Raw genomic sequence first — 135710 nt, forward strand, 5'->3', positions numbered from 1 at the left:
AGGGACAAGATAATATCTTGCATAAGCAATTTTATTTTAGAGGCTCACTCCAGTGAGGATCTTATGTTTCTCTTTATGATAAGATAATCTGGCCACGGTGCTGCAGCCTAGATAGGTGACTCCTCTATTCAACGTTTGTAGACGATGTGAGCCTATATGGTGATATGCAGGCTCTCTCATGCCTCCCTTCCTCCCTAAAGTGATAACAGGTGGGAAGCAGCTAGCTAACAAGTGTTTCAAACATGCACCCAGAGTGCTGAGAAATCCCAGAGCAGCAGACAGGCGGGCAGGTGCTATTCATGGAGTCTGGGAGATAATGAGGGGGAAACTAGGGAGAGAATAATGGGAGAATGAGTCTCTGTGGCGGTGTGTGTGTGTGTGTGTGTGTGTGTGTGTGTGTGTGTGTGTGTGTATGTGTCAGCTGAAGAGGGAAGGGACACAAAAAGAATTTCTGTGAGCATTTCTTATAAAATGAGAACGAAACCGGAGAATTAATCAATGAGATATTCTCAAATAAGGTGCTGTGTTCAGGGCCGTGATGAAAAATGAATTGGCATGTTTTGCTCTCTCTCTTAGGTGGCAATTAGAGATGTTAATGTCATATAAATTGCCCATAAAAGAGGTTACAGAGAAGTTGAAGATAATCATTAGTTGTATATTAGGAAATGCCTTTCAGAGCTTTCAAACAAATCTGGAGTGAGTGCGAATCAGAGCACTTATGGTTCAGTAAGCATATTTGGTGCTTAGATATGGAGAAATTGTGAGTGGAGTTTGGTTTGGCTGTGTGGAACAAAATATCTTTAGAAAAGAGTAAATACACACACAACAAATGTGTTGCTGGGAGGTAGAAGATGTACTGAGGCTGTGTCGTACCCAGCAGGAGATGTGGATGAAGTAAGCACATGCAGAGATGAAGACGCTTTGTTGTAGGGAGCTGAAGGCTTGGTGGATTGAGGATGTTATTCATTATTGGAGCAACCTACACTGTGCTGCCTTCACACCTTAGCTGAAAAAGCGATGCCAGAGGCTGTCCGTGTTCAGACACAGAAACACATATGCTGTCAATAAGCAAGGTGTTTCCTCGAGTTGATGCACTTCAAAATCCATTCTGTGATCAGCAACAGCAGTAACCAGGAGCAACCCTGTCTCCAAGAGACCATCGTTAAAGGCTTTAACAAATGGAAGACAACCCAGAGGATGTTTGTGTACCACACACATCAGGGTTCAGGCTATGTGGGAGCCAGTGCTGAGCTCTCACATTGCAATACATTACCAACAACAATTATTTTAATCACTAATAATGGATTTTTTAATGTTATTTATTTTATTTTTAATGAGTATTATTTAGGAGGATAGGAGGACAGGATTTTGATACTGAAGACTGAATTTACCTCCTGAGTACCACGCGTAGTTAGGTTTAGAAAACAAAAGCAATTTGGGGTAAAATAGATTTGGTTACATCAGGGACGTGGGAAGTCAGTCACAGTTGAAGGGTCAGTCTACATAATGACGTCACTTTAAATGGTGCACAACATTCATGTTTTTTGTTGTAATTTGAATGGCCAGGATAACTTATATCTAACAGTTATTAACAACAATTCATAAAAAATTTGAATGTTTTGCACTACAGCAGATGGCACAATTGAACACCAACATATTACAGGTCAAAGCAGCCACAGCAAATACAGTCAGCATCAGCAAGGAGATGAAGCGGGAGTAAATATTCCACACACTCCCTTATAAAATCACTAGATTTTGTGATTTGTTGAGTTAGGAGAAACTTTATCAACTTTGTAAAATACTGTCAATGACAAATTCTTAATTATTTGGACCTTCTTGTACTTTCAGCATACATTATGTTCCTTCTTCCCTTTTGTAAAAGAAACAGTTTGTCTTCTAAGTCCTCAAGGGTTTAGGGATATCCCACTGTCAGATCCTAAAGTGCATGACGGCTCTCTCGCAGACATTTTGAGTCCTTTGTGGCCACTTTCCGTAAGCGTGCATTTCTGCAGACTTTGCTCGAAGGTTTTTATAGTTCATAGCATTGTAATGTTAAATACTGGGTTATCATGAGTTACCCGGGGAAGCCCAAAACGTTTCAAAAAAGAGAATGATGATGTCGCTCTTGAAATCTGATTTTTTTCCCTTATACTTGCAACATTTTTATTCAAACAGAATTTTTATTATACTCTACCTAAGATCTCAACTCTTCTCCTTGAACAGATTTTCTACTTACATCACTCGGTTTATTAAATAACAGAAAAGTAATAAGCTCTTGAAACACTATGGAACTTTTATCCCGGAAACCTCTGACTGAATATGTTTCTATTTGTGTATATGTGTACTTTGTCTTTATTATTATACTTTATTATTATACATTTTAAAACATTAAATAAAAACTCCAAAACCCACAAGCTTGGGAAATGTCACAAAGTGCTGTCCTGACTTAAACACTTAACGTCTTAGGAGAGACATTGGGATTGGGCCCTCTACCACTCAGGGCTTCATCTCACTCATATTTCTCATCTTTATTGCATACATGGACATAAAAATACTATTTATTCACTCAGACTGAAGTCTCTCCTGATCGAAGTAAACATTTGTGTAGTGCTTCAAGTTACATTAGACATTTTCAATATTTAACCGAGACTGCAGTTTATTCCTTGACATTTATAGAGTGCTTCCAGTTCAGCATTTCACTTCTATGGTGGGATCCACCATGGATCAACATTGATGCAGCAGAACCAGAGACATCGTCCATTTTACTCCCCACATTCTTCTTCCTTCCTTACCTTTGCTTATAAAACTTGGAAAAATTGTCAGGATGGTTTATTTATTTATTGCTATTTGTAGTGTAAATGTCGCTACTCTGGTTCCTGGTCTGTTTATTTGTTGTTGTTTGTTTTCTTATAATGGTGTCTTGTTAGCCCTTTGGGTCTGGGCACATTATTTCTGGCACCTACATTAAATCACAATGCAGTTCCACTGGTAACAGATCGATCAGAGATTCGGGTATCGATACTAGTAGTAGCATCAGCTAACGTAGCCTCAACCACAGATGAGGAGCAGGCTACAGATGTCTGGTAAGCTAACTTGTTTCTTACCCAAACTTTAACTCCACAGCCCCAGATATTAGTCATTTTCAAACTTGCAGTCTTCAAACTCAATTCTGGCTGAAGTGACATCAATTGCAGAAATGTATCAGATCTCATGCTACTCCCCTTGGAGCCACAGAAAGCTCTTTGCAACTTTTAATATTCATTAGAACCCTCAAAGACCTATAAACAGACTTTGATGTGTAAAATTGGTTGATTTCCCCTTTAACCAAATTCCTAAACATAACCAAAAAAAATGTTTAATCCTTCTTTGGTTGCTCCAAACAGATTTTATATTGCACAAATTGAATTTTCAAGTGAACGTTTCGCAGCCACACTGACAAACAACAATTTGGGACTTGCCAGATACGTCCAACAACATCTCCTACATGTTGATTCCTGCAAATTAGCAGTACATAAACTAAGACAGAAACCTATGCATCACATTTTTATATGGAGCAAAAAAAGAAAGAAAAATTACTGACTGTGCAGAAATTACTGAGCAGGCACAAATGAGGGCATCTGCAGGGAAGCTAGGAGATGAGAGATGCAAGCAGACATGAAGCAACACCTCATAGTATCATGAGAGACAGCACAGGCCGTAGACCTGAAACATTATGTGGTCCGATGCTCAGCAGTCTGTTTACTTTACAGAACTCGCTGTGCCACAGGAGGATGCAGCCAACGAGGCATGAGGAAGGAGCGGGGAGGAGGAAGCTGCGCTGCTCCGAGCTGGCAGTCAAGGCTGAACGGAAAATCTGGGAAGCCAGAATGCACGCTGCAAAGGCTGGGTGCCACGGATTAGCAGCTACAGTCTTGCATCCACCACCAGTTAACAGTAAAGATTATCACATCTGACTATTGTTACAGCTGATATAGCTGCTGCTCCTGGCTGCAAGTTGAGATCCAATCAAAGAGTTCACTTGTGGTCACTTTGTAGCTCAGCTTCAGTGCAGATTTTCATTGTAGGTCTGCCTGGCTCAGATCACACCAACAGACGAGCCACCAGTGTGTAAAGCAAGTCAGGAATCAGTTGTATCAAAATGACTCTTTAAAGAGGGTCCTTTGAAGCAGAGCCTCTGTTAGACCCCTGACCAGTCTCTTGTGTGGCTTCACAACAAGGCGGCAGTGACAGCAGCAGCATGGAGCGAAAACAAGAGAGAAGAGCGACACATACACAGACAGAGAGACAGAGAAATAGAGAGAGATGTTGTTTCGATCCCATGCAGTTAAAATTGTTTGAAATCGCCCTTGATGAGGCATGTTCGCATATTTTAATCCAGAAGAAGAAGGAAACGATGGCAATGAGAGACAGACGGTGAAAGAAAAAACATGGAAAGTGGGAACAGAAATGTATAGTTATCAAAGTTAGAGATGGCAGATGAAAGGAGCGATGTACTGAGAGTGGCACTGGCAGAGACAGAGGACAAAAGGCCAACGTCGTACAGATAAAGTGATACAGGAAAAGGAAATGGAGAGAAAACGAGACAGAGAGTTTGGATTCTGAGAAAAAGAGGGAAAGACAGAGGGGATCAGCAACAAGATCATAAGAGACGAAGAGGAATGAGACCAGGCGTTCGAATTGAAAAGAAATGGGTAATGAGATGCTAATGTAACAACAAAGGAGCGAGTGCCCTCCGGGGGGAGCTATGCTACAGCACGCTGCTTCAGTATGAACACAGCAGAGGGGGGGGAATTTAATTTAGAAATGCCTTTTATTAAACTACTGCAATGTACACAGATTCATTCAGGTGCATATGCAGTCATTAAAGTCAGATCTGATTCACATCAGCCCACCTCTGGCCGTGTTTGAATAAGATAAAAAAAACAAGAGGTGCACCCCTGGAGAAGGGAGTGATTGAGGTGACAAAATGGCACAAAACACAAAAAGCAGAGACAGTATTAGATTCACATAACACCTTCTCCCCAGAGGTATTTCACCTTCCAGTCTGTGATGTGAGGTGAGCATGAGGACAAAGTCTACTCCCCCCTGAGGGGGAGGAAGGGTGAACAGAAAGAGTAGGGGAAATGAAAAGAACAGAGAAGAAACGATGAAGACCCCAGAGGAAATGTGAAGCTGGAGAGAAGCGTTGAGAAGAAACAAGGAGAATGGAGGTCTCTGCAATAGTGGACAGGCTGGTGAGTGGGGGGAGGGGATGAAGGTTTGCAAGTAAAGGGGAATAATGGAGAGATCCATGGTGATAAAGATGTAATTACTCAAGGGAATAAGTGCTGGAATGATGTGGAGGATCTGTATGAAAAGAGTGACTGGGCAGTACCCAAGAGACCGTCAAAGAGAATACCGGAGGATGGGAGGAACACCACTGACAGATATAAGCCTAGAGATATTATAGGCGCACTATGAAAAAATTAGAAAGCTGGAAAATCATTATAACAAGTCCTCAAGAGGACACCGGGATTGAGCCAATACCAGAGCACAATGAAAATAAAATAAAAGCAAGATTAAGATGGTGCGTAAACCTGCAGGGATTGTGGGCTACTTGTGCTATAAAGAGATGCAGCAGTAACAGTGGTGTGTTGGAGAGCATTGTAATGTGGAAAGAGATGGATGGATCCGTGTGTTGGATGAGGCACAAAGAGCAGATGAGAAAAGCTATAGTGTGATCTCAAGAGGATGTTGTGAATGAGTGAATGAGTACAAAGGAAAGCGGTTGACAAGAATCCTTCAGGAGACTCAGAGCGAAAAAAGAGGAGTTGCAGCTGCAGGTACGCATAAAAAAAGATGCAGTTTTGCCCAAAAAAAATGTACACAGGAAACTTAAAAACAAAAATGCAACAAGACCAACTCTTAACAAAATCTTTGTTTACTTACGTTTGGCTGTTAGGACAAAAAACATCCATATCTATCTGTACTCCTGTTTGCCTGGAGGCTTTATCTATTATTGCAAAACCTGAACTTATGACTTATTCAGTCAACTCTCCATGGCCCCATTTGACTCAACAATTTTCACCAATCTCAAAAGAAGAATGCAACATCATATTTTCAGGGTGAATCCAAAAGCAAAGATACAGTTTTAATGCTGAAAAAAAACCCAACAGCTAATTCAGCTCCTTCAGTGTTCGTTGCTCGGAGGACCTGCAGACTTGGAGCATGTTAGCGGTGGCATGGGCTAATTGGGTTTCCGCTCTTAATTAGGCCAATTAATTAGGAAATGCAACTGAGGCTATGAGCGTCTCCTCCAGGTCATTTAGGGATTACATGCAGAGAAGAAGAGTTGTGGGAAGAGGAGAGGAGCGGAGGAAAGGAATCGAGGAACTTATGAGCCAAAAGGTCACTGGAGAGGGCCTTTGTTGTGAGAAGATACCTCCCACTGAATGTTATCGCTGAATGATTCATGGGCTGAGGGTAATTACCCGTTTGTGACAATTTAATCAAATCAATCACTTCTTTTGGGAGTCAGTGGATTGAAAACAGAGCCTGCTAATTCACACAATTTCCCAAGTGATGCTTATTGTTGCTAATCTGCCGTGAGAAACGTGTGAAATGATGGAAGAAAGAAAAAGAGGAGAAGAGGAAGAAGACATTCACAGGCAGAAGACTGTAAAATGTGCTTTCATGACGTGTTCATCAGTGACTCCGAGCTCCCAGCGGATTCTAAAATCTCCAACGCCTGCAGAGTTTAAAGCTAACTCTTCATCTCTACCCGCTTTCATATACAACCATGCAAGTGGTACAACATCAGCACATGAAGATCGAGGTCATGTTAGGATAAATATGACAAGTGCAGTCTTTGGTTGTAGAGTTCAACATTCAGATCAGATCTGGGTCAAATTTTCAGATGTCAGTCACGTCTGATGAGCACAACAAGCCATCACTGCTGCTGTACATTGTTCCCTTTTGAGCAAAACACTCACCTCCACAAAGAGGAAGCATGGCACGATGTAGGTGCTGGTCTTCTGCAGGGCTTTGTCGTCAGGAAAGCTCTGCACCACCCTCCTCGGTGCTGACAGCTGACCGCCAATCATCTGCAGGGTCAAAGGTCATTACAAAGCTTTGGGTTACTTTGCTCAGTTTGTGTCAAAGGGATATGCTGGATGGACTGTGCAGTGGGAGGAAACACTACTTCATGCATTGCAAATGTTGAACTTGGCATTGTAAAAAGCTATTATCACATAAGCACAGATAAACATGCAAAGTTGAAAAAGTTGTGGAACCTTTTTGATCACTTTTAATCTGGGATTAATTTAACCTAAATAATATTGGCAGGTCATCAATATCGGAAGATAAAGGCTTTCAAATTATGTATTGCCATTGGCCCTAAATGTACGTTTTAGCTTTAAATGTAAATTGTTTACCAAATAGTTTTCTTTTTTGTCCAGTAAATGTGTACATTTTAAAAAGTATTGTATGTCTGCTATCACAATAAGAGTCGGCAAAATAATAAATTAATTCAACTACAGGAGAGACGACAACAATCCAATATCATGCATCCCTACTCAAAATGTTTTGTCAATGTTCATATCATTAAGTAATAGATGCAGGATTTGCTGACACTGTGAGAGCAGCCTGGGTGATTTTGAGTCTTCTTCAAGCTCATCCCTGTGGACAATAATTGGCTTGCCTTGTTGGTAAGGAAACAGACCTGACTGGCACCTTTAGAGAGTTCAACTTTGTAAGTCACTAAACAACTCGTCTGAGTTCCAGGCAGTATGAGAGTGTAAATAGTCATCTATTTATATTCAGTGCCTGGCTTAGAGTAAATCTGAGGGTGAGGGTTTCATATTCTGATGAGGCACAGCGAAGAGGCAAATAACTTATTGAACGATTTCTTTGTCAACTAAAAGTTGAGTATTTACGAGTTTTGAGCATTTTTGAGCATTTGTCCCAAAATTTACCACAAGCTATAAAAAACACCAAGAGGTTTTAAACTACATGTGGTGCTGCTCCCATCTCTCAGGTTATGCAGGGCAACACAAGTCTATGTAGGAATGCATTTATTCACAAGCAAGCAGTGGTGAAATGTATCATTTACTTTACTCAGGTACTGGACTTTAGTACAGTTTAGAGGTATTTAGAGTATTTCCATGTTATGCCACTTCATACTTCTACTCCATCACATTTCAGAGGAGCACATACTTTTTACTCCTTTATTCCTCCCTAAATCCTACACATCAGTACTTTGCCAGGACTTTTACTTGTTAAAGAGTATTTGTATACTGTGGTATTGAGGTAAAATAAATCCTTCTTCTTCCACTGCAATTAATCTGCAATGCAATCCTTACCTTAAAGGGTAAGTCCACCAATTTTACGCATTAAAGTGTGTTTAAGGGTCTTGAGGTGCACTACTGTATATGAAAGTAGTATATAGTCTTTTGTGGCACCAAAGGAAGCTGCATGTAATCTGAAAAATTGCCTCCAGTGATGTCACTCAGTGGCTAAGTTGCATTGTGGGTAATGTAGGCACCAGGTTTTGATAAGGAAGAAGAATGCATGGAATAAAAAAGGCGATATCTCTGATTTTACTGTATCCATTCTGGTCATATGTTTTTAAACTGTCCACAATGAGTCCAAAAGTGGCCAGTGGACTGCTCTACCTACATTACCCACAGTGCAACTTAACCACTGTGTGACATCACTGGAGGCATTTAACAGATTACATGCAGCTTCCTCTGAAGCCACAGAAGGCTTTAACACACTACAGTACTCCCCAAGACCTGTGGTGGAGTTACCCTTTAATCTCATCTAACATTCACAGATGTGGTATCAAACCTTCAATGTAAACAATAGAAGCACCATGTGTCCTGCATATTCAATCCTACACCTGGAGCTCATAATGTGCCATCCATCCAAAGATACACCTTCAACGCTGCTGATAGCCGTTAAGTGCTTCATGTTGTCAATTTTACAGATAATCCGTCCGAGCACATAAAGAAAACCTTTTACCATCTGTCATCAGAGTAAAAACACCTATTTTTATGTGCACACTACACTCATACACATACACATACACACACAACCTCACTCACCCATAAGCAGAGATGCCCAAAAAGACAGATTTTGCACGATACATCAAAAATGCACACACACAAACACACACACACACACACACACACACACGTACACACACAGGTACACACACACACACACACACACACACACACACAGGTACACACACACACACACACACACAGATACACACATACCCACAAACCAGTACGGATAGGCAATCAAAAGTGTCGGGGGGGGAGAAAATGAGGTTGAAAGGAGGAGAAGTAGACTGGAAACAGAGGAGCGATGATCAAAAACAAAAGCCTGACAGAAAGAGATAAGAGAGAGACAAAGTCATGATGCAGACATTCGGAGACTCTTCAGAAGTAAAGAGGATGGGGGGGAGCCAGCAGACTCAGCAATGGGAAATAATAGCGATAGGGGGGATAACAGGTAGAAGTTGAACAAAAACAGCTTCAGTCCCCAAAGTGAGAACAAGAGGGAACAGGGGAAGAGATGGCAAGGAAAGTTAGAGGAGGGAGGCCAGCTTATGAGAGGCTCAGGGCTGTCTGACATGCAAATGACTGCACTGGTGATAAATAATGTCAGCTTCTCCTCTTTTAAATTTAGTGATGCCTCAAAAGGCATTCAAAGGCATTTGAATCAAACGGCAAATGCATTTTTTCTCTAAGAACTGCAGACTTTGAAATCATGATTTTATCAATCATAAAGCAAATGCCCTCAGCAAGTCTTCAGCATAATTTCATTGAGTCAAACACCAATTGGTTCTCCTCTCAGATATCGAGCCTGCTCGCTCATCTCCTTGACAACAATTATCTCGCTGTCTTTATGGCTCAGGGCGAATCTCTGCTGCCGTGTCAGCCCTTTCCCCGATCAATGGTTGTTTTTGGTGAGAGGGGAGGGAGCCACTTCATGATGTTGGAATACGTCCATGTCTTCATAGAGCTCCTGAACACCTATTAGTGATATAAGAAAATTTGATAGGTCCAGTGTGCAGGATTTAAGAGGATCTGTTGGCTGAAATGGAATATAATATTCATAATCATGTTTTCATTAGTGTATAATCACCTGGAACTAGGAGTCATTGTGTTTTTGTTGCTTTAGAATGAGCCTTTTGTATCTACAGAGGGAGCAGGTCCTCTTTCATTGAGTCCACCATATTGATTCGCCATGTTTCTTCCAGAACGGACAAACCAAACACTGGCTCTAGAAAGGGCCTTTATACGTTATATGTTACACAGCTTGCAAGCTACCAATTTAAGCTGAATATGCCGTGGGACTTTTAACTTAGATAAAATATATAAACAGAGCTGTATTGCAGTCATCACTCAGTTTGCTAATTTGTTTATGCTGATGTTGTTTGTACACACACTGTACATGTGGTCTGTGCAAAATCTGCCACAAAAGTTTGAATTTTCAAAATATTTGAGGCAATTCCCAGACTGATGATGAGTTGAGGGTTCACTCTTAGAGGAAAAACTGAAGTTATCTGATAACACTGCCAAAGATCCTTGATTAATTTACTTGAGAAGATGGTTTACTCTCAACAGGTTTGTAACAAACAGTATTTTTTGTTGAATCTTTATTTCTGGTGAATATTATTTAAACTTGTCTGACTCTAGCCTGCAAATAGCACAGGAAGTCAAGCTGTTGTTGTAGAATATCCCTATTATCTCGAAAAAGGAATTTGAAAATGTGAATGACAGTTGTAAGGGCATGAAAGTCTAAGTCTAACAATAGCAGAGATGTCAGCGCTGAAATGTTTTACATCGAAAATCACATCGAATCATGACCTTAAATCAAAAGTCAAATCTTATTGCGCATTTGGAGAATTGTGACACCCCTATTGAAAAACATTAATTACTAAAGCATAGAAGGTGTGATAATTAAACCTGAATTACTAGATGATCTCTGATCCATAACAGTTTGACCTAACAGGAAATTGTTGTCTTGAAACAGAATTCTGAGGCAACAACACGCTGAGCTTCAAAGAATTGTGCTCAATGTAGATATCCTTTCAAAGCATATGATTTGTAAAGCAACCTACACACCAGGAATGCACCGGAGCCTCTGAATAATGGTCCCTTCAATTTAAAAATGCAGGATTTGGGGGGATTAGGAATCACTATTTCTGCAAAATCACCTCAGGTGCTCCACAAACTCGAACTTCAATTATCTGGCAAAGAAGTCCCTCTTGGCATTGTCTGTTCCACGTCATAGATTCATCATTGGGTCCTCTATTTATAGCTTCAAGTGAGACTTGTTTATGGGCTTAAATGGTTGAAATGTCCCAAAATGTAAAAAATGTACACACATAGTCAGTGTGTCATAGTGTGTCTACTACACACATATTTTTGTCTTTGCATCGTGCAATATTAAGCTGAGTGACATGTGCACACACACAAACACACACACACAGCTGCACAGACTCTGCTCACTGTGGTTAAGAGTGTTAATTATTCATGCTGTGGTTCACATACTCGTTTTCACTCCTCTTCCTCCACTATCGCCTGTCTGCCTCATGGGATTCACTATCCTACTATTATCACACTATTTAAATATAAGTACAAGCCTCTACTGTAGTCCAGCTTCAGCTACACAAAGTGCTTTGATTGGTGAAACGGCGTTCATTGATGCTAAGTAAAGAGAGAGAACATGTTGTACAAGTTGTGTTAGAAGATAAGGGGATTGTAAACACACACACATGCACACACACACACACACACACAGGAGGAGGTTGTCTGCTGTAAATACAGTATTTGGGTCTTCTTTTATGTTCCCATTTTCCAAAGCGGTGAGAAGCAATCAGGCGTAAGGCTGGCATGACTGATTGTCTCTTATGTTGCTGTCCAATGTCGTTCACTATGATGTGCAGACTTAAGCTTCACACTGGTACCACGGCAACAAAAGACCCACTCACTTTCTCGCAGGCACACAAACACATTCACAAGTGACCGTCATCCAAATATTCATTCCATGTTAACTTGGATGTCAGTCCAACAAGTGGTGCTGCACAGCTGATGCCTCTGTGTGTGTGTGTGTGTGTGTGTGCGTGTGTGTGTGTGGCAGACAGACAGAGAGAGAGAGAGGGAGAGAGAGATCATCCTGCAAAAAATCCATCCTGTGCTGCACCTCAGGTTCACAATGTGGGTCACAGAGATGCACAATCACACTCAAACACTCTCTGTCACACATACAGACACACACACTCATGTTCAGGAAAAAAACCAAAGAAGAAGCAGAAGAAAACCAGAGAGGTAACTGATTTGAAAAACTCTTACCTTAAATCTCTGTATGTTGGAAGCTGCTGCACAGTGATCGCTGCCTCCTGCGACTCTCCGTCTCTAGGAGGATTTGCTCCTGCACCGGTCTCCCATTCTGTGGTCGAGTTGTGGTCTCGGCTTCGCTCCTTTTTTTTTTTTCCTTTTTCCCCCCTTTCTCGTCTCTTTCAAAGCAAAACCGCCCCTCACTTCCTCCGCTCTGCCACTGAGAAGCCCTCGGCACTGAGTGTGAATAGAGAGCGATAGAGAGCTCGCAACAGTGCCAGGCACCCAGCCTCCAGCCAGCCCAGTCTATATCTGTCTGCACTCTGCCGCTGGGTCGCTAAGCTAAATATGATGATCTTCAACAGCACTTCAAGGCTAATTAGTCAAGTGAAGGGATCCACAGGCTGGTGAGGGAGGCTCCTCAGCGCAGTTACTGGTGGATACGAGGAGAGGAAGACAGAGGGAAGGAGAGAGACATGAGAGTATGTGTGTGTGCATCTGTATGCAGAGAAAAAGAGAAGGAGAGGCAAAGAGGAGGAGGAGGAAAAAACAGAGTGGGAAGAGGGAATAAGAGAACGAGACAGCTGGAGTGGAGAGTGAGAGCAGGAAAGAGCCAGCGTGTGTGTGAGTGAGAGAGAGAGAGAGAGAGAGTGTGAGAGACAGAGGAGAGAGAGAGATGCAGAGAGAGATAGGGGGAGAGAGAGACTATGTGTGTCAGAGGCTGAGGCAACACAGTGGCTAAAACTGTAGACACTGTACACTTTAGTACCCCAGGAAACCACTTTGTTACTGGCAGACACGATGGGCTCAGCAAGAGTGAGTGCACAGGTGTGCGTTTCTCTTGCTTTGTCTGTGTGTGTGTGAGTGTGTGTGTGTGTGAGGTGATATATATATATATATATAGAGAGAGAGAGAGAGAGAGAGAGAGAGAGAGAGAGGAGGAGAGAGAGAGAGAGGGAGAGAGCAATTATGTCAGTCAAAGCCGGAGATAAAAAGCCAAGAGTAATCTGAGGGTATACTGTCAGTGTTTTTGTGTTTTTCCACTCACACGTCTCTGTACTAGACATGAATGACAATAATGACAATGTGAGCACAGGTGAGCGGTGACAACAATCCAGCTCAGCGGCTTTGGATGGTAGACAGCGGGTTAATGATGCATCGCCAAGTGGTAAAGTGGGACGCATCCTGCACATGGCCCTATGTGGGTCAGAGGCTCCCAGGTGCACGCTCACCAGCAGCTTTAGGCTGTTTGTGTGTGAGTGTGTGAGTAGGTGTGCATTGTTATACATGCAGAACGGCATAGGTTTGTGTTCAACACATTCCCTGCGTCCCTGAGGACTAGCACAAAGACAGTGTGCATTTCTGTACGTGTGTATACATACATGCATACGTACATGTGTGGGTACATGTTAAGACATACACTGACATACACTGACAACAGTGGACTGACCTGTACTTGGTGTGGACCTTGCCCCAATTATAAAGTAAAGCCCAACCGATTTTTGGGGTCAATACCAATAATAGGAAGTAAAAAATTCTAATATTGATATATCGGCAGATACAAATACGGTCTTGCCAGTGAGCCCTCATGTAGTTATCAAACTGTGTGATAAAGATTTGCTTCACCACCAGATGCAAATGTTTTTTGTGCCCCTCTGCTCACTTGGGCAGAATGGGAGGCGAATGATGATATTGCATGATCTAAGGCTCGAAAACCCCTGTCTGCCTTTCTTTTTCCTTTAGTAAGGGTGACGTTCATCCAGCGATGGGCTCAGGTGTCTGTTAACTGGGTTGGAAAAGCAGTCGTCATTTTGAGAAATGGGTGAGCCACAGCACTTAAATTAGAGGCAGCCAGATAAGTGGGTAAGATCTGATGCCATGTTGCAGCAGGGTGTGCATTCAGGGTGTACAGTCCAGTAGATGGCAGAGCTTGTGTGACACAGGTTACGACATGGTTACCCAAGTTCTATAAGCACAGACGGAGACCTCTACCTATGAACCCTGTCACTCCATCAAAGAGTCTGATAGAGGGATTCACCTGTGCTTACCACTTGTGTGGTTACCGTATCGTAGCGTTTCTTCCCAGTTCTCATCCCACTTGATCAAATATCAACACTGTCTCCTCTTGCCCCTCCACATCTCCTATGGACCCACAAGGTATTCTTTGAAATCTGTGTGCCACGCACAAAGTTTTCCTGCCAGAAAGACTGGTAGCACATGGTTAATGTGTAATATCCCTTTGGTTATGTTTGGCCACAAAAACTAAGAGACCCCTGACATTTGATGGGACATAAATTATGATCTCCTGGGTGCAGGTCCTGTGTGTGACCGTCCACTCCACCCTAACCTCCACCCCAGGTGCTCTGATCATCTCATACCGCAACAAATGGGCTTACAATGGAGTTAGTGTAATGTCTGTGCATTTTTATACAGAGCCTAAAGGGTACCTTCTGTGTCTGTATGAGACACCAAACAACGTGACAAAATGGCGGTATTTGACACCCTTGACTACATTGCACTGTGTGAAATGTATTCATATTTAAAGAAGTTTGAACTTCTGGCTTTCTTCTTTGCTTTTTTTGTTGTATCAGTAAAAAGAGGTTCTGGTGGTTGGATTTTGTTTAAGGTGACCACATTTCTGAAATGAAAACCTGGGACATTTCCAGTTCTGCACTCATGGTAATATCGATGAAATAAAAACGAGGGACAAAAGTAAGGTTGGCTACCTAGCTAACATCAATCAAAACCTAAATTCAGCATTTTGATTGACATTAGCTAGGTAGCTACATTTTTGCTACGTTAAAAAAAGCCATCGAACCGGAAGTCCAAAATTCTTCATTTAATGCCATTATGAATCTCAAAGAGAACCTGTTATGAAGAAGATAGAAGAGAGTCAGCAGCTTGTGAGAAGTGCCAGTGCATAAGAAAAAGGTACACCGAAGAGTAAAATGTTAAAGTGCCGCTACTGCATACCGGTGAGTACTGAAGCAAGCACTGAGCTAAGCTAACAAGCTGCTGGAGGTAGATCGTATTTACTGCACAGCTCAAGAGTTGACTCAATCTTCTTGATTAATTTTTGGCAAGAATAAATGTAATTCCCATAATTATTTCCCAAACTATTTTCCAAGATTAAATTCCAAGTAAATATTATCTCCTCTCATATTTTACCCAAATAATCCATTCAGAAAAAAACGGACTTTTGACATCCCCCTCCATTTGAAATCTAGTTTGACTGGGAAATTAAAGATAAATTGTGTAGTGAGAGTATGCTAAGATAATTGAAATCTCAGGAGAATAGGTGGACAAGGTAAAAGTACAGTAGAGCAGCCCTCTTGCCAATCCAAATTACATTTCTTACAAAAGACTTTTATGCCAAATGCATGAGGAAACAGCAGTATGAAAGCTGCCCACCCACTTGCTGCACTAAAAAAAAAAAATCCCTCACGGCTTGAGAGGGACTACGGACCACTCACAGTAAAGTGTCTTTTTTTTCTGAGAATGAAGGATAAAATCACGTGGTGCCAAGGATGTCATAGTTACCATGGCAACACTGCATTCATAGAGTGTAATGACAAGCGAGCAAATGTGCATATACAGAAGTACACACACACTTACACATTTAGTTTGCACGTACAATGTAGATGAAACAAGTGCCACTTAGAAATTGCCTTGCTCGCAAACCATTGAATTCCCGTGGCTCAATGAACCCCCTCTCACAAGTTCACACACCTAATGTACCTAGCCCGACTCAGTGCTGTCTGGGTCGACAAAAACATTCAGTGCACAGAAGGTTAAAGAAAAGACAAAAAAAGAAATGAGCTCAAACACAAAACTCAAACGGAATGACCCAGTTTGTAATTTTTAAATCGCTGACATTGTGATCAAAAGCTCCAAACTTAAATACGAAGGAAGTATGATATCAAGTGGGTTAAAGCGCTGTAATTTCTTCCTCTTCTTCTTCTTCTTTTTCTTCTCATTATCATCACTCTTCCTTTGAATAAAAGAGTCCACTAAGGCCAGCTCCCATTGTGCAGTTTCACTAATGTGAAGGCATTAGAGGCAAAGCATTGCTTTTCAAAGGTTTATATGTAATGACAGCACATGGTTGCTGCAAAGACATAGAAACAGTATGTCTCAGTAACTATGTATCCGTCTTTTACACACTCCCAAAAGGACATCTACAGTATATTATCCACCCCATCACTTTAACTCATACTCTGCAGGGGAGCAGTTTTCTTTGGTATCTCTATCATGATGGCTGATGCCTTTAGATATGCTTGTCTGGTCTCATAGAGCGATGAAATAACTCAGGTAGCAACATACATAAGAAGAATGTAAAGACTGAGAGGAGCTGACAAAGTCAAGGGCGACACAGGGAAGGTAAAACGCTGTAGACTCTGTAAATAGAGCAAGTACACATAGGTGTGCACGTGTAGCCTACAAACAGACACACACAAGCTTAGCCAGTACACCTGTCCTTTCTTGACTTTCCCTTTTGCACGCTCCTTTCAGCCCTGTATCCCTGGGAATAACAACTTTACTGGACACTTCTGCATCTCATGAGTTACATCCAATGCCAATGTATTGGATGTATGTGTATGTGCCCTTTAGCTAAGGGTGTGGAGGTTGGGTTGTGGGTTTGTGTATGCTGAATCAGATTTTCATGCAGGAGACCAGAGTTCGTCTCCTGTCACAGATCAGCATCGGAATGCTTTTTCGTTTTTATGAATCATTGACAAAAATGACAACCAAGCGTGACCATAATCTTAAAGAGGCTATAATCAATATTTCTATGTAAAGAAAGGATAACATGACTGCTTGCATGTGACTCGGTGACAAACACACAGAGAATTATGAGTATTTTGTATTACTGTTCTGGTTCACTCTCACTGCTCTCATGGTCTTAGATGGTCATAGACTTCAGCTCTCCTTCATATATTGGGTTTTCACATGAACGATAATTTTCACGCTCACTTATATAAGTGGTTTGACAAACCGTACTTCAACTGGTCAAGACAAGCTCATGGTTTTCTCTACAAACATCTGGGGCCGAATTACTCATGGATGCCCCTATGGTAGCTAAAACATGAACAAGTGCCTCTAGGGTGCCCTTGTAGTGGAGAAATGTAATAAAGTGTCCTATAGGGTGCCCTTCCACCTGTCCTTTCTGGGCACTGGTGGCCCAACGCATACAGCTGGTGACCTTTTAATTTCTTTCACCCCTGTCCCTGAAACATCCTAAGTCCCCTATAGGCTGGATGTATACAAATTATGTACACACAAAAACCGTGCGTACACCTTTCCCCACATATAAACTGGTATTTACAACGGAAGAATGTGCGTACCCCATGCTTACATCGGACCAAGTGTACACACGTTTCTCATGTTAATGTTTTTCTCCAGTTTAACCTACTGGTTGTTATGTTTGCTGTCTACACCGCGTTCAGTAAGATGTCACTCAAAGGCGCCTGTATAAACTTAACTTTAAATTATTCATGAGTGATGAATTTTATCATTTTTTTAATAACATTAATGATCTTTTCATTTAATCCTGTATTGTGAAGCCCTTTGTTAAGTCCATCTCTACACAAGCTCAATAGAATAACCTTTGACAATCCACTAAAAATGATTGAAATATTATCGCAATGACGGTTTACAGGTACATGTACATGCACTGCAAATGGCCACAGGCATGCATAACGGTCAAGCTAATCACAGCTGTTGCGATGCTCTCTGATGCAACACAATCAGTTCTACTTTTTCTTTTTTGCCATTCTTCTTCTTACTGACAGGTTTAATGAGTGGTGGAGATGTTTATGGGCGTTTATGGATAATTGTGAGGGTGGAAATGAAGATGAAGATACACGTGCACCCATTCCACAATGATTGAGATTGATAAAACAGTATCAGGCGTGCCCACAGTTTCATAAATCTCATGAAAATAACTCTTATTCTTATTTGTCTTTGTGCGTACACACAGTTTTAGTCATGAATCCACACAGAGTTTTATGGATCTGGCCCCCGGTCTTTCAGCAGTTTCCATGACATTCTTCTCGTTCTATCTTCTTGAAAAGTATATGCAACCTAATGAGCCTCGCCATTTACATGTGTATTGTATGCAGGTGAACACAAATGGGGCTCTTTCTATATGGTATGCTACACAAGCACATACAAGCACACATGCAAGCAAACAAAAGAGCAGTGTTTAGAAGGTGCTGGTACTCTTATGCATGAACACACAGGTACAATAGCACATGCAGGCTGTATTGTTAAGGAAAGGTTGCTATTCTAACAAATACCAGAGCCCCTGCTCCAAAAACACACACATAAAAGACAGTGAGACAGTTTTGCCATATTTGTAAGGGAAAGCCTTGTGATACGAGCCTGTGTGCTGACACTGTCTGGCTGCTCATGTGAAGACTCTCTCTTGTCTTGGGGAATCAGAAGTAGGCCGAGACAGTGGATGTGCTCATTTCATACACCATCACTGTGGATCACAGCCAAGGACATTCTCGCTTCAAACTGCCATGCTAGGGAATTTCAGCCATAAAGTATTAATCAGATTTTTAGCAAAATGGGATTATAAAGTAGATACAACACAGGTCAGCTTAACTGTAATCGATGTAGCTAAAATACTGACCATCTCTAAAGACACTGTTAGGCCTTGGCTTCAGGGCTTCAAACTCAAGATTTGGGCACATTAAAAAAGCAGTTAATCATGAGAAAATGAGCCTGAAGTATATTGTGTATAAATTAAATATGAGTAAGCTATAATGAAATATACATAAAAATAGCTTGTCCTAGTTTTAAATCATGGAGCGACAGTATAAAGTCGATGAATGGTGCCTTTGGTCTGTCTTTGGTGTCACTCAGGAGCTAAACTTTTCATCCTTCCCACTACAGTGTAAACATGGTGATGTGAGGTAATATAGGAAACCCTAATAAAATTATACTTTTTGGTTTTTGTTTGAACAGCATGAAGCCAAAGCTCAGCCAGTATGTTTACAGTCATATGCAAAATACACTCTAAATTAACTTCTCATCACTATTCTTTCTAAACAAACATTGCAAATGTTTTGCTTGTCTTAAATGCAAAATAAAAGTAAACAGAGTTGTTGCAAATGTAATCAGCATAAACACGTCAAGTCACGTAAGTTCACCGTAAATCAAAAAACTTCAAAGGACTTCCTGGAGAATATGCCTACCTAAGTCTAACTAAACTCACAAAATGAACGGTATGAGACACTGTGCAAATAAAAACCATGGAAGTAAAGCCTCAAACACAATGGAGAATACCGAAAAAAACACACGTCATTTAGAAATGAAATACTGCATCCTAGCATGCCCAGATGGATGTGTTGTGTATTTAAGTTCGCCTGATCTTTTTAAATAGAGGAACACTCCATAAAAACCTGCGTTAAGACTATGACACACATCTAACCATCAGCTCGAAAGGTGGCACTTAAAAGATTGCAGCTCGAATCCCTCACAGAGGATGACTGCAGCAGCCGACTCGGATTTACGATATACATCTTCACATCTGTTTATTGCTCACATTAGTGAAACTGCACAATGGGAGCTGGCCTTAAGTATTTTCCAATCACTCATGAAAACTTGGCATAACTCAGCTAAATACACTGCTCTTAGTTAGCTGTTTAAATCTGACATTCACACAGTAGTCAAAGACTTTAATGTCCACATTAAAGGGAAGGCAGAGTGTTATTTGCTTCTGCATATTCACGTGTTTCCTCTGAAAACGTGTCAAAGTAGCCGACTATGTCTGACCGGACCACGGGAGCTCTGATTGAACACAACTGATTAAGTGATGAGAGGGCCGGCCAAACACGGCCAGAGTGGGACCTACGGTAACACAGCATCCGGGACCCACGGCTGCCAATTTGACGACAGGGAATACAGAACCAAGTTGGTTTTCTTCCCGGGTTTAGCTCCTGGCAACCCGGGTTCTAGTCAGCTAATAAGTTGTCATAAGAGGCTGAAACATGGTGGATGAAAGTAAACATTGTGTTGATGGTAAGAAACTATTACCAAAGTAATTTACTGTATAGTCACTGTATCGTTTCCCCTGAAGATTGATTGATGGGTGGATGGCATGGTGTTACTGGTTGACATTGGTTGGTACAAGCTTATGTAACCAAGTATCCAATATATAGTTGTTTAGTCCTGTAAAGTCTTATTTTTTAGCTTTAAGACTGAATTCTTAGAAATTAATTGGATGGTGAACTAACAGTGCTTGTTACTGCTGTTCTGTTTTTAAAATGGCAGATGCAAACAAGGCAACCCCCCAGAAGTTTTATTAAAAATGTAAGATATCCGCTTACACCAATATTCCCTTTTCATGTTAAAAGGCAGGATGTGAGCTGAAAGGGATTTTATACTTTTCAGGCTGCGCTTTCATTCGGCGAAACGTTTCACATTACAGGTAATAGGTCTGCTCATAGTCTGGTTTGACTTTTATTCATGAGATACAGCCTTGTACAGTGGGTTCCTTGTAAATATTACCTTCTCTTTTTTTTTTAATCACAGATGCCTCATCTCATCAAAACCACTCCTGATAGCATGGCATGGCCTTGAGCTCCTGAAAGAAACAAACCACATGTGAGACTAATACTTTAAATGAATTTTAGGATTAGGCTCTCAACACCCCAGTGACATGTCTTTCAAAGTGCAAAGATAACTTGGACTGTTTTCCAGCACAAAAGCAAATACTTCAGTAACTTTTCCACAGCAGTGTGCACTCACCAGATGGCATGTCATACTGGTCGTTAAATGAAAGCAAGAAAGCATCTCAACCTGTTGCTTTAGAGAAAAGCTGCTCACTGAGAGCGACAACAACAGGAAACATGAGGCTGCTGCTGCTGCTGCTGCTGCTGTGTGGAGGGCTGGCCTCACGGTAATGACTGGAGTCAGGTAACCACCGGACACACCGACTCTGTTCCTCCTCGCTGACGGGCTGTGGCACGAAGGAAGGCGGCAGAGAGCCCTTCCCTGGACCGCTTCACTTCATTTTTTTTTTTTTTTTAATCAATGCTGCGACTTTTCCCCCCGAAACAAACTTTACAGAGCTGTACAAGTTTGCTAAATGTAACGACGTGTGTTCCTGTGGCGGGCGTCGTGTTTCTGGAGCTGGCTCATCGCAGAGGCTTCTCAGGTGTTCACGGGGAACTTTGTGTCGTCTTTTATTCTTCTCGCCACATCGTTCACTGAGCCTGAAGGACGACTTCTCACTCTTTTGGGGTTTTTTTTCTTAAAGTCGTGCGTCCTCCACGTTTTCTCCTCGCTTTCGTTTTCCTTCTTCGGCTTATTGGACTTAAAACATCAAGTGTGAACAGGTAGGTGTGTTTCGGCTTCACATTTTTCTCTCTGAATTTTAATAGCCTACAAGTTTTTGGTGTACGTGGTCGGTTGACACCTTTTGAAACTGGGCCAGGGGGTGGAAGTGAGCCCAGCCAGAGTTAGACAGCCCCAGCAGCTGTTGACTTGTCTGACCCCTGTTAAAGCATTGCAAACCAAAGAGTCATTTATTGATTAAAAACCCTTTGGAGTATCATTTGGCTGTGTAGATAGCACTATTGACGTTTTCTAACACTCCTTGTCTTTTTAAACACTTACCCCAAAAATACACTTTGTACTTGGATAAAGACACAGTGAGTTTGCAGTCACCACCTTATCATATTGTAGTTTTATCTTAAAACGTATAATGATGTTTGCACAGTCGTGTCATGTGTTCCTTCTGCAGGTTTTTCCCCTTTAGAGGTTTTATGGGTAATTAAGTTCAAAAGCCTCAAGTCTGCAGGGCATTTACAGTTTGTGATTCTGTGGTAAAGATAGTGGTGCTATCTTTCTGACACTTTGCTAGCTGCTGTTGCAGCTGCATAACTACAAACACACCCCACACAGGCAGACAACACACACCATGCATGCAAGACCTAAAGTTTGGAATATCAGATTAACCACACGTTTGCTGTATGTATGCCTCACCAACTAACTAGGGCAAACAGCTTTTTCATCAGTTTGAACTACACCTAAACTAGATCTGTGTTATGGCTTCATTAAAAAAGGGTTAGTTTCTGCTGCTTAGCATGCAGCTGAGCATACTTGATTTACAAGAAGAGACCCCAGCAGGAGCTCCTGACATGGCTCTTCTTCTGTCAGGCTGATGAACTGAGCGCCTCGAGGCCATATCTAGGGGGGTGTTACTCACCTCAGGCTTAACTCTCAGGAAAAGAGTAACTATCTTGAGGGTTTGTTAACAGGCATACTTGTGCTTGATGTTTCAAAGGATGGTTCACTGCTCAGGATGCATGTAAATATAAATGTCACAGCAGCCAAAGAAGCGAGCTGATCACAGATCAGCTGTTTTATGACATAATAAAAAGGCCAATCACTGTCCTGGCATGAGTATGAGATAACCTTTAGCTGTCTCTCTCAGACAAGCTGTCTTGCTCTAAAATATGCAATCAAAGGATGTATAAAACTTTAAAGAAAAAAATGAGATGCTATATATAACATTAGCGTTACCTTAAGTGATCTTTGCACAGGGATAAGATGAAAGACTAGAGTAGAAAGATCTGCTGTCTGACTAATCACAGAAGGCAGCAGCTTTATGGGTAATTAAGTGTCACCATACACGAACAAAAGATAAGAAGAGTCAACATTCAGTGGAGTCAAACCACTGAAAATGTGACAGCAGCGTGACAAAGTCAAACTTGGTCTAAAATATATCATTCCACTTCAGCAGACTGATGAAACCAGTGATGTGTGGGCATACAGCTGATGTATCTTAAGCTCTTTGACATTATTTGTAACTAGGATTGCAACTAACTTTTTTTTTTCATTATCGATTATTTTCTTGATTAATCGATTAGTTGTTTGGTCTTTAAAATGTCAGAAGATGTCGAAAAGTTAATCATTGCTTGAGTATTTGGAACGTAAACGAAATCTATTTTTAAATTCAGTCTTTTGTTGTGTTTTTAAACATTGGCCAGAATGAGCTATTTGCAGATATATTGTCTTCAGCGTGTATGTAGGCTGATAAATGATCAGTCGGCCTGTTTGTTGCTGTTCAGCTGAAAAGTTTCTTTTCTTTTTAGCACACAAAATATAGAATAGAGCCCAGATCGATGTGCTGCTGTCGTCATTTGCAAACCAGTTTGGTTTTGATATGAATCTGCAAAAATCTAACCAAATGCTCAAAGAGGAAGGGAGAGACGGGTAGAGTGGGCGAGGTAGCTGTTAAAGACAGATAAAGGGCAGGAGAAAGTGTGTGGTCGTCAGCACCACCAATCAGCGGGAGTTTTATCTTTTCAAATCGCGTTGAAGAGAGCAGGAGAGAGTCAGAGACTGACAAAGCGGAGGGAGATTAAAAACAGAAAGATAAAGGGGAGGAGACAAAAGAGTAGCTGGGAGTGATGAAACCCACCACTTCTTTGCTTGGAAAACTGGGTGACGGATGAGTTTTCAGCAGGAGGGAAATTCCTCACTGCCTCAGTGCCCCCAGCATGTCTGTCTGTCTGTCTGTCTGTCTGTCTCTCTGTCTGTCTGTCCTTAGTCGGAGTGATATACAATTTTAACTGCTCTGCTCTGCATTTGTTTCTCTCTCACATAGTCTTTTGTCATCAGAAGTGAACACCACCTTAACTGCACATTTCCATATTTCAACTAAGCTTTTAATGGGTTGTAAAGTATAGCCTGGTTTATGGTGTCCCGTGAGCATTATGTTTCAATGTCAGAGTTTCACAGCTCTACCTTATGCTCCCTGTCTTAATGTCATGTTGCCACCGCTCCAACTTTCTGTGTGCAGACTGCACAAACACACTGTGCTTCAGGCTGTTGTTATTATGGCTGTCCAGAAGATTAGACTCAGATGCCAGGTGAACAGAGATGGTTCACCTGGAAACAACAGATGGCCACACAGAATGTTTGTTTTTCTTTTAGTGGTAGAGGGACAAGAAACAAGTGCTAATTTTTTGTTCTCAACTTTATTATTCTCATCACAACTCTAAGCCAGGTTTCCATCCAAATGTCAACCAAATTTGAACCAAATTTCGAGAACATCTGCAAAAGAAAATGTGAATGAATGCTTGCTTTCATCCACCATTATTATGCCATCATTAGTAGTTGGTTTATCGAGATAGTAGCTGACACTTTTCCAGCCGTCATTGCAGAAGAAGAGGGCGCAATGAAATGACATAATTAAATGAGAACCAATCAAACCTTAAATACTGAAGAACATCATGATACACTTGTCTGTTTCTGCTGAATTTCGCTTTTATTGACTACCTTTCTCACCTCAGCCAAGTATAACATTTCTTTTGCAATATTTTTAGGATTTATTTGCATAAAAATACACTCAGGTGTTTTTAAGAGCAAACTGAAAATTTGCATTAGAAATATGTTGGATGGAAATGCACCCTATACCTTTTGTTCCGGTTAGGATTACGAGGGGATCCTTTTTTTTTCATCAGCTTCTATCTTAAAGGGTTATGCCAGCAATGACTTTGACTTTAAGTCCCTATTATGGGTCATCTCAATAATACTGCATGCAGCACCTCCCACAATGCAACTGGAGAGCCTCTGTCAATAAACCCTTCCAGATTTACTTTTTCTCCAAGTTAAGATAACCCTGATGACATCAAAATTACATCACCGGGGTCATTTGCCTCAGTCTATAGACCAAATTACAATTACATTCAACATAATTCTCTGTTATTTCAGTTTAGTCACTTTTCTGTTAACTGAAACAACACTAAAGAAAATGACAGCTTGTTACAGTTACAGCTGAAAATGACAATAGAAATAAACAAGTATGCTGGTTTCACATGTCTCCGTGATGCAAATCAGCTGCCAGTTGTCTACTTGGAAGTTGTTGACACAGTGATTTGGTCAATAGAAAGCTTCTCTCCAACCACAGATCTGTTTTTATCTGACTGCATAGTTGTCATAATAATGAGTGAACTGATAGTCATGTGTAAAACGGGTGTACTGCCCCTTTAGTATTGCAGTCTGTGTTAGTGTACCATGTGATGGATTCATTTTCAGTGTTGAGATATATTGAAATATTAAAATTGTGCTAGGTTGCTCCACAATGAGCTCACCTGGCCTACAGCATGTTTCTGCTTTATGTCACCATGTCAGTCTTAACGCACCCGAGGCACCGGCCACACCCCAATGTTCGAGTGAGAAGTCTAAAATTCAGCAGCTCGTCCTTTTGTTTGTCCTCTTTTCCTTGTGTCTTGTTGAAGCACAGAAGGCAGTTTTCAGACAGCGCTCTTTAAATCATTCTGCTTGTGTGTCAGTGTGTGGTATTCCTTTCATTTAAAATAATCTGTTGCTGACTGAAAAGACTCAGAAATCGGTTAAAGAGGGAGGAGGATAAGAAAACATTCACCATCTCCAGTTCACTTTGTGTCTATTATACACATGCCCTTCTTTTGACTCCAGCAACAATGTTTTAATCAAGCAGACAAGGATTAGACAGTTAAGTAATGTGTTGTGGTTGTGAAGGTAATGGTCTGAGGAGATAACTAAGAAAGACCTGAGCTGCTTTGACAATATAATATGTTAGCTTCCCAGCTTCACATCTTTCTCATGAATTACTCTTTAAGGTCTGGTCTTACATTACAGTCTCCATCAAGTTACCTGCTCTTCAGTGGCTTGTAAGAATGAATAAGCTTTAAAACCTGTATGAAACCTGATTTTCTGTTGAGAATCAAAATCATGACACCAATAATATGAACACCTGTCAGTATAATACAAGTTAGTGATGTTCCTAATGACATCAGAGATGATGTGTGAACAATTCAACCTCAAGACATACACAAATACACATGGCCGCGGTTGTGAGGTGACAATGTCTGGTTAGCCATCGAGAAGAAACCCCCGCACTGTACACGGTCGGAAACAATTATATGAATGGTGTGTGAGTATGTATTTTAATTGCTGGCAAACCACGAGTGCACATTGGAAATGGGATATGCTTAAGGGTACATGCACCAAATTGATTGAACACAACAAATCATTAATGGATGACAGAACTAGGCCCACGTTTCTTGGTGTGTGTGTATCTTGTGTGTATGAGAGAGGAAGACATGGAGGTGTTTGCACAATTTAGTGGTGCCAGCAAGCTGTCTAATGTTCCACCTCCTCCCAAAGCTGCAGTTAATGTGTGATGTTGTTGTCTAGTCAGTTAAATGGTAATCGCTGCCAATTCACAACTCGTTTGGAAGACAGTCACCTGTTACTGAATAGCTCGAATTGCCGATGACAGATTTACATCCCACACTGAAGTGACCTGATTTACCAAGCCTGTTTTGTTTGTGTGGTTTTGGTAGCTGTGGTTTTGTTCCTAGCCCTGGCAGAAATGCACGCCGCATATACAGTGTAAATATCCTTTAAATCAGCAGGGGACTTGGGATTTCTTTACCGTTTCTATTGCTGCTCACAGGCAAAAAGTCTGGTCCCCCTCCAGTTAAAAATGTGTTTTTGTTCTTTCTCCTACAGTTGAATGTTTGAGGTTTACTGTGTAGGATGATGAATATGCAGAGTTTGACTAGAAGGCTGTTTTCACATTCATTGCTGAAATTGTACATTTTCTCTGTGCTCACTGAAAATCTATTTTAAGAGGCGGGCCTATGGGCATGATTTGTGACATCATAAATAGTTTGGAAACCAATCCTGATCTAATATTCAACATACACAGGTGTGATGTGGAAACTTGAACACTGAGAATGGACTTGGACGGTGAAGTAGGAGACAGAATTTTAATGAGGGAGAAAAAGAAGGTGCCATTTTAATATTAATCATCATTAAAAATAATCAATTCTTTACTATCTAATGAATGCATTTGTAGATCACACATTAAAGGCCATATCCATGGAGTAGGGTAGGGATTTTGATGATAATCATGATACTTAAGAAGTAAATGTTGATATTGTGTTAATAATACCCATATGATAATATCGTGTAAATATCCAGAGCATCTTGAATAATTTTCATTTCTTTCCGGTCTCACTTTGTCATAGTAGGTGGAGGTGTTGCTGGAACGTTGAAATTTTCTCACCAATTTATTAGCCCATGACAACGCCGGTGTTACCCGGTACAATGGGCTTTTTACAAGAAAAGACACTGACTATCTGTAGACGGCTGTATTCATTTACTGCTAATGCAAACCAAACCTTTCCTACAGCTACTGCTTCAAATTAAAAGCACTTAACTGGCAAAATACAAGTTAAATTGTATTTTGAAGTAGGTTAAGCATCTACAGAGCAAATCAAGTCATTTTTGGCATTTGTTGACAGCAGATCAATTTGAAACACTACTCTGATTTCATGACAGCCCTACCAGTGAGAAGCAATAGACCATAATTGTAACACAATAAGATGAAGCCTTGTCAGACTGTATAAGATCACTTTTTTACACAACTTAAGGAACAAGCATGGAGTTTTCAGTTGCTATAACCTTTTTTTCTATATACATTGGTGTCCTTGACATTGTTTTTGTCTGCGCCTTTTTGGTATATGGGTTAAGAAACATGTGGTCACACTGTTATCTGAAGTGTGCTTTTAACAATGTTTGCAGTCACACTCTTATTGTGTTTGATTTGTATTAAGTAGTGGATGCAGCCTTCAGGGTTCATGCTCTAGCTGTACACCAGGCAGTAATACTTCTGACTGAGACTTTTAGCTACCCCTACTTTAGAAAATCAGCTGTACAGTCTGCTTCATTCTGTATCTGTGATCAGTAAAGTGTCATTATTGCTTTTTCAGTCATGTTTCAGTCAACCAGTGGTGACAACAAATAGCCTATTATTTGCCTGCCCAGGTCAAGACAGTGTACCTTGAGTTTCCTAGACGTGTTTATGACCTTGGTGTGTTGCCTAAACCCTGAAGAACACATCGTGTTTCCGCAGAGAGAGAATGCATTCTTCAGTAGCAGCCTGTTGAACCTGGTTCAGCCGTCGAGTGAAGTGTGTGAAGTGCTGTTGACCTGGTCCTTGAAACCTCACAGTGTACAAGTGTATTTGTAACCAGACGTGTATGAAAAATGTGTTTTAGTTTGATAATTGAATGTTCAGTTCATTTTAAGTCACTTCAACAACATTTAAGACTGGCATGGAAGATCAGACATCAAGTTGTCCATGTAGACAAGTTACTGTTTATCTAAGCACTCCCACTGTTACAAGAGGAGAGTGTATTATGAACAAATTTTGCTGTGTACTTTGTACATAATTGGCAAAAGGCTGGTATTTCTGTCAAACATTATTTTCTCCACCAAGGAGGTTATGTTTTCACCCGTGTCCATTGGTTGGTTGGTTGGTTTGTGAGCAGGATTACACAAAACCTGCTGGACGGATTTCCATGGAACTTGGGCGAGGATGGGTCTCGGCCCAGAATAGACCTGATTAACTTTTGGTGCAGATCCAGGCCAAGGGACGGATCCAGGAATTAACACACTTAAAACAGACAATACCAAATGATTTAACTACGTAGCCTCCTCAACCACACTAGAAGCACAAAAATCAGGGAGAAATGATGAAATAATCACAATCTGAACACGTTAACAACATCAGGCAGGCATGACGCTCTGTTTCTGGAACGCTCCCAGTAGGATATGAGGTCACATGGAGGACGAAACAAGGCTTTGCACACGCCAGGTGACAGACGTGCCCAGTGGATAAAGGCAGAGAGTGATAGAGGGCTATTGAGTTTGATATTGGATTAGGCCTGATTGAATTAAAGGGACTGCTGGGCCTTGGCAGGGGTATGCGCTACCATCCTAGTTTTAACAATGCAATAATGCCATTGGGTAATGTGGGATTGAAGAACTCTCTGTATAGTAGACAGACACACCACCATTTAGCTTGCGGGAATGATTAAAAATCATTCAGTTTGAAAAGAATATTTTGTTCCATTAAGATCAATTGAAAATCAATTGAAGATCATAAAGTTGCACACAGGCCTGTTACAAAATAACAAAGGCACAGACATTTAAAAGTAATATTAAAGAAAGTGTGGGTGGCAGAGAAGCGGATAAGGGCAGATGTAAGTGAGAGAGACATGAAAGACAGCTGAGAGCAGAGCAAGAGGGGAAACCTGATAATGATGGGGTAAATCTAATAGCATACCCTGTATCTTTATAAAAACTCAGTGAATATAAAGAGATCATCAGATCTGTTAAAAATGAATATAATTCCCTTTAAAATCGCTAAAGAGATTAAAGTTAACTGAGATTCGAATAGTTTAGCAAGATATTAATCGGAGGGAGCAGCATTCATGATCTTTTTACAGCTTTGGGCTTGTTAGGCAAGATACTTCATTTAAATAAGATATGAAATAGGAAGGAGGTTTTGCATTCTTATTTTATTGTAACAGAAGTCTGGTTGCTGCCCAACGGAGAGACATTGAAATTGAGCTAAATGCGGAGGTGAAGTCAAATCATTGCATTGATAGTGTTGATGCTGCTATGAATGGGATTTTGAGCATGTCTCTTATATCAGTATTCCTCAGTGCCATCAGTCCAGCATCAAACACGTCTTACATTTGTGTTTCAAAAGTTATTTTGACCTGAATTCATCCGTCATTGCCTCCAATCACTATAATCTCAGAGATCGTGAACAGCTGCTGGTTGAAAGACGAGTGTGTTGTCTCTAATTTGTGTAATGATGTGCTGGAGTTGAGTTTGTTTAGCCACAGTTATAATGAGGATGGAGGAAAGTTAAACATTACGGTGCCTGACTAGACATTTACAAAATGACTGGTCACCCATGTAGTTTAGATTTACACAGACTCATATGAAATGTTATGTTAAATCATGTCTGTTGAGAGTTTACTTTAGTGTACCTACAGATAGGGCTGGGCAGTATATCAATATTATATCGTTATCGTGATATGAGACTTTATATTGTCTCTGTGATGCAGCATAAGTGTTGTCTTTTCTTGGTTTGAAGGCTGCATTACGATAAAGTGACGTCATGTTTTGAACTTACTAGACTGTTCTACTTGTTCTAATACTTGCCTTTACTTACTTAGTCATTATATCCACATTAATTATGATTATTTGGTCAAACATGTCAAACCCCACCATATTGTGATATTTTTCTCGCCCAGTCCAAGCATTTATGAAGCACTTTTGAGGAGATTTCCAAATATCGAGATATATATTGTGTATAGCAATATAGCTGAAAAATATTTCAATATTATTTTAAAGCAATCTTATATAGAAATTGGCATTTAGTGCGATTTGGCGCCCCCCTCAATTTCTGAGTGCAATACCACTGTCATAAATTCAAATCCCAGCCGCAAATTCTCACATTCAAGAAGCTGGAACCAATAAATGCTTGACATTTTTTCTTAAAAAATAACTGAGACGATCAAATATCAAAATAATTGGCAGCTGATTTTCTTCCAATCGACTAATCAATCAATCAGTTAATTCTTAAAGCTCAACTACACGTACATGTGTAATGTTGTACTATGTTGTCCCCATGTGTGTGATTCTGACTGCAGTGTGTTATGTGAGATGATGTGTGTAATCATGACTGAGCTGCGAGGCCCCGCAGCACACAGGCCTACAGGCTTTTGACTCAGTGACAATAGCCAAAATGTACCGAGACTGGATTACGCCAGTCCTGCATTCCTTTCCAAACCTGTTGGACACAGGCACACACACACACACACACACACACACACACACTAATCCTGCGCACACAGACAAAGAAATCACTGAAGCAAGCCAATACATGTCTTACTCATGCTTGTTCAAAGTGCAAAGAGAGCACTTACCAACAAGAAGAGTGGAGGAATCAGAAAACTCACCCTGATCATTAAATCATCAAGTATCACAATGAGAGACAGTTTCTCTGTGCTGTTCGTGCACTGTTGTTTGCTTACTTTTGAATAAAAAAGTCTTTCGCCATTCTCGCCAAACAGAAGTTCCAAACAAGGCGTTTTTCTAATTAACTGGCGTCGACTGTAAACCGGATGCAGATTACACCCTTTGTTTAATGCAGTCCATTACGCTGTGAGAATAAACCACCTGTCAAAACCATCTTTCCATTAACACAGTTGAACTTCCTCTGAATGCACAGCCTGGTGAGTGATTAAACCACAAGCAGCTCGAGGGCAGAGCCACTTTGGCTTCATAAAAAGGTCACTTTGCTGTTGTTTCACTGGCATTTTGCAGGTGCACTATGCCTCTTAAGTGCTACAAAACGGCACCTGAGCCTCCGCTGTTGTTTTTCCATGCGTCTGTCCAAGTCTTTAGCTCCACAGTAACTCCTACCTCCATTGAGCCTAAAATCACATCTAACAATTTTTTTTATTGTCCATTAACACGTTGATTATTTTAATGCTTAATTGGTTACTTAGTACATTGTAACATCTAAAATGAAAACTATCCCCATCACATTTTCCTCTTCAAATTGCTTGTTTTGTCCAACAGTCCAAATAACAAACATATCTTTATTCAATTACCAGTAATTAGAAAACCAGAGAAAAAGCCAAATATCTCCACATTGGAGAAGCTGAAACAGAAAATGTTTGACATGGCGATATAAATCTTAATAATTTGAAATTTCCTCAATAGTACTCCATAAATGTGAGGACTGGGTGACAAAATCAAATATCACAATATTTTTGACCAAATATAACAATGTCGATATTGCGACAATATTGTAGGGATTACTGTTAGTACTTGCCGGGGTTTGAGAATTTACTTGTGGTGGTAATGACAGGTGGTACATTGTGTGATGGCGTGTTGTGTGACAATGTGAATGAATAACTTTTTTGGCCTATAAGGTGCTGGCCATGTAGAGTTTATGATGTATATCCTACTGCTGTAGGGTAAGGGGGAACAGTCAGCAGTCCTTGGCTCTGGAGTCTGGAGTCTGGAGGTCACGTCTTGATTGGCTCAATATCAACTTCCAAGTTGAATAAAATGTTCATGTCTTACATAATTTTAAAATTAAGCTAAACAGCTGTGGACTGTCACACGGTTCCATACGACAATGAGCCCACGTAGAGCCTATGTATGTGAGACATTGGGCATATATTTGGCAGCTACCAACAACAACTGGGCGGACTGTTCTGTTGCATGTTACGTTATGTAACATGGGTATAATGACTAAGTGGGTAAAGGCAAGAATTAGAACAGTCTGGTAATTTCTTGTTACTTTACTGTAATGCAGCCTTTAAAAAAAAAAAGTCTTACGCCATGTCACGATATAACAATACCCAAACTCTAAGACAATCTATAGTCTCACATCATGTTAACGACATATCGATATATTGCCCAGCCCTTATTTATGCTTCTTACTCTCTCTTGCAGTCCGTAAAGTCAACTGATTTTACAAATTTTTAAAGAGAGATTAATATAAAGCCAGGCATGTTCCTACAGCTAATTGTGTAGAACAGTATCTACTCTATCAGATAGAGACGGGTTGTATCAGATATGCAATAATGGATAACTTGATTGTGAAATTCTTTCTGAAGTTACTGTAGGTTCATTTTGCTGTTTAAGTTTCTGTCACACAGCCAGCCTTGTGAAACCTCTGTGCATGTGTCTGCATGCGAGACACCGACAAAATGGAGACTGGCACATACTTTCAGGTGTCGCAGTGTGAACTTGATGTGTGTCTTTGAGCTTGGTTTCGGTGGAAATGCTGGCAGAATGTTTATGTTGTGTCACAGCCTCAAGTGTCTCGTCAGGACTTGTCAGAACAGGTGTCTCAAACTCTGATCCCCCGCTTCACATGGCTTCTTCTTGTTCGTGCTCTCTCATTCGTATAAAACCTGCAGGATTTTCCATTTCTATGAAAACATTCTGTCTTATCTGCCTCTTCTTCATTTTATTCTCACCCTACATTTTCTCATTGCGAAGGCTTTCTCCCTGCTCTTCATGACTTGTCTGCGGTGGGGCAGGTGAGGCAGGTCAGGAGGTATCAATCTTGTATCTGTTCATGTTTTTGGAAATGGTTTTGTTTGAACAGGGACTCTATGAAGGAGTCCGCAGTGTTGACCTTTTACTTCCTTTGCTGTTTATCCTCTGCTCTCTCTCCAATTTTATCGTCATTTGATGCCATTACGCAGAGACTTGACTAATTACAAACTTTCTGAGATTCCCTAAAATTACAGGTACAGGTTGAGATGTTGTTTATACAGCATATGTCATGAATGACACTGGCACTGTTTACCAGACTTAAATATAATGTAAAAAAGCTATAATGACATTCGGTTAGAGGAGAGAGGCAACATTGCCCTCAGCCACACTGTCTCTGTTTCACATGAAGCCTCAGCTAGCCTGTAATCTTCACTCCTCTGCAAAGCCTAACACACACACACACACACACTCTCACACACACACACACACACTCTCAGACACATAGAGGCTGCATTCCACCTCAGGGTTAAAAGCTGTTGTTTCGCCTCTTATCATGAGCGCTAATACGTGCCTCAACTGTCTGTGCCCAGTGTTTGAGGAGATAAAGCTGTAGATAGAAGAGTTCATGAATGCCAAAACATTGAGAGCACAGTGATTAAGTCAGGCGGTCTTACAGTGTGAGGGCAACAGTTGATTACCTATTGTCTCCGGCTGTGAAGTCACACGAGGACAGCACTGAGGGAGTGCACATGTAGAGCTGCACAGTAAACCAACATGTTGCTATTACTGTGCAACTGTTATGTTGGTTTGTTCTGAAATCATTTTCAAGATATTATTATGGTACTTTTTTACTCCATTTCCCAACAACCCTTTTGTTTGTGTGTGTATGTGCGCACAAAGGCCATTTTAATTAATGTATGAATGGCTGACATCACCACAATGATGAAAACTGCAACATAGAAAGTAGGGCTGCACAGTACATTGTTTTAGCATTGCCAAGATATGCAAATTGAAGCTGCTGTAAACACTATCGTCATTTTAGCTCACTTCCTGCCCATTTTGCAGTTAGCAATCCCCTCCCTCCTCTCTACGTCACCACACTTGCACGACCCCTTTATTTTTTTCGAGGCAGCTCTTTTTGCCTTTCTTTTCTTCAAGCGTTTTCCTTCGCTCTGTCTGTTTGGAAGTATAAGGCATCACTGGGAGCACTGGAGTTGGTAGCTAACCCTGCTCCACCGTTGCTGGTAAACAGGAGAATACTGCTTTGCGCATTCAGACAGGACTGCCTCTTTATAGAGTTGTATGTCCTGATTGGATATAGTGGGCAGGGATACAAGAAAATGTCTTTTCTCTTTTGCTGCGCGAGCAGTAGGAGGAGAGACATGGGTTACTGACCAAACACTCTATAACAGTGATTACTGTTGGAGTATAGAGCTATTTAACACTTATGTTGATAAGAAAATAAATCTTACAACAGCTTTATTATTTCAGATGTGTTTTTTGTGTTTTTCTTTTTTCTTTATTCCTTCTTTTTTGGGGGCCCTTTGTGGTTTAAAAATCTATCTCTCTCATATTTCCCTTTGAAAGAGGAACTCTACACAAAATATTTTTTGCACAGTACTTATAACCGTATAGATTTGTGCTTATTAGCTTATGACGCACAATTTAACATGCAACACTTGTCTAAAAAAAATTTTTTCACTTCAAAGTGATCTTGAATGTTTCTTCTTAGTTCAGCCACTCATCCCTTTCAAACAGTCAAATAATAGGCAGGTTTATCGCGTTTATGTTTATTATCCTGTTTTAATTTAACTGACTGACCAAAACTGAGCCATTCTTGGAAATGCATACAGTTAAACCAATGCAACAATATGACCTCTTCACAGTTGGATTGAATAGATAATCCTGCATGTTAATTATACTCAGTGGGCCAAGATGACTCATGCACGCTGCATAGCACATTATTCTGCAGCTTCACCATGCATATGTATGTTCCAGATGACCGTGTTAATCTCTGTAGCCCCTCTGCTGATTTGATGAGTGGATGACAAGGTTTTACAAAGGCCTCATCGAGCTGTCACTTTTGATCTGCTGCTCAGCTTAATGGCTGCGGAACTGATTTTCTCACCCAAAATCCTTCCAGACTTTAATATTTTAAATGTATGAAGCAGATGGTGATTTTGTCATGGCCAGTGATCAGAAGCCTGCCCATATTGGAAACCACTCAGAGGGCAAATATCAAGCAGTATGAAGCTATATACAATGTTAAGCTTCATGTCACCCATCTGTGTGTTTATACTGATGAGATAACGACTTCACAAACTGCATTCTGACAGTAAAGACAATCTCAGTAAGCACAGTAAGATAAGCCTGGTGGATTAGGTAATCGTACTAAGATTTTCTCTTGGGATACTTTTTCACCTAACTTGTTCAGTTCTATTCAAATGTTCAAATGTATATATGTCTGCAAATAGTTTGGTAACCATAGTTATAGGTAGGCTCATAAGCACAAGATTGCAGGTATCTATATGAACAACAGTAATCTTGAATGCTTAATTACTTCCTTGTGACACCACAGAATATGAATAAGCACATACTGTAATGCATACTGTAATAAGGCCATGTTCAGACTGGCATTAGCCCTGCATGAAAATAAGCAGCCTCCTTATTTATTTGAATGAGGCCAGTGCGGCGGTACAGCAGGGGTGCCAACACAGAGGGCTTTGGCAAAATTAATGCATGGTCATTTGGCAAAGAAGTTCAGTCTGGCTCAACTCTTGCTGGACTGCAACACTACGCTTCAGTGGCCAATCAAATATGTACAAGTGCACATTGCCGGTACTGTAGATTACTTTGGAACACAAACAGGGACTTTCTGCTGTTTGACTGACGATCGTGATGGCAAAAGATGAAATAATTGCGGCTACAAGTTGAAATATCCTGTCTCAAAGTATTAAACTGCTGGGCAGTGTTTTGGCCTTTAAACTCAGTGTTTATTTACTCAAACAGGACTGCATGGATGATTTTTCATGTCTCACTGGTACCTGAAACAACACGTCTCCCACTGAAGCATGCAAGGCTGTTTTTAGTCTGAGCGACCTCTAAAAAGTCCAGTTTGTAGGAGAGTGTTATAAAAACCTAAAAGTCATACTTGAGAAATATGTTGAAATATTACTTTGGTAAAGGTAAAGGTCACCCATACAAATAGTACTTGAGTAAAAGTCTTAAAGTAACTGACATTAAATATACCTAAGTATCAAAAGTATTTTTCTGGCAACGAATGTTCTTCAGAATAAAAAGTACAGGTAAGAGTAAATTCTGGTCTACTGTAGAAACATGGCAGTGCAACATGGGGGAGTCCAGTGAAGTGCACCCCCCCTCTGTAGATCTAAAAGGCTCATTCAAAGTTGACAAAGATTCTTAGTTTCAACTGATTATTAGCTAATGAAAACATAATGAACTGCAGTTCCTAAAATCTGAAAATTAATTGCGTTTTTTGCACTTCCGGTTCCAAGTCAATGGGTTTTGAAAATGGGTTTTCAGTTTAATGTCTGATGCCTTTGGTTGCCACAGGCTTGAGATATTTTCACGATTTGATCTACGACATGAAAAGCGTCAGTAAAGACCCCGCTTTTTTATTAAAAAGCGTTAACGTGTCTTAAAAACAGTGGTCGCCAGCAAGTGGTTAAATGAAACTGCAGAAGTTGTCAGGCACTTTTAACGTCATCAGGCCAAACACGGCGACTCATCTACTCGCTAGTCTGACTTTAGTTACAAACCATTCTAACTCTAACTTTACAACTCATAGATCAATAAATTTACAGTCAAGTGTGTATACTATAGCGTAGTAAGATGCTTAGTGTTGATGATGTTATAGGCATGCAACCGCAGTGTAGTTCATTTAAAACCTCATGTTAGCCCTTTGTTTCTGGTGGGTTCATTTACGCTTTAAAAATCACAAAAGTGGTGTTCAGATTATCTTGCTGAACAAAACCTGTAAGTATGATAAACTTGTGTTTGCCACATAGATGATTTTCTACACCAATCCAAAATCCAATGGAAAGTCCCATAGGCATTTTGTCGAGGGAACCAAGGCGATGCTAACTTCCAGGTCAGCCTACAAAAATACATCCCTGCAGCTCTCTATTATGAATATTATATTGGATTACTGCCAATAGATGCCTTTAAATCCTGCACACTAAACCTTTAAGTGCAGCATGGCTCACTGCAAATAGATTTTGCGCACAAGGAGCTGTGAAGCCCAAACTGCACAATGAATGAGTTACCCATCAGCCCATATAACACCATTTTTAGACCACTTGCTTCGTTTGCCAAACTGCAGGTGTGAAAGCACCCTAGGACCCCTGCAACCTTTACGGTTAAACTTAGAAACATCACGTCTCATTACTCTCTGGAGCAGCCCAAATAGAGATCAGATGGAGTGCCGTGGGTGTGAATTGTATATGGAAGATGCTGTGGGCAAACTCAGGCGAAGGCTAAAACCAGCCTACCTCCTGTTGAACAGAGACTCTATTGTGTGTGTGTGTGTGTGTGTGTGTGTGTGTGTGTGTGTGTGTGTGTGTGTGTGTGTGTGTGTGTGTGTGTGTGTGCGTGGTACCTGACAGCACACCATTGATCCCCCTCAATCCTTTTTATGCCTGTGTAACGTAGAGACAAAATGAGAGCAAAGGAATTTGCTCCTTTGAGGTGCTGTTGTTTCATCATAGTCTTCTCTCGCAACACGATTTAGTCAAATTGTCAGTGCATTAAACTCGCTTTAGTCTAACCACTGAACACTGGGACCTGTAGGAAGATTTCTTTTGATAATCCCTCGCAGTGATTCCTTTGATGCTCCCCAGCGTGTGTGTTCCTTTGTGATCATTTGTGCTAACTGTACGTATCCACAAAGTTAATACTCTGATAAATATGGGATCGGTGGGTTGATGACATCTTGAAGTGCACGCGTTATTTGAGCCGCAGGGTGACTTCAGAGGTGAGGCTGGAGTTGGACTGTCATGCCTGTGAAGTGCAGCGGTTATAAATGACTTGGAGTAAATCTGCATTGTATGTTGTTGACTTTGATAATCCTCAACACGCTCCAAAGTCTACTACACTGTTAGCTCTGTGACGTAGGAGGCACACACATATCGCACATTAACCTTCCATCCCTTACTGATATACACACACACACACACACTCACAAAGCAGTGGAATGCAGTGTTTTCATTCCCCCGACCCCGACTGTCAATCAGAGGAACTTGGCTTGTGTGCTGTTGAAGCAGCACCATCCAAGCTACACAAATTCCAACCATACCACCCACCCACTCACATAAATACACACACACACACACATCCACCCACTGTGTCAGATTTATTTCTATGTAGATAAGAGGCATATCCATCTCCAATAATGCAATTTCTGCTGCAGAGTCTGTAAAGCAACTGAAAATCAATAGCTGATGAAAAAGCACTTTACAGCAGTTCTCTTGGTTCCATCCTTCAAGCTAGAGAGCGGCTGCCTCTTTGATTTGCCCGGCCCAGATTGAAGTTCTATCTAGGAATTTGTTTTACAGTTAGTTGGCCGTCTGTTTAGGTCAGGCTCTTCCTGAGCAATGGCCAGTGACGACAGCAGAGGATGCGCAAGTTCAGAGATCAGGGTCGTTGCGATTGCATGGTCTATCTGTAATCGTCTGGAGGACAGAGATTTTTGCACTCTTCCTGTTCCCAAATACATGGGTGGAAGGATATTCTCAACTTTGTGGCCTTGGAATACTCTGTCCTTGTCTCACAGGCACGGAAATCTGAAACTGTTTGAATCGAAACTTTAAAGTAGCATTAAATCTTATTTTAAAGGAGACCGATTATGCTTTTTCGTTTTTTCCTTTCCTTCGGTGTGTTTTATGATGTTATTGTGCATAAAAGATCTTGAAAGTTAAAAAGGTCCCTCAACAGAAGCTCCTCTCTCCCACCTAAATCACTGCTCCTGAAACGCCTCGTATTCTATGACTTTGTGACATCACACTATGTCACCATGTCACACATTTGCATAATTTATGCCTAGCAGCTAGTTTGGCACGTAAGAATTGATTAAGCACAGCAGCTCTGTTGTTGTTAGCAGTGCTGGGTCTGGCATGTGTGAGCTGACCAATCAGAGGAGACTGGGTATTCAGGAGGGGGGCAGGAGCTAAAACAGAGCGTTTCAGACAGATGGGGAATACAGTGCTGCAGCACTGGACAGTATGAGAACACTGGTGTGTTTTTTGAGCATTAAAGCATGTGACCCCAAATGTAATTATGAACCTGAAAAATGTGTTTTTAAGAAAAAAACTGCTCCTATCTCATCCAGTCCTGCTCTTTTTAATTATGCGGTTTACATGCTAGACCCGAGTGTGGCACGCTATTCCCAAAGAGTTGAAAACCCAGCCATGTTGAATAGAAGAAGGATAATAGGACACGTAGAAGCAGCTCCGTAACTGAGCCTCTAGCAGATGAACTGCACTTCAAAGCAAAGATGATTCCAGCGTAGCATCACTAATACAGGTATTAGAAATTAATATAACTCCTAATGTTAGTTCTCATATGTGCTGACAGCACTGTATATAATTGAGGGCACACAATCTGATGCTCCAATCCTACCTCTACTACCCCTCCTCCCAGTCTCTCCAAGAAATGGAGCAGAAACTTCAAAGTATGTGGCCAGCGGTCGAACAGCAGCGTAATTGCATCATCACACAAAAACAAAATGTCACTGGGTGGCCTTTTAATGACTCCCTCCGCCCCCAACCCCATACAGACCTGAAGCTATTTTAGCAACTCGGTGTATGTTGTGTGCTCAGTGGCCTGTATTTACACAATCACCCAATTCAGAAGACTGTTGCTCTCTGATCTTTCTACTGTACATGCCTTCCTGACGTTAAGTGCATCATGATTAGAGCTGCAAGGATTAGTTGATTAATCAATTTGTCAAATATCAGAATATTAAACTGAAACTATTTTGACAGGTTGTTTGGCCTGTTCCAGCTTACCAATGTGAGAATCTTCTACTTTCTTTTTGGTCCCTTATATGAGGGTTAACTGGATATCTTCGATTTTTGGACTTTTGATTGAATAAAACAAGCAATTTAAAGTTAACGGTCTTTCACTCTTTCAGCCATAATTGATTACTCAGGGGAAATAATCTGCAGATTCATTGATGATGAAAATGATTGTTGGCTGGATCCCTAATCTTGATTTTTAGCCAAAGTGAAGCTGAACATATCTCTGTGGATGTTACATGATTAAAATGTCTCTACCGTTCCTTCAGTGGGGTTTGATCTGATTATAAAATGGTTATTGATGCCTTTTAGATGCATCAACATTTTTGATTTCTATACATGATTTATTTATTTTTTACTGTGTGACTACTTGCTTGCTTTGTAATGATCTACAATTGAATTAAACAGATGAATGTACTTTAATTATCTTTGCTCATGCTCAGCCTTCCTCACCAAAACTCAAGAAGTTGCCTGTGTTAGAACCCCAACAAGACGCACATGGTTACGTCTGTTACGTTTCACCCTCCAACTGTGAGGAACATACAGCCCGGTCTCACTGAATAGTTACAGGGAATCATACTGTTGAGAACTGGGTTTTAAATTTCCAATTATTGACTTTTCTGCATCAAGACGTAATCTTTCAAGAGAGAATCACAATGCACCCAAAAATCAATATTTTTTTTCTCGACATATAATGTTTGCTCTGATTAAGCTGAATCGCCATCAGGGAGTTGAGCCATGCCTGGACTCAAGGGCGCCCTGTGACACAGACTCATAGTCTCGTGACCGACAGTTCACAGCTTTCATGCTCCACTGCAGCTGGTGTCCATCCCTGTGAAGTCAAAGTCAAAAACCCTGTTCTCTTTCCTTTCTAATAAAATGTGCACCCACATCTGTGTTGGAGTGGAGTATAGCATTTGAATGAGCTAGTTTCTTGTGTCTAATATTTTGATATGGGATTTAAATTCCTGAAACATGTGCTTTGCATAGACAGCCTATCTTTTTATTAGTTGCAGCAAGATGCCCACACTGACATTATATTCTACATGCTAGGTAACGCAAAGTAACTGAAGGCCTTGGTGGAATGTAAGGGCTACCCATCAGATCACACTGATTCTACCGATTGCCTCTACCACAGTCTATTCAGGGACTTTAAGCCCCCAGAAAATGAAATGCTAATGCGTTGGCTTTTCTGGTTTTGTACTCGGTTTGAAAAAGGCTTTTCACGCACTGGGATTTGGATATAGCTGGACTCCAAAATAGTTTGTGCACAAGGTCGTTGGTCTTCAGATCAAATGTAACACTGCAGCCTTTTGCCTTGTAGGAGTCGTACTGCACTCCACAGAGAGTCCAGTTTTCATTCTTATACACAGTCAGTTGTGTACTGCCTGTGAGAGTGTATGAGAGAAATCCACAAGCAGTGAACTGTGATACTAAATGATTCGTATAGTTTTTCATTCCAGACACCCCACTGTTCTTCCATCTGTTCCCACTGAGCTAATGTCACTACATCAGCACTCAGCATATAGACTTCATGGCACCCCGCTAGGCAAATATACATTGTTATATAAACATGCGCACATGCACTGAAAGCAAATATACTTTCTTTTGCACCAGGCTTGAAGAATGTTTGCTAAGGAACCAACTGAATGAATGAGAGGCAGCTGGAGTTCCTAGACCGTTGTGTGCATACACGCACATGCACACGCACGCACACGCAATATTTATTAAGCTCTTTTTTATTAACCAAATTAGAGCTGAAATAGTTAATTAATTGAACTGTTTTGATAGTTGATTATTTGTTTCATTACAGTTCATGCTAAAACGCCAGCCTCTTCACGTGCTCTTCATGAGATCTAATACATTTCCTCAAGTGATGTCACTTGAGTCAGCATTGGTTTGGTCTGAAGGAGGTCTGTTGAGTGAGTGAGCCCGCTCCTCATCTCTGCTGGAGGCTAATAGCTTGAGGCTACATTGGCTAAACATGCCCTAATCTCTGACCAAACTGCTGGTAGTCAGAGTTGCATTGTGGGTAATGTAGATCGAAGGTCCCCATGTTATAGGAGTAAGCTATAATTTTGAACTATTCATTTGGGTTTAGACAACCTGGATTAAAGTAAATTGTGATGGGCATTTTCTATTTTTTTTCTATTTTCTGACCATTTCTGGACCAAATCATAGACTATATTCACACGGCAGCCATTTTACTCTGACGATAATGTTGTATGCAGGGAATCTGACAACTTGTTATCATTTCACAGCCCCCTGATTAATCAGTGCCCAATAAAGTCTGGAGGGACATCGGGTCATATTTCAACATAAAACAACAGATTTGGTGAGCTATTAGCTACCGTTAGACAACAGTTAACATTAGCCAACATTGGCATACGTTCTTTGATGGTAAATTAATTGGTCCAAGATGTACGTTGATATTTATGGCTTTCCTATCGTAATATGCATCACTATTAAATGGTAATGTTAGCTAGCAAGAGGTTAAATGCTATGTTGCTGTATAACAGTAGTTAATGGGTTATCAAATATGTCGTTTTTCCTTGAAAAATGGCCCAATCCATTGTCTCCTTAGTTGCTGATCAGTCGAGAAGCTGTGAATTAATGACAATTTGTCACATTCTTTACATTTTACACAACGTTTGAGCTTCCCACCGAGTGTGACATCAGAGGAAAATGGCTGCCATGTGAATATGGTCTATTAATGAATTAATTGGCAGATTAGATGAGAAAAAGAATAACAGAATATTCATTAGTTGCAGCTTTAATACTGAAAAAGCCTGCCAAAAACCTTTCGAACCACAGGCAAAGCCCAATTACTTTAGTTAAATTAAACCGAATAACACTGAAAATTGTTACATTTAGAAGCTGAAACAGGCATTTTTTCCTATTAGAGGACTTAAACAATGACTTGAAAATTAATTTCAGAGTTGGTATTATTCATGTTGGCGCTCTGTCACACTATAAGTGGCTTACTGGGACAATAGAGTACAACAGAAACCTTGTTAGTGTTAATAGAAACACCTGTGCTTTTCCTACTATGAAAAGTCAAAACCTCTGCAGTAAAAAAGGCCTGTTGACTAATCAATAAATTAATCGCAGCACTAATACTAACTTTTCTCTCCCTTGAGACTACCATTCCTCCTGTGTCTACTTTTCTCTTTTTTTGTTGTTGGCCGTAGCACTTTCTGCCCATTGTGTGAGTGTATAGAGACGGAGAGGGACTGAAGGATGTAAACTGTGTGTGGGAGCTCATACCACTGAGGTCAAACAGCCTCCAACCTGCTCAGCTGGCTAGTGTTTGTGTAGGTGGGACTCAAATTGTTGCCCTGAAAAACAAAAAACTGTCGGTTCTAATGGAAGTAAGGCTTCAGTCATTTTAGCCATCTGGGCTGGCATGTAACAGGTGTTACAGGTGAACCGGTGTCTGTAATTAAATACTGTAGCAGCCAAGCTGTGTTCATGGCTGTCTGCCAAATTGGCGTTTTACTAACTCAATGCTGTTTGGTGCAGTTTTTGTTGAGTCCCACAGGACAGTTGTGGGTTGTTGTGCTTTCTGAGTACCACAAGCGGATTGTGGGAGTTGTGTGAAAATTCACAGTTAAGGTGCAAAGAATTATGGTTAAAGTAAAGATTAAGCATTAATAACACTTCTGTTTTACAATGGGGACACTTTCCAGTAAATCCTGAATTATTTTAAGTATCTATCATTTTAAATATTATGTATTATAATTTTCTGAATCATTTTTTAGTGTTGTAATTTCAGTCTACATAACATCTATTGCATGTCGGTCCACTCTGAAAAGGAGGATCCCTCCTCTGTTGCTCTTCTTGAGGTTGTTTCCTGAGGGGTGACAAGAGGATTCATGTAATAACAAACAAAAAAACGATTTCCGTGCCCCAAATCTTACCAAATCTCTTGAAATACTGGATAATTTCACTTGTTTGGGTGACTGAGAATCATTTAAATGAAACTATCCAAGATTTCAAAATCACTCTTTGGTTTAGTTGGCAGCAGATTGACCTGCGTTCACTTGATAATGATCAGGGTCATATGGAAAGCAGTAGGGCTACCAAAGATTCTACTGTTATCATGGTAACCGATGTCCAGAGCAGAATTTAAAGCAGGCGCTTTCTCGGCTGCACCAAAAAAACAAAAAGCAAAACTGATAAAGCACAACAAATGGCAATGATAGATGATAAATGGACTTGCATTTGTGTAGCACTTTTCCAGTCTACCAACCGCTCAAGGAGTTTTACAACACTGGCAGAGGCTGCCATGCAAGGTGTAATTTGGGGTTCATGTTTTTTGCTCAAGGATACTTCAACATGCAGCCACAGGAGCTGGGGAATCTAACTAGGGACCCTCCGATTACTGGACAACTAGCTCTGCCTCCTGAGCCACATGCTTAAAATGGAGCTCTGCTGTGGCGTTAAAGTAGTCTCAAAACCTGCGCACATTAAAATATTACACTTGGTTGTCAGGTTGACTTTTGACTTTGGAGGCGGGGACAGTGGCTGATGTCTCCCCTCCTGTCCCTGTCTCCCATCAGACTCATAACTGCAATAACAGCAAAGTATATGGGTGAAAAATTACCGTGAGATTGATAGCTTGAGTTTTTGCAGTAATTTGCACTCTACTGATGTTGCTGAACTAGTGTTCAGGACGATTTCATTTAATCTCTGTTCTTCCGATTCTTGAACAGTCTATGTTGGATTTGTTCTTACATTTGTGTCACAGGTCGTCCCATTTTTTGGACAACCACTTGCTGCATTTGCTTTCATCTCTCTCCCCTCTTTTCTGCTGCTCCTTTGCTGCTCTTCTCTCTAACCATCCTGACTTTCTCTGTCTCTTAACTTTTTGACTTTGTCAGCCTTCCCGTCTCTACCCTCCTGTATCATGTCTAATTATCGAAGTCAGTGTGTGTCTACGGGGAGCTCCTCAATACCTCCTCATCAAAGCCTCTGTTTGTGTTTGCTTGTTTATCTCTGGCTGCTATTCTAGGCGCTCTCCTGGAGCCCTGATGAGACACAAGCCTCCACTCCCAACGGAGGCTTATACTGTAAGCTGTCACTGCACCTCCAGTCATTCAAAACACTGCCAAAATGAGATCTACCTCGTCTTGTCTCCCAATCACTCTCTCTCTATATATATATATTGTGCGTATATATTACTACATGTCTTTCTTCCTCTCTGTCTAACCACCTCAGTTCTTGAGAGAACTCCATTGTAATGAAAAGTATGCCAGAGGTTGTTTCCGCGTCAAAAATGTTTCCCCTTATCTCTTCTTCTTTCATCCATCTGTTTTTCCCTCCATACACAGATCACCTACATTTTTCACATTGTTTACTGTGGGCACTTTTCCCCTGTGACCCCGCCACCCTCCCCACACCTTGAGGGCACCACAAGGAACCTTTAAGGAGAAGTTTCTCACTATGCGATTTAACACTAAAGCCCTGAAAGATATCGGTGGAGCAACAACAATAGCATCAGCTCTTCTGAGAAACCTCATTTGTAGAAAATGTGAGGCTTGGATGGAGGGGGGCATTTAGGGAGAAATGAGTAATGTAGGCGAGGGTTGATATGACAAAAGCTCATTATGGCAGCTCGCTCGTGAGGTTTTTTATTCAAACTTGAAGCGTCATTGTCCATTTTTTTTTTTTAAATAAAAGGTGAGGTCAAGTCTGATCTTCCCATTAATGTCCATAGCTTGTTTATGAGGTTTTGCAGGTTAGGAATTTTGAAAGTGTCTTTTTGTGTGTGTGTGTACGTATGAGTGTGTGTGTATGAGTGTGTGTACTGGTAAGGACAAGTTTACGGCTCCAAACTCTGTGATGGCGATTAGCGACAACGGCTGTGACAGTGTGTCATTTGTTGCAGAAATAGGGCACTGTCTTGCTCAGATCTTCCCCAATGTGAGATCTCAGTTGCTGTGATGGCTGAATGTGTTTTTTTGGTGTAAGACAGAGCTCTTTACAAACCACACAGGATTTTCAGTGACTGGAGGGATTATTGCTGTCATTGTTTAAAAAACAGTTTCAATAACCGTATTCACTATAATTACTTTGATCATATAAAGTCTTTTTTTTTTTTTTTTTATGAAACCCGCCTGTGCAGAAATGCATGTGGGACAAAAATAAGTCTTTTCTCTCTCCTGAGAAGTTTACTTTTTTTTTCTTTTTTTTTAAGGTTTTCTAAAAGCAGAGTTATGGTTTGTGATGGCAAAAACTCACTAATGACTGAGTTGCTGTGAACTGGCTGCTATGTATGACTCTAGTCTATGCTCTCTCATGTGACTGAGTTTTGGGGAGCTCAAATATCGTCCCATTTAGTGCCGGCTGCAGGGGAAAACAAATGCCCAAGCTAATTTTCTTTGAGATGCCTGAGGGTGTGACACAAAAGACTTAACAGGAGTGTTGGGCAGATGTGTTTGGCGAGGGTGGGAATGATGAGGAGGATTGTGTGTCATGGTGGCTCTCTCTCTTTTGATCACAGAACAACTTTTACATTTGTAAAAACCAAAAAAAAAAAAAAAAAAGGATATATGTGAAATAATGGCCTCTGTTTATTCTCCCAGACCAGTGAGCAAAGTAACTCTGGAGCAATAAATGGATTCAGTCGACTTGTCTCGTATTTGTTTAACCTCTGACCTCTAACCTCAAACCCTGTCATGTTGTGTCACAGGTGGCAGGATGGAAGAGGACAAGTACAAACAGCGACTGGAGGCCATTGCTGTGAGTATATGCACACACACATAAATACACTCAAGAAAAATCCAGCAGCATTATATGTTGTGGGAAACTACACATTTACACTTGGCTGTGAAAAAAAATGTTATGACATAGGGTGTTCTGGCAAAAATAAGGTTAATGTACAGTTTCTCTCCATCGTAACAGTTGGTTTTAATTCATCAAATCCCTCGATTTCTTCAGAAAAAGTGCATACTTTCATAAAAGTCAGAAGTACAAGCTGGAGGAGTAAGGGTTCACCGTTGGCCAGTTGTAGGCAGATGGCCCGGTCTGATTGAGGAGGATTTAAAGCAATGTTATGTGAATATTTTACCCTAAAATAACAGCTTCAAAATGTAATAGGGTGAACGGTGTCTCTGTCTCAGCCACTCCGCCCCCCTATCACTTGTGTCTTTGCTATGTAACATCAATGAGAAGGTAGGATCATAATGCCTATAAGCTTCAAGGTAGTACATCACAAACTATCACTGATTTTGGTAAAGCTGGATCATATTTTATGGGGAACAAAATGTCCCTCTTCTCTGCCTCAACTCTGTTATTTACAGGGTTTCCTGAAAGTAACATGTGGCCACTGTATCATGTAGCTACAGCATTGCCAGATGTATGATAACTATTGTATTTGTACAATAATTTTGGCAAAAAAGCCTGAGCGTGCATGTTTACTTCATGGCAAAAGTTTTCAAGACATAACATTGTTATCTATGTTATTCTAGCTGTTCTGTAGTCGTGTTAAAACCGGGCCAAATTTCTTTGAAACGTTACATTTTTATAGATTATAACCTTCATTTTAAAAACATTTGATCACTATTTTTTCCACTCACAACCAATGATCAAATAATGTTATACATTACAGTGTTGCAGGCAGGTGCCATCGCAGTTGTGGCAATCGTGTCTATTTCCGCCTTTATATCACATTCGTCTGTACAGAGAAAGAGAAGATAAAGCGACTAAGCTCTCTGAGCTGTCCGTAACTCCTAAATAATTTATTGAATGTGCAATGTGGTGAGCCAGGGTGTCCCTGGTCCCATGAAAACAACACTGGGTTGCCATGGGGACAGCTGCTCCGAGCATTATGGGATGTACAGTGTACCTGATGTCTGTGGTGACAGTGTCCTTGTGACAGATGGTTGACCAAGTGTTTTACTCTTTCTCACTGATGTTTTATTCACTGCCGTCTCTTCCCTTTCTTTGTCTCTGTTAGTCATTTACATCAGTTTCTTTATATGTCTGGCTCCTGATCTGAATTTCTCAGCCCACCCTTCTCTTTATTAGAATAATAATAATGTATTTGTACTCCTCTTGCTCTCACTCTCTCTCTACCAAATTATCAATATGTCTACATTCACTCTCTTTATTTGCTTTTTTCGCTGCTTCCGTCCTAATCTTCGTCTGTCAGGAGAAGCGTCGGCTGCAGGAGGAGCAGGACCGAGCCCGGAGAGAGATGGAGGATGAGAAGCTCAGACTACAGCAGCTCAAGGTCTGACACACATACACAGGATGATCTAATCGGTCTCATTCATTCACACACATATTTACACGCACATGCAGCTTTAATTTCACTCATCCAACATCCTCTGCAGACCCATTTCAGCTTGTTAGCATTCCCATTTATTTCCTTTTCTCACACATACACACACACACACACAGATGAACTGTACAACCTTTCACACTTCCTGGTTTCTTGCAAGGTTAGAGGCAAGCCTTCCTTTGCTGAAATAAGTTTTTTATGTGAGTGTTTACACACACTGCAAGTCACAGAGCTGCTCTATTGTTTTCACATCGTTTCCACACTGGCGTTCCCACTTCCTACTCCACTGTGTTACACTGCCCTGGGGCACATTCCTCAAATTGTGCGAAATTTGTGCAGCATGTGTTTGTGTCTACACAGGTATGCATGTGTTCATGCAGGAGACCGTTTTGCATATGCCTACCATGTTTGTGTGTGCATGTGAGTTAGTGTGCAATGCACTAAACATGAATTGCATCTGTGAGATCAAAATTCAAGTTGCAAGAGGCTTCAAAGATGAATTTTAAATGATTATTTCGACACTTGCTCTCTCACAGGAGTTGATATCATCATAGCTTTTAGTACATTCATTAGACTTGACATTGACTCTAACCCCAGGGTAGATGTAAGGATGTGATAAAAAAGGAGCAGCGGCTTATACACAGTTCCTGACCTGAGGGAAAGTCTAGAGAGGGCTGCATCCAGCAAGCCAAGGGCACGGAGAGGGGAACAGAGCAGGGCTTGTTCTGCAGTGCAGGAGAAAACACAGAGATGGTTTTGTGATGCTTATAGTAAAGTAGGTAGCTACTGGCTAACGGTTGCCAGATTTTGAAAACATGGGGGCCATAGGCTGGAGAGGAGTGTGGCTTTTCAGATGCTTTCAGCAGTAAGTGAGACGCTTGCAGACATCAGCTATGCAGTAAGAGAAAGTATAGCTGCTGTGAGTGAGTGAGTGTCTGCACTGGATTTCTGTGCATATTACTACTTGATTATGATAAAAATGAAAATCCTGCCTGTTTGGCTGGATTAGATTTACTAAAAGTTCCCTGCAGACAGCACTCTGTTTATTTCCGCTTGTCAGGGTCAGCTAAAGACCACCGCTCCTGGAACTGACAAGAGTTTACTGTCTGGCTCAAGGGCACTTTAGCTGCACAGTTGCTTTCTGAAAAAGCACTTGAACCGAGGGCAGCTGGTCGCAACATGGCTGTCATACTGACTAAGTCAGCCTGCAGCTAGTGTATTAGTCCTGAAAGTAAGGGGAAAACAACAGTTTTTTTATATGTTTGAGAGAAAAATGTTTCTCCCTCTTGAAAGTTTCTGGCTAACAATTAATTTCATTGAAGTTTTTAATAGCTACATCGTGCAATCATCTGAGTTTCTATTCGTTTTTGGCAGAGAATTTTTTTATAATGGAATTTATTTGACTAAAAGGAAAGATTAATTGGTGGAGTAAATAATGGCAGCCTTGGTTTGATAAGCCTGACAAATGGCACTGTAACCACTATCATCATAACATCATTTTCATGTCACTTTAATCACCAAGGTTCTGATTGTGCCGTCGTATGTCACCTTGTTTGTTTGTTTGTTTGTTTGTTTTGATGTCTGGATGTAGCATGAGTTATGAACACGTTTTCTTCGAGACGGCAGCACAGTAATAACTTTCTGACTTTTTCCTTGTTTGTACATGTAGCCTGCTTTACATTCCTGTAGTCCAGCTCATGAAAACGCAACAAAGTTTGCATAAAGTATACTTCAGTGTTTCCAACAGACTAGAAAGCAATTCATGGTGGCAGGGTCTTAGTGTGTCGAGGGCTTTTCACGAGATACCAACCTTTCGTGAACGCGTGAATTTCGCCAGCCGTCTTCTCTGCACCAAATATCAAGCTTCCACGCTTTTACCTCCAGGGATGATCTCGTTTTCATGGAGACAGAGGTGGTGTGCATGGAGGGGAGGGGCTGTGTGTGTGTGTGTGTGTGTGTGTGTGTGTGTGTGTGTGTGTGTGTGACAGAGAGACGGAGGGAGAGCAGGGAAAGGAAATGCAGCTGAACGAATATGCTGCGTTTTTAAATAGTGTTTAAAAAAAAGGAAAAAAGAAACACAATATGTGGCGGTCGGTGTTGATTCGGTGATTACTCAATGTGTGGGAAACACTGTACTTCATATTGTCATTGAAAAAGAAAAATATTCATTCATTCATTCATGTCATTATACTCAAATAAAAAGTATACACAAATTAAAAGTAAAAAACGTGACTTTTTTGAAAAGGTCATTTCCACCTTTGTCAGTTCAAAAGGCACCTATACACTGAGCACTAATCAGTTCGGTTGAAATTGACTTGAAACAAGATAATATCTGTCTTGGCTTGTGTAGTTTGAGTGTTTGACTGTTGTGTTTGCAGGAAAAGTCACGCAATGTGTACACTTGTGTTGGATGTGTCACTCGTTGTCACATATACAAACACACACATAGAGCTTTTTATGAGTTAGTGCTAGATGTCCAGAGGGGATTTGTAACAGAATGTAGAGAAGAACAAAGCAGTGCAAAGCAGTATTAGACTTAACAGACTGTCTGTCAGGCAGTTGTAATGGTCTGTTCAGAAGATGTTCAGAGAGTAGTCGGCTACAAACTGAGAATCGCGCTGTTGTTTGGATAAAAGTTAAAAAGTACTCAGTTTGGTATTCTGTTGGGAATAGTAGGTTGCATCGGGCAGCTTTCGTTCACTGGGTCATGTCTTTTTAGAGAAGTGGTGTAGGAATAAGATGAGAATAAAAAATGCACACACATACTTTAAATTCTAGCGTTCTCTCTGTTGGAAGGCAGAGATGAAGACATGGACTTACTGGTGTTTGTCTCTTTCCGCCTCTCGCCTTTCTCCACAACTTTCAACAAATAATCACATTTTCGCTTTTCCTCATCTCAGTTTCTCAATCTGACCACATCACTGCTCCATACATCTCCTCTCGCTTCACATCTCACTCTTTTAGACTCAGACTCACACTCACACACATTTTTGAATCATCCTCATGTTGCTGTATTGTTTGCATTTGTGCAACACATTGCATTTCGGGAATGTTTGTAAAAAGTAAACTTTGGCCCATACCATACTACAAACTACTTCTAACCAGGTTTTGAGTATGTCGTTATTTCCTGAGTCCAACCGATATGTAGTTTTTGGGGCCAATATATACAAATTTTTTGCAGTGATCCCTCAAATGTGGTAATCAAACACACAAAATATGTAATGGAGGCAGGATATTTTACAGGTTAACAAAAAATGTAATGGTCTAAAGGGACATTGGTAAACTGAAACGGTAAACTTCACAAGAAATTTAATAATAGTAAATCACCCCATACATAATTTTCTGCACTGTTTTTTAAGATCAAAAAGTTTGAAAAAGTATATTTTGATCAATACATGTTCTCCTTAACCTAACCAAGTAGGCTTATTGTACCTAAAAGTAAATAAACCTAAAAGTAATTTTGTTGCCTAAACCTACTCAAACAGAGACAGAAAACTAGAAAGAAACTGAAAATAAAACCCAGTCTACTGGCTGAGAATCAAGTATTTTGACAGTCTTATATTTCATTAGTTTTAGGACAAACCGAGACTTTATCGAGTTGGAAAATTATCTTTTAAATTGATAAACATCATATGTGTGATTCATGACCCAATTCAAACAAATGTTTTACACTTTGAACACTTAAATAAAATGGTGTTGGATGACTGTAGTGTCGCAGGTATCAGCAGTGATGAGACAGTCTTCCTCTGAGTACTCTGCCAGCAGCCATTAGTTTCAGTTGGACCGCCTGTTGCTGGTAGCAACCACTGCTGGCACAGTTCTGTAGCAGTTCATCTGAGATTGCTCGCTTCCTGTACCGTTCTTTGAGCAGGCAAACATTGACAGAAGTCTTCATCTGCTCTCAAAATACCCTCGTCTGGCCATTGTCTGTTAATCGTTATAGTTTTTTCAAGTGGAATATCAGATGTAAAGAGAGTTTCTTCTGATCAGCTCAGCGCTAATCAGGCTAGCCATTCCGTAAGTACAAAATAGCTTAGCTGTCCAACTAATTCGTTTTATAGATTAACTGTTAATTTACTTTTTGGCTACTGTTGAAGGTTTGTATTTTAATTCTCTTGTGGATGTTTACTAGATTAATAAGTAGCTAAGTTTTTCTGGCATGTTGTGTTACAGAGGTAGCCCTATGTAACTAAATGTTGACAGTTAGCTTAACTTTGTGAATCCAGTTAAGCTAGTTAGCGAGCAGTTACATCAGTGCTACAATTGTTGATCTTAAAGTCTTGTTTATTGTATTGCTGTTTAACTATAAATCTATATTTTACTATATGTGTGTGTATATATGTGTATATATATATATGTGTATATATATATGTGTGTGTATGTATATGTATGTATATGTATGTATATATATATATATATATATATACATATATATATATATATATATATATATATATATATATATATATATATAATTTAGTAAGATATAGATATATAGTAAGATATATATATATATATATACAACATTATTCGTCAACATTAACTTATGACAAATATATCTGTATCTGTACGTCTGTAACAATTAACGTAGCCTCCAGTTTTACAACTGCAAATTGTCCTGCTGAGCGCATTGTCACTAGATTTGCTTTGTTTATCAAATTGCTGTTTTGACAATATTACAACAACACTACTCCCAGTCAAAACTTAAAAGGCCACATACACTAGATATTTTGAAGACATTTTCATATATATATATATATATATATATATACGGCACATATCACAATATGATGATGAATATGAATCCTCTTTTCCTGTATGTAATTTTATATCTTGGTATAAGTATATTGTGATATGCAACAGTATTGCTTTTTCTGTAAAATCCAGTGATAAATAGTTAATGAATTAAATTAAACAGGTCAAACAGGTCTGTTTGTTTTTTGGCTTATCAAGCAAATTAAATACCTTTTTAAAAATCAAAATTGCAGTGATGCAAAGCAAACATAAAAATACAATATTGTCAACAGGCACCTCTGCTCGTTGTTTTGTAGTTTTGCTCACAATGGCCTAATACAACCAAATATATTAGATGGATTGCTATCAATGTATAAACTTAGAAATGTCAACACAATACCAATGCTCCTGAAATTGGACTCACTCTCCTGTCTTTCCTCCTTCCTCTTCCTCACCTCCTCCTTCTCACTCCAGAGGAAGTCTCTGAGAGACCAGTGGTTGATGGAAGGAGCTCCCTTGTCCCCAACCTCCCAAGAAAACCAGGACCCTCGCTCACCTCTGTGGGGATCCCAGGCCCAGGAGATGGAAAAGCGCATTGACAAGTACAGCCACTGTCTGTGTCTGTGTCTTTATGTTAGTGTGTGTGCGCGCAAGTTAGAACTAGGAGACAGTTTGAGACAGTTTGAGACAGTTAGCAGAGCTGACAGAGAATGAATGAAGCTACACTTTTTTGTTGTATTTGCATAGTTGGAAGTTCATGTATAATTGATAGTTGCTGCATTCCCTTTTCTATTTTTGTTTTCTTGTAATTTTTTATTGTTGTCGTACATGTATGCTTTGGCAAAGTTGAGTTTTAATCCTGCCAGTGCTGAACTCACAGGCAGAGAGTGAGAGTGAGAGGGTGATGCGGCCTGCATACTTGCCAGATAGGACCAGGCTTTTCTTTATTGCATTGGACAATGTTGTCAAGTCCCTGAAGACTACACTCCAACATCCCAATCTTATTATTGCAAAGGTCCACAGTGCTGTCTTGCTTTTCAAGAAGACTCCTCTCTCACTCTCTCACACACACACACACACACATACACACACACACACACACACAAAAGCCCATGGCCCCTGGGCGAATTTAAAAAAAATGTGCCTACAGTAGCATCAAAAAAATACATGAAAATATATATTTAAGCATCACATGAACAACTAAAAGCATTGTAATCTAAGAGTGCACTGTTAGGACAGATATGATGTGTTTGTTTTGTGTGTGTGTGTGTGTGTGTGTGTGTGTGTGTGTGTGTGTGTGTGTGTGTGTGTGTGTGTGTGTGTGTGTGTGTGTGTGTGTGTGTGTGTGTGTGTGCATGCGTGCGTGCGTGCGTGTGTGTGTCTGCACAACTGTGTGTCCATCTCAGGTTGCAGTCAGAGACTCAGCGGTTGGCAGAGGAGGAAGAGAAGCTGAAGGAAAAGATGGAGGATGGCCAAACAGTGAGGAACTTGCACGCACGCGCACACACACACACACACAGGCACACACACACTCACTCTGTGAACACAAAGCGGGTTGAAATAAGTGTTGAACAAGCTTGCTCAATCATCTTCCATTAGGAGGAAAATTTCCCACAACTTCTGTCTGTGGCTTTCTGCCATGAATAATGCATTTCCTCTCTTAATGTACCTTTGATGTAGCACCTCTTGTTCAAAAGCAGGAACTTTATGAATGGAAGCAGCTCTGTTACATAAACAATTCAGCACTTGATCCACTCTAGAATTATTGTTTTGCCTCAAGCCAAGCGCAAGAATGTTTACCCCACCTCACCCAAGGTCTTCATAGTAGAACAAAAGAGTTGTCCTTCCTCCTCTCCCGCCTGCTCTGGGGGTTTTTTAGTAAGGTTTTTTCATAGTTCATATATTCATCTTAACCTTGGCTTTTGGAGTTCAGCAAAAAATCAACTGGAAACATAAACAGAGGACTCCATTTTTGTTATACCTATTAGAGCAGCCTTGCTGGCTATGATGGAGGCGGCTCTGAATGTATGACCTTATCATCTGTGTGAAAATACAGCACTTAAAACAGGCTGTGCCAGCAGAGCTTTGATTTAGTGTGCAGACTGAGAGTGAGTGACAGCCAATACCTGGCAGCTCAAAAAGGCACATCAAGAAGATTTTTTTTATGATTTTCTTTGCCTAATGCTTTCTAATCAGACTAGGGAATATGTTCAGGTCCTTGAAGCAGGCTTTTGATTATAAGCTACGCACATAAACATGATCAATATAAGCAGATGTTATGTATTTAAATACATGCTTTACCAAACTGCTGAGAGGGGTAAACCTTTCAAAGGTAATGTAGGGCTTTTCAGCTCAATCACTCCCCCTTGTGATTAGACAGAACGTCATAGCCTTCATGGCTTTTGAACAGCTGAAATCATTACAGTAGTGGACACATTAAGTAGTTTAGTACAGATTGTACTCGTCTGTGCCATTTAGAAAGGAGGGTAGATACTTATTTAGACAACATGAGGGGAGATATTTCATAGAAATGTTCTGGATTGTGTCTGTTTCCATAAAACTTGTGTAAAGTTCTCGCATTTGCATTTCATCTGTTGTCTTTTTATATTCCCTTCAAAATACACCAGAGCTTCAGGCAACACAACACAAACAGATTCACCGGTTGAGTCATACTAATTTTAATTCCTCCACTGTCTCTCTTACCCACCAGGAGGCAGTGAAAGTGGGAGAGGCCGGAGCAGGTAAGTGGGTTCAGAAAAACCTTTTGGCACCGAGAAATGTTAAAATTACAGCAGTTACAGTCAGTTTTTAGTTAAATTGCATTTCCATTAGCTTTGTGCCAGAGGAAGTGATAAATTGATGCAAATTTCACACTGTAGAGAAGTTAACATGAGCATTTTCAAGCAATCTGACAAGCCCTAACATCCACAGTATGTAGCAGAGTGCAGAGCTGTCATCCATCTGCAAGCTTTTTCTTAAACTGTTTAAACACTGTATTCTGTCCAATGTGTGTCAACCCCACAGTAGTCTATCATTTTCAACCACTGTGTGCAGACACACTACTTTTCTGGCTCCCAGCACCTGGTAGCCAAAGTCTTGTCTCAAATGCTACTCCTACTCAGTCACATCTGTACATATTCATTAGGTTTCATTTGTTTAATGTTTGGGCTCCTTCTTACTTTTCTGTGTTTGTTTGCAATGAAAAAGATCTTGGTTACTGTCAGTAGAAAAGAAGCGTGTCAGTCAGGACGAAAAACCATTGAGGAGATATCCTCATTTACAGTCGTGTAGATATGTAGAACAAAACAGTTAAAGGGGCACTCTAGTTTTGGAGACAAAATTCAAACTCAGAATTGTGATATTTACAACACTAATGAGGTAAAAATACAAACTCAGAAATATTATACATATTATATATTATTTTTTCCATAACTGAATAAACAAGCTGTTCTCAGCGGAAAATAAGGTCCCCAGAACATTGTTTGAAGCTACAAAGGTGGCAGGGTCCACCACATTTAAACAAAGTAAAACGGTATGAAATTGTGTTGTCCTTTTAAGGTCAGTTTGTTTATTCAGTCATGAAAACAAAGAGAGTTTGTGTATTTTGTGTTTAGGCATACAATTTCAGTCAATGAAGATCTTTCTCTTCTTATTAAAATTTCTACCCCAAAACTACATAAAGCACCTTTTAACAACAAAAAAGATGTTTTGTAGCTAAAATCTAAAATACAGGATAGACTATGGACAGGATGCTATGGAGTAAATGAAAAGAGAAATAAATACAATGGCATATAAAATAGAATAAAATGAATAAATGCAAGAGTAAAATACAGTTATTAAAGTACAACAAAAAAGTACTACACTACTGTGTTGATTAAATCACACTGTGATCCAGTCCTCAGTGTTGCATCTTAGTCTGAACATCTTAATGTAAAGGAACATGTATATAGTCGCTGGATTCATTTTCTGAGAAATCAGTACTCAGTTTTGTAGTGATTCATGATTTCTACACTGCATGTCTGAAAAACACTGCTACCTGCTGACACACTTGCAATACATACAGTCTGTATTCTTTCTTCCACAGAAATAGTCCATGATGCTCTTGTGCAGAACGGAGAAAACAATGCAACAGGACTGGGTGGGTATAGAGTTGACTCGTGTCATAAAATGCACACAGATGTACATCAGAGTACTCGCATAATGCTCATGTGCGGAGTGGAAAACAAATCCTGCACACGTCCATAGCCTTTGTTAACATCAGTATCTTATCTCCTCTCTATTCTTCCTTGTGTCAATTCATATCATACACCAATTCCTTAAAGACCATACAATCCCCTATAGAAAAACTTTCCAGTATGTGTTGTTTATACTGATCTTAAGAACATTTGCATTATAAAGGAAGGAGTGACCCGGGCATACCTATACTTCACTAAAAGTTCATACATGCTGTGATGAATATTTACGCATGTTGAATAAGGTTTTGCATACATATTTATGCTAATATGCCCACAAGTGCAGAACTTGCATTTTTAGAGGGCAGCGGGGATGTGGACATGTCAGTGGGTATGCTGCTCACGCTGTTGAAGAGCACAAGAGAATCTTAAAAAATGAAACTGACCCATCCATTTGTATTTTAATCATCCAGGGTCTATAATCACAGACTGCAGGATCTTAATCTGCATTTAATGCATTCTCTGTGCATCTTATTCCAACCGTGTCATCAACCATTGTGTATTCCTCCCATGACAAAGCATTGAAATGATAATGATAATGATAATTTACATTTCTCACTGTTTTTATTTCGCTTGTGTTTTGTTACTTTTCTCGTGATGGTACAATAAATATTCTCTTCCACTGATTGTTACATTCTGCTCTAAAACAAATACAATAAAAGCCTCCAATTATTATTATTATACAGTTCATGGCCTGTAGCTAAAACGTGGTCTTTATCAGCCTCTGCATTTTATACTAGAGCAGAGGTGACTGACCTTTCTGTGTAAAGCATTAAGATCCTATGATGGCAGAAGCTTTTGTCAACTGCATTATAAAACATAAATTAGCTGTATTGACTGCAATGACATACGCAGACTGCAATCAAGTAACAGTGAAAGCTAATAATCAGTGATAATGAAAGTTTGTTGGCATATTGATTGCAAATTCATTCAACTTCATTCAAATGCATGAACAGCACTAACTATTCAAATTAATGCAAGTGCACAGAATTCTCCTCCTTTACTGACAGTGTTCTTTATTTTATGTTTTTCTTCAGAAACAACTGACGTTGAAGTGAAGACGAACCAAAGCTCAGCAGTGGATGAAACTGCAGCTGTCCTAACAAATGGTGGAGGGGAGTTAGAGGCAGACACCAGTCACGACGCTTCAGAGCAAAGTAATCAGTCCACCACCAACGGACCAGTTGTAGCCTCTGAGGGTGTTATTAGCATGAAGTTGGAACCAGGGTTGAGCCTGGTTTTTTCTGAGGCATTGCCTGGTCAGGTTCCAAATGTCGACATTAACGAGGAGGAGGAGGAAGGGACCCTGGTGATGAGAGCAGAACGTGTGATCATCACAGATGAAGGGGATGATGTACCTGAGGAAGATCGACAGAAGACCATGCAGTCAGAGGAAACCCCTCTGCCGAATCTAGAAGCAGGCCAAGAAGGAGGGGAAGCTGTGGAGGCGGTAGTAACAGAAACAGAAGCAGCTCTGGAAACCTTCACAAAACCAGAGTACAGTGAGGCAATTGAACCCACTGCAGAGGCACAACCAGCAAATGCAGATGGAGACATGCAGGGTGGGGTACAAACAAATGAACACGGAGATGGAGAGACAAAAGCTGAAGGACAGGACAACCAAACAGAGGACCTCACCTCTGTGCAGGTGCAGGCCCCATCCAATGCTCTGGAGGGCACTACAGTGGCTTCTGTGCCAGTCTACTCTCAGTCCACTCTCTCCCCGGAGGCAGAGGCTGAGAGTGCAGCTGCAACGTCACCAGAGGGAGCAGAGGCAGCGTCAAAAGCCCAAGACCCTGCTCCTCTGCCGGGCCAGTTCCAGGAGGTTCCCCTGGCTGATCCCCAGGAGAACCAGAGAACAGCGGCAAGGCCAGGAGAGCAGGAACCTCTTCTGTCACAGGCCAAAGCCCCAGACACCCATGCAGAGCCAGCAGCAGCAGCTAACAGCCCAGCCAGCACAGAGACACACAGCCCGACCAGGGCTAGCCAGGAAGAGGAGGCACCCAAACGCAAAACCTGCCAGTGCTGCTCTGTCATGTAAATGCCCTCTCTGTACATTTATTTCCTCTCCCCCTCTTCAGTCTGTCTCAATACACAACACACTCCTTCCCCCATCTCTTTGTTTTATGCACCCATCCTTTTTCAAATCAGTATGTCCACAAGCGGCTTCCCTTTCCTCCTCTGCCCACTGCCCTCATAACTTCTTCGTCCCACTCTCTAAATCTTCAAGAGGAAATGAGCTCTCTCCGATGTGAAGACGGGAGGTATAGACTGGACTTGTCAGTGTTTAAGTGCCTTGAGGAGCTCTCAACCCAGGACTACACTTTTAAATTCTCTTCTCACAATGCGGACCAAAGTATGAGGTGTTGGTTTTTTACACTGTTTGAGTTTGATTTTATTTTACCGGTTAGTGTAGTGAGCCAGACAATCTATATAGGATCATACAACCCAAATATTAAATGGAGTTAAACAAAACACAGTCTAAAAATATATTATTTTAAGCTGTTGTATCTACATGTATAATTCATTTTTCATGATCTTAATATAAGAGTTAACTGGAAAAGATGTGGAGGGGATCAGAGAGGATCTAAATTAATGACTTTAAAGGTGCATTATTTTATTGATTTTGGTCTTTTGATTTGAGATATTTAGAATCCAAGTATAGGACCTGAACATGTTTATTCACTCTGTAATACAGGTTTTGACAATACACAGACTAACTCTATGAAATGTTCTTATTTATAAACAACAGCGTGCACCACTGAATATTTCGTGGGCTGTTTTTAAAAGAGCAATTATTTTTGAAATACCTGAAAGTATGAATTTTGTATTTTTACCAGATGAGCTATTGAGGCGAGGCTCCGGAGCTCCTGGCATAGCTCTGTGCATGGATGTACATACTGTAGACAAAAACATGTGGAACTGAGAGTGTCTGAGATGTCAGCTTTAAAATGATTGATGAATGATTTAATGATTAAACTGACATTTGTGATACACTGCCTGATGTACTTGATGTTCATCCAGCGTTTCTGTTCTTCAAATAGTGAATATGTCCAAAAACCACAACACTCTTTGACGCAAAAGAAACACACTGGATAATATTTAACTATTTGTGTCATAATGCTGGATCTTTCTAAGTCTTAAAGCAGGGACAAGTGGTTTAGGACAGCCGCCTGTCATATCTCTCCAGCCACAGTTGGAGTGGGAGTACGCAGTCCGCCTGAGACAACTCGTCTATCTTTAATCATAGAGCTTAAGTTGAGGTAATTAGTCCCCTGAGGAGAAGAAAGGGACTAACAGGATCTATCTTTGAGAGATTCTGCAAAAAAAGCAGTTTTGCGGGGACTGAGCTCATGAAATGATGTACCTGGTGTTCCCTGAAAACACTTTTAAAAATCCTCCACATGGAGTACATGGACCTCCCAGCAGTGTCTCTAACAGCTCTTGTGATAGTTCAGTGACCAGCCGTCTCAAGGGCCAGACCAAACTCTGTCCCGGGGGAAGGGGATGCAGCAATGAGTCCCGTAGCTGTGAGAATAAGGCCTGCTGAGCTGAGAGCTCTCAGGGGGGCTTTCTGCAATAGGATAAATTTGATACATTAAAACACATTAATTCATTATTTTTATGCCTTCAGGCCTGGCCAGATGCAATATATTTTTCTGGTTGTCTGTACATCCTGCATCCCATTCTGTTGAAAGATATCTCAGGAACGCCTTGAGGGAATTTCTTCATATTTGGCACAAACGTCACTTGAATTTAAGAATTAACCCATTCAATTTTGGTGGTCAAAAGTCACGGTGACCTTCCAAACACGTTTTTGGCCATGACTCAAGTATTCATACACTAATTATGACAAACATTTCACACTAATGTCTAATACGATACAATGATGAAGTAATTATATTTCATATCCAAATGGTCAAAGGTCAACTTCACCATCACATCATAATGTTCTGCAAAAATCCCTTTCTGGACATTATTCAACACCATAACTCAGGAACAGAAGGGGAGACAGTGACCATAGATCATATTTGGTTGGATACTGAATTGACACATTTGTACAAACATTCTCTGTTGAACATTTCAGTTAGCATTAAATGCAGCTGAAGGTTATACACATTTAAAACCAGGGATTAGGGAAGAGCAAAAAGCTTTTAAAAACAAGTTCATACATACTCTGAAGGTAGGTAAACATTCTTAAAGAGTAGCTCCATCAGTTTTCCTGATTAAAGTGTGTTTACAGGTCTTGGTGAGTACAACTGCAGATGTGAAAAAAAGTACTGTAGCCTTTTGTTGCTTCACAGGAAGTTGCATGTATCTGATAAATTGCCTTCTTTGATGTCATTCAGTGGTTAAGTTGCATTGTGGGTAATGTAAGTGTCGGTTTTTGTTCTAGCATTGCACTCCTCCTGTTGGACTCATTATGGAGGGTTTAAAATAAAATTGATACAGCTGAACCAGAGATGTTTTTATTCCTTGCATTCTTCTTCATTTTCCAAACCTGGCACCTTCATCACCCACAATGCAACTGAGCCGCTGAGTGACATCACTGGAGGCATTTTATCAGATTACATGCAGCTTCCTCTGGAGCCACAAAAGGTTTTGTACTACATTTTTCACATGTGCAGTAGTACTCCAACACAACACAATTTAATCAGGAAAAATGGTGGAGTTACCCTTTAAACTCTTTGACCAAGCAAACAGATACATACTTCCAATATGGGTGCAAACTGTGAGGTAAACAATGTCTATAGTTCTCTGCAGTGTGTTTAATTATAAACATGAACACAATGATTGTAAAGGGTCAGATTGTGTGGACTGTTGCAAAGACAACGCTGCTATTTTGACTGTCAATTTGGCAAAGGCTGGAAATAAACATTGGTTTGGGTCCCAGATTCACTGAATTACTCCAAGCGTTCGTAGAAATCAATCCCTGTTGATTCAACAATGCAACAACAGTGTTTTCTGACCTCAGTGCAAGTGAGAATATCTTCAATAAATGAGTGCATTAGGTTTTACAGTGATTTCAACAAACTCAATACATATAATGAAATTGTAGCTCTAAGTATGAGCCAATGAGATTAAAGTAGATTTATTGCCTGCTGTTTACAATATGAGTATCAGTGAATGCACTGCAATATTTCATGTAAGACACTGCGAGTAAGAACAGTGTAAATAATCATGATTCACACTATTCAATTCTTGTGTTACTGTCACAGGTAAAGAACACAGGTGGACTCTGCTCTCTCAGTATTGTGAAACTGGATTTTTCTGTTGCAACTATAAAACCAGACAAGCCTCAATACTGGCAACACTCTCATACGGACACTGCAGAGCAACTGAGTCCAGATGACCAGTCGTATGACTTCAACATACAGAGACATGTTTGCTGTGTGTGCCATCACTCTCCTCTGCTTGGTGTCTGTGAGCCATTCAGCGCCTCTGACCTGTAAAGACGTGCTCCAGCCTTTGGATCAACTGGATCCTAATGATTTCAAGGGCGAATGGGCTATGATTGCAGATAGCCTGAAAATCATTGAATCTCATGAGCCTTTTGAACTAGCCAACAGCATCAGTCTTTATTTCTACAACTCAACCTTCACCAAAGCCAATCGTTATGGTGAGTCGTGCCATTACTTTTCCCATAACGTCTTGATTGAGGGCCCTCACTATAACTTCACGGTGGGACAGATGTCTAACTTCAGTGGCACCATCTACCGTACGTCCTGCGCAGACTGCGTAGTGCTGAGCTTCAAAGTGGAGTCAGCAGGTTTTAAGTCAGAGGAACTGTGCCTGTTCAGCAAAAGGAGGGAGGTGGATGAGAAGGAGCTGAAGGAGTTTGCCGCTCAGGTGGAGTGTCTGGGGATGCCTAAACTACTGATGATGGATCCTACCAAGCCACTTTGTCCAGTCCGCCCCACCAACGTCATACAGTAGCTCCAACTGAGGAGAAAACAGAGACTCCAAAGGCTTAGGAGTTGTTGGTGCATGATATCTGTTGACAGTGTAAATAAAATGATTGAAAATACATACAGTGTCTGTGACTGCTTTTGCAAATGTAAATTGTAAATTGTCTACAACTAGATGAATGTGAGATTTCATGAATAACCTTTGTACTGTGCCTGGTTATCAAGATAATAAAGATACCAAAAGGGCTTGAAAGTTGAAACCTGAGTGGAAAGCCTTTGAAGACTTAAGCATGTTTGTTATCTACCAAATAATTGTTTAATAGTTGTATTTCGGCTCCTCATTGTACCTTGTTTTCATGAAGACAGTGCAGGTGAAGGGGAGGGGGATGCTATAGGTTAAAGTAAAGACCAAATCAGATGTGCTAGAGTTTGTGGTCTGATGTTGTTGTTGTATTTGATCAAATGCCTTTGAATGATTTGTTCTCAGAGATGAAACTTAAGATTTGTTGCTGCAGCACAGGTTTGTCTGAAGGTAAAGTTAGAGCTGCCTCTGTGGACTTTGGGGTCCTTAGCCTAAATGTACAGGTTCACATTTCAGTAAAAATCAATAAATACATTTAATGAAAATTAACAGAGGCAGAGGGGCCAACAGTACATTTGGCTCTGTTTTTTAATATACATGACAGAATGGATAACAGTATCTCTTTGAGCAAATGTTGCTTTTTGTCTTTGTTAGCATTTTTGCCACAGCCACTTTATACAGTCATAATATGTTCAGTTTGAAATAGTTTTATATTGATTGATGGCTTAAATCTCCACACTTTAACAACAACCTACTGGCACTTTCTAAACAAAGTAGAGGTGACTTGTTATTAGTGTTCTTATTCCCTCCCACACACAGATGTGTATCCATCAATCATTTATCTGCACTTACCAGCAGACCAGTATAAACACTGAGTATTTCCAGAACTTCAGTTCAGGAGAAGTTCAAACAGTAAAACCTTTTCCCCCATTTTATTTGATTAACAATGTTTGACTGACCTTGAACCTGCCACATTACCACAGCTAAGATAGACTGGAAAACACCCAGTGAAAACAATAAGTAGCCCAGCACCTAAGATTGCAGGTGCTGTATCGTAGACAACTGGACTTGTTTCAGTTTCTTGAAGACGTGTCACCTCTCATCCAAGAGGCTTCTTCAGTTCTAACTAACTGGAGGGGAGCTGCAGGCTTTTAAACCCTGTATGGGAGTGTTCTTACAGATTCGTTAAGGTCACGTGTGAGCTCTGAGTAACAACCACTCACATCTGAGCTCACCAAGCCCTAACATCCCACATGAAGGCCCGTTGGGTCAACGAGTCACAAGTGGCCCTAACGACTCTGAAACTCAGAGCTCACACATGTCCTTAACGACTTGGTAAGGACACTCCCACACAAGCTTAGAGGAGGACAGATGATTCCCAGATTCGACTATACTCATATGTCGTTGTTTCATTTTGGCAACAGGTTCTAGCAAAAAATTCAGTTATGTATCAAAAACTATTGGGTGAACAGCGTGGCTCATCAACGTTGTCAGGAAATTAATCAGAAATATATGAAATATCATAAAAATGCCAAAATACACTGAAGTGTGTCTTAAATACATTTTAAGACAAGTGGCGGTTGTTTGTTTTTAAAGGTTAGTTTTGAATTCAGTCTACTCACCCTCACCCACACAAATGAAAACAATTAACTGGAAGCAGTTTCACATATTGTCTGTGTGCCAATGCTGGAAAGTAGCTCCAATAGGAGCAACTGCAGCTTTAAAGAACTGCAACAAAGAAAATACAGAAGGAAATCAACTTTGATAATAATGTTTATCAGTTTGACTGAACAGTTATTGATTCATCTCTGTATGTTAATAGCCGAAGGTGATGACAAACAGCAAACCAGCTGCCGGCGTGCTTGCCATGGTGTTGTTTTGAGCTGTGCTGTTGCTGCAGAGTAGTCATCATCTGTGGCTGCGCACTTGTCAAACGGGAGGGAGGGAATGACTGTCAGCTCCCCAGACTTAAAACAAAGATTGTCCACGAGTACCTGATCGCGAGTCCGAGTCCAGTCTCAAGTCTCTGTGTGTGGTGACTTAAGTGTGACTCGAGTCCCCGTCTCTACTGTCTATCCAGCCCAGTCACCAGGATATAATGTTGGCACTTAACATTTCTGCAAACCACAGATACATCCAGGGTTAACATTTGTACCAAACTTGGCATGTCACGTTCACATTATATGCTTGTAAGCCACCTTTCACATGATGACGTGGAGGGGATGGTGGTGGCCGTATTACAGCTCACTGCAGTTTGAGTCACACCATTGGATATTTTAAAGGACACCTTGGGACATCTCCAGCTCCAAAGAGTTGTCACAAGAGAGAAATATAAAATCAGTTTGAACAAAATTAGTTTTAACTTGGTTTTGCAGAAACGTACTTAGCTAACATTGGGTGCTACCACCTATCAAAGTCTTACCAAAAGCCAGTTGAGAGAAACTGAAAACACATTTTGTATTGAGAAAAGCCTTCATCGCTGTCTTTTGCTCTTCTTTTAATGAAAGTTCTGGTGTAACTAGCGCTATAGCAGCTATGCTAACCTTTTGCTTGACAAGAAGGATTTGCAAGATCAGCACCTCATGGTCGTGCCTACACTCATTGGGCCTGGTTGGGCTCAGTCTAATGATTTATTCTTTAATGAAGAGTATAAGCTTCGCTGTGCTATCCCTTTGTGTTGCTCAGTTATGTACACTATGTTTGATAAATGAATAAGTCAAATGAAAGTCAAAATTATCTGAAATGAACTGGAAACACTTGTGCCATCTGGAAAACATATTTATTTTTCAGTCACATATTTGCTGAAAGTAAAATACAGGTGTGGTGCATTACGTTTAAAGATTGATATGTGTGAACAAAAAACCTAATAAAACAAGTCTTTCAGCAGTTTATGATGGTGGCATATTGATGTTGACGATTTAACATCTTCAGAAAAATAAATCTAGTTATGCCAAATGTTATTGGCATAACATTATCAACACTATGGGATCTTTTTATGGTCTCTCAATTTTTTGTTCCTCTGTTTTCTCCTCAGTTTGAGGTGCTGGATCACCGGCTGTCTCTTCTGGGCAAAGCTCCTTGGTAGGATCCATCACAACCGGTGGAGGCATCTTCAGACACTCCACCTGAGCAGTGAACCCCTCGATCTCCTCCTGCTCCAGCTGCCTCCTCCTGCTGAACAGGTAAAAGTGCTGCCTCTTTCCTGACTCCACATTCATGTGCATCAGCATACAGTCATGACAGGATGTATGGACGAAGCTTGCGCTGGTGTTGCTTTTGTCTGTCCCATCATAGGTGAAGTTGCTGCCTTCCAGGGTGATGTTGTAGGAGCTATACATGCACTTGTTATCCAAACGTATGCTGCGAGTGTAGGAGACGTTAATCTCAGTGGAGTTACTGGAGAAGTTTACACTGGCACTGTCTCTTTGTTTGAACCGCTCCAGGTATGGTAGATGGCTCAGACTGCCTGCAACTAAAGCCCATTTTCCCTCCAAGTGATGAGGATTCAGTTGGTCCAAAGGCCGGACCAAGTCTTCACAGGCCAGGGGGGCTGAAAGGCTCACTGACACCAAGCAGAGGAGAGCGATGGCACATGCAGCAAGAGCCATTTTGTCTTGTTTGAAGGCAGTCAGTCACGCTGTAGTATTAAATGGAGAATGTGGCTGATGAATGGGTCTGGCTGGGTTTGTTTCAGAAACTTCCAGTGTCACAATATTGAAAATTCCAGAGGTCAGAGTCCCTTCTGCATCTGTGTATTCAGTGATTGTGACATGAAATTATAGGACTGTGTGTGACTATTGATTGTTGACAGTGGAGTTGTAATGTTTGTAATGTTGTGGGTACACTGTTTGCTGTTCTCTTTACTTCTCCTGGAATTAATTTCTGCGAAATTAGTATTGGTGATGGAATACCATTAGATGAATGAACTGCAGATTATAACATAAATGCTTTAAGAATGCAAGTTGCACACGCTCATTTTCTCATGGTGTTTTATTATACTTATCTCAGAGTCTCAGAAGGGCTGAGAAACAATTTTGACAGGCACATTGCACTAATGTGTTTGTGTTGTGTCATTATGGGACTGCTTCGCACTGAATAAAACTATAATTGTTTTTCACTTTGAACTTTCACTTCGCTTTTCTGATTTGAAATTCTTTTTGTTTTCCATTCACATTGAGCTGTCTGGGACACTGCTCTGCACATGACAGACCCCCCTGAGCAAGAACTTTGGCACACAACAGCGATATGATAGCATATGAACGGTTAAATTGTGCATGCGTGAAGGCAGTGGTAAGGATGTTTACTCTGTGTGTGCAAATGCGTGGTTGGATCGAAAAACTCCAGTTTTGCAACACTGTTGATTCCAGATGGCCCGATGAGCCCTTTATCCACGTGTTGATCCTTTTTATTGTGAATATAATGATTTTTTTTAAATAAAACTTACAAAAAGTGAGTTTTTTTTTATGTATTTAAAATATGCATGTAATCTCAAACATTCTGTTTTACTGAGAGTTACACACATAAGCACAAAAATATAACATTTTGTAGGGCATCTTTGTTCATTTGTCATCTGATCAAAATATCAATCTTAACGCAACTCTTAAAAATATCTATTGATAGGCAAAACAAGACATGAACACATCAAGATAGACACAGAAGTCTCAACTTTTATTGGAACTGTGGTTTTACAAATACACACAGACACACATATAAATAGGAACCTACACTCTTAGAAATAAAAGTCCTAATTGAACCATATAGGGTTCTTCTGCTTGTCCCCGTAGGAGACCCCTTTTTGGTTCCTGGTAGAACCTTATACAAACGTTTCACCTGGAACCCTTCCAGCGGATTCTTCCTAGAACCCAACATAACTGAGAAGAGAAATAGACCTGAAAATGACCTGCAGACAGTCGACATCTTAACTGCATCTTAACAGTTTTTATGTCACAGACATGAAGACAATACACACAACAGTTGATGGCCATTTTTTTCCCTTGTTGTACTGAACCCTCAGTCTTACAAAGAACCCTGGACGAACCCTTTAAAAACCACAAATGGCTCTGGGTAGAACCAGGAAGAACCTCTCTCTCTTGGAACCCTTTTTTCTAAGAGTGGATTTGCATACATACAGATATACATACGTATCCTTGCCTTTAATAAAGAGTACATTCACATATAATTACCAAACTAAACATTTTTTGCTGTTGCTGTATATATGTCAAATTAAAACAACTGGGTAAAATCCTTTAAAGTATTAATTCTGCAGAGCAATGTCCCTCATGACTTACATACTGTTATAAATGACAGAATCAGGTTGTTAATACTGATGTATTCATGTATAAGCTTGTCAAGGTTAGGCTAGTTTTGAGGAATGTAGCAAAGCAGAGAGGGTAAATCTCTCATTTGTGAAACTGCAAACAATTAATTGACATCTGAAACGAAGGGTAACAACATAACTACATGCTGCTTTTTTCTCAAAGCAAGTCAAACCAAGTCAAAAATGTCAGAAACTGATTAAAGCTTGACAAATGTGTTCTACTTTATCAGCTTATTACAACGAATATATATAAACACATGCTTTCATTAAATATGAATCTGAAATGTAACTAGTTGTTAAAACTGTCAGATAATTGCAGTGGAATAAAAGAAAAAACCCAAAACATCTCAAGTTTTTGAAAATGATTTATTTTTGTCTGATGGAATGACACTGAAAAGACGCTGGTATGCATCAACACTTATTAACACTGTGTGAACACATTTCAGATCATTGAGTCTCTTAAGCCTTTTGCCCCTCTGCTTCCTCTTCAATTTGAGCCTCTGGTTTGCTGGCGGGCTGTTCTGCACAGAGCTCCTTGGTAGGGTCCATCATGAAAGGTGGAGGCATCTTTAGACACTCCATCCGGGCCTTGAACTCCTCCATCACAGTCTGGTCTACCTCTCTCCTTCTGCTCAGCAGGTAGAAGTCTGTTGTATTATATTTTGGGGACTCTATATCAAGGCTCACTAGCACACAGTCTGGACAGGATGTTTGGTAGAAGGTGCCATTATAGCTAATGAATGGATCCGGAAAGTTAAAGCTGTGGCCTTCCAGTGACAAGTTGCGATGGTGGTACTGGCATGTATCACCAGCATTGTCGACCTGGGTGTATGAGGAATTGCGTAAATAAACAACTACACTGTCCCTTTTTTTTACATGGTCCGCTGCTGTCTTGTCTTTCATACTGGCTGCAACGAAAGCCCATCTTCCCTCCAAATGATGAGGATCCAATTGATCAACAGGTCGGACAGAGTCTTCACAGGCCGGAGGAGCTGAATGGCTCACAGACACCAAGCAGAGGAGAGCGATGGAAGTTGCAGCAAAAAACATTTTGTCTTGTTTGAAGGCAGTTGCTGGGATACCTCTGTCAGTCACACTGATGAGCCGAATGGAGAATGTGGCTGATGAAGAAGTCTGGCCGGTTTTATAGCTGTTTTAGAAACTTCCAGTGCCACAATGTTGAAAGAACCCAGAGGTCGGAGTCCCTTTTCTCAGAAATACAAGGTCAAATTTGCTTTGATGATTTGAAATTAATTTGTCTGTAATCAGCAATGACCTGTCTGAGACTCTGCTCTGACAATGAAGGACTTCACTGAATTAGCACACACAAGCTAACATATATCTGTATACTACAGTCATATAAACTCTTATATTGTACATGTATAAAGTTAGTGCTAAAGATGTTTACTCTCTGTCGTACTGTGTGCAAATGCGTGGTTGGATCAGACATCTGCAGTTTTGCAACACTGTTGATTCTAGAGGGCAGAGTCCTTTATCCACCTGATGATTAACTAAAATGAGTTTGGGCTGTTTCAACTTCAAAATGAAGGTTCAGGTGATGCTTTAAAAATTTAAGTTTTCTTTGTTTCTGTGAAACCAAATTTTAAGTTAACTGAACTTAAGAAATTATGCTCATTTTCAGGTTCATTGTTGGTTTTGGGTTATTACTTCAATAGGTTTACATGCTTTAATCTTTAAAGCCCCCCTCCCGAATACCCAGTCTGCTCTGATTGGTCAGCTCACACACGTCTGACCCAGCACCACTAAACAACAATAGACCAGCTGTGCTCAATTAATTCTTTTTTTTTTTTTTTTTTTATACTTTATTTTTAAGTGCAAAGTTTCACTGTTTTACAAAAGCATAATGAACATACAATCCAAACAAACCAGAACATTCAGGTCACCGAGGGGGATGTCTCAGGAAAATAAATAATTAAATACACACTCAACAATACTGTATCATGTAGTGTAGGGCCACGGAAGTCCGTAGATGAGAAGTTAGAAGGGGAAAAGGGGGCACTCAATTAATTCTTACATCCCAAACTAGCTGTAGAGAAATTATCCAAATGTATGTCATGGTGACGTAGTGTGATGTCACAAACTCACAAAATTAAAGGCGGGACTGCTGACGAGGCGTTTCAGGAGCAGTGTTTTCTGTAGGAGAGAGGAGCTTCTGTTGGTGCGGACTTTGTTCTTTATAAATTTAAGAGATCTTTTACATACACAAGAACCTTGAAAGAAGCATATTAGGTCTCCTTTAACACTTCACACATGTGTATATGCCCACCTGCTCTATATTGTATTGTATGTTCATGTTAAAAGGCAAAATACAGTTATGAACTCTAAAGGAAAGCTTCCATCGTGTGTTCTCTTATATTGAAATGCAGTAACCCCCACTTTTGTCACACTGCTGTGAGGTTTGTCTTGTCTTGGGTTTTTGTCTCGTTACTTCCTGTTTTATTTTGAAATCTAACTCTCCTCTCGTTTCAGGTCACTTGCCCTTCCTCATGTGTCACCGGTCTGATTGTCTCACCTGATCCCTGATCGTTTCCACCTGTTCCCCATTACCCTCATGTGTTTAAAGTCGGCGTCTTCCCTTTGTCTTGTGCCAAAGTGTTTCGTCCTAGTCCGTGCACCCAAGCCCTTAATCATAGTCATAGTCAGTTTTGCCAAGAGAATTTATTCGCCACGTAAGTTGTTTTCTGCTTCCTCTTTAAGAGTGATTTTTTTGTTTGATAATATTTTCTAGTTTAGGGTTTGTTTTGTATTTTTGTTGTAACTGCTTTCTGTCCTCCCGTTTTCGGAGTGATTTTGTGTTAGATAGTGTTAGATAGTTGTAGAGCCTCCTGTTTTGGTGAGCCGTTTTCTTTTGTCCCTTTTATATTAGATTTGGTTTTCCTCCTTCGGGAGCGTTTTGAGTTATTATCTAGCCTTTTGTTTTCCTCCTTGAGAGAGTTTTTGATTTCTAGTCTAGTCTTCTGTTTTCCTTGTTTCTAGTGTTCATTGTCCCTCCCGTTTATGAGTGTTTTCCCTCCTTTTGGAAGTTTTGTTCTTCCGCGATATTCTAGCCAGGCCTCAGAGATGGCAAGTGTTTCATAGCATATTCATTTGTCACTCTTCAAAGAAGGAGCCGAACTCAATAAAGAGTGCTTATAAGTGATATCCTCTGCATCTGAGTCCTCATTTTCATCCAGGCCTGACAACTTTAAAGTGATCATATACCAATAAACTGATCAATGCTGATACTGTTTACTAATAGATAAAGGAGTGATAACACAGTACATGCTTTGAATTCCTGAGATACAGTTATGCAGTGTTCTAAGCAGACCGGATGGCATACAGGAAATGAAAGAACGCTCATTACAGCCATAAGAGACTTGACTCTGACTTGCACCTCAGAGACTCTAGACTTGACTTGGACTTGCAAAAAAAGACTTGTGAACATCTCTGATAGACAGTGATAGGTCCCCAGTCCCCCTATTGCCAGTGTTGTAGGCTATCTATCTTGAAGTAGCAGATTCCTAAGGGTGTTTAACAAAAATCAGGTAACAGTGGTTATCATTTAAATAGGGTTAGGGTTAAATTGCAGTTTACCAAACCGCTATCATCCCAGTACAACTTCTGAATATTTAAAGAATATATTCCGTGAAGGAAAGGTAAAACCACCAAAGTAGTGGTTTTGTTGCCTTTGATTAACAGTGAATCCACAACCTTACCACAGGTAAGAGAGAGAGCCAACAAGCAAACATCCAGTGTAAACAATCAAAAGTCAGAGTACCTGTTGTCAATGTTGTTTCACAATCACACCACAAGGTGAAAGATGTACTCTGCTCTCCGCTATTTCCAGAATTGTGAAACCTAACTTTCCTGAAACAACTATAAAACCAGAAAATGACCCATATAACACATTTAAGAGCAGCCTGCACACATCACGGTAGAGTGCAAATTATGATTTCAACAAATGCAGATATGCTTCTTGTGTGTGCCATCGCTCTCCTCGGCTTGATGTCCGTGAGCCTTTCAGCCCCTCTGGCCTGTGAAGATTTGATCCGGCCTCTGGATCAACTGGATCCTCGTCATTTGGAGGGCAGATGGGCTATGGTTGCAGGCAGTCTGAGCCAACTCCCATTAATGGAGCGATTAAGAAGTAGAGAAAGTGCCACCGCTAGCTTCTCCAGCAACACCAGTGAAACCAACATCTCCTTCCGTCGCAGCATGCGTAGAGATGACAAGTGCCACTACGCATCCTACAACATCTCTCTGGAAGGCAGCAGCTTCACCTTTGACAACCGCAGCGTCAACACAACCTTCACGCATACATCTTGTCGTGACTGTATACTGCTGAGCTTTGATGTCGAATCGGGGAAGAGGCAGCACTTCTACCTGTTCAGCAGGAGGAGGCAGCTGGAGCAGGAGGAGATCGAGGAGTTCACGGATCAGGTGGCATGTCTGAAGATGCCTCCACCTGCTGTGATGGATCCTAGCAAAGAGCTTTGTCCAGAAGAAACAAACGGGAATCCATCAGCTCAAACGGAGGAGAAAACAGAGGGACAGAGGAGCTGAAAGACATTGAGAAGATGTTTGAAAAATTGTATGTCAAATTGATTTACCTTGTAGCTTTACCTTAACTACTCTTTAGTATATCGATATCGATATTTTGTATATCAAGGCCAAGACAAGCCCAAGTCACTGAGGGGTTGAGACCAAGTCAAGACCAAGATCAGCACAAGTCACGCAACATGCACACCCAAGGCATTCCTAAAAATGATCTGAGCCACATAAAAACATTCACAGTGTGGCAAATTTGTTTTGTTTTCTATGAGCAAACAGATATATACAGTTATTTTCAAGGCTTCAGTCACATGTCTATTTGAATGTTGCCACTAATTTTGCTTCATATTTTACACCATTTTTTTGTGCAAGTTGCGAAGATATACTTTCAGATGTAAAGCAGCGACTGGATTCACTTTATTTTTGTCTTTTATTCGCTGAGATGTTTTCATCACATAAACTACCTGAAACACCATGAGAAAATGTCCTCAGACAACTTTCATTCAGAGACTACCAAATCAAAGCATTTTTATTTTTATCAACCCTGGTTATCAGCTGACATGTATTTCTGTAAATTTGCAGTTTATAACATTACTCCAGTGCAAACACAACATTGTAAAAGAAAAACAAAAAAAATACAGAATTGTATTTGACCGCAGGTACATAAAGGGAGAGCCCACCAGTGTTAAAATGAAATAGTCCTTAAATCATCCCCTCATTTCACAATCACAGTATCCTCAGATGGAATAGAGGACTTTGCTGTTTGGCACTGGCAGTATTGCGAAACTCTAACACAAATATAAAACCGGCTGGGTTTTCAGTTTGATGCTACAGTGCAACTGAGAGTTGATGCTTGCAGACGATACAACATATAGTACTTCATAATCTGAAGCCATGTTTGCTGTGTGTGCCATCGCTCTCCTCTGCTTGGTGTCTCTGAGCCATTCAGCTCCTCTGGCCTGTGAAGACTTGGTCAGGCCTGTGGATCAACTGGATCCTGCTCATTTGGAGGGCACATGGACTTTAGTTGCAGGTGGTATGAGCAGTCCTGAATATAGGGAGAAATTCAAAACTAGAGACTCTGCCAGCATTAGCTTTGTCAACGGAACCACCTTCACACGCGTCTTTGGATCCAATGACAGTTGTCAATATCTGAACTCCAACATCACACTCGAAGGCAGCAGCTTCGACTTCGCTCAGTATAACGTCACTGTGACCTTCCTCCATACATCCTGTCAAGACTGTATTTTGCTGCGTTTTGACAACATGGCAAAGGAAGTCCAGCGTGTGTACCTGTTCAGCAGGAAGAGGGAGGTGGAGCAAAAAGAGATGGACGAGTTCACGGCTCAGACGCAGTGTTTGAACCTTCTTCCACCTGTTGTGAAGGATCCTACAAAACCGATCTGTCCAGGAAAGATGTCCAACGATGCAGAGGCTCAACCCGACGCGAAAACAGAGTAACAACAGGCCTAACAGACTGTGGCACATGGTCGTATGGGTTAAATAAATTGCAAATGAATTATTAATGGATGCTTTGTGCAAACAGTAAAATGTGCTATTGTTTGCTGATAGCTCATTTTTTCCAAGAAATGTAATCGTTCAAATTTATCTTTTTGAAAACAGTGTTATATTTGGCATGTAATTTGGAGCAACCTTCAAGATGCAGTCTAATAAAAATGCATTGTATCAATCATTCATTTATTTATGTTTTATTCATTTATGTTTTGACTTGGTGACAGAATTTCTACATCATTCCTTGCACACACACTATAAAACTAGAGACAGACAGAGAAAATATTTAAAACCACTGATTTGAACTTATGTTTATTTACATTGTAAATGTGTGTCTCTATATTTATAAAAAATGTATTCATTTTAGTTGGATTTGCAAAATGATTTTTAAGAAGGACATCATTCATTTTTTGCATTTTGTTTATCGTATTTCAACATTTTTTACACAGATTACATTAAGATGTAACCACTGGAGGATTACTTTGATCAGTCATTCAGGCCACTCATATTCAACAATCAGAATCAGATCCACTTTATTCCTCATTGGATCACAATGGAAAGTTTTCTTTAGAAAAAGGAAGGATGTTGGCTTACTTCATCAGGCACACTCGCGTCGAGCAAGGATGCCATTAAAAAGCCTTCATTTGTTGGGACGTCTCAGAGTTAAAAAATCACAGAGAAAAAATGCTGACTGGTTTCAACCCACACTGGGTCTTCCTCAAGGTGTGACTGGAAAGAAGGATCAAACGACAAAGGGCCGTGATTCCTTAAATAGCAAATCACATAATGCATATGTCACAGGTAAAATGTATGAAACACGTAATGCATAATCACAGTGGTAGCTGTATCATAAAATAAAAATAGAAATTCATCAGTACATCAAACGATGAGAGGATGAAGCCAGTTTACAGAAAAGGTCTGAAGTCTATTTCGTCATGTAGACCTGAAAGTTTTCTTTGACATGGCTCACAAGCAAAGACACACGTTGCACGTGAAGTTCAGTACCTGTGTTCCTGCCAGAATACCCCGCAAGGTTTTCATCTATATTCTCTTAAAATCCAAGTGGCTTAAAGAGTCATAAAAGTTATAAACTGGCAGATTAAATGGTAAAGCTTTTTACATTTTTTGCATGATGTACAGTAAATGCAAACGTAAACTGTTGTCTCACTTTCCTTTTATTTTTTTAATGTATCGCTTGAGCGAGAGATTAGAATTGACCGCTGGAAAAGGTCACAGTTCAAGTAGCACGTTCCATCCTTGATAGAAAATGTTTGTATGTTACTATGTACTGTCATACCGATTAACTAAACCTCGGTCTCACTTTCCTTATATTTAAAGAATATATTCCGTGAAGGAAAGGTAAAACCACCAAAGTAGTGGTTTTGTTGCCTTTGATTAACAGTGAATCCACAACCTTACCACAGGTAAGAGAGAGAGCCAACAAGCAAACATCCAGTGTAAACAATCAAAAGTCAGAGTACTCAAAAAAATGTTGTTTCACAATCACACCACAAGGTGAAAGATGGACTCTGCTCTCCGCTATTTCCAGAATTGTGAAACCTAACTTTCCTGAAACAACTATAAAACCAGAAAATGACCCATATAACACATTTAAGAGCAGCCTGCACACATCACGGTAGAGTGCAATGTCAATTATGATTTCAACAAATGCAGATATGCTTCTTGTGTGTGCCATCGCTCTCCTCGGCTTGATGTCCGTGAGCCTTTCAGCCCCTCTGGCCTGTGAAGATTTGATCCGGCCTCTGGATCAACTGGATCCTCGTCATTTGGAGGGCAGATGGGCTATGGTTGCAGGCAGTCTGAGCCACCTCCCATTCATGGAGCGATTAAGAAGTAGAGAAAGTGCCACCGCTAGCTTCTCCAGCAACACCAGTGAAACCAACATCTCCTTCCGTCGCAGCATGCGTAGAGATGACAAGTGCCACTACGCATCCTACAACATCTCTCTGGAAGGCAGCAGCTTCACCTTTGACAACGGCAGCGTCAACACAACCTTCACGCATACATCTTGTCGTGACTGTATTCTGCTGAGCTTTGATATCGAATCAGGGAAGAGGCAGCACTTCTACCTGTTCAGCAGGAGGAGGCAGCTGGAGCAGGAGGAGATCGAGGAGTTCACGGCTCAGGTGGAGTGTCTGAAGATGCCTCCACCTGATGTGAAGGATCCTAGCAAAGAGCTTTGTCCAGAAGAAACGGCTGGGAATCCATCAGCTCAAACGGAGGAGAAAACAGAGGGACAGAGGAGCTGAAAGACATTGAGAAGATGTTTGAGACATTGTATGTCAAATTGATTTACCTTGTAGCTTTACCTTAACTACTCTGTAAGTAGGATCAAATTGGTCTTTAAGATACAACCTTTTAAGAAGAGTTTGAACTTCTTTGAAACATTAAAGAGACTAAAGAGAAAATGTATATCCCTGACTAGAAAAACAGACACAATTTATTGCGCAAAATACTGATAATATACAGGACATGCGATTGTAGGATCGGGTCATCAGCATGTGAAGTTCAGAGCCTGTGTTGCTGCCAGAATACCCCGCAAGGTTTTCATCTATATTCTCTTAAAATCCAAGTGGCTTAAGGAGTCCTAACAGTTATAAACTGGCAGATTTAATGTCAAAACTTTTTAAATTTTTTGCATGATTTACAGTAAATGCAAACGTAAACTGTTGTCTCACTTTCCTTTTATTTTTTTAATGTATCGCTTGAGTGAGAGATTAGAATTGACCGCTGGAAAAGGTCACAGTTCAAGTAGCACGTTCCATCCTTGATAGAAAATGTTTGTATGTTACTATGTACTGTCATACCGATTAACTAAACCTCGGTCTCTGAAATTTTGTTGTTGTCAAAGTCTTTTATTCCAGTACAAACACAACATTTTTGGTTGAGGTTTTACTTTAAACCTCAAGAAAACGAGAAACCTCAGAACAGTTTACTGCATTTTCTCCACACTGTCTGACTAAAAGTGAACTCAACAACAACAACAAAATGACACGTACAAAAAAAAGTAGAGCCCTAGTGCAAATATGAGTCACAGTATTGTCTTATTTCACAATAAAAGAATCCACAGGTGTTTCGGGGTCTCTGCTCTCTGGTGTTTCCACTATTATGAAACTGAAGGTTGATTATAAAACCTGACAAGCCTCTTTAGCAGCATCCTATTCTGCTACTGAGTCGAGATGTACACTCGTATGATTTCAGCACACAGAAACCTGTTTGCCGTGTGCACCGTCGCTGTCTTCTGTCTGGCGTCTGTGAGCCTTTCAGCCCCTCTGGCCTGTGAAGACTTGACCCGACCTTTGGATCGACTGGTCCCCCGTCATTTGGAGGGCAGGTGGGCTTTGGTTGCAGGCAGTCTGAGCGATCCTACACAACTGGAGTTCTTCAAACGTAGAGACAGCTCCAGCGTTAACTTCTCCAATACAAGTGCCGCCTCCAACATTCTCTACACACCCAGCGTCCATTTTGGCGGGAAGTGCCACTTGCAGTCCTTCAATGTCTCACTGGAAGGCAGCATTCTCACCTTCGATGTGCGAGATCGGGTGAACCTCACTGTGACCTTCCTCAATAGGTCCTGTAAAGACTGTGTGCTGATGCGCTTTGACAACGAGTCAAAGGAACTCAAGCGTTTGTTCCTGTTCAGCAGGAGAAGGGAGGTAGAGCAGAGGGAGATGGAGGAGTTCACGGCTCAGGCGGAGTGTCTGAACATGCCTCCACCTGTCGTGATGGATCCTAACAAGGAGCTTTGTTTCGAGCAGAGCACCAGCCAATCAGCACCTGCTCCGCCCGAGACGGAACAACGCTGAGGAGACACTGTAGTCCATGATTGTTCATGATATTGGGCTACATGTATATACTGTATATGTGTAATTTTTCAAGTGGAAAATGTGTCTTAATTTCAGAATAAGACTCAATTATTGGCTGAGTATCTGCACAAACCTCCCATGACACATTTAAGACAATGCCTGTCTGCAGTGTTGGATGGTCCATATTCTTGTATAATATCTGTATTCATTGTCGAATTGAGCCATTAAAATTCTTAATTGAAAGTTATTTGTTTCAGAAAAATTCATGTAACAGTTCATATACAATTGATTGTGGTATTTTCATCTCAATCACCAGAATAAAAAGCTCCTGCAGATACTGTATGTTGACACCTTACGTTTCATTATGTTCTCTTTTCAATTTGATGTTTTGACACTGTGGTTTAGTTAGGTTTGGGCACAAAAAGCACTTGATTACTGTAGGGTTAGGGAAAAGATCATGTTCTGCCTTACCTGATTCTGGTACCACAAACACGGCTGGAAATCGTCCCTCACCAGGCGGTCGCACCACCACTACCCCCTCCTCCTGCAGACTTGAAGTTCTGCTCATATTAAACACATGTAATCTAAACGTGATATGACACCTAACATGCTATGTATAAGCGTGCATTTTATTATGGACTGGCCTGAAACTTTCCATACCTCTATCCTGCATTTGAAGAAAAGTCACTAAAGAGGAACCTTAGCAAGTTATCATTGCACTTCCATAAAGTTGGGGGACTTGCTAGAGACAGATTTTCTCAAACTTGTTAAAGCTTCCTCCAGGCGGTCGTCCTCCTCCTGACTTTGACGTGTAAACTCACTGAAGTGCCCCTTTTATGTAGTATGATAGACAAACTGGAGGAAAGTTTTTTTCTTTTCGCTGATTTCTTTCTTTAATAAATGTCTACCACCACAATACACAACAATGAATGTGTTTTCTTCAATATGCTAATTATTAATGAGGTGTTTGAAATAAAAAAATGTACATACATTAAATCCACTCTTCTCCAATGTCTTTGTTTCAGCTCATTTTCAACATTCCTTCTACCTTAGGAATTACAGACATACTTGCCAACCCTCCGGGATTATTTATTATTTATTTATTTTTATTATTGCTCTCTCCCAGCTTCCTTTTGGGGTCACAATTCTCCCGTACTCCTGATTTATGACAAATCTTCACACCTTTTTCCCCTTTTAGCAACCATAACCTGTTTCTGGCACCGCACTGCAACATGTAGTGCTGTTGTGCCTTGTCCCTCTCAGTGCGTGAGAGACAGACTACCTGGAGCAAAGAATTCCCGTTTTTCTGGGTTGTCGTACAATCTGCCACGTCGATTTTTCTGTCAATTACCATCGAGAGGCTGGAACACATGAGGCAGTGGCGTGCAAAGATTCTCTAAGGGGCACGGGGCCAAAAATGAATGAATGAATGAAAACTGATTAATATTACTTTATGGCAGAGTTTTATGCAAGTTCATGCCATAGGAGTGAATTATTCTGCATTGTTCTCTAAGTAAAATGTAAATTAATTAACAATGCTGTTTTATCGTACTTTTAAAAAAAAAATCCCCAGTATAAACTCCTTGCAGCTTCCCAAATGTGAATATTAGCTGGATTTGTGTTTTTCTATGATAATGAACTGATTATCTTCATATGTTTTGGACTGTGGGTCAGTAATTTGAAGATGCCACCCTACACTAAATTTGTCTTTTTCGACAACTGACAAAGAAAATAATTGTTGTATTTCTAAACCTGATGAGTCAGAACTAAACTTTATTGCTTGTTGCTTTGTGTGTATCCCTCTTTGGCCCCAGGCAAGTCGTCCAAAGTCCAAGTTAGTCAAAAGCAAACATCCATCGTTTCTAAACTTCTTTCGTTGCACAATATCAGAATGTTCTGTCCAGCTGGATAGTATCCTGATGCAAGTTGTACTAAAAAATCAGCTCTAGTCTTGATGAGGCATCAAAACAAATAAAGAGGAGGAATCATCACAGACTCATTATGATCTCAACATACAGAGAAATGTTTGCTGTGTTTTCTGTTACTCTCCTGTGCCTTTTGTCTCTGAGCCATTCAGCTCATCTGGCCTGTGAAGAATTGATCCGGCCTTTGGATCTTCATCACTGGGTGGGCAGATGGGCTTTAGTTGTAGACAGTCTTAACCTCCTGCAACCTCTGAAGGCCCTGAGACTGAGAGACAGCATCACCATGTACTGTACTTCTCAAACTCCAGTGAATCTTCCAACTTCTCTTACACCCTCTAGCGCTTTGGCGATGAATGCCAGAAAGGACCTAGAAAGATAATCCTGGCAAAAAAAAAAAAAAATTCTACTCAGCTCAAGTCAAAAACAGAGGAGAGAAAACAATTTATATCAGAAGAAGAAAGAAAAAAATGGCTTCGCTTGCCACTCAGAACAATTCTCTAAAAAAAAAAAAGGCTTTGTCTGAACCTAAACCCTTTCAGCACCTCTAAGGCTCTCTGATCAACATTAATGTGTTTGATCAAACAAACAAAATTTGCATTTTTGTTTTGTTTTATATGGAATATTTCATTGTTGGGACCAGTTGCCAGGCGACCATCTGAGACTCCAGAAAGTTATTTCCATAAAGCATCAAACTGTTGTTTTTGTTGTTATTATAATGTTTTCATCCCATACACATCCCCACTCATCAATATTTTTCTTTAATGCATCAGATTTTAGTAATCAAATAATAATATGTATCTTATCTTTAAAAAAACATCCTCCAAAGTCTGAACTCTTGCCACATTTTCTTCCACAGAGGGAGAAACAGAAAGTCCTTAAATGTCATTAACAGAATCAGAGTCTATTACCTGAAGCAACATGCATCTGCTCCATTTTTCAAATTAGACAAAAGAGAGAAGAGAAGAGAGAGAAAATATTTTAAAAATGATATAACCCAGAACAACATTTCAAGCGGGAGAAAACCACAAAACAAACAAACAATAATCAAACTTTCCTTTCATTGCCTAATAATGGTATCCACATACAGATAAGGGATCGTGAACCTACACTGTGTTGCAACACTGGACATTCTTGATGCAATCTGTACTATAAAACTGAGCCTCCACTCAGTTCCCCTCTCAATCACATAGAGCAACTGAGACCACAGATTGACAGGCAAAGACTAGATATCATTATGGTTTCATACATGTTTGCTGTGTTTTCCATCACTCTCCTCTGTTTGGTGTCTGCGAGCCAATCAGCTCCTCCAGTCTGTGAAAAACTGCTCCATCCTTTGAAACAACTGGATCCTCATCACTTGGTGGGCAGATGGGCTTTAGTCGCAGGCAGTCTCAACCACGCGCCATCCATGGAGGCCCTGAGACTGAGAGACAGCATCACCATGTACTTCTCCAACTCCAGTGAAGCTTCCAACTTCTCTTACACCCAAATCAACCGCTTCGCCGATCAATGCCAGTACCTGCCCTACAACATCTCAGTAGTAGGTAGCACCTTCACCTTTGATGTAGGGAATCGCTTCAACCTCACTGGATACTTCCTCTATACATCTTGTCCAGACTGTCTTGTGATGCAGTGGGCTGTGAAGTCAAGTAAGAGGGTGTCATTAGACTTGTACCTGCTGAGCAGGAGGAGGGAGGTGGAGCAGAACGAGATGGAGGAGTTCAGGGCTCAGCTGGAGTGTCATCAGCTGCCTACACCTGCTGTGATGGATCCTACCAAGGAGCTTTGTCCAGAACAACCCGAGAGCCAACCAACAGCAGCAGCTCAGAATGAGGAGACAACAGAGGGATTAAAGGCATGAGGGACTTTGGAACATGATATGTATTACAGTACAGTACAACCTGGTCTCATTCTCATCTGTGTACAAATAACACAGCTTTACACATTGCATGAATACGCTAAAGTCCAATCTCGCATACGGGTGATACACCAATCTGATGTCTGTTAACATCAGTGGAGAGCAGATCAAGATAAGTGTTATCAAGATAACAAACAAAAAAACACACACACATGGTCAAAGCTTTTAGGTTTAGGCAACAAAACTACTTGGTTAGTTTTGGGCAAAGATAATGTTGTGTACATGAGAAAACAGAGATAAAAGGGCCGGTGGTATTCACTGTTGCTCTAAGGATAGAAAACCTACATCAACCAGAATGCACTGCAGCACACCGATCAAATAAACACAACCAAGTCAACCATGACATTCCTGTGTCCGTTTGGCCCGTCCATCCCCACCCTTCACCCTGCGTCACCCTTTATACTCGCTCAACTGACACTTTTTATTTGTTCTATTTTTCCCCTAAACTTGTTAGGGAGGACTGGCATATCACCTGCACAACAGACTGGACTTGGCGTACTTACTGCACACATTTTGAAAGCCTAAAGTCAAGTTATGTGAAGCAAATTTGCTTTCTACAGATTCTCATTCCTTATTCCCCAAACTATCTTAAATCACAGGGCAATAAACACAATGAATGTTTTTCATCATTGAGAGATGTCGCCCTAAATAAAACTTTGGATGCTGCCAAAACAGTGTGGCAAGATGGGATTTATTTTGCTACAATGTGCTTTTTTCTGTTTAATGTCTGTGTTGTCATTTGGCAGACGTACATCTGATGTAATGCAGCAGACTGTTTGAATAATCAGTGACCTGCATGCTTGTATTTATTGGCTATTAACAGAGGACAGAGGCTGTTGTCTGTTGTAGTAATTGTAGAAACCTTTAAGACTTGATTTGACTACTTTTCAAATAAACAGATTTATTCATGACAATACTTTTCCTTTCTGAATATATTCACATTGAACTCCTGCCTGTAATTTACACCAAAATGCAAAATAATTCAAACGTTAAAATTCTAAGTAAAATCACACTGTTTATTTTTTCCCAGATATAAGAAGAGAAAATTAAAGCATGCTGTGATATAATCACTCATTTATCCCTCTGGTACATTCTTCATTCACTTGAATGGTGTAATAATTAATGTGTGTTGCTCACTAATTGGATTAGTACTATACATTTTCAAATCCACAACGGTTGGTTAAGCTTCGAGCACATGTTTGTGTGTTTGTGCATGCACACGTGCTCATTCTTGTGCACGTAGTAGTGACTGTTCCCTAATGTGAGCATGGCATGCAAATGTGGGCGTGCACAAGTGGTGTGCTGAGGGGCCTTAGTGTGCACAAGGGAGGAGATACAGCCAGCGAGGCTGTAGAGCTGCGAGCAAAGAGAATTATTTTGTGTTGATTGAGCATCAGTGACCTGAAACAAGACAAGTGTGCATTCTCAGAAATGTGTGTCTGTCATTTGGGGAGCATCTTCAAAGCATTTTGTTAACAGGTATGTGCAACTGTATGTTCTAGTATTCCTGATTTGCTTTTGTGGAGCTTGAAATTCTTGTACATTACACCTCCATTATATTTCAATCAGGCTAATAATTACAATAATAGGAAACAAGTCTGCGGAGAGCGGCTTTACTTGGTGTTACTTTCGCCACAATGACTAAAGCATATCAAAGTAAGCGACTGCAAAATGTGCAAAGAATGATGTCAGCAATCATTAGACAGAAACAGAACTAATTCTAATTACGGATGAAGTTGGTGGCATTTATTTAAATTCATTTGCATTTTGTCAAATGCCCTTAGATCTTAAAGTACCTTAGGACAATGCTGACCCCAAAAAAGGAGGGCAAGTTTATTTATAGGGCCTGTCGCAGATGTATTTTTAATGATGATCATGATTTTGCTGTTCTTTTGATAAAGCGAGCCCCCTTTGTAGATAATGAGCAAAACATAAGTCTGTTATGTAACAAGGTTTTAATCTGCAATCTCTTGCAACCTTACCTCTACCCAGAGAGAGTTGGAGAACCTCTAGTTCAATTCTGCCAGCTTTCTCCGAGCATCTTAGAAAATAAAATTAAACAGCATGTCATATTAGATATATAATGCCATTAGTTTGTTGAAGCAAATGTGAATAAGGGAAATATCTCATTAGGGCATGCCAGCGTTTACACTCGGGGTAGTCAGATTACCATGCCACAATATAAATGAGGGGATTGTTTTGCTATTGTATTAATCAATTTAAGCGTTCTTGTTTTCGGCAGGATTTTCAACAGAATCAGCAGGTGTGAGGGAATTTAAGCCGAGACTCTTACCAGAGTTTAAACCCTCACGACACTCACCTTCTCATTGTGACAAAAGACTCGTTTTCATGCTCCATTTCACACAAAAAATTCTCAGTCAATGAGTGACGTATTATGCTACTGTTATGAAAACTGCATGAGAGTGAGTCTATTGTACAACAGGGCTGGTAGAAGTTTACCCAAGTAATACAGTACCTGAATACAAACAGTATATAGTCTTCTCTGGTTATTTTCTGTGTCTGAAAAGTGCAGTATGCATACATTAAAATAATGAGCCGAAATTCAGTCACATTTAGACACAATGAAAAATTTGTGCCAACTTTTCCATTCACCCTCCCACTCATGCACCATGAGAAAACAGCCAGTCTGACAGCAGCCAGGGTACATTTCATAATGGGCACTGAATGAATGAGTCCACTCTAATAAGCCTTTTGTTCTGCATGTGTAGGACAAGAAATAAGTAGTTTGAACTGAAATTTTTACATACATGTTTTAAAAAATGTTGAAATGGTAGTATTACTGTGCCTACAGTACACAGTTTAACCAATGACAGTCCAGTGCCCAGCTGGTGAATGGTTCCCTTAACCAGCCATTGTTGATTGTAAATAGTCTGGCATAGCCCTCATGACTCACTGTTCCCTCACTGTTCTCATCCTAATTTACTCACATCAGGCCAGGTTGTTGTGCCGTGATGCCGACATGCTCTGCCATTATTTTTACTACAGTGTTCGCCATTCGTTCTGCCATGTAATGCTGTCAGTCCTTATTATTTCTACATTAAGGGGGAAATGCCACTATAACTATCTGAGTATCTATCTTTCGTATCTGTCCATCTGTCCCAATTAATCTAGACTCGTCATCCCCAGTGCTGTGATCTACATTCCCCTTAATGATCACAGTTTTGGAGTCCAGCCATGTTGACTTGGCAAGAGTCAGCCTGGATGGTGATGGGAGTTGCAGGCTGAACAGGAGATGACAGCAGGATTTTGTGTGTATTTGTGTGTATAAAAGAGAGGGCGAAGAGGGCAATAACATTGATACAGGGCAAGTTTGAAATAGAAAAGAGAAAAAGATATTAGAGGGGCTGGACTCCCCTTTAGCCCGTTTACCCTGCGGACAATCCGTATTGTTATTTCAGATTGTGTGTGTGAGTGTGTGTGTGGTGCTGAGCCATTCCCCTGCCTGTAAGCTGATTAAAGAAAGGTGTGCTCAGCAGAAAACTTTATACGTTGCACAGCGGAGCAGAGTAGCTGTTACCTTACTGCCAAAGCTGAGCTCAAAGTTATAAACAGACTTCCAGTCGCACAACAACACCAGCACTCAGTATCTGCTATTAAAAAGATAGCCTGTAATCCTGCACAAGCTACCATACGCAATTCTTTGTGCAAATGCAGTAGCTGATAAATTAAAATAAAAATACATTCATAAGGTGAGGGACTACCACGAGCCTGTAAATGGGATATAGTTTAAGACTGGTGCACTTTGCAAATGTCAGTTGTCTAAGCAAGATGAAAAACAATTGTTTGTATTATTTTTTATTTGTTTTTAACATTTCCTTTGAAATGCGAGTTCCTTTCTATTAGCTTTAGTGTCACAACACAGGTTGAATGAAGCGTAAGACGAAAATTGAAAACATAATACTTAGCATTTCAAAATGATTACACAATAAATGTCACAGTAAACACAGCATGATGATTCATTCTCTTGGTAATAGTATAGCAAGTAATTTAATCTGCGTTGTAATAATGGGATGTAAAATGGGTGGCCATGTTTGTTGTTGAACTCCGTTAATCACTCTGTTGTTCCCCTTTCCCCTCTGTGTTCCTCTGCTTTCACTCAGACTGACTGGCTGTTGGCCGAACATCCTGACTGCTCCAAACGGTTTTACATCAGCAGATTTGTCACCATGGCATCAGAGCCTGAGGCTTGGCAGGAAAAGGGTCCTGTCAACTCACTAGACGAGCGGGTCAATGAGTCCTGGGCGAGAGGTGAAGTGGGTGCAATCATGAGCCACGACTCCCCTCTGCAAGACAAAAAGGCACCAAGGGCAGAACCTGAAGAGGACATTGACATCCTGGAGCCTGGAGCTGAAGACGAAACTTTGGCAGATAACCAAACACTCTCAAGAACCAAAATAGCTGATGTTACTGAGTTGGAAAATCAGGAATCAACAAGAATTAGTGTTTGCACCCCCGGGGAGACAAAAGAGATTGTGACAGAATCAGAACAAGTTGCCCAACTATCAGAAGCACTACAGACTCATAGGGAATCTGAAGAGTCCGTTGATCTATGTGAGGATGTTTTACCGCCTCCTCCTGCCATCAGAGCTTTATCAACAGAAGAATGCTTTGAGACAGAGGGCTTTTCCGGTCTAGAGGGGGAGGTGGCTGAGTGGATCAGTGACGCTGAGATAATCTCAGACGCAACAGAAGGTCTCATGTCCCCTGACAGCCAGAATAGTCAAGAATGGCCACATGCACCTCCTCTCACCGAGCCATTAGATAGAGAGGATTCTTCACCTGAGGAGATGACAGGAGATAATATGACAAAAGAGGAGAATGTCACGCAGATGAACTTTTTACCAGATGGTAACAGTGAACCTGAAAATAATATGTCAGGGGCTGCAGCTTCTGTAATAAATTCAACTCATCACTCTCCCTATGACAGAAACAATTCAGATGATGAATATACTCTGTCCTCCCCTCCGTTTGCTGATGGAAGTGAGGAAGAAGAGGAAATGAGTAGTGATATTATGTCTTGTCAGCAGCAATGTTCTACACTGGATATCAGAAGCAAGCCTCTCCAACATTCATGTTCAGTTTGCATCGAACAAACCTCACATCCACCTTCAGTTCCCTCAGTCAAACAGAGGGAGGAGCTGTTGACCCAGAGTCAATGTGAACCTGCCCCCAGGGGAGCAAACCAGGAAGCTGCACAACAGGTGCTCGGCCAGGGCTCTCCACCTTTGTCGTCCGTTGCCATGGAGCTGTCCGATCAGGGCGGGGCAGCTTCTCAAGGCTCTGGTTGTGTTGTAGCTGTGAGAGAAAGGCACAGCCGGGAGGGGGGAAGGACAGAGGGAGAAAGCGAGCAAACAGGTGGAGAGGAAGGGCATATAGAGGGTGGACTTGAAAGGAACAAGGCACTTGAGCAGCAACAAGGCAGAGGACTGTTAAGGATTTCAAAAACAGTCCGAACACAAGAGCTTAAGACAGAAAGATACAGATTTGTGTCTTCTAAACACACCAGGATGGAGAGTGACTCGTATGATGACAGCCAGAGTGACAGTGGAGTTTCAGCGGACTTCTCCCCATGCAGCACTTTAGAGGGCAACACTACCATCTCTACAGGCACTCCAGCAGCTGCACTCAAAGAGACTCCCATTGAGAGGGAAATCCGACGAGCTATAGAGCGTGAGCACAGCCTGAGAAGGTCCAGAGGGCTACCGAATCCGCCTACCACACCAGAGTATGTAGAAATCCCTCTAAGGAAAACTGTTCTCTGCCAGTCGTTAACTGCTAATCCTGAAAAAAGTCAAAGCAAAGACAGGCAGTTTGCAGGCAAAAAGATGCAGCATGAGATCCACGAGGAGGTTCGGAGGGAACAAGATCTGGTCAAGCTTGGAAAAGTTCCAGGCATCTATGACAAAGGCACGGTACGTCAACTTAAAGAGAAGAAGCAGCTTTTTGAGGCCTTTCAGACACCCGATGACTTAATTTTGACCGCGTCAACAAGGAGTAAGGTGACGTCCTGGTCTTCTGCCAGTGACATTTCAACCCTCGAGAACCAGGAGGACATCTCATCAACCGTAGACGGCTCAAATGTTGGGAGGAGTCTTACACAGAGCCCAAATTCAGTGAAAGGAGGGGGTTCCACTTCTCTGACTCCCCGAGGACCAGGCTTCTCTGAGAGAACAGGCTGTCAGGTCATCATCCTGGAGAATAGTCTGAGTGTCCCAGGACAGAGGCGCTACCCTACCAAACCAGAAGCACAGCCCGTCACTGTAGTTGACTCTGGACGTCCAAACATCTCATCATCCAGGACAGGAGAACATGGTTGGATTAAGGGTAGAGAGCAGGAACAGGAGGAGGAAGGGGCAGAGGTGGCACCCAAGGAGAACCCCTTTTTCAAGCTGCGCTCCTCAACCAATGTAGTTAAAGTGGAGCAGGACATCCGGGAGGCTCAGGAGAGGGAGAAGGAGCTTCACAAGCAAAGGATTAGTCTGTATGGGGGCACGGAGGGTTCAAAAGGAGGGGGGATGGGAGGAGGGGGAGGACGAGGAAGGCCAGCCAGCATAGAAGGAAAGAGTCCAATGTTGTCTTCTACTTCACTAAATGGACTGGCTGTTCCTGACTCACCTGGTTCATCTTCCAGGGGGGTAACTGGACCCCCAGCAGGTTAGTGTATAGCACTGAGTGTTGGTCTAGGAATAAAAGTGTGTGAGGGGGGTGCAATTGATTCTGCTTGCACCCACAAGCACACACAGACAATGTGTTTGTGTGTGACTGCTTGTGTCTGGGTTTGTGTGTAATTTTTATATCTGTGGTGAGATGATGAAAACCCCCTGAAACAGCACAGTGAGCACATTATTTCATTTTTCTCATGGTCAGTGGAAAACCACAATCAGCTATCGAAACCAGTGTTATTGGTTATGAGCAATAATTTTGCACCGGAGACCATAAGCTGGCTGACAAGAAAATAAAATTCTGTAACTACACAATAAATAAAGTGCCTCGTCTGTCATATTAATTGCAAAAGTTGAGATGAGGAACAGTCATATCTCGACACTTTATTGTGTCAGCAAAGCAGCGTGATGGAAGAGTCCGATATTCATCGGAGGTCTAAATCCAGCGTTCAAAAAGTGCTTACAATGTGTTTTTAGTTCTTGTGGTGAGATTCATAGAAACTATTCACAACAAGCGCAAATGCGAAATACAGGGCTGCATGTACAGCCTGCTGAGAGGACGTGTATCTCTATGTCATTCCAACTTTGCTGCAATGGTACACATGTACTGTAGAGCAGTGATTCACTTGTACCTCAGCATATACTTCTGCAGTCACAGGGGGAATATGGAAAGATTGTGGACTTGCTCAACTAATGAAAATATAGATGTGTGTGTAGTATCCCACTGAGCAGGCAACGTCTGTGGACGTCCAAAACAGTTTGATATCATGTCCGTCTGGCCAGGCCATGATCTGGACGTCCACTGACAGCCAGAATTAGTCGATAAACGACAAATAAACGTCTATACAACGTCCAGAAAAGATGTATAAAAAACTTTCATTCTGGCTCCCCAGAGGACATCTTTTAGACGTCTTGGATGTCCATAAATGACGTCTAAAAGACGTGATCTAGACCACTTTTTGCTCACTGGGATATTACAATTTTGATTCAACAAAGACATTTCCATGTTCAGCTGTAACGCCTGAACATTATTTCAACTTAGGGAGTGTGTGAAAGTTACTGTAGCAAGTTACCAGCGAGCAAGTAATCAGATACATTTTGAAATAGCTCAAAGTAATGAATAAGCAGGTGAAATAACTAAAGGTATTGGATTGGTATTGGATGGACAATGGAAAAAAGAAAGGATCAACATTTACGATAACCAAAAGTAATGGAAAATAGTTAAAATAGCGAAACAGTTCAAAAATAGCTTGCTGAAAGAAGGCCAAAAGGAACAGCTAAAATAGGCTAGGTAGCGGAAAGTATTCTACATTTTGAAATGGACGGGCCTAGCTAAAAGTAATGGATAGGCTAAACAGTTGAAATGGTTAACTTAAAGGATCGGATAAACAGTTAGCTAAAAGTAGGCTAATAGGTAAATGGTTGAAATAGCTGAAAATAAAGATTATATTTTAAAATAGATAGCTGAAAGTAGCCTAATGGATAAAGAGTCAAAATAGTTAGCCAAAAAGGATAAACACTTTAAATAGCAAAGGAGTAATGAAGTAAGTAGCCTAGTAGCCTCATGGATTCTTGAAGGCTAATTAAAAGTAATCAATAAACAGCTGAAATAGGCTAGTATCATTGAAATAGCAAAAAGCACCAGATAAACAGTAGATTTAGCTGAAAGCACTAACAGTTGAAATGGCTAAAAGTAATGGATAAACATGTAATTAGCTGAAAATTAGGCTTTGATGAATGAATCGTTGAAATGGCTTGCTGAAAGTGTCGTATAACAACTAAAACTGTTCGATGAATGGCGAAAAAAATAATAGTAAGCATTGATTATCAGCTGAAGCTAAAAATAATGAATACATACCTTCCAAGTGAAGGCATGAATGCAATATTGGGCAAACAGTCCTAAAATTACATGGTAGGAAGCAATATCAGCTTTTCTATAATCGTCTCAAATAGCATTGAGCAATAGCAATAGATTGTCGGTGTCGATAAAGTTATTTGAATACTTCAGTAGGGCAGTGCTGTGAGGGTAGGCTACATCAGACAAAAGAGGTTAGGAACTACAGGTGTACAGTATGTTTGAGTGTATGTTTGTGTGTGTTGGCAGGGAGGGTTGCCAATGTGTTTTTGTTACGTGTATGAATGAAAATGTGACCAACAACTGTGTGGCAAACTGACCAGGGTGTGCCACTCTGCACCTGAATGACAATGACTGTTGGGAAATGATCAAGCAATCGTGTGTCATAGACTATGAGTCATAAAACCTTTTTCATATCCTTTCATTTCTGGTGCCTACTTTTTTGTTTCTATTTCATGTTCATGTTCAATCAAGTACATTTCTTCTCCCTAATTCCCTCTGCATTGCTGTCTGTCTCCAATCATTTCTCTCTGCTGCTTCACCGTGTTCACTTCTAATTTGATTCAACGAGGCTTCATTGCTCACAGTGTGGAGCAAAAACAAAAGCACAGGGATAGTTTTTTTTGCCTCATTTCTGCCCTGCTCTTGCTCATCCTGCCCTCAGCCACTTTTTTGTTCTTTCTGTCTCTTGCAGCACGCCAGTCGGTTGGCAAGTTCGGCTTGTGGCCCCCGGCCCAGGCTGAAGAGGAGAAGATTAACCGTCCAGAGGTGAGTCAGCGATCCCCGTCGCCCTATTGCAATGAAGTTGAGCGATTACAATTCCCTTCATACTAACTGCTTGCTAAATTTGACCATGGGAAAAAAACACCAGGCCTTTTAGTGACATTATTAAGTATTTTTTGCTTGATAAATTAACACACTGACCCTACGTACACTCTACACTGGCTATAGAACATGAAAATGTAAGCAAATCACCTTCCTGAGTCTCCCTCGAATGCAGCTAACAAGATATCAGGTTCCACAATCATAAAACTTCTTTAACTGAGAGTTTACATGAATTGCAATGTTGCTTTGGGGGTTCAATTAGTCTCTCAGCAGCATGAATATGAACGCATGTTTCAAAGTGCACTAGATTGTAAAGGGTCCAATGAAGAAAGGCTGTTGGGAGGATGTCAGCATCTCTTTTGCACCAAATATGGGCCACAAACATCTGATAACACACCGAACACACAGTAAGGAGCTTATCTTTACAGATAAGGGAAGAAGGCAAACAGCCCTGAGACAGAGCGGGAGGGAAGGACTGTAGAGTGGGGTTGTGTGTGTGGGCAGGAGTGTGTGTGTGTGTGCAGTCAATAGCGGAGAAAGAGGAAAGTCAATTCAGAATCCCACTGATTTCCGTTACCTGCCTTGTGGGTCTTGCATCTCTTTGAAACTGTGGTATCTCTGATTAGAGTTGAGTGTTGCTCCGTGGCTTTAGCTCCTTAATTCAGTTTGGCATTGATATGCCGGGTTTCAGTTGCACGGCTCAGTTTGACGTTAGCATTAGTAACGTTTTGCTTTCTCTCCTCTCACTCCCTCACGCTCCCTCTCTCTGGTTATCTGCTCTCTGCACAGACCTGGTTCCTGATTACAGTTAAAGAATAAATGGAGGATTGCGGGAGAAATTGGTCTCAGTTGTTGACTTAGTCATACTGAACATGGCCCCAGATCACAGTCGCATTAACCTCCCTCTGACTAACAGAGCTAATGATGCTCATCCAGAGAGATGTCTTTTTTATCTTTTTCCTCCTTTTTCCTGTGATGGCTTATTGGTCTACTACTCTCACACGTCTGATGTCTGTCTTCCTGTTTCTTTTACATTGCAGTCACCACTCACTGCTGCTTATTCCCATCTTTTCACCCAGGTCCTCCACAGTCCCCGGACCCCCAGACAGAAGACCCCTCTGGTACAACGCTGGGAGTCAGGCCTTGTCAACGGACACAATGAGGAAGACGACTGATGCGATGTCGAGGTGTTCAACTGAAGGAGGGCAGAAGAGGCTCACCCAGACCTATAGTTTTTAAAATGGAGGGCTGAAAGACTGTGATAAAAAAAAAAAGGAGAACGGTATGAGAAAAGTGGGCACAGACTAGAGGAGAGAGCGGTGACAAAGAGGAGGAAAGAGAGAATGTGAAGTGAGAAAGAGGTCAGGGATTGAGGCTACAAAGGGGGTCAGGAGGATTGGGAGCAAGGAAAAGGATTGGTGGTGGACTAAAAAACCCTGAAGAGTCCTTCAGCAGGGAGCAGAGAAAACGGAGGAGGAGGGCTACCTATTAGTGGGTAAGCACTTGGCCTGCGTCTTGGGCTGGAAAACTCTGAGACTAATGAATGTAAAAAGGCAAAAACTAATAATAATGATAATAATACTGCACTGAAAAGAATGTACATTTATGAAGAATGCCATGTCAAACTTAATAATGACCTATTATTTGTTGATGAAAATAGATTTGTACAGTATCTGACCGTGAAAAGTCATCACCATTTTTATGCCTTTACAGACTTACTACACTGAGTTAAAGTTTATTACACCTGTACAATCAACTGCAATCCTACACAATAGCCATGCAATAAATCCCACCCTTGCATAGCTCAGTCTGTTCAGTTTTTATTGACACTGTCAACTGTGTGGTCATTTCAGAGGCTGTGGTGCGGTTGCATCGACTGCATTAAACTGAAACTTGTCTCTTATATTGACTCCATTTACATATATAGAGGGACATAAAGTTAGAAAACACCTCTCAGCATAGTGGATTCCAGTGCAGCACCAATACTCATTATAGCTGCCCAGAAGAATTCATCTCATCGTTACTTAAAGGATAAGTTCACCCAAAAATTCAGTCATTATCTACTGACCGCCTTGCCTATGGAAAGTTCACAAGACATTTCTGGAGCTTCACAGGAAAACAGAGTCGCAGCATTCTCCTAAACAACTGAAGTAGATGGGGACTTGAAAATTAAAAAAAACAACAGAATTAAATACATAAAATGGCTCCATACAGCCCGTCCACTGTAATCCAAGTCTCCATAATCTTAAAAAGGGCTTAAAAAAACGTCTCTTCATCGGCATGAGGTTGAGTAGATACTGATTGAATTTTTATTTTTCAGTGAACTTTAATCCTTTAATGACATTGTTGAAGTGTTTCTAATTAACTGGCAACTCAGTCTATACAGTCTTAATCCAAGAATAGCTTCTTCTTCTGTTATTTTCATGCATCACAACTGAAAGTTGGATTATAGTGCCAAAAGCACCATTTTAAAAAGTGCAAAGTTACAGGACACATATATTTTTATGTTGGAAAGTCACTTTTCAAAAATAATACATCTACAGAGCTTGTGGAAAGGTGCAGAATGAAAGTTATTTTTTCCTTATCATTATTATGATTGTGAATTAGTAATTGTCGGGTCCAAAATGATTGTTTTGTTTATCTCTGTGTAGGAATTCTGACAGTTTTACCACAGTCTTATCACAATTAGTCACAATCTTAAGTGATAGCTGCTCTATTGTTAAACATTGTTCTAATTTATTCTTTGCTTTTGGATCTGACTGAGGCAGACATAATATACAATTCTGTGATGCAGTCAGTGTTTTTCCACAAACTCATGTACCACAGTGGAGCCAGTCAGTCCACTTTCTCTTTGTCTCCATCGGGGCCTGACCTGTTAGCACAGACACTATGTTTTTGCATCAACATAACGCCACATATCCTCCATCAATTATCTGCTTTCTGTTTTTGTCTTTATTTGGATCCACCAGACTCTCAGTGGTCAAAGAGTCATGTGTCGCCATGGATGCAGCTCTGCACTAGAAAGAAACAGCATAAATGGACCTTTGTGTGTGTGTGTGTGTGGGTATGTGTGTGTGAGAGATCAGCAGACCACGCTTTAGTGACCTCCCAATCTCCTGTGAATAATTTATCACCTCATTCTGACTGGACGCAGCCCAGTGACATTGCTGGTACATTATTATGGTGGAGGTGCAGCAACTTAAGTGCTCAAAATTATTAATAAGCTTCATTCCTCACGAGGCACCTTCCCTCATATAGCCACGTTGCCAGGTCCTTTACCAAAAGTCTTGGTGTCGCAGCAGGTGATGTATAGTCATTCAGCATTGTTTCTGTTTTTTCAAGAGTCAAAGATGAAGATAATTTTTTTGGCAACCTGTCCAGACAGGTCAAGAAAGACTGCACTGTCCAAGATATCGCTCTCTCTCTTCTATCTAATCTGGCTGCCTTTTCAGATATGCTGACCAACACAGAAGCCTGCACACCTGTTTATCACCTGCTCAGCTCCAAACTCATTTCCATGATATTTCATTATCACTGTCTTCCAATGTCCTGCTGGCACGGAGGCGTCGAAGCAGCATTGTGTGAGACAGACTGTGTTTGGAGGATTAGCAGCCAGTCTTGTAATGCCTCTTTGTCAAGAGGACAAAAGTATGAAAGGAAGTGAAGGGGATGTGTATGTGTACGTGTGTGCATTTGTGTCGTTCCTAGATTTACTGTAATATGTGGGTGATTTTTGAGTGCAGGAGATGTTCTGTGTGTATTCAGATGAGCGTGTATAACTGTGTGTGGGTGTTTGTGTGTGTGTAGAAAATTGTCTCTCCATCACAGTGGTGGAGTGTAAGTAAGTGTACTCATGCAAGCACTGTAATTATGTATAATTCTAAGGTACTTAAGTACTGCCATATTATGCTATTTTTACCTCACTATATTTTGCAGAGAAATATCAGCAGCATTTATTGTTTTCCTTGAAATGAAAGCTGAAATTTAACCCAAGTAAATATTTATTAATCAATAATGTATCATCGAAATCCTTTCATTAGCACGTTCAGCAGACCTGCTCATGAAAGGACTCTAGAGGTAATAGTACTAGGATCCCAATTAAGTTGCATTAATTGACTCACTTCCTGCTCAAAGTGTCACCCACTGTAAAACAGCTTTAACAGTGGTTCCTATTCGTTTTGTTCCTTTTTTTGTGTGCTGGAAACATCTGGTGGGCCGAATCAAACTCATATGGTGGGACAACCACCACCAAGGCCCCACTTTGAGATGATGAAACTACTCAACAGCAGGTAAAGAAGTGAAAATTAGCAGCATCAAATTAACAATTTGAAAGCAGGACTGAGTGACTTTATAGTGGTATTGTTACTTCTACTTATGTAAAGTATCTGAATACTTCCACTGCTTCTGTACATATCATATGGCTGTAGTCGTAGAATATAGCCCTTTATGTATGTGCAACCACAATTACTTATAGCATACTATAGCATGTTTGATGCCACAGACACAGGCCTCCAGTCTCCAGTTTAAATGTGTGTGTACTGTCAACAGACAATAAAAGAGATCCACAGATTATTCTTTTGATTTCCTCATACATGAGCCTTTTGCAAATCGCAATGCTTGATGTGGGTGTGCAGCTTTGATGTTCGGGAGAAGGGGGAATAAAATGGCAGAGCTGAGTCACAGAGAATCAACATAAACCAGTGACAGCAGATTTTTATGCACTCTGTGTTTTATTGTATGAAGAGGAGGAGAGGACCAAATACTAGTGCACTGCAAATCCACATCGGCAGCGGTACATGCCTGTTAATGTGGTGTTTTGTTGAATATTATGTCCTCAAAAAAAAATCTGGAAATCAGAGCCAGTATCTTAAAACAAAACCAGATATTAAGAGAAAGTATAAACATTAAAATATGTAGTTAATTCCAGAAAATGTGGCATTTCTTGAGTCGTTCTAACAAAATACATTTTTAATACTTGGAAAAGAAGGTAAATTGACTCATTAACAAACAAAATGACTCCCTGAGATGGAGGTGGTTGCAATATTCATAATCATCTACCTCTGTGTGTAAGAGCCAGCAGTCATGTGGCCCGGCACACGTTGCAAACTGTCAATGATCACAGCTGGATGTACTTCCAGTCTGCCATTATTTAACCAGGTTTCATACTGACACTTTTGAAACACCTGTCAGTTTTAGTGCTTTTTCATGTTTAAATTAAATTAAACTGAATAAATTATTGGCTAAAACATAGATAAAGCATGTTTTATCTGCCCCTTTGGTAAATAAAACATGAAAAAGTGCCGTCTTAGATGCCCTTCTAGAGCTCAAAACGTTGTGAAGTGCCATCTCTTCACCATAAATACATCACAACTATCTCCGTACATATGGTGCACTTTTTATTTTTCGCCCCTGCCCCTCAAACATCCTGTGTCCGCCATTGTAAGAGCCCTTGGTTTATCTCAAAAGGACTCTGGTATCACTTGATCAATGTGTAAAACCACATTGGCAACTAATGTAGGCTGTGTTTTGTGTTGTCTGAATGTTTTCGCACATACAGTCACCTTTGCGGTGAAGAGAGCAAAATGGTTAAAAGTACTGATGAGCTAATGTGTCTGAAGTGGTCAGAAAGATGGACAAAGCAACTACGTTTTTCTTTGTGATAATCTAGTGAAGATGATGATTTGCTTCCCAACCTAAATCCTCACTTTAGTCCTGATTTAGTAAATTAATGGAGTACATTGCATCAGATTAAATTATGAACCCAACCTGTCTGGTAAAATGTTCAGTGTGTAGATGAAATGCCAACACCTCCCACAGTCTTAGACTTCATGTCCTACTCCTGTAGCATACGGACACAGCATGGGGTGCAATGAAAAAGGGCAATTACTGTACAATTAGTTTCGAGTTTGCGGAATGTCATTTAATAATAGACCTAACTCATACGCACACACAGAGAATCACAGGGTGAGGCTGCCACAAGCTGGTGTGCCACTTGAACTCATCAGCATGTTGAACCTCTTATCATTATTCTGCCTCGTATTCAAACAGATCTGCCTAATGCCATTATCTGGAGCTGAATATCTTCACTGTGTGTGCATGTGCTTGCATGTGACCGCACAGGAAGAGCAAACTATGACTCAGACATGAATATGAGCTGGACATCATGCAGGCTTCGCAGCCCTTGAGTTCATCTACGTCTGCCCTCGCTTCTCATCTTGTTTTTGTCTGTGTGTATGAAAAAGAAATGAATAAATATCTTCCCTGTGTGCTACAGAGAGAAACCCGTGTGCTGCTTCGGAGGCCAGTGAAATGTAATAAAACTCAGTACTAATACAGAATTGGCTTCTGCTGCTTCCTGAGGTACAATGACAGTCCTCTGCTGAGTTATTGTCCATCATAAAAACCACATAAACAGGTGTGAGGTGCATCTCCCTCCTGAGTCCATTTACCTTTTTACTTTCACTCAGTATTGAAGTCTCAGCACATTCACTTCGAATGTAGAAAGAAAATATAGATATGATGGTTCTTAGGGTTGGTGCTTTTCCCATGACCACATGGTGAAAGGTCAGCTGCACCTGTCAATGGCTGTTGTATCACTGTGGTGACACCAGGATTGCTTGACTTCATGTACGTCACAGTCACATTGTTCCAGTGAGCACAGGACCTGCTTTGTATGCTGCACTGTAGGTGTGTTTTTGGCATTCAAATTATATCTAAACGGTGCCCTCTGCAGAATATTTAGCAAAACTACAGCAGGACAATTTCAGGAAGTGGTGTTTGCGGTCTTTCCCCTCAAATCACTACACACTATATCATACAGGTATGCCAGAACATGTGGAATATGTGAGATGCATCATCATGTGCTGGCCCCAGATTATATTTTTTATTTATTTTTTCATTTATTTTATTTAACCAGGAATAGTCCCATTGAGATTAAAATGAAGGCTGCATTTAAATGGGCATCTGAGCTAGGGCGATAGCTTGTGTGATATGCTCTGATAGGTTTAAAGCAGTCTTGTCGTGTTGGGAAGGCAGGGCAGTGCAATGACGCAAAATTAAAAAAATAATCGATAATTCCCCTCAAATGCATTAAAACCAAAGTAGCAAGCCTGTTTTGAAAATGTAAGGAGTAGACAGTACAGATATTTGTGTTAATATGTAGCAGTGCAAAAGTAAAAAAATGTCAGAAAAATAAATACTCGTAACGAAGTATGTGTTCCCACCTCTGGAAAGGGGCCATTGCCCCCCACATCACTCCCCTGGCCGACATCGATTTAAGTTGTGGATTACTGTCAGCCAGCTCTACTCATTCATGTCCAGATGGTGAGATCCCATCGCAAGATGGTCGCTAGTTTATTTATTAAATCACTATTTTAATCCCCTCATTTGATTTGGGTAATTTGTTTGCATATGTGCATTTATGTGTGTTGGTCGGTCAGTGTAACATATGACACATGTTTATATGAATAACTTGTGTTATGTGTGTAGATGTCATGTGTGTGTTTCTCTTTTTTCCTTGTAAAAAACTTTGCAAACTGGTTTGATACACAGAGTTCTATATAAATAAACTTTATTATTCAGAAAGAAAAAGTCTGGAGAGCTGAGGAAGTTAAAACTAAATGTGATGATGTTGCTCTTTGGTAGGAAACACTGGAGTTAAAGAAAAAAGAAAAAGAAAAATCCAAGGCGCTCCTCTGGCAGTTTGAAATAGACATCTGGCTAAAGGTTTTTTTAACCTTTTTGCCAGAAGACTGCCTTGGATTTTTCTTTTGTTTCACACTTTGTTATTATCATTACAATGTTAGATGTTTTGTACAAAGCTCCATACAGAGTTAAAGAATGTACATTGTGGTTTTACATTATGTTGCGAAGGTGCTGGAATGTGCTGCAAATCTGTAAATAGCGCAACAAAATCATTCGTCATATCAGTTAAAAACAGTTTGATAGGAAGATAATACGACAAAACAAACTCACTTCAATGTCCATTTGGTAGCTGATGAAGACCCTGTGATAGAATCTACCAAAAGGACCTTCTGGTGAGATTGTTTTGTCATATGCTTTTTTCCAAGGTCTTTATAATAACAATAATAAAATATGTATTTAGATTCACTGACTCACTAACATGGAAAAACAAACAAACTGTGTCCTGTCAAATTGTGCAATTTTACTGCTACACATGAAATAGGAACTGAGGAAATAGCCCTTCCTGTCCTACTGTGTAACCCCAACTGATGCTACACTGATAAACTGGAATAAAAAGTGTAAACACAGAGAGAGAGAGAGAGAGAGAGAGAGAGAGAGAGAGAGAGTGAGAGAGAGAGAGAGAAAACAAACATTTCTAATGGATCGGATGGATCGGGGTTGTGAAAGTGGACAGTGAGTTCCATAAAGGGGATCTGGAGGTTGTCTCTGTAGTTGTGTCCCCGCTGGCCCATTCCTGCATGTAAACACACATAAACACACATAAACACACATAAACACACAGGTACAAGCTGTTACAGATCTCGGATCTCAGTCCTTTACGCCCCCTTGTTGTCTGTTACTTTACCAATCCTTGATTTAACAAGAACTCTTTCGTTGGCCAAGCCTTTCCCATCAATCTCTGTTGATACTTTCAAATCCAGACTGAATCCCAATCATTGACTGTTTTACCTAATTGAGAAGGCTGTGACGGTTATACTGTATGAGCTCTGTTTTTAAAATGACTAACCTCAACCATGTCATATTAACATCATAACCTGTGTGAGTGTATGTGTGTGTAGTTTTACATGTAATAGTGAGTATTTTCTTTTCTCTTGTTGTTTTTTTATGGACTTGTGATGTGAAGTTGAAGTATAATGTCATGTGGCATAACTCATACCACTTTTAGTGAGAGAGTATTTCATAATCTAGTATGACTTTCATCACTATCGATACATCATCATTTTCTGACATTCCCAGAACATGAGTGTGGTCTCCAGCATGATTGATCTGAAGATGAAAGACCGCTTTCAGGTGAACACTTTCCTCTGTGGGTGTCCTCCTCTTATAACCTTATCTGTTTCTTCTTCTTTGGCTCACTGTCAACATCCCTCTTTTGATTTTTTCTGATGTCACCATAACAGACAATTGTGTTTCTGCTGCACTTTAAATATTATTGCAATTACAAGTACATTTACTCAAGTACTTACTTAAGCACAATTTTGAGATACAACTTTACTGAGTATTAGTAGCAGTATTGGAGGGAAAATTTTAGACTTTTACTCCTTTACATCTTTTTGATTACTTGAATTACAAGTTTCTCTGCAGATTGCATGCTGCATCAGAGCCAAAGTTGCGCATTTTTAAAGGAGACCTATTATGCTTCTTATTATCACTTCTTATGTAGGTTATTCTCCATGTAAAAGGTCTTGAAAGTTTAAAAGCCCAAAGTCTGTACCAAAGGGAGCTCTTCTCTCCCACAGAAAACACTGCCCCAGATGAGCCTGAAACACCTCATCAGCAGTCCCGCCTTTAATTGCATGACTTATTAGCATTACGCTACGTTGCCATGTCAGACATTTGCATAATTTTATATTTACAGTAGAAGTGAAGCTAACCGGAGGCTGAAAACCGGTCAAAGCCGACCAGAGATACGTTGGCTGTGTCTCAATTCAGGGGCTGCATCCTTCGAAGGATGCAGCCCCTGAATTGAGACACAGCCATAGAGTAGTTCAGGCTTAGGCTTCCGTGAGCTGACCAATCAGAGGAGATTGGGTATTCAGGAGGCAGTCCTTAAAGAGACAGTAACTAATGCAGAGCATTTCAGACAGAGATGGAGACTCCAAGTAGGTTCAAACTAATAGATTCCATCAACTACATGAAAGCTTTACTCTATCACCACCAGCACCCAGACTCCTGAGATCCTGTCCAGTCTCCACACACTCTTAATGAAAATGCTTCATATCAACAGAGTTGAATCAACAAAGACTTTCTCTGTTGTTGTCCTCAATAAATATTGATATTGATAGATATTAATTTGAAAGTTATTTGCAGTTGCCAATTCAAAATAAAAGTAAACTGTGTATCTCTGCTGTGTAGCTACAGTATGTGAAATAACAGGAAATAATTGACAAAAATAAACCAAAAAAGGACACAGCTAAGACTTGGACACATCAGATAATATTCAGTTTCCTGGGTGTTTTCATGGCAGCTGGGTAGTCTTGCCATCAGCTGGATATAACAGCGTTCTGTCCTCTAAGATGTTTGTTCAGTAACACAGAGAGAAGGAGAGAGCCTGCAGTCTAATTAGAGCTCTTCATCAAGCACGTTAATGAAAGTGATTACAACTAATGAGAGGTGGATCCAAACCCTGCACAAGTGCTAATAAGGAATATGTGTGGGTTCACAGTGTGCTCGGTGATTGTCACTGAGTGCGTACATGTGTTCATCTGTGTGCATCCACGTATGTGTGTTCGAGTGTGTTTACAGCAAAGGGATCAGGGAAGTCAACAGTTGTTTGTCATAGAGAATCTACAGGAGAAACATCGAGGCCCCAGAAATACCAGAAATACCAGAAGAAAGGGAAAGACGAGAAGAGGAGGCTGATGTCAGAAGACTGCACATGATCGGCCTCCAGCAACAGATTTCTGTGTCAAAATGAAGGCTAATGCTATTGCAAGGTATAACACGCTTAGAGGATAAGGCTGGAAATATCCTATTTTTCTGATTGTCAACAAATCCCATGTAAGACCAAAACCAGCAATGCATTGATCCGACTAGCAGGTATTGTGTGTCCAAAGCCTGATTCCTTCATTATGATGAACATGGACATTGCAGTTAATTTTGAGTCAATTGCATACACACCATCCTGCTCCTGTAAATGCAGTACAATAAACTGTATACATTCACCCATTCATTCACCCAAGTGGACACCCAAGTTTACTTTGTGTCCAAACCTAACTAAACCATAAGCACAGCCTTGTCCCAGCATAAAAATAACCTGAACCTGAAGAAACAAACAACAAATCAACAAATCTATGGTTCAATCAATACATCACCAACATTTATTCTGGCAACTGGGTTGAAGACTATGTGCAATAGACAGCCTTGGGAAATCAAGTATTGAGAGATTAGGAACCAGCACATTGCTGGTTTCAGTCATTTGTTGACAAAAACAGAACCTCAGCCAGCCTAGTCCTTTAGTGTTGTAATAGTACAAAGGAAAAAGAAGCTATTGCTATCTTATTCAGCGATGATGAATCATCCAAGATTTCTTTATTAGCAATTGCAGATTCATGTATTGATTCATATTTACCTGAGAGTTGAAGCTTGTACGCCTGAGTGTAAGGTCTGCAAAACAAAACGACAAAGCACGTGTGTGGTTGGTATCAGTATATCTCTTCACTTGGAATGCCCATGCGATACACTGCAGTGCTTTTGAAATAATCCCAAAGAAAATAAATGACACTGAATGAATAGACAAGTAACTAGCTATAAATATTATTGTAAACTCACCAACAACATGGTCCTTGGCGTGGACTTGGGTCCAGAACTTTGCATCCTGTCTAAAACAGTTCAGCACAGCAACATTTATTCCCAAAACATAAATGTGGCAATGCAGTGATGTATTTTATGTACCAAGTTATGTGAAAATTAACTTAATAACTGCTGCATCAGAGCTTTCAGGTTGTGGCAGAGGGATAAATAAAGTGCAACTCCTGTTTCGCTGCTGGCTATAACACATTTTAAAAGTACATACCATATTCAAGCAAAGTCTGAGCTGTTATAAACAGTCATTATGTTGCCAACTTGAGGAAAATCTGCAGTTAAAACTGCCTCTAAATGTTGCTCATGTGTCACGACTTTCTCAGTAAATCTCACTCACTGACACCAAAATGATTCTGCAGATACAAACACAGTGATCATTTACTTACTATCTAGAGACTAATAAGCACTCAAAAGACAATACCTTTTCTTCTTCTCCTCAGCTGCTGCTTTAACTTTAAAGAAGGATGACAAGAGAAGAAAGAGAGGAAATGAAACATTTCACAAGGGAAGATAATCACGACAGTAAAATGTGTCAGTGAGGAAGTAGAGATTCATGTGAAGTACCTTTTCTGCGTACAACCATAGCCACGAGTGCCACCGAAAAGAGGAACAACACCACAGCGGAGAAAGAGCCCAGAACGAGAGGCCAGTCAACACCAGACCCATCTGCAGACATCACACACAGATACAAAAAGGGATTGTGCAACAAATAATATTTTTATTCATGGTTTCCGGAGCAGAAGTATGATTCAGGGAGCTACTTCAGTTGTTAAGTTGTCTGAGCTGTAAGGATATTCATCACTGATCAGAAAGTGTGACATTTTTTTAGTCTTTCAATTCCTTCCGCTCAATATTCACATTACTTCAAATATCACATGAAATAATGACGTGATATTGTACGCCTACCTTGTGATGGTGGAGGGGGGATTCCTGGAAGATGAGAAAAAACAGTCACATTTCTTGTTAGATTAACTAAATCATACACACACATACAGAACAACTTTAAATCTGCACCTCTGGTTACAGCCAAAGGGAGGCTGTGCTCAGAGCTGCTCCATTTCTTCCCCAGGAGGACACTGTACTGGCAATGGTACAAAGCCACTGGAGTTTCCTGGACTGGCACAGGGAAGGTGGCCTGATGGTGGATCAAGGTGGCATGGTGAGTGGAGACAGGAAATTCATTATCGGCAAGGTAGAGGGAGAAGACAGCACCGGGGTAGGCAGGAGACCCCGTGCAGAGCAAATGCCACACGTCTGTCTGCTGCTGGAGAACAAGGGTGGGCACCGGCAACGCATCTGGCAAGGAAAGAGGAAAGAGAGTGAAATGTGCTGCCATGTGTATCAATTAATCATTAAAGTAATCGCTAGCAAAAAAAAAAATCACTAGAACTAACTAACATTTTCTGGTTTTCTTTGTCTTACATGAGAGTAAACTGAGTATTTTGTTCAAACTGTTGGTTGGACAAAATAACAATTAAAATATGTCAAGTTTGACCTATTTTCTGACTTTTAAACAAAATAAAAGCTATGTATTGACTGAGGAACAAATCAGCAGATCAGTGCATCAATAATTGCAAATGTAAATAAAAGAAATACTTTTTAGCTTTTCCAATTTCTGTGAGCACTGCAACACTTTCCAGTTCTGTTGACAAATTCATTCACCTTCTTTGCTCAATTTAAAGATTGACAGTGATTGGTTCAGTTAACACATTTTTTTCCCTAATCTGCATCATAATAATAGAATAAATCATTTCTAAACTAAAAACGATATTTAAGAGAAAACAAACATCCCAGAGCAATAAAATATATAAATATATTTTGAGAAGTGCAAAGAAAAACACCAACAAAAACAGCTTAGTGTAAAGATGCATAAATGCATAAATAAATGGGGTAGCAAGGTCAATCTTAACAAGGATGTTGTGCAAGAGTTTGCGGGCCCTCGCTGCAACCCAATCGCCAGAATAAATGTTGGCATGGTACGTTTCTGCAAAACCCAGACATGTTTCAATTTTGTGTTGTGACATAACTGTGTTAAGATCTTGTTAGGTTTAGGCATAAAAACCATTGGTTAGGTTTAGGAAAAGATAATGGTTTGGGTTTAAACACCAGCTTTTGTAATCACAAAAGTGGTTCTCTCTGTTCTCTGCTGCTTTGCATCATCTCACATCTCACATCAGCTCATATAGATGTCATCTGAACTATGTCACTTTACCTGTGTTGCAGGAAAATGTTGTTATATTAAACATAGACATTCAATGTATATTGGTTTACAGAAACTTACATTGCCAACATTTTATTCAAAGCACTGAGCAGGGGCTCTAAGCGCGACATCCTCACCTGTAACAGTGATTTGAATCATGTTGCTGACAGTTGAATTAACCAGTCCTCTCCTTTTGGTGATCTGGTAGAGGCAGGTGTACTCGCCTTCCTCTCCTCCCCTCACTGGCCCAACAGTGAAGACTCCCGGCTGGGGTTCACGGTTTGACACCGGGCTGGTTGAGATAATGGATGTCGTCCCTGATCCCTCGGCATTCCTCAGCAAAAGGAAGGCCACCGGTTTGTTTTTAGAGGTAGACTGGGACTGAGGCCCGGAAAGAAGGGTGGGGACCGAGCAGCTGAAGGAGAGCGTCTCCCCACGTTTTACCACACCAGTTGAGGTCTGCACAGACAAGACTGGAGGAGGGAAAGAGGGTGTGGAGCGAGTAGGGGCAGGATCTGGAGAAGTACAGAAAGGAAGAGGAAAATGAGACAATTATCTCTATAATTCTGTGGTATCATTACTTTAACGAATTGCATTCAAAGGCACAACTTCTTTTATTCAACCTTAACTTAAACCCCCAGCATTTGCGATTGGAAGTATTGTTGGTGCCACTGTCACAAAGACAAACAGATCGCTTTCCTTTATACTCAGGGTAGCAGCTACCAACAACACATGACCAACACATGACAAAATATGAGTTTATTCATATATTTAGTCTATACTGGAGACTTGAAAGCAGATGGAAATGGTGGCAGGCTTCCAGCCTGGCTTTAATGCCTCTCAGCCTACATTTTCCTGGGAGATTTAGTTCCCAGTGACAGACAGAGTTGCATAGTGAAAACAGGGTTGACAGGGAACCAATCTAAATGCTATTATATTGTGTGTACTTCAAAATGATGAATTAAGGCAAAAACCTTGTCTTTTGCGTGTTTAAACTTGGAAATACATTGAGTTATAGACCGTATTTACAATATAGACAGGTGGAAAAATGGACAGACTGTTACAGCCACCATGAAACACAAATAGAAAACTTAGATAAAAATGTCAATATAAAGTAAAAAAATGTCAAAAGCCAGATTACTTAAGATAACTTTCAGAGTAGATACAACAGTTAAAATTTTAAAACAAATGAATCAACCAACACACGAACAGCTCGAGGTGAAACAAGTTCAAATTTTAGATTATAATTCATAAAAAAAACCTATAAGACCTAAGATATTGCTACCAACCTTGGTTTGCCACAGTTGCTAGCCAAACTTCCTATAATAACCGTCAACAACTGGAAGCCAATACACACTGTGTTTGATGTTTTTTTCTGTCTGTGTGGGTGTGTGGTTTCTATATGAAGGGCAGGATGTAACACCACTGCACACACCCACAGAGCGGAGGACAATAAGAAACCACAGAGAGCACCTGCATGCAACAGTGTGTTTTGGGGGTTGGAGAGGAGCGGATGGGAGTGTTTATTGTTTTATACCACATGTAGAATCAAGACTGGGTGAAGATTGAACAGATAAACCCCACAAACGTTAATCCGTTTAGACCACATCTCCTCTCTGATTTGTCCTGTATTAGATCAGTGTCTTACTGCCTTTTATATTTATATGTAAAAGTGTATGTAATAGGTTGAAATGCAAGTAATACAGACACCTTTTTGGTGCTCCAGCTCCAAATAGGGACTGAAGGCACTGTAACGACCCTCCTGGTTCATGTACAGACAGCAGAAGAGTTCACGCTGGACTGAAACCTCTGCGTTTACCCTCACAGTGAACTGGACCTCCTCAGCAACAGACTGCAGCTCCTGAGAGTGCACCTCAATGAATGAAGAGAAATACGGAGAATAAACACAATCACAGGATACAAAACACGACAGAAAAAACACACATATCCTCAAAAAGTTAAAGTACCATGTCTCTGTATCGGTACAATTTGAATTGAACCCCATGGTGGCCCTCTGGTGCCCGGCACACCAGAACCACTGAGTCCCCTGACCTCGAATAGATGTTAAGTTCAGGTGCCGGAAGAGGGGGAGAGGAAGTGGAAGCTGATAGTCTTCCTAGACAAGAGAGAGAAAGGTATAACATAGGCTACATACTTGAGTTTCACAAATTCCTGTTGAGCTGGAGCAACAGTGCAGCTGTGAAGCAGCTGTGATTGCTACATGTGGTGACGCTCAATTTGTACCAAGCTGGTGATTGCAGCTGATGAGAAAATTCAAAAAGGAACATGACACTCGAAATAGAGATGTTGCCTGTCACTTAAATATTTAGTACATTTACAACAGCCAGAATTATTTGTGTTAATGGTTACATGTTCATTGCCATTTTCTCTATTGTTTATATCTTCTCAATGCCGAAAGCATCAATAAATACATATTTCTAGTTGAAACTTATATTTTTTTAAGCTGTAAGACAAAACAAAAGAAAAAAAATATGTTTGGGAACAGCGCTAGTATGATGCTTACCGCAAAGCTGTAGAGAAGTAAATAGCAGAGTGTATATCCAAAGTGATTGTCCACCACTTACAACCTGCATCTTCGACACAAGAAGAAGACTGAATGGTTGGAGTAAGAATGCTCTCTCTTTCTCTATCCCTCCTTCTCTCTATCACCCCTCCCTCTCTCTGTCTGTTTTTTTAATACGTATGACATCCTCTTGAAGACAGAACGATGGGGGAAGTGGAACCTGTAAACACACTTCCTTTTTTGGAGTCCATGGGTCACATAACATGTTATGATGGGAATAAATAGCTGCAGGCCTGCGTCTCACAAACCCACAATTAAAAAATGTTTCTGTGTCAATAAATTAATCGAGACACAGAAAATTGAAAAATGAGAAAAGAAATGAGAATGTTCCTCGACAAGTCTCCTGGTGCCATCTGGATGTGATAGATGTGCTTGATAATAAGCTACTTTTAAGATCTCTTGAAACAAATCCACTGTCATCTCTATTGAATTAAAGTTGTGCTGAAATTCAACACCAGTGAGAAAGATGTTACTGACACATTAGTTTAATTTTCTGTGATACAATATGTCAGTCTGACACTAAGTTTTTCATTATTGTGAGTCAAGTTTAAGACGGAGATGTTTGATTCTAGAAGATTATTTAACTAGCAATAGACAACTGACAATTAAGCGTCAATTTGCTTCTACTTATCATTTTGGATTAAAAATCAAAGTAACGGCTGTAGAAAAATGACACCATTCACATATGGATTACCTATAAACCTCGCTTTCACTATGCTATTCTGCCTGTCATCAGGCTGGATTTTTCCCGCAAAGGATGAAGCTCAAAGGAAGCATGTCTGATATTGCACATCTGAAACAGGAAGAGGCATTGTTTTGCCTGGTCGCTACCCCCAGGTAATGGTGAAAGTGTGTTCCCCAGATGATTTCTGTCCCCCCTTGCAACTGGGACGAATTTATTAGTCTACACAAAAGAGCAAATTCTGAGATGAAAAAACCTCTGCAGATGATAGAAAAAAAAGGGGAATCGGACAACAGTGACCAAGAATTAGGTCATTGTTAGACGGAACAAGATGTTTATAAACTGTATCAACAACTCCAAAGTTGAGTCTCTGGGAAGCAGAAGTAGTTTAGTTTGGACAACAGAAGGACTTTCAATCTCAAGCTCAAAGAAAGGATTGAAGTGCACATAATACATTAAATTGATCTCAGTGTGGTAAATATTCCTCAAGACGATGAGGCATTTAAATCACATTATAGTCTGAGAACATTACTCCACTAGCACCCAGAAAAAGTAGGGATTTGGATTTCATTATCCATTCACCAAAAAGGAAATTGGCTCTTCAGTATTTCACTGACATCAAAGTCAGTTATAGAGGAGTAAATCTCATCTATCATAAAAAATGTGCTGATCCTTTGGTGCCGATTACTTATTCTTTATGAGTCTACTACGAGTGTGATCAGGTGAAATAAAACATATTATATATAAAAATATATTATAAGCATTTGAGACTGGATTGAACAGGACTACTTTATAAATAGTTCCCTTTTCTTTTCTCAGAATTAACATTTGGTAAGTGCTCTTTGAAATGTGTCATATTCCCACCAAATATACAAACAAGCATGTAAAGTACAGGGAAGCGAATGCATTGACTCATGAGAAAAACTACTGGTGGTTTATTATATGAAAGAAGATGAGTTATTCAAAAAAATGCCACCTCTGAATCATTTTCTAAATAAAACACAAAATCCCCATTATAACCATGATTATTCACAGGAGGGTGTAAAAGAAGAGACGTTTCTTTAGAGTTGACATTAAAGACTCTGAGACAATCTTCAGGTTTAACACTGGAAACACTACACTGGTCATTTACAAAACAAAATTGTGGATTATAATTCAGCATCATAATTATTACTATCACCTTACAGGACAACACAAAATAGGATTTTTTTTCACAGAATGTAGCACAGTGTGTCCTCACAAATCAGTAACTTTACATCATACAGTATACTTTGTATGTGATCGAGGAACTGGTGCTTTCTGTTCCACTCTCTTATCAAAGGAGACCTATGTGGCTTTCTCGTTTTTTTCCCACTTCCCTTCAGTGTTTGATAGTAGTTCTTGTACATGAAAAAGATCTTGAAGTTTAAAAAGGTTCACACCAACAGAAGCTCCTCTCTCCCACAGTAAACGCTGGTCCTGAAATGCCTAGTCAGCAGTCCCCCCTTGAATTCAATGACTTTGTGACATCACACTATGTCACCATGTCACACATTCGCATAATTTATGCCTAGCGTCTAGTTTGACACGTAAGAATTGATTTAGAACAGCTGCTCTGTTGATCTGCGGTTCTGAGTCAGGCTTGTGTGAGCTGACCGATCAGAGCAGACTGGGTATGTGGGCTGAAAAACAGAGCATTTCAGAGGGGGGGGGAACACAGTGCTGCAGTAGTGAAAAGTAGAAAACTGGTGGGTTTTTTGAGCATTAAAACATGTAAACCTATTCTAGTAGTAACCAAAAATAAAATGATGAACCTGAAAATCAGCATAAAATGTCTCCATTAACATTATTCACCTTTCAACACTGTCTCTGATAAGATGCCAAAATAAAGTGTGTTGAGAAATACAGCCATGTACGCAAATAGACAGGAGGAAGTAAGATAGATTTAAAAACCACAACCTCAGCTCTATAAAATGCCTTTTCATTTTCCGTTTTCCAGAGAAATGTTAACTAATGTTCACAAACGAAACCGATTCACAGATAATGAATGACAACATAATATAACACAGTTCTAATCATATAAATGCTGAATATGGCGTGGTAAATAATCTCCAGACCCTCTCCTCTTTAAGCTTGAGTTAAAATCTAGTTTAAAGATGTTTGATTATTTCAGTTTACACATTCCTGTATAAAAGTGTGTTTAACAAAATAAAACAGGGGTTAGTAAGGCTCAACACTTTTAAAAGGAGCTGCGACAGCTTACCTCAACTGCATTTTTAATTCAACTAATATCAACGACTCAATGAGGGCAAAGACAGTCTAGACCACTTTTCACACTTCTGTAAATCTGTTAACTGACCTTGTTTAACCCTGACTTCCTTATTGTGGTCAGGTGTTTTGTGAAGGAATGGCAGGGTGTAGCTCAGAATGTGGTTTAAACTCCTGATTTTGGTCCATATTACTGCGCATCATTGCTATGGTAACGAGCCTTTCTCCAAACACTTCAATGGAGGTGAAAATGTGATGACAAACTGAGTGGGACGTGAAAAGTGTTTTTCTACACATAGCTGGTGATGAAAAGCTGCTGCTCTGTGTTTCTCCTCTCTTCCGGGTCGTCACCTGTCCTCTGTCCATCAGCACTCAGCATCACTCCTCCTCTCGCGCGCAGCACCAGCAGCATCCACGAGCTCCTCTCGTGACACGCGCGCTGCTCCCAAACAAACATGGTGCCGTCGAGAGTCACGTCGGGGTAAAACATCCCGAAAGAGGAAGAAGAGAGCAAAAAAAAGAGATGGATGAAGACTTTATTCGTGAGCAGGAGCATCTGCTGACTTTTGTGAGGAAACTCAAAGAGGTGTTCGACGTGTGTGACGAGGACTCGGACGGTTTCATCCGCCCTGAACACTTGGTGCAGCTCGGTTCTCAGTTCGGTCAGGCAGAACAGGTGAGAACATCGTTTCCTGGACACTTTATCGTCCTTTTCACAAACGATAGACTACTACAGTGAAGGAAGGTGCTCGGCTATAGCCTGTTGTTTTCTGAAACTTCATAGACAACTGAAACTCGCCTGTCTTCGCCAAGCTACTTCACGTTATGTGATGAAAAAGCTGACTCGAAGTTCCACCTTCATTTTGACTCATGATGCATTTTGGGAAGAGCTCATTTGAACCTGCTGCAGAGGAGGTTCATAAGTACATGTTTTCAGGTTGGAGCCTTAAAGCAGAAATACATTAGTGTTGTGTCAGAGGCAACAGATCAACATACATAGAAGGGCTGATACAAGGAAACTGAGCTGATGTGGTAAATCAGGTCAAATCCATTATTATTTCAACTTGGCATAATCCAGCAATAAAAGGGGATGAAGCTGACATGTAAATAATGACTTTGAAGCAAACTGGCCTAGCAGAGGGCTGCAACTCAATATGAAGAGGGGAGGATAGATAAAGACAGATAAATGTGCGACACAGATACTGGATTTTTGGGGGCAATGCTGTTAAGTAGTAAAAACAAAACAAGACAACAACAGCGATATATCAGCCAATATCCTCTATAAACTGAATATATCCATGTACATACATTATTTTGCAATGGTCTCACAAATGTGGTAATCAAATTGTGACAACGTGTAGTAATGGAGGCTGGATATTTTAAAGTTTAAAATGACTGGTGGTTTGTTGTACATGCAGAGCCTACATTTACATTGTACACCTGACCTGTGACCTGTTCAGGACGGGTGTATCCTGCCTCTCACCCAGTCTGTGCTGACTGAGACAGCTTCAGCATCCTGCAACTCCTATCAGGATCAGCAGTTTAGAAGATGCTTGGTGTATGAATGTATTTCGGACTGAAAAGGAAATCCAAGTGTGATTTATTGATTTTCTACACACATTTTGCTTCACTCAAATCCCTGCTTGAGAATGTTGTTTTTTACCAGGAGAGACTGTCCCAAATCTGAGGCCACACTGTGGTTGTACTGGGCTTTTGCTATTAGTATTGGTAACTGATGAAACAAACACTAAAATCTGTATGTCATTTGTGGATAATCCAAGCTTAAAAACTCTTTCAGTTAAGTCATTTTTCACTTAAGTTTTCCCAACAGGCCTTGAATCAGGATACTGTTTGTGGAACATACCCTTGACATATAGATCTTCTTCTGTGATGAATAAGGGTGAATTATTGGCTGTATATTAGATGTTTTTTTATCAGTGCGTGTGTCACAGCTGACGTGCCTCTCTGTGTCTCACTGCTTGTCAGGGTAATTGAACACTGTCGCTGATTGGCTCCCCAGTGTTGTGTTGCTCGTCAGCAGGAACATTGTGGAGGCGCTGATTAGCTCTCGGGGGAAGCTTTTCACTGACCTGGGAAATGGGTTGAAGTGGATGCAATTTATATCTCAAAGAACTATGTTAGTAGATCCTATGTAGCATAATGCAACACGCTTTACACTCCACAGTGCACCGAATTACCATTTTATTCATTTTTGATTATTATTCATACAGGATAACTTTGTTTTAATGATCCAAGAATAGGTATAAGATTCTTATATCGAAACTAATTCAGAATTCACACAACAAAACAAAACATTATATATTTGGTGATGATCATGTGACCTAATTAAGACTGTGTACAGAAAAAACTCATCTATCTGATGTACTGTATGAAGCAGTTTCCTAGTTTCACTGCATGCGTTGCCCTTTCATGTCATTGTCCTATATGAGCAAATCCCACCGGCTGCTTCGTGACAACCTGACCTACTATTGCGCACAGTAGGTGACACTCTTCTCCCAGTAGTACAGTCACATGCAAACGTGCACATACGTTCACATAATCCTACAGTAATCCCTCTGTCCTCTTTTCTATGCCCTTTATTTTACCTTTAAAAAGTCAGAAACCGTTATCTAGACTGTCAACAGTCTTCAACAGGACCGGCTGAGTTATCTGAATCTGTTAAAAATGGGTTTTATCCAAATAGATGAATAGATTAGAACAGATAGATTTATGTCCTTCATTAACCTCAATTTAAAACACCTCAAAATGCTTTAATCAGCTGTACTACAAATGTGACCGAGTTGCCAGGATAATAGTTACGAGAACATGAGATGAACTTTGTGAGTGTGTGTGCTATTTGTTGTAATAATACGCAAGGCAGTATTTCATGAATGTTCCTGTAGTACTATGTCTACCTCAGATGTTTCTCTAACCTGCAAAAACCCTGAAGTTGTTTCAGCCACAGACCAATGCTAAAATTAGTCCTGTTAAAATTGAAATGGCTGTGGGTAGCTTGCAAAGAGAGTAATGCATTATTCAGCCATGGTGCAGAGTGCTTAAAGGCAGCAGCTCTCTTCAGTGATGATGTGAATGTGGGTAAGTTCATGAGTCAGGATCTGCAAGTACTTTGGCCACTTACGATATACATGTGTGTGAGATTGCACATGATGCATGTTACTTTAGTAAACCATCCCACTACCCTCGGTCTTAGCTCAGGTTAAAAGTTATTTACAGATATTTTTTTTTATTGTGGGCATTTTTGCCTCAGTGAGGGCCTATGGACGATGAAGTTATATTGTCTGTCTATTGGTTTTTCAGTAGCTCTGTGAATAAGACGTAAATTATTGTCTGTTTTAATGGTTCCCAGAGGAATATTCTCTAATGATTTTTGGGACCACTTTTATCTTGTGTTGTTATTGGAACAAAGTTTCCACTATTACTCAAGAATATATCAAAGTGTCATAGGCCCACAAAAGATGATTCCAGTGTATTTTGGACATCTGTGCTTCACCATCAGGCCAGATGCACATTTACATCTGCTGATCTAATAGGCAGATTGCTTTTACTTGGCTGGGCACAAACTCCCAAACTCTTGATTCTAATGACTTCATACTGTCAATATCTAGACTAACTACTCTAATATTAAAACCACCACTACTGGTATGTTGTCTGACACAAACACTAAGTGCAATGTAATAATAATTGCAGACCCCATTGTGGCTAAAGGCTGGTTTTCACGATGATAAAGGCAGTAAACTGTCATTTATTGTTGGGGTTGTAATCCTACAATCTTACAATCCTACCCTGTTTGAAAAAAGTTTCTGTCGATCTGTTTGAGAGAGATAAGTTGGTGTTAATATACAGCGTGGCATGCATGGTGTAGCTCTGCATTTCAAAGACCATACAGAGATGTTTGCATCAATAATGAAAAGAGAGGATAGTTGTAGCATGGCAGAATACTCTGTCTTTAAACTATCCTGCTTAATATGGCTATAATGATATAAAACTCTTTACAGCAGTGTGCAACTCTGAAAGGAGCCTTGGTGCGATGAGTCATGTACTGATGACAGGTTGTACACTTCAGACACCTCTCTGTCCGTGAAACCAACTGGTGTAATGGTGAAGGTGGGAGGCACAGACCTCACACATGCACACAATCACACTTGTGTGATATCTATACAAGTAGCTGAAGGTTTCTTGAATATCACAGGTATTTTTTCAATAGCCTGCTGCCACCGATAGGTGTAACTGGGTTTTTGAACAGACAATAGCCATTTTTTCACAGTAGGCATTTTGAGTTGGTGTTGCAACAAAAGCACACCTGTAGCTAATAACACTATCAATGAATGCTCTCTTCTGTTAAGCCAGTGGTATGCCTACATTTGTTGGGGTCTACACACCCAGTTGCTGTTTGTTAAAAAAAAAAAAAATTGGCTAAATTTTTTTAAATCCGGCCGAAGATCCATGCTATCCGAAGATCCGACCAATGAAAATGTTTTGTCGCACTTGACAGATTTTTGGGTGCATGTGTGACCAAAATCGGTCCCTGGAGCCCTGATATTGCAAAAGAAAAAGGAAGAAGTTTTTGTACAACAAATTTCTGTCTCCATTGTATGTATGATGTTACCGTAACATAAACACTCATACAAAAATGTGAAAAAAAATAACCAGTCTTTCACAGGATATTTATTAATTGCTCTGCAGGACCTGTTTTGTGCTGCAGGGAACAGTATAACCCATTCATAATTTAGTTTAGTGTGCATGAACAGAACAGAAATGTGTTTGTGCTCTGATAGCCTTCGTGGCGTATCTGTACTTTTCCACAGGTGAAGAAGTTGGCAAAATGTCTGGGCCCCGACTGTCATGGGAGGATCAACTTCAAAGACTTCTGCCGTGGTGTCCTCACCATGAAAGGTTAGAATGAGCTCAAATGTTTCTCCTGAGTACATGATATACTTTCTGTATTTGTTTATGTGTGTGTGACTGACTGGTTCTGGAAGTGTTATAGGTTATATTAGAAGTAAATCATGAAAGATGATTCTAGTTGCAGTGCAGAGAATTAATAGTTTAAGAGTTGCACATGTTGTGTTGGTTAGATACTCTAAGAAGTAAGTGAGGATTGTTTGTTTTTATAACTGGGATGAACCAGCCTTTTGCTTTAATATAATGTTACTGTCACTGTCAGTCTGTCAGACAGTGACACAGCACCAGCCCGCATCAAGTGAATGCCTGTCCGTTTACTCTTGTTTTACCTCGGTGTCTATCACTCTCCTTCTCGGTCATCTTTGCCTTCTCCATCAACGGGAAGCTGAGTTATTCCAGTCGTTGTCTGACCTCAGGATAGATACCGTGACACAGTGCCCCTTTTCTGTTTTGGCTGATGTGCTTTCTTTTTGCATTACTTAATTTTTCCGTGAAAAACCCAGCCCGGTGGCAGAGCGATTAGCATAGTCATAGTGTGACTTATACGCAACCAATCTATATGCAGATGGTGTCATTTTTCTACAGCCATTACACTGTGCAATATTTACCTTAGAATGATAAATTAAAGCAAACAAGTTGCTTATGCCAACTCATCTTGGCATTGATCTCAGTTGGTATTCTGCACCGACTGATATCTCTGTTAAACCAGGGCAGATTATCCACTACAGTGGACCCAGGCCACCCAGGACACAGAAAGGGACAGAGCCTGGATACTCCCATTTAGTTATTTTGGAGTAAATTGGGTTTAGAGGGTCAGGTAATGATCTGTTACCTCTATAGAGAATTATCCCCTGAATCTGCAGCTCCCTTCAGCACTGCAGAGCTTTTTACGGACTTTCAGCTCATTGTTATGTGTCCGGCCCGCAACTTTACTGTTTTGGTTCACTGTCACCGCTCTCACAGCATAGTTTTTGGCCACAGCAGGCAGCTGTTTTTTACTACAATCGATCTAAAACCCACTGTAGACTTTCTGCTCTGCACCAAACAGCAGACAGACAAATTAGCAGCTGGCTGGTGAACACAGTGGAGCGTTTAGCAGCTAAAGAGCCAGATATTTCCCGCAGGAGTTAGTTGTGGTGTTGTCACAATACTGGAATTTCTAACTTTGATACAATGCCTTAAAAATATCCATATTCAATACCATTTTCGATTTATAGTTTTTTAAACTATTTTAAATATTCAAAATCGACATGTGATATGTTGATATTTTTGATGGAACTAGTCGGTAGAGACCAGAGACACAACTCCAAATGAACAATAATGTTGCTTCATAACTATTGGATGTTGAAACGAGCAACTACTGTCAAATAAGTTCAGCTTAAAAGGTGATGATATGTCAATACTGCGGTCACAGCTTGTTCCCACCACCCTGAAGTGGCCTAAGAATCTGTCAATGCAACTTTCAAGAGAAAGTTTTCATTCCATACATCAGTTTATTGGGCATTTTGCTGGAGAAAGTTTGGCATATTTTACCTCATGTCAACTTTGTCAACCCTCTCCGTGGTGCAACTTCACAACTGCTTTCCTGTGTGTCTCTCAACAGATTCGAGTTCTTTAATGATAAAGTGGTTTCAAAAATTACACCACTTATCTGCAGTCTACTGCAAGTTTTATCACAGGGAGTGCTTGTTCCTTTGTCCTGATATTGACCCACTGTTTTTGAAGTGTTTTGGGTGTATCCGAGAAAAGCTGCTTAGCTACTTTCCTAAATCACACTGGAGAGTCTGGTTGTTGGGGCTTTTCTTCCAGAACACAATCATGTAGAAAATCAAAGATAACTTGTACTTTACCAGTGATTAGGCTGGTGGATGTGACATTTTTCACTTTCTTCCCTTTTAAAATTTGCTATTTGTTAGCAAATATGTTATGTGATTAGCAGCAGCATGTACACTTGCTCCATCTTGGATAGGAAATGATTCATTGCTCTGCAGAATCTCAGACAGTCTGAGAAGAGTCATGCACGCTGTTTTGCTTTGCAGGTTATGTCGGGATCATCAAAAAGAAAAGTGTGGCACAGTTCATCAGAGGGCCACATGAAACGGCTAAGAGTTTCTATCAGGTATGTTTTTAAAGTGCGTAGTGTGTGCGTGTAGTTTTACACGCCCACAATTCCTGAAATGTCTCACCCCCAACCACCGTCTCTTTTTCTCAACTGTCTGTCTTGACTTGACACTCATATGATCTCCGCCTAAACTAAATTAAGACAGTTATCTGTATTCATTTTGTGCTGATTACTACCAGCAGTGCTGGACATGAAGTGACTAGCTGATTAATTGTAATACAGCCAGAAAGTCCTTGACAGCTTCCCTTTGAACTCCCTCTTTATTTATTCTTTATTTTAGTTTTACAGTCCAATTATGCACATGTGAGCAGTTGTTGGAGGGGACTTTGAGCATGATGTAATTTGTTTATACCACAGTTCAGAAGATATGATATGATGTCAGTCCCAGGTCCTACAATAATGACACAGGAAATCATTTTCACTAATCAATAGAAGAAAATGTGCTAAGTGCTCATCATTGGTAACTGTCAATATAGGACGAGTTAGACTGTGTCCTGTAGGCAGTTTGATCATGAATGTATCAGCCATGTTAAGAGTCACAATGACAGCACCAATACATTAAAAGTCGGTGTTGCATGTACTTCGCCTTTCTGTCCACTAGGTGGTAGTGTTGAGCTGCAGATGAAACATATACAGCAGAAACGTAGATGACATACAGCATACCAGGAGCACTTACACAGTACAATCATCCCAGATGAGTTCTTGGATTAGTTCATTTGTGCTCCTTAATGTCATATTTTGGCTTTTAAATTCTCATGGTTAGAAAATAAACAAGTTAAACATAAAGGTTTTCCTCATGCTATTGTCTGCCAAGAAAGTTCCTAAAATTTTCTGTTAGGTTTTTCAGGTGGACGGTTTTTATAGATGTAGTAATTTCATCTTATTGCCACACAGTATTGTCTCATTTCTCCATCTGACATCTGGGAACGCTGTGATAATTGGTTCGTTACATCATAGTCTGAGAAGAAAGATCCCACAGTGTTACATGTGACATATTTCATGAAGTTCAGCAGCTATCTCTTGGGAAATTTAAAACTTTGTACAATAGCACAACATTAAAAAGATGGGTACTCTGCATAGCAACAAAGTCAAGTAAATGTCAGCTTAGGGAAGTATAGGGAAGTTAAGAGTCTTTTACTGCAAGTGGTTCAGTATTATGTTTCATTATACCAATGAAGAAGTGCTCTTAAAATATTCACACTGGGTGAAATGCAATACGTTCCCTACCTACTGTGTCTTTGATGGGCGAAACAAAGCACTTCTCTTTTTTTCAAATGCTGTCTCACTTGTGCACTTCCCTGTGAAACCTGGCCTATAAATTACTTTCTGGTAGCAGTTATACCTTGAAGAGGTGTTTGCTTTCATCGAGATTACTTCTCCCTGTTGATCCATTTCTCCACACAGTGACAGGTAAATGTGATTTGCAGTTGCAGGTATGGGTTTGATTGTCTGAACAAAAATGCACTCTGTTTCAACCCTCGGAAATGTCTTTGCGATGAGAAGAAAATCAGAAATATGCATGTTGTTGCTGTACTGTACAGACTGAGGGTAAATGATGCAATGTGTTTTTGCCACAATTACCTTCAGCTGTTAAAACGATGATCATTTAAATAAGAAACTATGGAAAAACCTGTTAGTCTAGACTAGACTTTCTGTATTTTCACAGAGTAGAGACTGACAACAGAGTAGGACGACATGAAGACATCTACCGTGAGACTTCTGTCAGTTTGTCCATCACAAATTCTGCCACATCCTTCATACCACATCAACTATTCCCATGACGGGTGTATTAGGCACTCAAAACAAAAACAATGTATTTCAATACTACAGTAAAAAACTTACTATAGTGCTGTGATAGAGGATTTTTTTTCACCCACTACTAACTTGCTATGAAAATCACAAGGATGATACTGCTGCTTGCAGCGACGATAATGTTCAAGAGATCTTTTCAGAAGGCTAAAAAATTTTTTGTTTTAATTGAACTATATTGACTCATTTATACATTCATATTTTAGTTTATTTACGTATTTATTGCCCATTCATGTATATTTGTTTTGGTGTATGTATTTATTTATTTGATATTGACTACATGGCATTCAGTGGAGAACAGCTTAAAGCTGTACAATTCATAAATCATAAATATTTGTGAAATAGCAATTTGGCCAAGTTCACTATCCAAATTGCAGAAGCTGCCATTTTTTGTTAAAGGTCAAATGTGTGACAAAACAGTAATAGTACTGTAGTGCTGTAGAGATGTCCAGGCCTACAAATCTTCTTCTCCAGATGTAAGAAAACATTTTTGTTTGGTACAGACCCCAACAAATGTCACATCACCATAATTTGAATGTTGTTTTCAGTGAAAATGAATATTGTGATGCAAAAATGATCATTCCCAGTCGTGAATCCTGTCACAATCACAATGTCTGTCAAAATAACCGCAAAATGATTTTTTTTTGTTTTGTTTTACCATATTGTGCAGCCCTATAACAGCTGTATCCATGTTGAGTTAGGTCACATCATAGCGATGTGATGAATCAGGGAAGGACACCTCATGACTGATAAGACCCAATCAGGAAGTGATGTTTTGTGTTTGCGTTATCGTTTCCAAAAGTCTCTTCCAAAAGTTTCTGCACATTCAGGCTAAAATGCAGCCCTTTCAAAAAGTCTCTGTTTTAGGGATGCTAAGTATTTTGGACGCTAGGCTTAAACGTAGCAAAGGTTAAAAACGTGTTAGTGTGGATGTTGCCTAAGTGCTGTTCGAAGTGATGGTAGCTCTGCAGTTGACACTTTACCCGGTCCATATACATAATTCAACTGTTGTAAGATCAAGCTTATCCTGTTGAGATGGCCATTTACAGAGAATGTTGTGAATGGGATCTTCTGTTACGAATATTGTGTTCAACATCAAGGATCTCTTATTTTCACCTTGTTGTTTATCTTTTATTGAACGCTCCCCTCAGGTCAAATAGTCCTCAGCCCTGAACTGCTGCATGAGAAAGCAGCCAGTGCATTTAGACTCACTGGAGGCTGCAGCCAGTCTATGCTGCAGGATTAGTTTCCTGTAGAGACAAGTTACACAAAGTGTAATGTGCAGGTACTTCCTCTGTTCCATCTATCCATCTTGGTCTTTGCAGAGCTTATCTCATTTTCTTGTAGGAAGGAGTTTTCCTCCTGTGGTGGATGGAGATAACGTGAAACTAATAACAGCTATTTAACCTTCTCGCTGATAGCAGCCACTTTATTATCAGCCATTCAGCCTACTGGAGGTCTTCTGTAAACGTCTCGTTATCTCATTTTCCCATAGAGAGTGGCCTCTCTCTGTTTTGCTGGGTAAATATGAGTTGCATATTTTTTGTAATGATATTTATGACCCGTAAAAATTCAGTTGAGTAGTATGAGTGCTGTGGTGTCCAAATGTGGAAAAAATGTTCTGGGGTAAAGTTGTGCTGCCATATCAAGGAGGGGGAGGCGCGCGTGCATGTGTGTGTGTGTGTGTGTGTGTGTGTGTGTGTGTGTGTGTGTGTGTGTTACCAGCCGAAGAGAGAGGGCGTAAAACAGGAGGAAAGGTGAGAGGTGTCTCATTATTGCAAGAGACGCTTTAGGAGAGGATTTATTAGCTTGCTCTCGCCTGCAGCTTAGGTACACATACACACACACACATGCACACACACACACATACACATACACATACACATACACATACACAAATATAAGTAAGTACCAGGGAAGACTCAGCATGGCCAAGGCAGGTGCTGAAATGAATTTTGGCATGGAGCAAAGATGGATTACAATGGTGGACTAAGCAGCTGGGAGGATACATCCTGTGCGTGTGTGTGTGCGCGTGCACGAGCCTACATGTGTGGAGATGTTGTGGCCTAGATGCTCTGCTCCAGATAAAAAAAGACAGGGATAGCATGATCAATAGGAGAAAGGATGAATGATGCATTTTATGGACTGAAACAGCAGAAAAAGATTAACATCTTTGTAACTTGAGCTTAAATCAGCCAGATATTCTTGTTGATAGTTGCAGCAGCTGCCTGTGGATCTATTGTCCTCTCTGCAGTGTTCACAGACAAATGCTCCTCCATGTGAATCCCTCAGAAATGTTTCATGACTCGGATGTGAGTGACTGTTCTTTCTCTTTCTTCTCTAAAAGGATGAAGTGACAAGCTGTATCACTGACACATGACCACATTATAAAGTTGTAATGGTGAACATGTTAGCAAGCAGTTTGCACATCCAGTAGATAGGGAGCTACACTAGAATTCATATTTAGTCATGTATTTGGCTACCAAATAAATGTAAATTCAATATTCACTCTGGTTTTTAACTTGGTTTTTGGTCACCAGCAACCCTGAGGGAAATATCCAGCTGTTTAGCTGCAAAATGCTTCACTATGTTAACCAGATAGTCGCTGACAACATGTCTGTATAAGGTGTTATGAGGTGTATGTGTGAGAAGCATGTTAGCAGAGCAACTGTTATCTGGAAGTAATTAACCTATATCCGTATCTCAAACTAGATGGTCCCTTATGTTTGAGGGAATTGGGCCTGGAAAGTCCTTGAAAACTTCTGGTCTTTGCCAACACAGGATGTGTTCAGGCACAGTATTGAGTGTTAGTAACCCACGAGTTGGCAGCTAGTGAAATGCGAGCTGTTACTCCTCATGTGTAGACACACTAACTTTTCTGCTGTGTGGTGATGGGCAGATGTGTTTATCAGAGCTTTTTTGCTGAAAACAGCTGTCGTCTGCTGCTTGAAACAAGATGCAAGTGGTGTGAGTAAGTGAAAACAGAATTTAATTAAATTCAAGTAAAAATATTTTAAGCACACACACTCACAATTATTTTACATACAAACATAAAAAACGAATCTAAAAATACAATCGTATTGAGTCAATGTGAATAAATTAAATAACTTGCCGAAATTAAGTATTGCTTTTATGTATAATACTGAAATTTGATGTGAACATAAAGTCAAGTGTTTTGAGTGAAGGTTACATACATTGGGTTGTTGCTGTAAAACCAAAACAAGCTCATTGAGTTTGGGGAATAGCACAATTAGGTGATAATAATCTGTGGGTTTTTCACTATATGTGAGCTTTTTTTATAGTACACATTTGAGCCATTGTTAATTTGAAATCATTGATTAGTGCACTTTAAGTAAGAGAACCTGTTTAATGTTGTATTGTTACTCCAAAACATCGGGAAACAACATTTACCAGGCAGGGAGTTGTCACCACATTAAAGGACTTACACATCTGCAGTGATAATGCTAGTAGATTATTATTTTGTGGCAGCTAATACACATTTCTCCTACTCTACATGCTCAGGTCAATTACATTTAATTAATCCCTTTAGAATCTGTTGTTACAGAGTAGGGGGTTAAATCCCAAAGCTGGGAATTAAATCTAAAATGCAGGCGTTAAAAGGAAATTAGAATAGTAACATTTAAGGTTACTAATGTCTTTTTAAAATGCGTATTAATGCACGACAGCGTACAACATTTTGAAACTAAATCTTTCACATTTTAGTCTAATATCCCTTCACACCCATTGTGAGCTTATTATAAGTCCCACATACACCAGTCCTTAACCAGCAGGGAACCTCATAGACCCTGATCCTGAAAATATGTGAAAACTGCGTGTTGGCCCAGATTTACTCCGCCGCTGCAGATAAATAATCAATAATTTACACCTCATTTGTCCTCACATGGAGAGATGATAATTTCTTCTCCTCAGAGTTTCCAACAGGTCAGAGGAATCATCTGAGCTCTGTGCCTCTAATCTGCTTTCCTGTCAAAGCTCGTCGACGCTTTCCCTGTGTGTTTTGTTCATCTCTTGCTTATTTCGTTCAATCTCAGCACTCTTAGTGAACACAGGTGCTCCCTGGGTTATCGTCAGACTGTTTTGTTTTTGTGCATGTATGTGTTACAGCTGTAGAAGTGGGGTTTGCAGGTCAGACACAAGCACAGAAATATTAATCTTGTCACCCTCTGCCCTATTTTTGTCCCCCCTTCTCTGTTTGATATATATTGTTGTGTAAAGCACATCTCTTTATATTTTATCCATCACTCCCCAGTGCTCCTTCTTCTAGAATTTCCTTTCATCCAATACTTAATTTCTCTTGCCGCTATCCACTCATTTCCTCCCCCCTTTGCCTGTCTACATCTTGCGCTCCCTTCCTTTGATTTCTCCCTCTTTTCTCACTTCCGTCATCCTTCTTCTCCCTCCTTTCACATTAGCACTTCACATGAACAGTGAGGAGGAGATTGCTCTGCCAGCCTCTGCAGTCATTTCATGGTCTGATTAGAGAACTGAGACGGGGAGAGAAAGCGATGCAGAGAGGCGAGAATTGAGATGAACGTCAGGAGAGAGTAATACCGGTGAAATTTGAAGTAAAGAATAACAAAAAGGGGATGAAAAGGGGAACTTGAGAGAGAAAGTACAAAGGGCATGTTTGTTTACCATTGTTTGCGAGCATGATGGGAAAATCAGCCAGACGAGCCGCACTGCAGACTCTCTATCTGACTGTCTGCAACATGAACACTTCCTCATGATAACTATCAGTAAGTCTTCCTCAGAGCTGTTTGTTGTTAGTGAAGTGGCTCTGTGAGTTTTGCCCAAAGGTCAACATCACTTTGTTTACAATGTATTCATGACTCTGTTCATGCAATTTTCATTAGGCAGTATTGTCCTTATCACTCAGCAAAGTAATTATACAAATGGCGCATGGTTCATATCTCAGTGTCACTTCATGCAGAATGAATTAATGCTGTTAACTACACTGAATTTCAAACGGCTGCACCCCTTTATGGCGAAATATTATTGATACAAAGTCTGCAGTGTCATTCAATGCCACATCAGTACTTGTCGTGTTTTCTACTTTATCTGTGCCTTTGCTGAAGAGGAACAACAGCCGCAGTCATTTGTTTACCTGACAGTGAGCTCTCGTGGCATTGTGACTGTCTGTAAGGCACCTCAAACCCTCACAAGGAGGAGGTCATGGTTGGCGGTTAGGCTTACAGAGTGTGTGAGTTTGACAGGAGGGACAACTTTTCACTTCCTGTTTCCGACCAACAGTCAAAGTTAGTTTCTTTCAACAATGACCACGGTATTTCCCTTTCCTTAAAAAAGATGTTTTGGCATCTAAACCTACCCAAGGGAGCAGAGAAAAGTCATGAATAATTAGTCATAGTAGTAGTTTCGGAAAGCACTGACAAATGATGTTATCCTATTGAATGAGGCATTAAATCTGCAAATTATATATTATGTGCCCTCTTAGAAGGCAGTGAAAAAGTTTGACAGACTTTTTGGTTAACTTTGCATCACATCGTTGATGAACATAGCTAAATTGCTTTCATTAACTCAGCAAGTGCACACCGTTGTTTCACTTATGATGTCAAACTGACATAGACTAGAGAGCCAAACATGTCATCACGTGTGTGGAAAGTCTAAAACACAGAGTAGACAACTTGCAAGTTTTAACACCACAGATCTTATTCGAGCTGTGGAATATTAAATCATAAATCATTGCTCACTAAATATGAACCTTTGTCTTCCTCAGGTGTGCGAAACACCATGTTGGGAACTTCTTAAAAATACAAAAATGTGAAATTATCGGTATCGGATGAAAAAATCCATATCAAGCGTCAGTGATATAGTTTACTTTATGTGTAGTAAAGACGAAACTAAAAGTAGAGATGGGTCCACTTCATCCAAGCAATTAATAATATGTATTAGAAAATTAAAAGGCATGTTGTTTTTAGTTTATACCCTGACTACGATAAGCTACTCTAAATTGGATAAATGGAGTCTTTCAGTAACTTTTGATGAACTGAAAACCAGGCTAGAGATTACAAACGTATGAACTTGTCTAATGCCACTTTTCAAAAGTCTTCTTAGCCGGATGTTTTGCAGGAATATTGATCTACTTGCATCAATTGATCTGTTAAAATATTCCATATTTTATCTAAGACTCTACAGAACTCTACAGTGAAATCCAATTGTGTCAGATCTTTGCTGAAGATTGTAAAGGCTTCAGTTCTGTGTATATCTGTGCATGTTTTATGTTTATGGCACACATATGTGTATGTGTGAACGCCTGCAGGCATGTGATGTTTGGACAATCCAGGACCAACATGATGAACTTTCTGGCCACATTAAAAGCCACGGAGCTGACTGAGAGTCCCGCTGACAGCCATGGAAACCTCAAGATATGTGATGCCACATTGTGAACCGTCTGGCGTGATCTGATGTGATGGCAAATTCTGACAAGCTGTCTTTCAGATTAACCATTTTTCTTGTGATCAGAGGACAGTGCCGGCAGTGTGAGCCTTTTCTGTGATGTCTGCTGATGACCCAGACCTTTCCCAGCTGCTGCGGTTAATGTCATTTGGAAGTTTCATTTTAGACAGCTGTCATCAGATGTCGAAGTACGGAGGACTAGAGACAGTGTTACATTTCTTGAGGACGTTCCTGCAGCAAACATTACACATAATTTTTAAAATATGCAGTGTGTGAACACAGCAGCAAAATATTTCTGAGGGTTTAGGGAAATGTTTGTACTTATAGAATTACAAATATCTGGGAGCTGAATTTCACATAGTGTAATATGAATGTGATTCAATCTGTCATCTAGCCCCCTTGATAGCAATTCATTAGACATGATGATTTTAATATTTTAATGGTTGCATTCAGGTAAAAAAAAAACACAACATGTAAATTGAAAGCTGTAACTTTGGTATGAAATGTTGGCAGACCTGATGGTAAATTAGGTTTTTGTTTGTTCCACTGTGTATCAGTCGGCTTGACTTAAAGCCCGCTTTCTGGTTTGATTGCCAAAGCAGTGATTTTGTACGAAATTGCTCTATTTTTTGTGATAAGTGTAAATATTATTATTTATTTATACAACAATTGGATCATATTCAACATATATGTTACCTGTGGGCAGTTGCACATGCATTGCTGATGGCCACACTGATACAAAGAAACAGATGTGGTGATTAGTGAGAATTCAAAAATTCTTAAGTTTCTTTAGTTCTTAGTTAAGTTAGTTGGTTATTTAAACTTAGTATGATCTGTAAACTTTTGTCAATCATTCACATCTTGTAAAAGACTGAACTGAGGTCAGAGTACAGTAATCCACTTGTCTTAAGGGGCCAGTAGATCAGAACTACACAACTAACAAATAGCCACAACAATTATTTGTTGTAACACATCAAATGAACTACTTTTTTCGTGCATAAGCCGACCCTTATTCTTATGCATCCAAGCAGGGTTAAATACAGAACTATGTAGAAATGTATAGGAGGGTGTAGTATAATTAAAATGACGTAGAACAAGACACACTGAGACCAGAATGACATTTATAACAGATAGAAGTATTTATCTTGCTATAGCAATATAAATTGTGTACAAAATTCATTAGACTACTGCATAATACAGTAAAATGATTACGGTATGGTAGCATTTGAACCATGGTCAGTAAGAGGAGCGTATCATGTGGATTAACTGGCTGAAAGGAAGGCAGAACAGGGGAAAAAAAGGAGAAAAGATTAGAGGTGGACAAAGAGAAAGAACAGAAGAAGAGCCAGAAGAGTCAGATAAGCAGCACCTTTTATCTAATTCATTAATGGGTGAGCCATTTGGCCTGTGGTTGTGAGTGACGGGGCCTATTAGTGAAGGTGACACTCGTCAGGCCTCACTTCTAAATCAGTCACTGGCCTTTCTCTGTTCAGATCGAAAGAGGAACGAATGATGTGGTCAGGAAGAGCCAGAAACAAGCGTGTGGGGTTTGTCTTGCTCAGAAAGATAAACATGGTGTCTTCAGATCCTGAAAAAGCATGACTGAAGATCTTAAACATCCTCGATTCAACATTCATTTTCATTATGTTATTCATCAGGATTTTTAGTATTGCTAAGCCTCATGGTCGCTTGTAATAATAATAGTTTATTCTTCACTGTTGCCTTTGAGTCTTACATTATTTGAAGCTATCTGATGTAGATTTGATCTGGAGCTCTCTGAAACAGAGAGTCCATCTACATCTCCTGAATTTAAAACAACTCATGTTGTCACATGTACAAACTGTAACCGTAATGCAGCTGTGTGGAAAACAATCTTTCACCCATCGATCACATCGCTGCAGAAGTTTGCACAGCGCCCTTGAGAAAAGCAGCCAGTCGACCCAATATTGTGTAGTTGCAAATCATTCTGGCTCTGTTCAAGGATCAATAGATAGTATCAATAACAAAAAATGCAGCGAGGTGTTCTGGTAAAAATGGGACAGTGTGCAGGCAGCTGCAACACTCAAGGACAGTTGTTATGTTTCTCATTTTTATGCTCATATTTGATATTGTCAGACAAAAAAAATACCATTAAAAAATATTTACTGCAGAATATGCTCATTGCTGTTACTATTGTCTCAGTTATACATCAGATTCTCAGAGGATTTGGAGGATGCACACACAATAGGCTGACTGGAAAGGAAGGGAATTACATGTTGTTGATTTTTTGGACGAGCACAAGCATTGCTGCCTCACAGTTTCTGGCACCGATGTGTTTGGCTTAGTTGGTTAATTAAAGTTTTGAAAGACTCTCATACACATACAAACACACACGCACACAAACACACACACACACACACACACACAAACATACACACAGACACACACATACACAGAGAGTCTGGAATAGAGACAAGGCCCAGCAGATTCCCACCAATGACAGTCAAGGACACACCGCCACCGAGCAGACATGATTATCCTGTAACTGCGCGGCTATAAGGGAGGACTGCTAATGAACAGAAACATCATTCGTTCACCCTGAGACCCTCCCTCTCTCTGCTTCTCTCCCTCTTTCTTTCTCTCTCCATCTTTCTCACACATGAACATACAAATAGATCCATGATCTCACTGGACAGCTATGGCTATAAATCTTTAGCACAACTCACTCTCACTCATTTCTCTTGCACTGTCCAGTTCTTCAGTTTAATGTTTACACATATATGTGCTTTAGGTATACAGCAACCCTGTTATTTTGCATTAATAATCTCATACTATTGTTGACCGCCTCATCTTGCCACTACTCTCTTTCTCTCCCTTCACTGTCGTCATGTCTTTGCGGGGCATCAGAACACACAGAAACACACGCAAACACAGTAATCCTCTTCCAACTTTCTGATAGATGATGCTTTTCATTGGCGTTTGATTACCTCTGTGTCCTGGGGGTGTTTTCTTCTCTGTTATTCAAAACAGAGTTGCAATATTGAACAAGTTACAAACTCCACTAAAGGGGCTTAAAATCTTTTTATAGCAATGTTCATATTGCTGATGTGGGAATATTACATTACCTTACATTTCGAGCTTGAGGCAGTGTTGTGAGGTGGATTCGCTTTTGGAGGAGAGCTGTGATGAATGTGAGCGAGGCTAGAGTCAAAGAGGAAGCTGAAGAAGGTGGTTATTTCTGCTGTTCCTCTTCAGCCAGTTATTCTGTAAGTTTTCATGACCTTGTTCTGACTTTGAGCGGACTTTGAGTCTCTCTTTCCATCCTCGTGTGACTGTGTGTGTGTGTTGCCACAGGTCCAGACCGTCTGTTGTTGGACAGAGGTCACCTCCTGCCAGGGGCATCTGGGTGGAGAGCATGAAGCATGAGCTTTTACACACACACATGCACACACACACACACACACACGCACACACACGTGCGTACAGGGAGTATGTTCTCATACACACAGATATAGTCACAGATAGTCAGTAGGCCTCAAAATTTTACCTTTTTTAGTGTGTTTTTTTTGTTGTTTTCTTTTGCTCTTGCATGTTTTGCCAAAGGGAGAAAATGGAGTTGTACTGTGCAGTCTTACAGGAAATAAGGAGTAGAGAGGTAGAGTTATGGAAGAAAACTACAGATAGTCGTGCAATACTGAGATAATAAATGACGTCTTCTCTCTCTACTGCAGTCCTTATTGCTTTTTGCTTCAGGATGGTGTATACAGACGATAGTGTAGACAGACCCACCAGTTGTTAATCGTTTAGGATCCCTCACCAGCCTCCCAACAGTAAACGTCAATGTGGCTGCAGCACCACTGCTGGGTTGGACATTTGCACTGGCGATTTAATGTTTTTTTTTTCCCCCGTGCAACAGAGGAGTATAAGTCGGTTTGCTACCGTCACTGATTTATTTTGGAATCATTTTAGTAAACTCCTCTATGTTTCACTGGACTATTATTTTTTTTTTTATGGACTATTGAAGTATATTGTCATTTAATCTGGAGCACTTGTTGATATAAAGAGAGTCTATACAGCACTGTATATGCTATGCAGCTGTTCTGTCCATCTCAGGACGTGCGTGGGTGATCTCCTCTGGCCCTTCCCTTTTTTGATGACACCCCTCTCAACACTTTGCTTTGCCATCACTTTAAGCCGTTGATTTCCAAACAACTTCTCGTTCTGCTTGCGTGCCTCATTCATCGCTCCCTGCACGAAGACATTTAAACTGGTAAGAGGCCTTTCTGCAAAGATTGAAGAAGGAAATGTCACATTGCTCAGCAACACTTATTCGTGTGTGAAACTTAAACATGGATCTGACACATTTCTTCACACACATGTCATATGAAATACCAAATCGCACATGTACATTCAGAAACACACATTTGTCATCGTCAAAGCTGACATTACAGATTGTTGCAGTCCACCACCAAACTCTCAGTCACAGCAGTAGCACAGACTGTGTTATGAGCACAGACAGCCTCACTTGAAAGTGTCAGATAGCTGAATCAGTGTGACCAACAGGGTACACTCTCTGTCATTTAGTCTTTGGTTTCCAGCAGAGTCTGTTTTCTTTCCTCTTTTACTTGAGTGGATTTTTCCACTGTTTTTTTCGCAGTTTATGCTGTACTGCCTGTTTTGTAAAGGCTGCAGACAGGAAATTGTACTGTGTCTTTGTGGAAGGCAGAAAAAATATAAACCCTGAGCCATCCATCTGCCATGAGTCTTATTAAATAAAATATTTTACTCTCTCTCTCTTGCGTTCTGTACCACTCTCCTCCCTCACTCCTTAATTTGCTGTCTCTCTCTACTGTTATCTCCCCTGACTAGTGCTGGAGGTCTGCGCTAAGCTCTGCTGTCCGTCTGTCTGTCTTGTTATCCATAATTAGTGTCCGGACCCTGTCTTCCTCCTTTCAAAGTGGATAAACTGAATTGCTTGCAACAGCACTGTTGCCCTCAACCCCTCTCTCTCTCTGCCCCCAAATCTGAGCCAGCATTTCTTATGTTGCTCAAGGCCAGTGTGTTAAACACTGCAGCCCTCCTCACTACTGGTTCCATTTTCTAACTTTACTATCTATTTACCCTGCTGCTCATGTTTTATTTGGGCCTCGTCTGATTTAACCATTGATTTTTCTCCACTGGCTCTTTAGATCCTCTCTTTCCCTCCATCTTTCGGCAGTTTGTCGTTTCTTTGATCCCCATTTTCTCCTTTGTTTGTCTCACTAACTTTCGATCAGTCCACCCATCTTTTTTCCCTCCAGCGTCACTTTTTCTTTGTTCCTGTCATCTTTTCTCTCTGTTTCTCTCTCTATTTTCTTTTTCTCCCTCATTCGCTTTCTGTTTGTTTAATTAGGTCGCTGATTGTCCTGTGATGTGTGGACTGAATAGAAAAGCTGTCACATGAGCTCAGTTCTGGATCACTGCCTCCTCCTTCTCTTCTCTTTCTCTCTCTGTCTCTCTCCCTCCCTTTTTTCCCTCTTTCACACACGACAAAGTTTTGACATTATGATGTTTTGGTGTTTGGTTGCTGAGATATCTACTGAAGTTAGCATGTTAGATATACACACTCCCACTAATGGTTGGAGTTAGGCGCTGCATTTACCAAACTGACTGGAGATGACCTAAACCTTCTCAATTTAGGGGGGTATTTACTGACATAATATTTAAAGGTGCAGTATGTAAAGATTGGCCACCTGTCGGATTCATATTCAAAACTGCTGCTAACTGTAGCTGCTGTTAGCCCAGTTAGCACAGGAGCTTTGGACCAGGACAGGATGGGGGTTAGCTGGTTAGCATGCTAACTTCAGTCGATATCTCAGCAAACCAATACCAAAACATCATAATGTCAAAATGTATTTTTCTTTACACTGTTGAGCAAATTGTAACTACAGTTCTGACGTAGTGCTCCTTTAACAATATGTAAATGAGCACAGTTGGAATTTTAGCTTAAGAAAATAAGACAAAACTTAAACTCACCTATTTAATTTTTTGACATTCTACATACTAAACAATACTTAAATTTATTGTGAAAATAATCAGCAGAATAATCAATTGTTAAAATAATCACTAGTTGCTGCACAACATCGTTCTTGTTGCAGCTGTGAGCAGAGTGATGAGCAGCGTATGTGCTAAGTTTAAAAGGCAATTTCACACGTAAGTGTTACCTCCACACCGCAGGGTTTCAATACAGCCTTAAAGGAAGTTCATGCTTGCACAAACTGTTTCAACAAGTGTTTCAGCACAATGGTTTGATAACAAGGTGACGCAAAACAGCCTGATAGCTGGCTCAAATCCTTTTTCCACGTAAACGAGAACTGTGAGTGAAAGAAAGGAGTAGTTTTGGTGTAAATGTTTACCGGGGCTGACTTCCTGTGTCAGCACCCACACTGCTGCACTGCTTTTTGTGCAGCTGGAATAATACTCCAAAATATAACTCTTAGTTTATCACATGCTGAATGGGTTATCACTGGTGTCCTGCTGTGATGTTGATATTGGTTCCAGTGCTTCATGTCTAGTGTTCTGGAAAGCTACAGCTCATGCTTTAGTGCAGTGTGTCTGTTGTGGCACCTTTCAAAAACTTTAAAGAACAAGATGTGAAAGTCTTTAAATGAATGAATGTGTCCATTCAGGAGAAAAGACAAAAACATGTCTGTGAACAGTCAAGGCTTTGAAAATACCGTTTCTCTGTCTCGTTAGATTCAAATAACCTCAGCCACTGCTTGTGTGATCTTTGTGCGTCTCTTGTGTTTGTTCATCTCTAAACAAAGTGTGTTTATATTCCATGACCTTGGTCAATAACTCCTTTCACGGTTCAGTGTTTTCCCTCCTGTCTGTCAGGCTAATTAGCAACCATTGTCTCGTTGCATTGTTTCGGTTCAGCTCACACAGAGTGCCCCCTCTACCCACTGTAACCTTTTAATAGAGGAAGTGAAAACCTCCATTAAACCCTGAACATCCTGCTGAAGCTCTGCAGCACTTCTTCTTCGGCTCTGAGCTAAAGATACACAGGGGATTTTGATATAATGGTGTTGTAGAAAACTTTATGCAGAGAGGAAGAATTCTTTTTGAACTCATTTTTGTTTGTCCCTCTCCCAGCTTCCTATCTCAGCTTTTAATCAGACTGGTATTTGTCTTCCTCACTTTCAATATTGAGTGGTCTCCTGTCCCACTTGTCTCTAAGTGATTTGATAGATGGATGGTCAGGTTGTGTATTGATCGTCAGGCTTTGATCTGTTGTCAATCACCTGTTTTCTTTACCATTCTTTTCTGGATCTCTTGTTTGTAAGATTTTTTTGTCTATTTCCCAACTTGTATACATATTGACGCTTTTGGATGGCAGCTGACCAAACCTACAATCCCAAAGCATCACTATTTGTCAAGTTGGGAATGAGACTCAAAAATCAACTTAATCTTACAAATAGGAGCTTTAAAGTGCTACCCAACTTGTCACATTCACCCATTCACATACACATTCATGCACAAATGGGCTGCCAGTTTTCTATCCGAAGCACCCCATGATATTTCTGTGCTCAGACATTCAAGCACACTGTGAATGGCAACGCCATTGGGAGCAATTTGGGGTTCTTGTCCAAGGATACTGAACATACAGAATATCCTACAACAACATCAATAGACTGAATAAGATAATTAACTAGGTTTGTCATTGCAACATAGCAATCATTAGCTCAGGACAGCATTGCATTGGCTAATATTTTAAACATTTTAAATATTCAACAGAACCTCCATTCTGCTTTGTCTTACAGTCATGTTGTCAGAAAAAAGGCCTACATTAATCTCCAAATAAAAGGCATGTTGAGTGACCTATAACTGACCTGTGCATAACGAAGTCATAGACACATCCATCCATGCCGGTATGAAATAACACTATACATTGTTCTCATATGCAGCCCACTGTCTGTGAAGTATTCTATGTATTACCTGACAGATGGTATAGATTTGAATTTGTAAGTCAAAAGGCCATATAAAGCTGCCAGAAAAAGAAAAAAGAAAACAATGAGGATTGAATTTTGCTTAGCTATGTTTCATATGGCAGGAACCATTGATCGGTTAATGCCCTGTCCATCACAGACCTTCAGGTGTTTACAGGCAAAAAGGGTTTTGTACATGTCTGTGTGTGTCTGCCTGTATAAGTGTGTCTGGCTTTGCCTACTATGCTAAAGTGCATCCCTTCCTTTCTGAGTGGAGTCCAAGTCTTATTGTATTCTGTCATTCATAACTGTGTCAGAGTACATTGTGTCCTTCTATAAACAGATGCATCCTCACCAGTAATCAATACCTCCACAATTGTGTGTGAGTTTTCCCTGCAGGCAACACTAACCCAGTGGCCTGGTTTCACTTATATCCCCGCCATAATGTCAACAACAGATAGAGTCTGGGTCCTGCTGTAGGAAGTGGTGCATCTTTTACATTTTTGACCCGCGGGATTCCTCAGTTGCAGTCATTGGATATGTTCCTGTTTTTATTTCAATTTTATATTTCTAGTCTTTTGTTCTGACTAGAATTGCACTAGCAGGAGATTATATTTCATACATCTATGCAATACTTCTGCTTTCTGCTTTTGCGTGTGTACACACAATGGTGTAGTATACTGTTGGATGGATTAAGCGCATGAATAAGTTTGAGGAAGTTGAAACTAAATCGCTGTTGATACTCTGTGTTTGGCATTAGAGATGAAGGGTAAGGGTTTATGATAAAAAGCGCTTCCTGATGAAGAGAAATGAATCCCTCACTGCTCTGGGTGCCTGATATGGGGCAGCCCCTTCACTCTGAAACCTCACCAAACCTAATACATGTGTATAGATCCTGTTTGTGCATGTGTGAGAAAAAAAAAAGGAATTAATAGAAGTGCCTTCTTCTTCCTCTTTAGAGCCCTGCTCCCATCAGATTGATCTTTTACATTTTTCAATTACACATACTGAAAATAATTTATTCATGGTTTCCGTGTTTCTGTCAAGCCCTGCAAACTCAAGATAGCAACAGAAATGATGCTGCACATTTCAGCCCTTTCAATCTTTCTCTCACTCACTCACGCTGTCTGACCCTCTCAGTGCCTCCACTGCCTACATTGTCATTAAAATGAATGTCACATAGTTGTGCAGTTAATGTTTGCATGCTGTCAGATCTCAGGCTCTGCAACAGATACTCCTTGCAACCCTACATTTCAAATTATGTGTATTTATCAATTAACACAGAACATACACATAATATATAGGCTGTAGAACAATCTAGTAGTCCGATCAGGCC

The 135710-nt window shown here is 40.4% G+C and overlaps 9 protein-coding genes across 10 annotated transcripts; 7 read left to right on the plus strand and 2 right to left on the minus strand.

Moving 5' to 3' along the window:
- The first annotated feature begins 21593 nt into the window (after positions 1 to 21593).
- Positions 21594 to 60508, plus strand: palm3 (paralemmin 3). Its single transcript, XM_073468626.1, has 8 exons — positions 21594 to 21682; positions 46956 to 47005; positions 48417 to 48497; positions 53757 to 53884; positions 54689 to 54761; positions 55993 to 56023; positions 57367 to 57420; positions 58552 to 60508. Exons 2-8 carry the CDS (start codon positions 46964 to 46966, stop codon positions 59553 to 59555), a joined length of 1413 nt encoding a protein of 470 aa, XP_073324727.1. The 5' UTR covers positions 21594 to 21682; positions 46956 to 46963; the 3' UTR covers positions 59556 to 60508.
- Positions 60509 to 66262: 5754 nt separating this feature from the next.
- On the minus strand, positions 66263 to 67197 carry LOC140998366 (uncharacterized). Its single transcript, XM_073468636.1, has one exon. The coding sequence runs from the start codon at positions 67111 to 67113 to the stop codon at positions 66499 to 66501; it is 615 nt and encodes a 204-aa protein (XP_073324737.1). The 5' UTR covers positions 67114 to 67197; the 3' UTR covers positions 66263 to 66498.
- Positions 67198 to 72730: 5533 nt separating this feature from the next.
- On the plus strand, positions 72731 to 75066 carry LOC140998374 (uncharacterized). The gene has a single exon (XM_073468647.1). The coding sequence runs from the start codon at positions 72771 to 72773 to the stop codon at positions 73383 to 73385; it is 615 nt and encodes a 204-aa protein (XP_073324748.1). The 5' UTR covers positions 72731 to 72770; the 3' UTR covers positions 73386 to 75066.
- LOC140998397 (uncharacterized) lies at positions 73420 to 75066 on the plus strand. Its single transcript, XM_073468684.1, has one exon. The coding sequence runs from the start codon at positions 74268 to 74270 to the stop codon at positions 74832 to 74834; it is 567 nt and encodes a 188-aa protein (XP_073324785.1). The 5' UTR covers positions 73420 to 74267; the 3' UTR covers positions 74835 to 75066.
- A 1465-nt stretch (positions 75067 to 76531) lies between these two features.
- On the plus strand, positions 76532 to 77741 carry LOC140998390 (uncharacterized). Its single transcript, XM_073468672.1, has one exon. It carries the CDS (start codon positions 76532 to 76534, stop codon positions 77153 to 77155), a length of 624 nt encoding a protein of 207 aa, XP_073324773.1. The 3' UTR covers positions 77156 to 77741.
- Positions 77742 to 78084: 343 nt separating this feature from the next.
- Positions 78085 to 79054, plus strand: LOC140998383 (uncharacterized). Its single transcript, XM_073468659.1, has one exon. It carries the CDS (start codon positions 78086 to 78088, stop codon positions 78710 to 78712), a length of 627 nt encoding a protein of 208 aa, XP_073324760.1. The 5' UTR covers position 78085; the 3' UTR covers positions 78713 to 79054.
- A 2768-nt stretch (positions 79055 to 81822) lies between these two features.
- LOC140998420 (uncharacterized) lies at positions 81823 to 83469 on the plus strand. The gene has a single exon (XM_073468717.1). The coding sequence runs from the start codon at positions 81872 to 81874 to the stop codon at positions 82496 to 82498; it is 627 nt and encodes a 208-aa protein (XP_073324818.1). The 5' UTR covers positions 81823 to 81871; the 3' UTR covers positions 82499 to 83469.
- A 151-nt stretch (positions 83470 to 83620) lies between these two features.
- Positions 83621 to 93720, plus strand: LOC140998408 (uncharacterized). 2 transcript variants are annotated; one of them, XM_073468703.1, is made up of 4 exons: positions 83621 to 84034; positions 86677 to 89230; positions 91788 to 91861; positions 92998 to 93720. In XM_073468703.1, exons 2-4 carry the CDS (start codon positions 86743 to 86745, stop codon positions 93091 to 93093), a joined length of 2658 nt encoding a protein of 885 aa, XP_073324804.1. In that variant the 5' UTR covers positions 83621 to 84034; positions 86677 to 86742; the 3' UTR covers positions 93094 to 93720. The 2 variants fall into 2 exon arrangements, with proteins under 2 accessions (XP_073324804.1, XP_073324796.1); XM_073468695.1 differs by lacking the exon at positions 83621 to 84034 and having other exon boundaries at positions 84048 to 89230.
- A 5796-nt stretch (positions 93721 to 99516) lies between these two features.
- LOC141000422 (uncharacterized) lies at positions 99517 to 108197 on the minus strand. Its single transcript, XM_073471161.1, has 11 exons — positions 108151 to 108197; positions 107594 to 107742; positions 107337 to 107499; positions 105764 to 106141; positions 104441 to 104722; positions 104333 to 104356; positions 103991 to 104092; positions 103848 to 103878; positions 103394 to 103443; positions 103194 to 103228; positions 99517 to 100355 (listed from the first exon to the last, which is right to left on the minus strand). Exons 2-11 carry the CDS (start codon positions 107594 to 107596, stop codon positions 100257 to 100259), a joined length of 1167 nt encoding a protein of 388 aa, XP_073327262.1. The 5' UTR covers positions 107597 to 107742; positions 108151 to 108197; the 3' UTR covers positions 99517 to 100256.
- Between the last annotated feature and the right edge of the window lie 27513 nt (positions 108198 to 135710).

The sequence above is a fragment of the Pagrus major genome, chromosome 1, assembly GCF_040436345.1.
Source record: "Pagrus major chromosome 1, Pma_NU_1.0".
In the NCBI taxonomy this organism is placed as follows: domain Eukaryota; kingdom Metazoa; phylum Chordata; class Actinopteri; order Spariformes; family Sparidae; genus Pagrus; species Pagrus major.

What these genes read in the sequence shown, in the direction of transcription:
- LOC140998390 (XM_073468672.1), top strand. Translation starts at nt 76,532, where the DNA reads ATGTCAATTATGATTTCAACAAATGCAGATATGCTTCTTGTGTGTGCC.
- LOC140998397 (XM_073468684.1), top strand. Translation starts at nt 74,268, where the DNA reads ATGTTTGCTGTGTGTGCCATCGCTCTCCTCTGCTTGGTGTCTCTGAGC.
- LOC140998374 (XM_073468647.1), top strand. Translation starts at nt 72,771, where the DNA reads ATGATTTCAACAAATGCAGATATGCTTCTTGTGTGTGCCATCGCTCTC.
- LOC140998383 (XM_073468659.1), top strand. Translation starts at nt 78,086, where the DNA reads ATGTACACTCGTATGATTTCAGCACACAGAAACCTGTTTGCCGTGTGC.
- LOC140998420 (XM_073468717.1), top strand. Translation starts at nt 81,872, where the DNA reads ATGGTTTCATACATGTTTGCTGTGTTTTCCATCACTCTCCTCTGTTTG.
- LOC141000422 (XM_073471161.1), bottom strand. An exon ending in CCCCCCTCCACCATCACAAG is followed by an intron (nt 104,093 to 104,332) that starts GTAGGCGTACAA and finishes TGATGTCTGCAG; the next exon opens with ATGGGTCTGGTGTTGACTGG. An exon ending in TATGGTTGTACGCAGAAAAG is followed by an intron (nt 103,879 to 103,990) that starts GTACTTCACATG and finishes CCTTCTTTAAAG; the next exon opens with TTAAAGCAGCAGCTGAGGAG.
- palm3 (XM_073468626.1), top strand. Translation starts at nt 46,964, where the DNA reads ATGGAAGAGGACAAGTACAAACAGCGACTGGAGGCCATTGCT. An exon ending in TCAGACTACAGCAGCTCAAG is followed by an intron (nt 48,498 to 53,756) that starts GTCTGACACACA and finishes TTCTCACTCCAG; the next exon opens with AGGAAGTCTCTGAGAGACCA. An exon ending in AGTGGGAGAGGCCGGAGCAG is followed by an intron (nt 56,024 to 57,366) that starts GTAAGTGGGTTC and finishes TTTCTTCCACAG; the next exon opens with AAATAGTCCATGATGCTCTT.
- LOC140998366 (XM_073468636.1), bottom strand. Translation starts at nt 67,113, where the DNA reads ATGGCTCTTGCTGCATGTGCCATCGCTCTCCTCTGCTTGGTGTCAGTG.
- LOC140998408 (XM_073468703.1), top strand. Translation starts at nt 86,743, where the DNA reads ATGGCATCAGAGCCTGAGGCTTGGCAGGAAAAGGGTCCTGTCAACTCA. An exon ending in GGTAACTGGACCCCCAGCAG is followed by an intron (nt 89,231 to 91,787) that starts GTTAGTGTATAG and finishes TGTCTCTTGCAG; the next exon opens with CACGCCAGTCGGTTGGCAAG. An exon ending in AGAAGATTAACCGTCCAGAG is followed by an intron (nt 91,862 to 92,997) that starts GTGAGTCAGCGA and finishes CTTTTCACCCAG; the next exon opens with GTCCTCCACAGTCCCCGGAC.